Source organism: Coloeus monedula (genome assembly GCF_965178545.1).
Source record: "Coloeus monedula genome assembly, chromosome: 2".
NCBI lineage: Eukaryota > Metazoa > Chordata > Aves > Passeriformes > Corvidae > Coloeus > Coloeus monedula.
This window is the reverse complement of record NC_138782.1, coordinates 15,340,145-15,484,323: the sequence shown is the minus strand read 5'-3', so window position 1 is coordinate 15,484,323 and position 144,179 is coordinate 15,340,145. Positions and strand designations below refer to the sequence as shown.

The window sequence follows — 144,179 nt, the reverse complement described above, 5'->3', positions numbered from 1 at the left end:
ATAATTGCTTCAATATTACTTCAAAATAGTGTACAATACTAATAGTTATAGCTTCCCATACTGTGTAGTAAATAATTTTGATTAAGATCTTTTAGTTTAGTCATTATAATTTATTTTTATGTAAATATATTTCGTTCGCCATCTTTTATCCTGTGGGACAAATTTGTATAAAGGTTATATTACACCTATGTTAATCCTTTAGCCATAAATCATTGACAAAGTCTGGGGCTGAGCTTGGATCCAGCAGCACCTGGATTACTCTCTGGGAAGGAGTTTAGACAGCAAAGGGGTTCTTTCTGTCCCTCATGACTCAACAGGAGGGCTTCTCTAATAAACTTTGTCTGAAGCTCCCATTCTGCCCACAACAGCAGTATAACCAAAGTCAAAATTATGCAGATCAACAAACTCTCAGCACTTCTATCATACTGACTTTTGAGTTCATAGCAGGCCTGGAAAGCCCAAATTGGGAACCAGAATGGTGCTGGGAGCTGCACTATCTGGGATCCCACTCACGTGATCCCACTGTCTTTCTGCATCAGGGGTAGAGCTGAAGCAGCAAGATGTTGTGACCCTCAGCTCTGACTCCTCTCTAGCTGCTGACATACGTTAGGGATGCTTGACAAATGGCTCCTCTACAGAGTGTGCTGAGCAACCACAGGGTCCAGGCAGATACTTTATGTCCTGTGCAGTAGGACTGAACAAGAGCCATACATTTGCCAGGGGACTAATTTAAAACATATGTTTTTACTCATCTGCTCCACACAGGCACAGTGGTCTTGTCTGTAGCATCACAGAGGGTCTTTCTCTTTATTCTCCTCCCTGGGCCACAGAGTTTTCATGTGCTTTTATCATTTTTTTTTCAGTATGGGATTCTTGTCATATCATTATTGGCCAAGACAGATCTACACAAGGAAGCAGAGACAGTTTTATTCTTGCAGCTTGAATCTGGAGTCTGTATTCAAATCCCTGTGATCTTATGAAGAGTCTGAGGGCAAGATGTGCACCACTGCTGTCTCTGGCCTGTCGCCGGTGGCGTAATGTGGTGCCTCTCAGGGGGACTCTGAGCACATCACGGTTGATGCCTGTGTCTCGGGTTCTTTTCAGCAAAATGGGTTTTCTTTCCCCTCTGTTACACTGCAATGGTGCTGGCTGGCCCCAGGCGCTCCTGGGGAGGTCCTGTGCAGCTGGAGGGAACTGTGGTGTGTCACCTTGTGACTTCAAGCTACCCCCAAGCTGAACAACAGACAGGTCTATTTAAATGTTTTTCTACAAAATGCTGCATGTGACCCCTTAGGGTTCATGAACTTCCCCAAAAATAGTGACTATATTTGGATCTTCTTGTATTAGACGGAGGTATTTGTGGTTAGGCTAAGGAAGAGGTCTGCTCCTAAGCCTCAGTGGAAAATACTTTGGGGGGATTGCTCACAGGAGACATCCTGGCAGCTCAGATGTGGGTGGTGTCATAAATAAATGGCAGTTAATTTGAGAAGGGGAAAGATGAGATGAGAAAGTGTAAGGAATAATAATCAGAAGTTAAAAATCCCTTAGGAAAATATCAAGTCAATGTTTAAGGTCAGAGTAATTCTATTTTTCAAGCCACATCATTGCCTTTATTAAGAATAAAAAGAAGTGATAATGTAAATAGTCTTGACACTGTGTTTTCATTTCAGGCTTGGTATAAATACTTGTATAAATCACTGTCATTCAAGTCCCTTCTGTATAGATCAGATCCATCTTTCCCACATTGTTTCTGTGCTTTTTCCATTTCTATCACACCAGCCCACTCTGACCTTGAGCAAGTCTCCCCCTGTATCTCCGTTCTCTTTCTGTAAAATGTGGGTGATCGTACAGCAAGTCTGCAAGGAAAAAATGCTCTGGAAGCAGAATTTTATAGTGGGTGCTGTGAACGTAGCTCAAGGAAATAAGCTCTCAAACACAAGGTGAATTCAGGTTTCAAAACAGCTTTGATGACAAGTCGATCTAAAATTTCTGTTTCAGTTGCCCTTAGTTTTTTGGGGTATTTCAAAATCATATTCCAGTGAAGGACCCTGGGGCAATAGGCAATGCAATGTGGCTGAGGGTTCTCATGTGCTGGTTCACATCAGTGCCTTTAATATGTAGGGCTGTCTGCCAGTCAAAGGCCCCCCTCTTCCAAGCTCAAATTAACTTCATGTCGTTCAGCAATGCCTGCTCTGCATGCATCTGCTGCTTCGCCTCTCTTGTTTAGACTAATGAGGACAGAGCCCACACATCTTGTTAAATGTTTGCTGAAGTGTTCACTGTCACATTCTTGGAGAGGCTTAGGAAAAAAAAAACCAAACACAAAACATTAAGGCCAAGCTCACCAGGTACCTTGAACTTGTTATTATATTTGGTAAGTAAAGGGGATCCCATGGTCGTGGAGATGCTGGGAAAGCCATAGCACATCCTGGAGGCATGAAGGACACGAAGGTGATTGGAGGTAGGAGACAGCATGAATTCAGCAAGAGAAACCTGATAATCATCTGTGGTGAAATGACTGGGCCCCTGGGACATGAGGGGAGTGCAGTGGCCACTGTCCACTTCAGGAGGACAGAATAGTCTCATGGAGAAGCTGAAGAAGTGTGGGTAGGCTGAGCAGAATGGGAGGTGGGTTGAAAACTGGCTCAGTGGCTGGGCCCGAAGGCTGGTGGCCCAAAGTGGCATCAGAGGCCAGGACAAGCCGTGAAGCCCAAGGCAAGGGGAAATGAAGCCCAACAGATGGAGAGAGGTGATCCTTCCCCTCGGCTGTGTCCTGATTTCCCCCTTGTGTGTCTGCCATCCACAACATTCCTTGGGAAAGAGATGAGCTGCAACCATGCTGTGTGTCCCTCTGGTCTGAGCTCTGCCCTGAGAACTGTGGGTGCTGAGTGAAGGAAAGAAGGCAGTGGGGGAGGAAGAAGAAGGGGAGGATGGCAGCAGCAAGGACGACTTTCAGCTGCCTCTGGCTGTGCCGAGGTGATATGTGGCCAGTGGGGTGAGCTTGCATGGGAAGAAGGGAGAGAGGGTCCTGCCGTGCCACTCAGGGAACATAGAGGGTTGGAAAGCCACCAGGAACACCGGCACAGCCTTGGTGGTGATGGTGGGAGGAAATCTGCCATGTGGGTGAGAGAGTCCCAGAGGGCAGAGGGTTCCAGCTCTGCCACACTCAGGCTGCTGGTGCTGGGTGGCAGCTTGCCAGAGACCCTTTCTGCTGTGGGGCTGCTCTCTAAGCACAGCCTGGTTCCTGCAGGATGATTCCAAGCAAAGGGCTCTGACAGCTCCGTCTGAAAATGGTGGGAGTCTTTGCTGCTCACCAGGTGAATTTTGGAAAAAAAGGCAGGCTGGGTCTTCTTTTCTCCTGAACCAACACATCTGCAGAACTGAGGATGGGGCTGCTGCTGCCCTTTGCCTAGAGGAAGCTGGTGCCCATTATGCTGCAGCAGGAGAGACAGAAATCCCTGGGACCCTTCAAGAGTGATGAGCACTCCAGGTGCTGCCTGCCCCAGCTCTGTCCCCAGAGCAGGGCACATGGGTCCATGTTCCCCAGCTGAAGCTGGGAGGAGCTGTGTTCACTTGTGCCCTGAGTGTTGCCATGCAGGGGTGGATGGATGGAGGACATCTGGAAGAACAAGAGCATCCACTGGACATGGTTCTCTGGGGACACAGCTTGGAGGAGGGCAGACAAGGACTGGGCTAGGCTGTCCTGGTCATGTGCCAGCTCTCAGGAGGCTCCAGGCCACAGCCATGGCTCCAGCTGCTGGCTCCCTGCCCATCCTGCTGCATGGTGCAGCCCTGGGCAGGGCAGAGCTGGGAGCACCGCCTGGTTGTCTCCATGGATGGGCTCTTGCTCTCCTTTCTTTTGCAGTAGGAGGGATTAGCAGCAGAAGGAGGAGAAGGGGGCTGCCCTGGCCCTTTGCTCTGTGGTGGAGTCTGGCCACTACCCAGGCTGCCAGAGATACACTTCCACATGGGATGGTTTAAAATATTGCCCTCAGATGATGCACCCCCTATTGATCACACAGAACTGCAACTGGAAGATTTCATTCAGTTTGCACGGAATGACTCAACTCAATGGTTTGCTGTCTGCAGAAATGTAATTTTAGAAAAGAGCTTAAAGCACCTGAGCTTATGAACTGCTCTAGGTTCTTTGCCCTTGATGAGAATGGTAATGCTCCACACTTGAAATGAACCATTGTCAGGGTGCACTGACTTGTTAATATTCCCAGACACTGGCAGTGAGAACTGGAGCACTGTAAATATCACTTTTTCCTGCTTTGTGACCCCAATTCAGACAAGACAAAAGGGAATAAAGTCTTTAACAGAAGCAGAGATATGGGGGTGATGAGAGCGGGGGACCTCAAAACTCCAGGTTTGTTTTTTGTGCAGCCACTCAAGCCATTGCTGGAGGAATACAAAATGCAGATGCTCTGATTTTCTGTCATTTCTTACACACTGTGCATTTCGTATGAGGGGCTTTGAAAACAAGTAGCGAGGGAGAGGGACTCTGGCATGAAGGTGGAGAATTGATGTATGAATGCAGCTTTCCCTTGAGAAAGGAAAAATGACTGTTGCCCATGGCAAGCAATCAGGAAGATGCATCTGGTACAGTATTAGGAGACAGGTGCACTGCATAAAGTGAGACAGGATATCTGTGAGACTTTGAATAAGATGCAGAAGACAATGATGGGTGGAGGAGTTGCAGAGGGAGACCTTTTGGAGCATTTTGGACAATATTATGTGTGAAGATGAGGAGGAAAAGGGGAACAGGATTGTTTTTCTTTCAGAGCCAAGGTTTTTGGGTTCCTTTTGGTCTTCCCATCTGGGGGCCTACTGAAACCTCTGTGTCTGAACATGGAGAGATTTTCACTGAAATGCTGCACCTTTTAGGCAGCCTTATACTTACAGGTCTGGTACAAAGCACAGACATAGCAGACTTTGAGAATGGCCATAGTAACCAGGCAAGATACAAAGAGTTTTTAAATCCCAGTAGTCCAACGGATAATAATGCTGGAGGCAGGTTCACGCTCTAATTTGTATTCAAAGCCTGAACACTAAAGAGAGGCCATTTCTAGCACCTGGAATTCAGAACAGATCCACTATTCACAGCTGGAAGTTAACAAATAGGTGTGATCCCTTATCAGTTTATTATTTGAGATGAGACACCTGAAGGTTTAATTTTCTCCAAATAACACAAAGCAATCTATGGGAGGAAGAGCAAATTGCAAAAATGAGTAAGAAAAGATTGTTCACTCTTTATTATAACTCAGGAATTAGTGAGAAAGACATGAAAGTATTAATCACGATAAATGAAACTAAGAACATCTGCACACAACATATAATTAAACTGTACACCTCCTTGCCATGGGATGTTCTGGATAGAAGCAAGAATGGGCAGAAGAAGCAATTAGACAGAATCAGTAAGAAAGGTCTCTCATGGCCCATTAAGCTCTGGGAAGCAGGAACAGCCTGCAGAAGACTGAACTAGTGACTGTCAGCAGAGAGAGATTACACCAGGGGAAGGAGCATGCTATGCTTATCCCAATTCTCATGCTTTTTTCCTGCACACCTTTCTCTGTTCAGCCTCAGAGACAGGATGCTGAGCTGAATGAACCTTTGGTATGACCCCGTGTGGCTATTCTCATGAATTATCCAAGGCACAGTTCATACATGCTAGGGATGCAATTCACATTCACGCAGAGCTTACGGCTCTGCAAATTCTGCTGGGTATTTACAGGGAGAATTTAAGCAGAACCTAAGTGGTGGAGTTCGTGCATTCATGTGATCCCATTTCACCCTATCTGAAATTGCACACTGCCTCTTCTGTGGCTGCTTTTTTGGCTCAGGTGCAATTTGATATGCAATTAGTCAAACATCCTCTCCTGCCATATCAGCCCTGTTGTGAACAATTAGTGCTGCACAACGGAATACATTCCGAGGCTTGGATCCCGGGGATTCCTGTCAATTTACATTGACAGTATGCTTACAAGGAAGGAGCTGACAGTCCAACTGGAATTAAGTGTAGCAGCCACAGAGGCAGCCACACACCAGCCCACAGATGGTCCAATTCTTGCTCACATTTTTAGCTCTGCCCGCCTTGAGCATCCTTTTGTTTTTATATACGTTACGCAAGATACTGAATATGTTTGAATGTCCAGAAATACATTTCTTAATGTTTCAGCTGTGGGTCACAAAGAGAGTTAGTATATATTTTAATTTCCAACCCATGGGAAGAAAATCATCAGGTCATTTGTTACATACAGGACATTTTCATCTTGCCAGAGAAGAGGGGACCAGCTGTTAGGAGGCTGACCTGGTGAAGTTCCCAGGGTGGCCAAGTTGCCTGAGTGCCAACTCCACTTAAAGAAAGGACAACTTGACTTTGCAAGTGATATCAATTTGCTCTTAACAGTGATTCTCCAAAAAAATCATGCTTTGCGGTGATGAGTTTTTCTGCACGTGAAAGCCTGCTCAGGAGTAGCTGGGTATCTTACAAACCTTTGTAGAAATTACTTAAGAAAAAAAAAGAAAAGAAAACTGTCTCCCAAGTCTGCCCTCATCCAGAACTAAATTTTCTGGGGAAGGGCAAGAAGAGGTCGTTTTTTTAGTGATCAGAGCTCATGTGTTAGAAAAGCTATCAGATGCTGTCTTTTTTTAGCTTTGTAAAGCCATTTAGCTGTGTTCTGGAAGTAATTGGCTTTTAGTACTCTGGCTAATCAGATCCCTTCTTGGTTTATCCTGGACTAATTAACTCTCATCTCTTCAAATTATTCCCAGTGCAGCTGATCACCTAAAGACCTCCCATCCCCGTGCAGCAGCTGCTGTCCATCCCTGATAAGGTGAGACATTCTTCATCACAAGCTGTCTTCCCAAGCAAAAATAGAACAAAATGCTAAGCAGTGCCAGAATAATGTACCAAATAGCAGCCTCTTCTCTAGCTACAAATTTTTCCTCTCTGGGGAACGTTGCCCACAGTTCTGGATGCTGTTTTTCTATTATATGGGTTGTAACATGTTACCAGGAAACAAGAGTTGGTGCACAGGGGACAGCTCAGCTTGATCAAGCGTCTTTGCCCCTCTGTGGCTGATGATCTGTGTGTGCTAAAAGACTGCAGCCCTACACGGGTTATAGGGTAAGGTGTGCAGCACCTTTTTCCAAGAATGAACAGCATTCCTGGGTTATGTGTCACTGTAGTCCTCTGCACCTCTTAGACCAGGGTTGAGGTCATAAGAGGAACACAAAGCCACACACGGATATTCAAGCTCAGGATTTGTTACTTTGGAGACCTTTACAAATGCCAAGCAGAAGCAAACACCAGTTATTTAATGCTAAAAGAGAGAATGAGGTGGGGTGTTCTTTGGGAAAGAGAGAGCTGAGACCATTGAAGGAGTTTGCATTTAACACGCTTAGGAATGCCATCCCAGGGGGTTTGTGTTTCCAGAGCCATATCTGGGAGTGTATCACCAACAATTCCCCCAAAACATGCAAAAGAGTCACAGAGAAGCTATGAAAGTCCACTGTTCAGGCAGCTTTTGCTAATCTTCCTCTCTCTGGTGCTAAAAGAGAAGATATAACCTGTCTGTGTTATTACTTGCCCCTGAATTCCAGCTCTGAGGCTCGATGTCGTGTAAGGGACGTGTACGCACCAGAACTGGCTGAAGCTGTTTGCTTGTCAAAGTAGCCCCAGACTGTGACTCAGTTTCTCCCTCCACCCAGAGGGCCACAAGGAATCCCTTGTTATCTTTTCACATGACCATTTCTCATCATTTACATGCCCAGCACTCGAGTCATCAACATTGGCATCTCCAGCACTGGAATGGGACCCCGTGAAAGCCTTGACACTGAGCCCAAACTTTCAGAAGGGCCCTTCCTTTGTGAACCACCCAAAACACAGTTCTGAACAGCTGCTGCAATTGGTGGTGTCTGAAATCCATCTCTGGATCCGAGCATTGCAGCACGGCCCGGGAATCTGTGCGTTATTAACCTTCCAGATGGCGAGCTGAGGAGACATCCCTTGAAAGATGGATGTACAATGAAATTTTAATTAACGGTCAGTGACCTTTAGGAGTGAGACATAGTGATCTGTGTGCTATGCAAGACATTATAGATATCTTAGGAAACTGCTGAAATGATGAACCCCTTTTTTTTTTTGAGGTGGGACATATTTCTAATTAGATTTCAGCAATCTACTTCAGATTGAAAATGTTATTTATTTGCTTTTCTCTCAAGGATCTTAACACCTTTTCGGACCTTCAGCAGACCACAACAGGATGATTGGATGGTTCCCCAATGTAGATTTATCAGTATCCAAATCCATCCTCTAGCTTTACTTGTCCCGGGACATCCATGAGGAGTTAATCAACTAAGTGTGTCTTCTTGAGTAGGTTCAGGGGGTGCTTTGTTTCACTCTATTCCCTCACTCTCTTCAAACCTGCCTCGTACCCCATGTCTTCCAGATACCTCAACCACAGGGTCTGAAGTTTCTTGAGAAGTTTCAGTGATTCTTTTTCTTAGAGTTTTGCCTGTAGGAGTGTCCAGACCACCAGGAAAGCATTGGGAATATGTTGGTGTTACTCTCAGTGCTGGGCTGCATGCCAGGTCCGGTGATCATCATCGAAGGGAGAGGAGAGGATTTCTGCAGAGGAGCCTGATCCCACCTGCTGAACAGCCACAAGGAGGCACGAGGACTTCAAAGTGTTTGGTTTGCAGGGAACTGCTCTGCTGGCGTTATCTGCCCTGCCTGATAGCTACACCTCCCCTGAAGAGGCAGTCGCACTACATGGATAGTATTAAGTACATGATTCCTCTTGCCTGCAATTTTTGTGGATAAAGCAGGCATAATTTGCACAATGCCATCTAGAAAGGAATACAGATTCATCTGTATCTTCAGATTACATCTGGCTGCTTTGAAATTGCAGGAGGCAATGCGAAAAACAGAGTTTGAGACTGTTACTTGATCCCTAGTGCAATAACTAGCTAGAAGGAGCTGAATGGATAAGATTTCCACTGTCATTTAGTCATACTCACCAACCTTTGCCCAGAGAGACTTGATCTGTGGTGAGGGTTGTGGGATAATTAGATTTCTGTCTGCTCAACTTCTGAATTGTTATGACTCAGCATGACCAGTTCAGCTGAACAGAGTTCCCCTGATGTTTAGGGATTCAACTAAAGAAAACTCAAGCTCATTTTATCAAGGCAAAGAAAAATACATTATCACTAGGTTTTTCCACAATGAAAAGGAATTAATAACATGCAAGCGCATCCACTTACCTTTCTATTGCAGGTTGCAGCAAACAACGTTCCTATTATAGAAAGAAATCATACCACTGTGGCATTCCCTGTTTGCTCTATTTAAATATAAAAGATTTGGTTTGTGCCATATAACTCAGCCATACAGATTTTGGAAGTAAATAAATGGTCTGAGTATGGAGATATTCAAATTCCTACAAAACAGAAAACCATTTATGTACACAGTGAGTATCCTCATAGCAGTGGGAGCACTGATACACCCCCCATGAAACTGCACACTTATCTCCCTGTCCAGCAGATCTGCAGGGTATTATCTAGAAGACCAAGATCTTGGCACTAGGGAGTATGAGAACTTCATCATCTACTGCAAACAAAACACTAAAGAGGAAGAGGGAAAATATTAAAATTTTTGATAATGCCTAATGACCCTCTCTGGATTTAAATTTTGAGTATCCTGTCCAAGATACTTAGAAAACACCTAATTCTCTTCAAGCCCAACTAGATGAGACTGTTGAAATGCATATGAAGTAACTTTTTTACTCTTTGTTCTGGGATTTGCAGTAGCATGTGGGGCAGTGTTTTCAGAAGTTATTTGAACAAGGCTCAGTGAACTGCACAGGCAGAGCATCATCCTTTTGTACCTGGATGTGAGTTATGATTGCTTTTTTATGTGTTTTCTGCTTTAGGCTTTTTAGTGTTGCTGGATATGAAGGCTTGCAAGGTTTCAAACAAATGCTTATTTAAATAAAATGTAGAAATACATCCGTGTTTTGTTTAGTTCAGGGGCTTGGGTTGGGGTTTTTTGCTATTATGTGTTTTAGCCAGTGAAGAAATAGTAAAGTGAGAGAAGGAGCAGCTCGCTGGCTTCTCTCTCAAAATGAATGCATATCTGACTGCTTTGTAGAGGGTGATATATCCACTTTGCTCTCATAGATCAGCTTCCTCAGCGACTGCACCCTAAACAAAACATAAACCCAAATATTGCCACAAAAGGAAGTTTTTTCCATAGCTTTTGAGTTTTCAGTATCAAACTTATAATTTCACAATTGAGTATGTTCATTTTTGTCTAAAAGACTAAAGAACTTTCAGATTTGTCTCAAGACTTTGGTGTTTGTAGAAGTGTCATGGTTTAGCATAGTTTGTTTTTTCGGTAAAAAGGGCTCCATCAGCCATGGAAGTGATTCTCTTGCAAAGAGGTGCTTACAGCTTCCTCTATAACCTGACAGAACCTATCAGCTGGCCAGTTTGAATAGTGGCAACTTATTAAGCCACTTAAGAAGCTTGACACGCCTCTGTGACCCACATTTAAGAACGAACAGAGCCTGGGTAAGTGCCCTTGCCTTCTGGCTTTTGGACAGGTAATGGGGGGGCCTGCAGGCGGCCCAGGGGGCCGGGCCGGGTCAGCCGTGGCGCGGCCCTGTTCCACCCGCGGCCGCCCCGAGCCCCGCTCCGCGCAGGCGGCACGGCCCGGCTCCCCACCATCCCCTCCGCCAGTGCGGCCAAGGATTCATCGGAGGCCGCTCCCGGCAAAGATGGGACCAACAGCGAGAGGCGAATTCCAGCTGCGGGGCCGGCTGAGATGAACCCTTTCAGTGCTGTGAGCTTCCTCCAGGACAGATGGAGCCTGCAGACATCAATCCTCTCCCGAGTCAAAGGGTGGAAGCAAGTGAAGAAAACACCATAGAGACACCAAAGTCAGTGAAGAAGGAAGAGCTGAAACCCTGAGGGAGGAGAAAGAGGAAATGCTTCAAGCTTAGAAGCTGAAATTCTGTTGTAAAGCTGTGGTGGTGATGGACTACGATACATCAGAGTACCCACTGTAATTTCATGAAAGCATGGGGGGGTGGAGCGTTCAAACTGCAATTGTGAGCAAAAGCACCTGTGCTGAAATAAGCAAATGACTGTAGCTGTAATTTGATGAGGACCCTTGCTCCCAAGGAAGGAGAAGACCTCTGTTCCTAGAGATGAAAGCGATGAGGACCCTTGTTCCCAGGGAAGGAGAAGGGCCTCTATTCCTAGAGATGAAGATGCTCCCAGAGATAGGTGAAGAGAACCTTTGCTTCTGAACAGCTCAACCTTAAAATGGTACCCCATTAACATGACTGGACCCTTGAAAACAGTTGTGGGGAAAGCTTAAGTCGAGGGAAGGGACTCTCGCATGCGAGCAGAGAACCAACCCAGGCACCTGTCTGGTTGTGATACTGAAGCCATGAGAGAACTGTTTCATGTGGAGATGTCTCCACAGCATGAGCAAGAGAGACTCCTCTTCCTAAGTGAACTGAACAAGGTTATTATAGAGGTGGTAAACTGACTGAACATCTCAAGGGCTGTCTTTTTATATTGTCAGTGGGAGAAGGGAGAAAGGTGGGGGGAGGAGAAGTGTTCTGAAGATTTAGTCTGATTTTTTTTCTTTCTTTTAGGTCTGTTAATAAACTTCTTTATATTCTTTTAAGTTTTGTGCCTGCTTTGCTTTCTCCTAATTCTTATCTCACAGAAGGAAAATAAGTAAGTAATGGATATTTTGAACCTAACCACTACACTAAATTGGTGTTTCCGCCTGGTTATGAACTGAACCTGCTACAAGAAGAAAATGAGTGTAGCAATGTGATGTCAGAGCTGGTATCTTTCATGCAGGTTTTTCTGTTGTTTTCTTCAGAAATTGGTGGATCATTTCTATGAAAATAAGCACATAATCATTCCTAACACAGCTTTCCTTCTCATCAGAGTCAAACTTTATAGAGAGCAAGAAATTTATGCAAGACATAAGCATAAACATTATAATGTGATTGGTTTTAACAGATTTCCTCCTTTTGCAGTTAGAATGGTATTGCAGATTATTTCTCCTACAAATACTGCAGAGTGGTCAGGTATTTCTTCCATCGTGCATAAAAAACTTTTATTGTATTGGTGTCAATGCACAGCCTTTAACTTTCCAATCTGTAATTCTAGGCAATTGAGCATGGTGTGAAGCACTTTACGTGGAAATGCTTGCTTGGGGATTCTCTGAGCAGGCAGCAGACTCTCAGACTTCCTTGGCGTCTGCAATGGCAATGCCCACTGTGGTTGTGCTTTTCACAGCTGGAGTCTTCCCTCAGATCCTTGAAAAGGTTAATCCATCATCACAGGAAAGTAATAGGAAATTAATTATTGCAGCCCCTGATAAGCAAAGCTGGCAGCAAACTTTTCAGTGGGGAGCTGGCAGGGCCAGTCTAAACACCAAGAGAATTCAGCCAGGGGAGACTCAGTCTCAGGGCACTAAGTAGTGTACCTTCTCAGAGTGCAGGAACTCTTCTATTTTAGAATTACTGACAACAATTGCACCTGAACACCAAGAAATAAGAGCTTAAAATTACTCCAGAATGATTATCATAGATGGATATGTAATGTAACAGCCAGAGGTGATGAAGACATTGCGGAGGCCGAAAAGAAAGTGGCTCAGATCAGAGGACCTAGGAAGCTGATTTGCTTTGCTACTAGAAAGAACAGAAGCCACTTTGCATTTCTCCTTTTCCAAAGCCATTCAAGATGTTGCTTCATCAGAGTTGAAGGAAGGCAGTGCCAGTACGAGTTAGAAGCACTTTGGATGATGATTAGGAAAAATGTTAGGGCTATGAATATCTTCTTTTTCTAAAAGAACTGAAGTAGAAGCCCAAGTCAGCAGCAGCTAAAACCTGGTGGTTGTACAGTTGGAGTTACAGATCTGTGGGCAATGTTAAATGAAGGTATCATTCCTCAATAGTTTTAACAGTATAGTGCAACCATGACAATGATGAGATAAGAGGCAGATATGAGTTACAGTCTAGGAACTAAATCTGCTCTAATCTACTTGAGTTTAAATCCACTTACTTCAGCTGCGTAGCTCCTGGGATTGATTCCAGGGTGAGAAAACAGAATTTCACCCCACTGTACTCTTTTGTTGTCGTGTCTTTTTCTTTACTATTTGTTACCTTATAGTCACAGCAGATAAGGTGAAGCTGTAAATTGTATATTCTCAGAATTGTATATTCCCAAGGACTTTCCTGCTTGTAATGCTGGAATGTGTACTTACCTTCGATCAAGCATAGGAAGTACAGCGAAGATAACCCGTGCTAGTGCAAACAGGAGCAAACAGAGTGCTGAAAGATTTCAATAACGATCCTCTAACTACTGGGGCCAAAGGCAAATCTCCGTGAACTACAAAGGACTTGTGACCTCGGTTTCCAGCAGGTGCCTAAAGCTGTTGTGGCAATCCTGCCTTTGCTTGGATAGCAATGAGAATAAACAGAATTGTGAAGGTACCAGGAAAGGAAAGTCTCTTTCTACCAGGATTATTAAACAGTTGCTCCTGCTTTTGTGCATGCTGGTTTTAGGTGTAGAATCAACCCCACTGCAGGTTTTGTCTGGCCCCAGCAGCAATGGCTGGGATGTTTGCAGCTCTGCCCCAGCCACAGCCAGTGGCTGCTGAAGGAAGCAGAGTTGGGATGCCTGGAATGGGAAGAAGCTTGAAGGACACGGATGCAACATCAGGCCCCCTCCTCACAGAACAGTTTGTCAGATAATTGTAATCATGCTTTAGGATATATTCTGAATAGCCCATAAGTTCCTATGAATCAAATTGCCTTAGTCAGCACTGCAGCTTGTTAGCATTAAATTACCATGGTATATAATCCAGAAGGTAAAACCTCTAAATCTTTTGAAAGGTTTGTTCTTCTGACTAGTAATTTAACAATCTTGTAAGAAGTTGAGATATAAGAGCTTTCTGGCAGAGAAAGCCAAGAGGCAATGAAAAAAGTGTCATGTACTCATCTGAATCAAATGTAGTGTCTAACTTACATCTCTAATGAATTATGAAAGGTGAGATGATTTCTCTCATTTTCCTTTAAGCTAAGCTGGGATCAGACATTTTGATTAAATCTGTATTGAGCCTTGTTCCCTTACATGCAATTCTTGTGTGTGTGTGAGATATCCATTTTCTTTTGGCAGGATAAAAAAATATATATATAAAATCAGGATTTTAATGTACTGCATCTGCATGTCCTGTCCATGCTTATGGAGATGACTGAATGATTATCAGTATTTGATGAATGTCTTCATTTCAGCGCTCCCTTACATATCTCTTGGGCTTTGCTCTGTTTGGGTTTCCCACTGTTTTTGGAAATCATAACCTAAAAGCTTGACACAAAGCCTAAAGAGATAAATAAGTGTATTTGTCTAGCCTTGAATGAGTGAAGAAGTAGACAACATGCTAACTCAGTACAGGGGCTGGGTCAGGCAGCTTTTAGTTTTGCTTTTCCTATGCTGATATTTTTCCTTGGGGAATTCTCTAAATGTTGCCTAGAAACACCTGTGCCTCAGAAACATCTGAAGCACAGCAAAATAGCCACAAAATCAGGTATGTGAAAAAGCCCATCTGTTCCCACCAAACTAAATTTGAGGAGACAATTCCCACATATTTGTACTAATCAAAATGCTGTTTGACCATTTTTCTCCTCAAAGGTGTTTAACTATGTCTTGCATCACCCCTAAATTTACCAGTCAACCTTAAAAATTTAATAAGTGCAGTACACTAATATAATATTCTGCTCATTCCTGAATAGGTATAAGTAAAGGTTTTAATTACTAAAATTATGCAGTTACAAAAATGATTTAATGAAATTATTCTTCCCATTTGAATTCAGGGACTGTCTGTATGACGAGGCGTGGTAAATGGCCCTGAACTGTGGTGCAATAATTCCCAGTGCTGTAACTCTGCCAGAGGACTGAGCACCTCAGTGGCTTCAGCTCCCAGCAAAATCAAACCACGGGGAAGTGCTCTGAGTATATTGTAAGGAGAGCTAAACATAATGTATGGCTTTTGAAATCACTCTCCTTTCAGTTTTACTGATGGACTTCTGATCTTGGCATGGATAGAAGGACTTCACGGTCATAGTCCAAAGGGAAATGTCTCTGCTTTCAGTGAAGTCCTGTCTGTAACGTCTTTAGCCATGGTTGGTGCAGAACGTGTGCCTTGCAGGAAAAGGGTTCTGGATGATGCCTTAATTAATGTGCATCCTCTCTAATCTGCAATGATGTCTGTTTATTTCAAAGCTAATTACTTCATTATGCTTTCCTCTGCTAAAAAATCTTCAGTGCCTGAATGAGACTGCAAACTCTTTGGGGCAAAGACCACATATAATGAGATAATGTTATGTTTGCTAAATAATGTAAAAGGAAGGAAGCTTGTGAATAAAATATATGCTGAAGCTTTGTAACTGGTTACAGGTAAAATTTTACAATTTATCCTGCATTTGCAGTCATAAATAATCCTTTTCCTCAGATTTATAAATAAATCATCAGCTGAAATACAACCTGCTACCCAAACGGTCTCCAATGTTAGAAAAATGATTCTTGACTTGACCGTGATGAACTGAACAAGAACTCCTGGATTCAAATCAGTTACAACTAAAATTTCACAGTCCCCCAATTTCTTCATACTCTTTGTGTAAGGAAAGAGCTGCAATATCCTTCAAGACTATTCCAAAGGCACTATTTTTCTAGAAGTTACAAGGGTAACTTCCTAACCTCAAAGACCCACTCCAACTCTAGTCTGGGCCCTTCTGTTACAGGTAAATCTAAGTGGTCAACCATGGAATGGTAATCACTGCTTGCCAGTATTTACAGTGGGCAAAAAGAAAACAGACTTTTACACATTTTTAGTGTTTCAGAAGGACTAGTTTCCCAAAGATGAAGAGAGTGACAGTGAGGAAAAAAAAAAAACTCAGAAGGAGAAAATGTGATGGAGAACTGTGAGCTCTTTCAAGAAGAGCTCATTAAACAGCCAAAACGCCGTGATTCCAGTGCCAAGAAAGATGACAGTATTTCCTGAAAGCCAGATTCTGAAAAAAAAAAAAAAAATGAAAGCAGCAATTAGGAATAAGCAGTGATATACAATCAATAAGCAAGGGCAACATATAACGATCAATTATAGATGAGAATTTATGAAGTGTGGGGAATGGAGGAGGGACAAAAAGACATGACAGCAAACATTTTCAGTTCCTTTCAGGCTGGGCACAAGGCAGTTTGGACTTTTCTTTAGGGACTTTTTAGGGAGGTACCACTGGGCAGGACAGCTCAACGTTGGGGCTGGTGGCTGCCATCACTCAGCATGGAGAAATCCCTTTGAAAAAGGGGCTGCTAGGAATATTCTCAGTAGTGAAACCAAGCCTGAAGTTTATAGCTCCAAAGAAGAGAAGGAACCACCTCTTTAGAGAGAAATGTCCATTTTTTTCTGCCCTTTCCCATCAGGATGGAGCAAAGCCTTTTCCACCCTGGCACAGACTTCTGCCTCCCTGCACAGGAGTTCAGCAGAGCCAAGCTGGTGCCAGTGGCTAGCAAAGGTGGGGACTCAAAACCCCCCTCTTCTTGCTTCCCACGATGCAGGAGCAAGCTCAGCCAAGGCCTTCTCTGCCCAGCAGTACTTTTCCTTTAGTGCCACAGTAGTGGTGAGCACAGAGGTGGCTGGAACAGGTCCAGATCACATGGGCCACCAGCTCAGGCATGCCCCTGTCACAGAATCGAGTCATAGAATCATAGAATGATCATCTAGACCATCTAGAGGTCCTGCCCCTGCTCAGCCTCCCCTGTGCCAGGTGGCCCTGGAGCTGCTCGAAAAAGCTCCCTCTTAACACTCTCAGTGTGAGAAATTTGAAGACCTTGCTCTTACCTTTAAGATCTTGTGAAGTGCTTCAAATGTGCTACTGAAGTATTTTCATGAGAAAAAGTACAGTTATGAAGGGACTCCAAATGAGGGCAAGGGGAAATCTAAGTGAAAAAAACTCTGAGAAATCATTGTTTGGGAGCTGAAGTTGACAAATTCAATTTGGATAGTTGGAGATCTTATTCTCACATGGAAAGTAACCGAGTATTTGAACAAACCAACACATGAAAACTGGATGTCCTGGAAACTTTGGTTTAACCAGACACTAATGTGCTTCAGCATACAGAATATACTGGGGCAACTGAGAAAAATAGAGAGGTCAGGGACACATAGAAGGTCTGAGCAGATGAAGATCTAATTAGCATTAGATTTTGAAAGCTTGTCATGTGAAGTTCTTACCGTCTCACCACCACACATAGTCCCACCCATGTATTTAATACCTGATGTTTTATACACCAAAAATATGTTGGCATTGCCAGAAAAGTTAGTTTATGTTTCAGTTTGTGTTCTACACTTTAAACAAAACAATCACATATAAATAATATAACCTTAACACCTAAGTACAAAGAAGGGCAAAGCTTTAAATGGCACTAAACTTAATAAAAAGGAATAATTAATATTATGATAATTAGTCTGTTGAGGAAGACTAGACCTGGTTGGATTTGCTTTTCATTAGCAAGCATGAAGAATTAGATGACTCCCATGGGGAGCTAACTATCTGAAAGTCATCTTATGCATGACAAAAAAAGGCAGAATTCCTTTTTCTGTGCAGCTAGGCTGGGTTTCAGCCCTTGCTCTGGGGAGCTGTTGTCGCTCCCCAGAGGGTGCAGTAGACCTTGTGCAGAAAAGGCAGGGACATGAAGAAAAGAGGAAGGCAGCACCCTTTCCAATCCATGCTGTTGCCTCATGCAAAGTGTCCCTGGCAGGCTGCTGCCCTCTCCTTCTCCAGACCGTGGAGGGTTTACTCTCACTCCCATGTTTTCTGTTCCCAAACAGATTATCACAGGGTAACTCACCCCAATTCCAACAATTCCCTTTTTCCTCACCCTCTTCTCCTGCCTTCAGTTGCTCTCCACCCACAGCTTTGCCTCTATGGATCAGAGAGGGCAGGGACAGCCACCAAAGTCACAACCCTGATGCATAACCTTCAGGGCTGGCTGGACTTCTCCTGAGCTACTTGCACCCCTCCTTTTAGGAACTGCTGATGTTATTTGTTATTTTTGGTTTTTTGGAGGGAGTTTTGTTTTGTTTAGAGTTTCTTTTGGTAAAGGAGAATAGCTGATCGAACCTAATCTGGTTTAATCTTCAATTCAAGCTAATCCTCTTGTTGCTATGAATTTCAGGGTGGCAACAGCAAGCAGTAATGGTGATCATGTATTTTCCAGACAGCTTTAGATTTGTTATTATTTCACCTGATAAGAGCTGACAGATATTTAACTACAAAAATGCATCAGCAGAAAGGAAGAAAAGGATCACATGCAGGGAGGAACCTGAACAAACCTGAACTGTTGCCTGTACTGAGAGCCAGATGAACAGCTGATACAATTGGCACAATTCAGTGGTAATGTGGCTACAGCAAGAGAGAGTTATTTTTGTGTCTGTGTGCAAAAGGTAGAAAATAATAATGGAAATTAAAGATGAGAACAGCTCAAATCCAAATCTCTGCTTCTTCAAGGTCTGTTCATATCGAGTTCTGTCTAGGATCTTTCTTTCTGCTCCCTTTCTTCTGTCTGCACTAGTCCACACTATATGGATGTTACTTCACATTGTGGAATTTTGGAAAAGTTTTGGAGCCTGATACTGTGGTTTTTAGTATATGCATCAGAACAGATGCCAAAGGAAGTTACAAAAATTCTACTGTAACACTGGTAGAACCACCCTCTTGCAGCTTTTCCATGGTTTTGCTAGGAAATGAAGTTAATGCAAATTGCTGTATGCCTATCAAGAAACATAAAAATGTGTAGACATGGAATACATAAGATGCATGTAAATTAATTCTTAATTCTCTGAATTCGTATTTGACCATATGTTATGAAGCTAAGGTTTTGCACGGCATTTAGTTAGGACTCAATATGAAAAATCTCAACATCTTAGGAAGTCATTATGCAGTGCTATAAAATTGTGACATTTTAATTTTTTGTCTTATTCTACCTTTAGGATTGTAAAGGTACAGATATTTGCACTGGAAGGGTTCTCAACCAGCTGCTCTATTTTTGTCACAGCCTTTCAAAGAATATGTTTGAACACATCTGCTTCAGCTCTCTCATTCTCCTCTCTCATGGGGACTCTACTGCAATTCCTTTTTCTTCTTTCCTTGTGTCCTCAAGGAATACATAAAGCTGCTCTCCATGCAAGGAAAAAGGTAGTGCACAAATTTTTACATTTCTACATGGTTTAGTTAAATGCTTCTAGGCAAACACACTCTGTCTACACCAACTCTGCAGAGACATGAGATGCAAGGGCCAGAATCCAAGGGCCGTGGAAGCCGATTTCTCCTGCACCTGAGTGGATTGCTCAGCTGCTCTGTTTGGACAAAGGAAGGCGCAACCCCTCTGGTTTGAAAGACATTTTTCTTATCAGAAGCATTGTGAAAGCTTCTGTGAAAGCCAGCACACAGAGGTACAACCCTACCTAGACAAGCCACAAGATCCCTGCAGCCAGGGCTGAGCCCACAGCCACGACTGCAAACTCCTGGGAATTTTTGCCAAGGAAGAGTGAAGTGCCTTTGACTTAAACTGCAGCTGAGTTGGGGTCTGGAGGTTGCAATTTTGAATGTGGATTTCTTTGGGGGGTATATATACCTTTGGGGCAAGTCGGAAGGACTTGCTTGTAGCAGTAAGTTCAGACAGTGGTGGGAAGGAATTTATGTCTTGCAGTCCCTGTGCAGTTCCCTGTGCCAGGGGCTGTGCTGCCCACCCCAAAGGCACTGTGGCAGTCAGGTGTGTGTCTCCTCAGTCTGCCTCTTCCAGACTGATGAAATGATCAGAAAGTAGGATTTGGGGACTTTTCCAGGATGTAAATGGATGGGGCTGAGCACTTTAATTTAAACAGACCAGCGAGTAATGAACTTGTGAGCTGGAGGTGAAAGACACTGGGGTCCCCTTATGCAGAACTTCAGGTATCATAATGCACAGGAAATCAACTGTGCCAAGAGTGCTGTGGGCATAGGGAAATTCATCATGAGTTTGTACTTAGGGGTGATGAATACCATTCAGGGCTTAGAATGGTGTTTCAAATCAAACACTACATATTGCATTTTGTGTTTTCGAGCTTCTTCTGGTCTGAGGGGATGAAATGAAAAGCACTCATAACCGATTTAAATTGTTTCAGCTCCTGGAATTGTTTCATTTTATATTCTTCTGCTGGAAATTACTGTTTACTGGAAAGCAAGGGCCAAATGTAGTCACAGGACTAGTGGCAAGTTCAATTTGGCTGTAATCAGAAGAGTACAAAAACCCCCATGTGTTCAGCTGAAGAATTGGCCTCCCAGTAAATGTGATTTGGTCCAGTTCTCCAATTAGCCAGGTATCATTTATTTCTGTGATGTCCTCTAAACCGTGTTGATGGAAATAAAAATAAAACATGGTTTTCTGTTAAATAAAACTTTTCATTAGTTATGTAGGTCAGTAGGAAACAAAAAAGTAGTTCAAACTCCACCCTCCCTATGCTGCCAGTTTTTCTAATGAAATGTAATTAGCACTAATTGGTAAAACTACACTGATGGCTGGTTATTAATGTTTGTGTATTGGTCCCAGATGTGAGTTTATGGCTGTCAGTACTAAAGGCTCAGTGAAGGAAAAAGAATTCTCCTTTCATATTCCTGTCATTTTCTTCAGGGTGCCCCCATCTCCCTTCAAACAAGAGTGATTATGTTTAGGGAAGAGAAAGGTTTTTCTTAAATCCTGACTTTGTGAGAAAATGAATGCCTTCAGCTCTCCTTTGAATTTGGCAGCAGTCGAAAGGAGCCAGCACTATTTAGCATCTGCAGAATCAGGACTCTACAATTTTAGGGCTGCTTTTCTTGAGCCATCATAACTGTTAGTGGTTGAGAATTCATCAGAATAATTATCCTCCTAATTGCTTACCTGTTTTTGAAAGCACACTTGTGAGGGGAAGCCTCTCTTATAAGCAATCACCTTAAAGTATCCTGTTCAGAATAATTGCTTTCCTGCGATCCCTGCAATTACTGCGTGTCCAGCAACCACCCTCTTCAGGCTGAGGGAGGTGAGAGAGCTGGCCTTTTTAGACATGGATGGAGGGAAATTATGAAATCAAGGTTTCCAGTGCAAATCTACCCAGAGACATGTAGAGGGTCAGTCTCCTGCAGAATCAAGCAAAGGCAATGCCACGGTGAAGAAGAAGGTCTGCAGGAGTACCCTTTTGGGAGCCAGAGCACACTTGGCAATAGATTGGAAAGCACTCAGGAACTCATTAATTCCTGAATATTAACAGTAAGACAACACCACTAACACCTAAGAAGACAAAACCTTTCTTTGCAAAGCATCTATTTATTGCCTACATGGTTTAATAATGTGTATCTGCCCAGGTCACCCATGCACACCCTATTTTTGTGAAATACCAGCTCATTAATATTTCTGAGTTCGAAGGGAAATACAGTGTACTCTGGGTGTGAAGGAAGTGACTGAATGCCTTATCTGATATATAAGGGAGTTCAACAAACAAGTTTTTACTTGAAAATGCTTGAAAGCTTGAGCCTGTTAAGAATACAAGTAATACAGCATATCTCAGGCTATTATCTTTCATAAGGACACAACAAGGTCATAATGAAATCTTAGCCCTGAATAGTTTTGTGCCTTCCAAGGCATTCAGAACTCCCTTTAGCAACTCCTGGCATTTTGTTAGATGATGCTTGAGTTCTTCTTTTTAATTTTGCATGCAGAATTTTGTTTACAGCATGATACCTGTGAGCTCGAGGCAACAGCTCTTCCTTGTGGCCGATGAAATGGGAAGCTGGTCTGTGGCCAGGAGGTCTGGAGGATGTTTTGCAACAATATGTACTTTCAGCCTGGAATGATGCTCTGCAGCCAACTCTCAATGCCAGTCATTGCCATTTTATATTTTAAAATTGTTACTTGCAGTCTTCTGTGTTAAGCTGTTCTTTCCCCCAAGGACTGACCACCCCTTTACTCATTTGACTGTCACTAACATGCCTTGGGGTCTTTTTTTTTTACAGTCTCACACTGCCACAGAAAAATTCTCTCATGACCCTCAGCTACAATCCTCACCACTTCATTTTCACCCTTTCTGGAGTCCAGTTTAAGGATGAAACTTGCCTACCCACCAGCCACATCATCAGGACAATCCCTTCTGGCCTTGTTTTCGAGCAGGTAAATCATGGAGAATTATTATCTTAATGTGATAATTAAAACCCCCAACCAATTAATCCAATACCCAATATTTTGGGTTACATTTTGCTAGAAAATTAAAGATGCCCATGACCACTCATGCACTGAGGCGGACCAGAGTGTTAGGCAGCCCAAGAATTTGGACCTCAAAGCTTCCTTTCCAGCTGACTCTTACCACAGTGTCCTGGTTTTGGCTGGGATAGAGCTGATTTTCTTCTTAGTGGCTGGTAAGTGCAGTGTTCTGGGTTCAGTATGAGAACAGTGTTGACAACACACTGATGTTTTAGTTGTTGCTGAGTAGTGCTTACTCTAAATCAAGACTTTTCTGTCTCCCATACTCTGCCAGCGAGGAGCTGCACAAGAAGCCATGAGGGAGCACAGGCAGGACAGCTGACCTGAACTGGCCAAAGGGATATTGCACACCACAGAGACTCATGCTCAGGACATAAACTGGGGGGAATTGGCCAGGAGGGACCAATCCTTACTGGGCATCAGTCAGAGTGTGGTGAGCAACTGTGTTATGCATCACTTGTTTCTCTTGGGGCTTTTTCCTCTCTCTCTGTGTCCATCCTTTTAATTCTAATTACTATTATCATTAGTATTCTTGCTATATTTTACTTTGTTTCAATTATTAAACTGTTCTTATCTCAATTATTAAACTGTTCTGATCTCAACCCATGAACATCTTCTCTTTTCTCCCCAATTCTCCTCCCTTTCCTGTCAGGATGGTGGAGGACTGAGTGAGCTCATTCATTCCCTAGCTCTTTTTTGGAGTGAATGAATTTGTTCCCTTTTGAAACAATACCTGTTGGCAGTTCTGGAAATAATTTAGTCCACACACCTTCCCAGTGAGCAGTGTCAATGAGACTACAGCAGATTTGGCTGCTCCTGTCGTCCCACTTTTGTCCTGGTTTCTGAGCATTCTCAAGCACTTTCATGTGCCATGGCAGTAGCTGTGCAACCCAGGTTCATGTTGCAAGGGCACCACTTGGACTGGTGATGCCATGGACTCTCACATTGCCTTGGATGTTTCAAAAGACACTTCCTCACCTTCACACAGAGAGAAAATTACTATTTTGTATTAAGGATTCAGGGTAAATGCTGTGTAGGGTGGGCATGGCCTTCATATTCCTAGTCCTGAGTGGAGTCAATGTTACTGCTCTTGGAGTGAGGGGCCACTTTTTGGGTTGGATGCATTTAACCGAATTTTTCAATCTGTCTTTTTACCCAGTACAGGCCTTGGAATAAGATTATCAAATAAAAGAGTGCACATGAGAAGATAAAAATAAGAGAATGAAGCAGATGAATGTGTATGGCAAGACTAAACTAAAATCCTGCAACTACAGGAGTTATACACACAATTGTTTATTCATGAAGGTGATTACAAAACCCCAGGAGAAGATAAGCTGTAAGCCCACAGCCAGCCAGAATCTGGCTGGGATGCCCACCCTGCACTTGCTACAAGCAGCCAGGAGCCGACTGTGTGCACCAGCTGGAGCAGAGCTGAAGCCTCTCCCTCCAAGGAGAGAGAAGCTGGCCAGGAACACCTCTCACCACATGGCAGCACCCACAACCTGCCATGAGGAAGACATGATCTCTCCCTGCTCCCAGCACCACCTCGATGTTCCTGGGCCCAAACAACAGGAACCTGAGTCTGGAGGGTGCAGATGAGCACTGGCACTTTTCATCCTCATTCTGAGGGGTAGCACTTTTAGCTGCAGAAGCAGTGCAGGGAGATGGAAGCAACTTTGTGAGTACATATGAAGCAAAACAATGTCACATAATCTCTCTGACTTGTTTCCAGCCCGCCTGCACCAGCACCAGGGAGGGTTTATCCCCACCAGATGCAATTCAGGGTTAGTCCCCCCCACAGGTCTGAGGCTCAACTGGAACTTGCCTAAGAAAAGTAGTGGAGGGGCAGCCAAGTGTAGGAAGGTACAGAAATCACGACATCTGTGGCCTTGAAACACTTGTGGGATAACCAGGGGACAAATCCTCCCATATTTTACAGCCTGTGCTATGTAGCAGCAGCTCAGAGCTTCAGGTCCAGCCCACTGATCACTGCTCTGGCCCCACTTCAGCTCAGGAGGATGCACTAAAATTGATTACAGATGTCAGATTTGGTCACAGAGCGGTTGTAGCCCTTCAGGCAATCCATCCATCCATCTCTTCCAGAAACAAAGCCCAAGCCAAAGCGAAGCAGCTCCTTCCCCTCTGCCAGTCTGTGGTCGGGGTTGCCTCAGGCTTCATCCTTCTCCAGCTTTTGCTGCTCCTCACTCAGTTTAGCCCAGCTTTCCTGGGCTGCAGGAGCCCTTCCCTGCTCTTGGCTAATAGGAATCCCCGCTAAATTAATTCCTTCATCAAGGGGGGGGGGGGGGGCGGGCATCCCCCCAGCCCCTTCAGCCACTGCCACCACCTTGCATCCTACATACATGCCCTGCTCAGTAAGAGATGAATTGTTACAGTTCATTAAGATTTTGAAGAAGAGCTGCTGCACAAGCAAACCTTGATTTCCTGGTGCTGTTTGAAGTGGTGGTGCTCCTACTCACGTGAGGTGGCTGACAGGTGCCTGGAGTACTCACTTGTCCTTCCTCAGGCTGGATGGTGTCCGAGGTGCAGCTGCACACGTGGGGATAGGAGTAAATGGCAGAAACAAGGGATAAGTAGTTCCTATCAACACTGACAGACGTTAGTTCGCCTCTTCCTCCTCAGAAGGGTGTATCTGGGTGCTCCATCCACACTGAAAGTAGACATTGCATCCAGCACTTTGCATTTTAATTGATGGAGAACAGGAATAATGTCAGATTGCTCAGGACATTATCTTTTGCTATTTTGATTTCAAAAATTGAAGCTACCAAACCAGTAACATAAAGATCCTCCTACTACAGACAACAGGAATCGCTGCATTATTGCTCTGTCCTGCCACTTGTTAGTAGTCAATGGCTTACTGCCTCTGAAGAGCATCTCTATAATGTAACTGTGCCTGTGCTGTATTTGCACAGCTTAAGAGGGCTGTTACTGACCTGAACTCCCTCTTTGGGCTGGCTGGGGACGTGAAAACGTACCTGATCAGGAAATGATGCTCGGTGAAAAAGTTCTATAGTTTCCAAATTTCCCTGTTTAAAAGGAGCAGCAAAGGTATTTCAGAAATAATACATTCTCTTCGCTGAAAATTGGCCACATACTTCCCTATTCTTAGCAGAATACCTGCATTTCACTGTGAGATGCCCATTTTCTCCAGGGTAGATAAAGAGCTATGCTTCTTACACTGGCCTTTGAACTGGTACATGATTTGAACTAAAATCCCTCCTGAAGAGCCTTAAGTTTTAACTTGGAGGAGACAGCATCAGGTAGCTGAGACACTTGAAAAGAACTCCAACTTTACCAGTGTTTACTATTAACTTCAAAGCATCGGAATGTGCTATTTCCACGTGATGTTAATAGGATCCCACATACCTTTGGGTCTGTGTTTGCATTGAGCCTAGGTATGTTTCATTACAAATGTGTCATCCCTTGTCCCTGGTTTTGTTCCCCTTGCTGCGTCCCAGGAGTGCGCCAAATACCTTAATCCGCTTAACAGAGTCCTCTTCAGCTCGAGGACACCCTCTGCTACCTCTGAGCAAGGGAAGAGCTGCAGTGCCTAGTTGTGGGCAAAGGGGCAATACCCCTAACAGCACACTGGGAATGGCACCAGGAAACACGGAGCTACCAAGGCTGCGGGAGCCAGGAGACAGTGTCTCTGATTCAGTGATTCGTGGTAGTGAATTTCACAGATTCACTAAACAGAGCTGGATGCTGATTCCTAACAGCAAATTGCTCCAGCCGGCAGGCCCAGGCGTCCTGCCTTTCCCCAATGGCAGCTGACGGGTGCGAGCGCTCAGGAATACACCTTCCCACTCCCAAAAACTGTGAAAGATGTGGCACTGCCACCAGCGCTGCTGAACTGTGTCTCATGTCTAACGTTCTGCCTACGTGACGAAGCACAGGACATTCCAAAGATGCTCCGTCAGAGCTGCGCACCACGAAACCCCGTTTGAGGTGAAAACGAGCAGAAACTACCGGGAGCGAAGCCTTAACTTCGCCTTCCCCTGCCCTTGGCAGTGTTGGGGCGCCCCCCGGCGCGGGGCATGGGGTGCCCCTCCGGGCCGGGCTGCCGCGGGGTGCCCGGGCGGGACAGCGCGGAGCGGCGGCGCAGCCGTGCCCGCGGCTGCCATGCGTGCTCGGCGCGCCGGGGCTGCCCGCGCTCCCGCCGCGCACGGCTCCCCGCGCCTCCGCTCCGCGCCGGCCGGGCGGGCGGGCCGGGCAGGTGCGCGCTGCGGCTGCCGCTGCCCCGCTCCCAGGTAGGGCCGGCCGGCTGCGGTGTGCGCGTCCCTGTGTGCGCGTGTGGTGTGCCAGGGTGTGCGTGTGCGCTCCGCCCGGCCCCGGCAGGCTGCCGAGCCGCAGCGGCGGAGGCGGCGGCAGCAGCCGCGGAGGTACCGCCGGGTCTGGCGGGGGGGCCCCCGCAGGTAGCGGCGGCGGGGGGCACGGCCGGGGGAGCCGCGGGGTCGGGAGGGCGGCGGGGCGGGCGGGGGGCGGCGCGGGGGCAGCCGCGCCGCGGGTGGCGGGGGCGGCGGGGGCGACCCGCGGAGCCGGCGCGGAGCCCCGGGCAGCGGCGAGGCGGAGCGGCTCTCTCGTTGCAGGTGGCGGCGAACCGGATGCCTTTGGCGGGCAGAAGATGTGTCATGGGAAGCAGGCGAGCGGCGGCGGTGCCCTCCCGGCGGCGCGGCGGCGGGCGCTGGCCGCGGCGCTGTGGCTGCAGTTGGCGCTGAGCCTCGGCCCGGGGCTGGCGGCGGGCGGTGAGTGAGTGAGGGGCCCCGGCCCCGTCCCCGGTCCCCTCCTCCGCCCGGGCCGCGCCACCCCCTCCCCAGCCGCCCCCGCAGCCCCGACCCGGGGGGAGCGGGGAAAGTTCCCCCCCTGCGCTCCCCACCGCACCCCTGCGCGGGGGCGCGCAGCCTTTGGCACCCTGCGCGGGGACCCCTGGCAGGAGGGAGCCTCACCCCGGCCCCGGCTAGGGAGCACTGGCTCACTCTAAGTACAGCTTCATTTTGAAACAGCGTAATTTTTTAAATTAGAAAACAAAAAAGCCTTGCCCCGCCGCGGTCCGCTCAGACATCTCTTGGATGACTCTTAGTGCGAAATCCCCATGCAGCTGGGAAAAGCAGGAATTTGGGGAGGAAGCTGGCGATTCGGGTCTGCAAATGCAACGTCCTTCAGCACTCTCCTAGTGGAGGAGCGACCCAGCCTCATTTGGCCTTTTTAATTTTAATTACATTTTTAACACTACCATTTAAATTACTGAGCCTGTGAGATATTTTCAGCAGGTACTTTTAATTACAAAATTGTTTTAAATTGATTCCGTAATTAGACTTGGATTACTGGAAAAGTCTTAAAGTAAACTGCTTTGCTGTAAAATGAACTTAGCTGTGATAATGAGAGCAGCTTCGCATTCCTACTCTGGCATGGTATTACATATTTGTGTTGGGGGAATAAGCCATTTTATGATTGAATCGCATCACTAATGGCAGACAGAGCCCAATATAAAAATTGCTTGGGCTTTTTCTCATGCCAAAGACTTATGCCAAAATTTTCTGACTTGAATGCCTAAGCCCTAGCAGCTCCAATCCAGATGTGTTTTCTGTCACTGAATATGGATTTACAGGAATACGGCTGAAGAAGACTTCAAAAGGTCATCTTGTCCATCCTCCTCCTGATGTGATTCAGTCCTAGTTTTCTCTCTGGAGACAATAATGCCATTTTCCAATAGAAATCCTGTGACTGCAAATGGGATTCCAGCTAAACAAGCTTTTAAACTGTTGCAGTCAGTACATATCCCTCTTTAGAAATTAATGGCTTTAAAAAAAAAAAATTATTTTATTCCAGCTGTGTAACCCTTGATTTCCTGGCCAGTTCATGTTTCAGTGTGGTGGTGCTATTCAGCCTGTCCTGTGCCTTTCTTGGGATTGGAGTTGTGTGTGCTCCTGTCCTTCTCTAACCTCCTTCTTATGGCTCCATTCATAAAAATGAAGCTGTTCCAAGGCCCCCTCCTCCCTGAGGCTCCGCATATCCCACAGTTTGATTGTCAGCATTTATTTAGCTGATTAGTGCAAGAGGTTCTTCAAAATATGGCTTATATCTCCCTTGAATGGAATAGTTTTCATCATAGCCTGCAATAAATTGTTGTGCGATGTTGATCATTATTAATGCTGCTGCCTTTCACCTTGGTAGTGTAACTAATTCTGTATCAAATTTCATTTGTAAGGTATTTTAATATCTTTCAATAATTCGGGGTTTTTTTTGGTCCAGTGTCTAGGAAAAGGCAATGCACTGAACGATTGTGCATGGGGATAATCAGCGGTGAAAAGCATTCATTGCTGTTCTGACTATTGCTATTATTTTCCAGTGTGGCTGTGCTCAGAAGGTAGGCACTGTGTAAATCCCAGCAAATGTACAGTCCTTTCATGTGGTAGAATATTGTGGTTATTGGGTCCCTTCACCCTGAGTCATTCGAGTGGTAAAAATAATGAGCTTTGTAATTAGAACAGAGGACTGTGAATTAGCATCCCTATTTTAGGCTCTGTTGTATATGTGAGCAAGCTCACTGTGCTTACACAGCTTGCTGTGTTTGCTGTGAGGGCTCAGCTTTTGGCTCCCCAGCCTGTGACCCAGAGTCTGGGAAGTTGTAAGCAGCTGTTGACCAAAGTTGTGATTTCTTAGGACTTTGAAAATACTGTTTCTGTAGGACTCTCATTTTATGGATTTGTGTATTTAGACACAAGGCACGCGGCATTACTGACTAGTTTGGAAAATGTAGCCCCAGCCTCTTTCTATCTTCTCATTATCTGTTAAATAAGGATAATCATACTTCTCTCAGAGATTTGAAAAGAGCTTTGATGACATTTAATGAAAATACTATGGAGGTGGAAAGAATTTGTTTCAAAAGCTTTAGAAAAAGAACACTGACAATACGCAGAAATAAAAACTACCTCCCATATTAAAACATTAAAATAAATAGTTTAGGGTTATTTTTCTATAAAGTAATCCACAGTTTACATTTTGGATCCCATTTACAGCTTCTTCTCTTCCTTGACTGATACCAGGATTTGTCTCCTGTAATAATCCTGTCATGACTTGTGTGACTCCTTCTATTTTATATCTGACTAAGCTCTATTGATTGTCACGTTCTACCATTTCACCCCAAATCAATACTACTTATAACTCTTTTTTCTCCTGTCAATAACTCTACAGAGAGTAACTTTGTTTATTACACTTTGACTTTCGCAAAAGTGGATCTAGCGAAAAAATGTGCTGTAGAAGTGAACTCAAATGAGCAAACCTTTCAGCTATCAATATCCCTCAGTCCTCCCTGATGTATTTAAAACTGTGCTGATAGGGAGGATAAAGTGTATCTCTCATACTTCAGCTTGTGGCATTCATCTAAACATTTTTGTTTTCAGAATCACAGAATCATTTAGGTTGGAAAAGACCTTTAAGATCATCGAGCTGAAGTGTTAACCCAGCACTGCCAAGCCCACCACTGAACCGTGGGCCCAAATGCTACATCTACATGTCTTTTAAATACCCCAAGGGTGGCTGACTCATCCACCTCCCTGGGTGGCCTGTTCCAGTGCTTGACCTCCCTTCTGGTGAAGAAATTTTTTCTGCTATCCAATCGAAACCTCCTCTGGTGCAAGTTGAGGCCATTTCCTCCTGTCCTATTGGTTGTTACCAGGGGAAGGAGACCATCCCCCACCTGGCTACATCCTCCTTTCAGGTGGTTGTAATGAATGATAGGGTCCCTCCGCAGCCTCCTTTTCCCCAGGCTGAGCCTCCCCAGCTCCCTCAGCTGGTTCTCATCAGGGGGGACAAAAAAAAGAGATGAAGTAGGAGCATGCTGGGAAGGCTGGTGTGAGGAGAAATGAAATGCACAGTGGATGGAGCTGATGACAACTTACTTTGGAGTTTTAAGGTATTGTACAGAGTTCACTGTGAAATCAGTAGTATGGAGATAATAGCTGTAACAATAAATTTTTAAATCTATTTCAAATTCTTGAAACTATATTAAAATAGTGGAGGATGATGAAATCTAGAAGGAGAGGCAGAAAAAGAGTTCAGTAAGCTTCTGATTTTGAGGTTTGTTATGTGGTCTTCTAGTCAGACATGACTTGGGGATGTGTCTGCTTTGTTGTCACGGGTCAGTTGGGTGAACTGTGTTTTTCTGCTGGGCCCATTGGGGAATCTCAGGGCTGCAGCACACATCACCACAGGCTTGGAGGGGGCCATGATGTTGTCTTGCCTCCTGGCCTTGAGCAGGGTCAGCTTTCTGGCTGGTTTTCTTGTTCTGTTCCATCTCTTTGATCTTCTTCTGCAGAAATGCACACTCCAGTTCCTCCAAAGCCTGGATGGCTCCAGTCTCTCTGAACTTTTCCCAAGATTTTGTCGTGCTTTCTGGATTGCTGGTTATTCAGACCATGAGCTTGCTCTCATGGAACCACTTCCCTGTGGAATGCACCTCACTGGCACTGAAACAGAGCTGAGGAATATTTGCCTGTGCCTTAGAGCTCTGCTCCTGCTCAGACATCCAGGGTACCTGTGTTGTCATGTGGGATGCTGCTGGGTTATATTCAGCTTCTGGTTCCCTGTAGCTCCCAGGCATGGTCCTGCAGGGTTGTTACCTGGCCAGATGTTCCTATTCCGTGTTGCTGCTTTTTTTGGTATTGCAGTCAATTTGTGGTGTTTCCCTGGCTGCATGTTCTGCAGGCAGCATCCCTGCACATTGCTGGTGCTTTTAAACTGGGAAGTACATCGTGTATGATGGTAAGGAAATCTGGCATGTTGTGAAACCTCCAAATATATTGAATTTTAGTGATTCCATGGAGATTAGTGGTGGGCTTCTTTTTCTGTACCAAGGCTGAATTGTTACTGCTCTGTGATTGTATTGCATTTGATTGAAATTTTGGTTATGCCTTTGTTATGGTAACCACTGACTTTGGATGCAGTGGCCATTAAAAACACATTCCTCAGGGTTCTGAGGATGGTGGACTTGTTTCCCTGGAGTAATACAAGTTTTTGTGTGTGCTGATGATGCAGGCCTACGATAGGGCTGACTTTTTGGTAACCTGCAGTTGTTTCCGGCAAGAGAAGCCAGCCAAAGATTTGCCATAACTGCCTTACATGTGATTTTGGGATTATAAAGAAGGCTTTCTGAAAACTCAGAATGTTTTCTGATACCCTCTCACTAAGTCTGTAGTTAATGTATTTTACTGTCTCCGTCTCAGTGCATCTGCTTTGCTTGTCAAGCAAAATAGACATTTCAGCCTCGAGTTCCCTGTACATTTGATGAAATCATCAGTTATTTTGCAGGATTGTTTCTAACCTCCAGTTTATTGGAGAAGCTCAGTGTTTTGGAAGGAAGAGATTCTTCCCACTGTGACAGGATCTCAGTGCCAGATGTACCTCGTGCAACCTCTGTTCTCAGGAGTTAAGTACCATTCCAGTGCTGTTCTGATTGCAAGTGGCAAGGCCGGTGACATCAGAGGATGGCAGTTCATCGTTTGTCTTAGTGGCACATCCATCTGCCTACAGCCTTGAGAGAGGTGGGCATATTTGATAGATTAATATTAAATCAGTTTCTTAGCACTCTGCAAGAAGGAGCTTTATCACTGATGTGCTGTGCCATTTGGAGACTGAGGTTAACTTTGTGTCTCTGCTTTGCTCCCTTACTCCCAGGATTGCAATAGAATATCTTTGATCTCTATATTAGGGATGATTACAACTTTAGGAGAATTAATTAATTATGCTTTGCTTGATTTTCTCATCTGTAAAGTAGATAAGCGATGTATTTTGTGGGCGTGTTATGAGGGAGTTCGAGAACCTCCCAAAGAAAATGTTACCGGAATGAGAAATAGGAATTTTAGCAAAGTATAAACTGAGCTTTACCAAAGTAGAAAGTTCTTTAATATTCATGATTTTTTGTTGTTGGTATTTGTGGGGTTTAATAATTAAATATTCTTACCAGAACAAGAAGGATGCTATCTTTTTTAACTTTTACAGATTCTTATAGATTTTTTTTCTACAGCATTGATCATGTACTCAATTTTTTTTTCCCAAATATTGTCTACCTATGATTGCAATTCATTTATTTTTATAACAAAATACACGTTATTGGAAGTAGGAAACCTTGCACTTGTGCTGTGCATTTTCATGAGGTTTTAGGCAGGAGAAGGACAACAAAGTGTGGCCTGAATTCATATTTTGCTGTGTGCCGGTGCAAATGTGAATGAAGCCTGGGCTTCTCTTACTGGTGAGCATTGCTTAGAATGAGAAAATGAGCTCGAGGGATAAAGCGGTGTAGTGTGTACAATTTGATTCACTAAGTGGAAAATTTTGCTTTGCTAACATATTAAGAGGACTGAAGGCACAAGTATCTTACCAAATTCAGCAATTTAGCTGTGAAACGGGCATCTCCTCACTTGGTTTTTGTATCTCCACAGCCGCTTCCTTCGAGGTGGCACGAGCAGAGCATTATGAAACCAATTACGGGCATTACATCTATTAATTCTCACAGTGGTGTGGTTTATAACACCAGTTTTTGGTGTCCACATTCACCTTCTATCTGACTGTGTTACCCCATTGCTTCTGTTGACACCAAGTTTGGCCTCCTGCTTCTGAGAAGGGGTTCCCAGTGGCTTTTCCTGAACAGCTGGGCTGCTGATAGGATTTATCCGAGTCGGGATGTTTCTTTCTCCATGTACTGTAAACAGTGGAAGGGTTTGGTGGTGCCATCTGTGCTCACTGAGATCCTGTGGGGCAAATGTGTTTCCACATTTGTTACCCTAGAATCTTTTATGAGTAGTGTCCATCCTGGGCTGCTCTTGTGCTTGTTCTTAAGAGATTGTACCAACCTTTTTTTAGCTAGGGTGGTTCCAGAATTTATCAGGAACATTTCTGTATTAATTTATTTTGTCAGTTTGACCAACTTTAGAAAGGAGTATAGGGGCTTTTCTGCCAGCGTCCCTACTTACTTTTGATAAACATATCTCATTAAACTCATAATTTTGAGAAATATTCTTGCTTGTGGTAGCTTAATAGTAATAAAAATGTCACCTTTTTTTCACTTAGCTCTTCTCATCCATGGTGTTTAAAGCACTTTATAAAGGAACATAAGTTTTATTATGTCCCTTTGTAGATGGAGAAGTGACTTTAGAAAGATTAAATGTCTTGAAGACACATTTCATGTAAGAAACAAATGTTGCCATAGACAGGGAAGAGATCCTTTGGATCTTCATCCGGCACTTTCTTCTGTAAATAGAATTTAGGGAAATTCCTAACCCACATTTTTATAATATGGCCTCTATAATAGGATTTTTTGGCTGTGACTGTCATCTAATTGAGATGAGCAGCTGATTTCCTATTCACTTAAATTGCTACTTAAGCAAATCACAGAGAGAGTTTTTCCAGTGTAGTTTATTTGCCTGACTCCTTTATGTCTGAGATAGCACATGGCATTTTTCCAGACACCAAAAACATCTTCAGAATAACAACAAAAAAAAGTGTTATGAGTTAGGACAGAGCCCCCAAAAATGGTATTACTCAGGTTTCTCATGGTGTAAAGCCCATATTAACAGGAAGGGTATTTCTGCCTTGCTCAGTCATTTGGTTCATGATCACAGTTTGCACGAAAGGGCAACATTAGAGAAATATTGCACGTGATTTTAAATTAATTCTAGCATACTTGAACAGTTAGAGAGGAGAACATCATTGCATGACCAGACTGCTCCGTGCAGGCTGTGGCATGAGTGCCGTTGCCTTATACTCCCATCCCACTTTAGAAATCAGTGGATTTGTAATGTGCTCCCATAAAAATATGGGTTCATCTTGCAAATGTTTGCTCATGAAAACCTAAGATGTAATGCAGAGGACACAGAAGGATGAAACAGGTCTGGTCGCTTGATCCTTTCTGCGCATGGTGAAGCAGGGCTAAGGATGCAGCAGAGTTTCTGTGTAAAGCCAAATTCTGCAACTAGTAGAAATTTACAAAATCTGGACACTGAAAAGAGGAAACAGAGCTTACAACAGCCTGAGGAAGAAAATAGGTTATGTTACTAAGGGTTTGATTACGTAGAAGTTGGGTTATTGAGGATATAATGAGATAATAGCCTAAAAAGAAACTGTCTTGTACATTGTTAAAGAAAAAATGGGATATGGCATGCACATGAACCAGAGGAATCGTTATATCACTGGACTCCCATTCTGGAGACCAAGAGAACATGCTAAAAAGAGGAGGTTGTCTTTGAAAATGCAAAGCCTTCAGATCTTTTTTGGTACTGCAGAAAGGCAGCAGAACTCATAGCTGTTTATCTGTCAGGAGGCTGGAGAACACCATACAGATTCAAGGGAAAAGCTGCCATACCTGCTGGGAGGGAGAAGATGCTCAGAAAAAGAAGCCTGTAAGCACGGGGTCCTGTTCTCACTTCTGTCATTAGCACCAGTGAGTGTGTACAGTAAAAAAACTATGGAACAGAAATTTCATTTCCATCTTTCAAGGCACGGGACAACACACTTGAGAGCAGGGTCACAGAAATAGGAGTGAAAAAGCTCAGAAGCACCTGTGGTTTATCCTCCTGCCCAGAACACAGGAGTCACACATTTACCTCAGGCATGTTACCATCTGAGACTTTAGGTTGGAAACTCTATAGTCTATCCCAGTGCTTCATTGTCTTAACCATTAAAAATGTTTTTGTCAAGTCCAACTCAAATCATCATTTCTGTAACACAGGACTCAAGAGCATTTCTGTCTCTGGTGTCGGATTCCCAAGCGTTACTTCCTCCACTGTGCTGCCTGTCAGTGCAAATCAACCAGTGCTGTGTCTTGGGCCATCCTGGCTGCTCCTGTCACTTTCCTGGGTCAGGCTGGAAGAATCCAGACTGCCCCAGTCCAGCAAAGTGTCTTTGAAAAGTTTTGGATAAATTAACAGCCGGGGAGCTGAGGTTTAGCTGTAATGGCCTGATGTTCATGTGTCGCTGCCAGCGCAGAAGGAGCTGTTGTGATTCTTGATGGTGGAACTTCCATTTTTCTGGTTTAGTGTAGGTCACAGCTAAGTTTGTATTTAACACGAGATCTGATATCTTACCAGCAGCTATCAGAAAGGTCAGGTTTGCCTTGCTAGTTCGGGAGGGCTTGCAAGGATTTTCCAAAGTCACAATCGGAAAGCATCAGGAATAAATCTGAGAGCCCTCCCATAAAAGATGCTTATTTACACAGTCTGTTCTCCTTGGGGATATTAGACCAACTCTTTGTACTTGATCATGATGTAAACAGTATGGTTATTGCCACAGTAAATTGCACCCAAGTGAATTTGTATTTTACTTCTGTAGACTGAGTGAAGTTGTATATACTGAACAGCCCCGTGGTAATAGATTAGATCCACACAAAAGCCAGTCAATAGCTTAAGACTTCCATGTGTGTTTGCAAACAAACAATTTTAACTGGAATTTTTATAAGCAGCTGCTTAACAGCTGTCACCCCCAGTGCCTGAGTTCCCATTTCCAGTGAAATGGTTGCTAATTGTGGGTATCCAGAAAGATTGTGTCATTCAGGAATGGCAGGGGGAGAGGTGGGGGATATTAGAGAGAGTGTGGGGTGGAGTTGCTTGGTTCAACTAGAGTGGAAGTTAGATTTGGAGCAGCACTAAGAGCTGAATTAGTAAGAGGAGGTCTGTGATGGTGTGGGAACTGAAGTCAACAGCACTACTTGGCTTGGGTAGATCTTTTAGCTGTAAGAACTTCATGGCATGCAGTGTGGTTTTTTTATGTATTTCTAATACTCTGTGGAAGCCTACCATGCTATTGCTGTGTTTGTGTAAGAATGATTTGTATTCTGAAAGCTACGGGTACTTATGAGACAGAGAGGCATTTTTTCTGTATCTCTCCACTTAGTTGACATTTTTAGGGATATTTTGTACACATCATCTTACTCAGAGAAAACACAAATGATCCACTTAGAACTGCAAATAAATAATAAATAATTTGGTCTCCTATAAATTGGACTTATAAAATAGCTTGATTGCAATTACCAGCTTTGCAGTAATCTTGAAGGAATTAAGATAAAATGGTGTTATCATGAGCAATAGTAAAAATGAAAATACACAGACATTTGTCTTGATCTTGTAAAGTGCAGAACATTCTTCTCCCCTCTGAAGGGGCACCATACACCCAAAAAGTACAGTCGCAGCCGTTCTGAGGGAGCACCACACTGCTGCATCCACAATCCTCCCCTACCTCTCCTTGGGTTCAGGGATGGTCATACTGGGCAGTTCTTCCCATTACTGACTCATACAATCACATGCTCTCTTCTCTGCACTCCTTTCTCTTCTCTGAGGCCTGAGGTTCTTCTCTGGGGACAGTGAAGAAGTATGGGGGATGCAGCCTCTCTTTTCATTAGACATAATTCCAAATTAATACCATCTGGAGTTGCATGGGTGAGCTGGAGGGGTGACATGGTTGTGACTGCACAGTACTCACATTTTAAACCTCCCCCTCTCTCTGTGCTATGGGATTCATGTCCCTAAAAGCAAAGCTGTTGTTTCAGGCCTTGTCCCCTTCTCTTTTGACGCTCAGAAATGTTTGCCCAGATGGAAGAATCCAGCTTTCAAGTCTAGCAGAGTCCTTCCCTGCTGGTAGCTTGTGCATCATTTGTCGCTGCTGCCCTTCTCCACTGTGTCTGTCTTGGAGACCAGCACAAGAAAGGTACAGTCTAGACTGATTTTTTTTGAAGACTAGGCTGGTCATTTTAGTATAAAGGGAAAATCCCAGTGAAAATATTCACCAGATAAAATATATGAATGATTGCACAATGTGCATTTATGAAGCCCAACTCCATTATACCCATGAGCTCTTGGAAATTAGGTCATGATGGGACACACCTCTGCACAGTGACCGTAAGAGGTGCCAGTGGAAGGAATTGTAGGAAGGGGCATCTGGTTATAAAGGAGGGATGAAGGAAGGGGTATGTAGCTGTCTTTGCATGCAGCCATGCACTGATGCACTTAGCATGCCCCTTATTAATCTTAAGGATAGCTGCATGGGTAGGGAGGAAGATAAGTAGATGTATGCATATATGCTGAATAAGAGTAAGAAACTAAAAAAACCCAACCACCCAGCAATGAAACGGCGAAAAATACGCTCCTCTCATTGACAGACATTCCAAGGTTCTTACGCTTGTTCTTAACATTTACAAGGTTGCCTTTTACACTGAAAAATGGATGAGCGCTGCCTCTAATGCTTCTGTTTAGGCACAAGAGTGATACTGGAGTCATGTGAGGGATGGAGAGTGGGATAGAGTTGGGTATATTTAGATTCTATTTCATTTTTATTTCATATTCAGTAACGTTACAGAGACGGACTTCATTCCTCATTTCAAAGAAGTCCGTCAGATAAATTGCGTTCGCTGTGGAGAGAGAAATTTTGTCAAAACCAAGATGAAAGATGCCTTTCTGCAGTAGCCTTGATGTACTAGGAAGTGTGTTCCTGGATACTGCTAATAGGTGTGCTTTTTAACCCTGGGTTCTGCATGTGGAAGAGTTTTCTTGGTTCTTCCGACAGGCTGTCTGAGAAACCTCTGAGCAGGTAGATCTGTGCAGCTCAAGAAGTCAGTATGTGAGCAGGCCAAGGTTACAGGGCTGAAAAAAAGAGTATTTTAAACTTTTTTTTAGAATGCCAGTGTTATTAGAATATTAATAAATGTAAGGGGGCTCTCATTTAGAATAGCTCAGAAGTATGTCAACTAGAGGTTTTGCTGCAGTGCATTAGTATCACAGGTAAATGATTCATGACATTTGCCATCCTGGCCTGTTTAAAGCTCTGATTTAACAATGCAGACTTTCAGGGAAAACAGTTATAAATCTGAGTTTTTATATATTTTATAAATCTGATCTGAAAATTATTTTTTTCCAGAGGAACAATGTGGCAGCTCCCAGTTGCGACTCTGTAGTCATCTTAGCATTTGCTGTTTATGACCCTTTTTTGCCATACTTAATCTCAGTTTAATTCTTTGGTTTTATTGGAGAGGAAAAAGTCCTTTGGTAGTGCATATATAGATACATTGTTAGAAAAAATATTTTTCCATTTTGGTAGTGCATATATAGATACATTGTTAGAAAAATATTTTCCATATGCTGATATTTTCTGTCCTTGCTTTCAAGTGGTTCTGTTATCGTAAAATCTCCTCTGAAGTACAAACCCAAGGCAGTGCAGGGAGCTGCAGCAGGGTTTCAGGAGCCAATGGGACTGGCAGCTTACTGTGAATGTTAACATGAGACTGCTGTTTGTTAGCTTGGAAATCCAGTTGCTGGTTTTTCCCTGATCTGAACGTGTTTGGAAATAGGATGATGTAGGGATTTTCCTATTCATCAGCTTTCCATTTCTCCTCTGAATTTCCTATCTCGCTCAAGGCAGTCATTCAGGCCGTGGGGACTCTGGTCACCAGGAGCACTGCCAAATTTCCTACAAGAGCAAATCTGGATCCTCTGTATTACCTCCTACACTTGACCTTGGGAATGGAGGACATAGGGGTGAGAAGAGTTTTTATGTGATGAAGAGGTTTGGCCTCATGAAACAGTTCTAAAACAATGCCCCCCTCAATTTACATGCAGGGATGAGGAAAATCTGCTTTTTCTGGAACACAAGATGATGCTGATCCTTCTGGTTTGATGTGCAGCCTCTCCTCTCAGCGTCTGAAGACCACTCATTCTTTCTCCTTTACATCCTTGCCAGTCCATACTTATCTCTTCCTCTGACCTATTTTTAAAAGTACTTACCTGAAAATAAAATGAACAGGTGGACTAGTGCCTTTTCTGGGAGATTCTCTGGGAAGCTACAAGGCAATTTAAAAATGTTTAATATGTCTCTTTTTATAATTTGGCTCCTATTCAGCCTTCTCCAGATCATCTGGTCTCTCTGCTGTCTAGATCAGCTAGCTTTTAAAAAATGTCTTCACGCACACTTTTTAACCATTTGCCTTGATCAGAAATACAAAAAAATAAGAGACAGAAAAATGAGACAGGGATGTGCTAGATGGGGAAAAAGGTAGTTGAGGGATGTATTATTCAGAGCTTTATTTAAAGCTTCCCTTTTCTTCCTAGTTGTAATGGTAGTTTCAGTCTTGACTCTCTTATTGAACTGGACTGTATTCATTTGGTTTGTTCTATGCTATTTTTGTGGGTTTTGAAAGCAAGGGCTGGTCAGTGCTCAGTCCTAAGTGTTCCTTACTATCAGTTCATATGATCTGTGGCTGGAAGGGAGTGATTCTGTACATCCAAGCCTAATGACCTGAATTTGTAAAGCTAAATAGCAACACTGCTACTGGCATGACTCACTATTATTTTTAGCTCTGAAGGGGAGACAGTGGAGCAAAGGTTCATCTTTCCATACCAGCTGTGCCTTTTGTTGAACAATCTGATATTGCTGAGAGGTTTAATGTTCATCTTTCTGTTTTTAACCAGACTTCTCCAAGATGCCATGCATCTGTTTGGTTTCTATTCATGATAGGCTCATTCCTTGAGAGAATGGCTCTCTGCTCTTCTGGTTCTGTACAAGCCCTGGCATAGGACAGAGACTTTACAACTTGAATTGTTGCTGGAAACAGCCAAAGTAGAAAATGTGACTGATTTAACTGAAACAGCAACACAGAAGTCTGTGAATTTGGTTTGTGCTATTCAAAGTATAAATATTTCCTCCATTTTCCTTTAGAGTGCTAATTATTGTATGTTAATAAAGAATAATTTTTGGAGGTGAGACATTTGGTAGTACTGGTATAATAAAGGAAAAATCACATTTTCCCATGGAATAACTGACCAGATTCAGTTTGCAAAAGTGCTCTGATTTCTGAAAGCTTTTGTTCCTAATCTCATGGCGTGCTGCAAAGCCTACCAGGCTGCATGGCCTCTGTGCTCCTGCCAGGGTTACCTGGGGAATACCTGGTCATTAAAATCCTCTGTTGCACCCAAGCAGTTCCAGTTTCTAGCACTGAATTTCTAACGAAAGCTGAGTGGTGATACTGTCAGATTTGAAGGAAAATGTTTACACCTTAAAAAAGCAGTGAAGTGACTTTGGAGTTTAAGAACTGCTTTAGAAATTGCTTAAGCATTGAAATAATCTTAAAGTCCATAAACTTTCGGTGAAACAAAGGGCCTGACCTACTGTTAAGGTACAGGGTAAACAGAGAGGTGCTACTGCCTTTGGGACACTTGCTAAGACTGTGACCAAAGCAAAATCCTGCATTCAGGTTACTGAATAGTGGGGTTTGGGTCCTAATCTGTGGCTCATAACGATGATGGAGCATACTTGACAAGGAGATTACTGGTTTTATGGTAAGTTGAAGAAAAAAGAATGTTTTTAATCACTTTGGGAAACTGCACATACAGCAACCTTTTAATGGAAATAAACCACCTTATCAGGATTTAAATCTAATTTGAATTATGTCTTAAGGAGGACATATGGTGAATATCAACTGAGTGACGTTTGTATGTTCTCTGTAGTGAAGTCTCGGTCTGCTACGTGCGGAAGACTTATCTGAGCCAAAAAGGGAAGTTAGGGCAGAGAATAAGGAGTACAGGGGAAGAATGTGCCTTGCATTATCAGGGGATTGCAAATTCAGATAAAGTAAGACACAGACATTTTGTCAAAGAAGTTGGGTATGTAAGTTTAAAGCTTGCTCTAGGCAGTTTAACTTAGCCAGCACTTCCAACAGCTGATAACCTAAAGTGACACTGACCTTGGCAGACTTACAAGGGTAAGATTTGCACAGGGATGAATTATTTCTTGATCAGTTGCTCAAGTATATGAGGCAAAGTCCAGCATTCCTTCAGTATTGATTATGGATGTTTGTTTTATCCCAGAACAAACATACTGATTGCAGATAGTGGAAGTAGAACAGTCTCTGTATATTTGATCTCTTCTCTATCCATTTTATTGTGTCCTGGGGCACAGTGATGGTACTGAATTTGTGCTGTCCTGCTCTCTCCACTTGCCTTCTTGACTCATTTGTTTTTAAAGCTGTAATGCATAGAGTAGGAAGTAGTGGTTTTGTTCAGTAACTATCTGTACAATCAGGTTTTTTGGCCAGATTTTTCTTTTTTCTGGCCTCATTGCCTCCCCTGTCCAGGAGATGCTTCATGACCTTGGTGTGTGGACACACAATTCCAATATCACAGGTCGTTTTCAAGTGTCATAAGTGGCTGCTTTGAGGCTGTCAGTGTTTAGAGACACAGTGGAGGCAACTTAGCCACAACGTCACTATTTTTAATCCACCCTCTGTGTACTGAATCACTGTACCTCTTGCTAAATCTGTCAGGGTCTGTGGGTGGTAAATGCTGCTGGGATGTAAATCCTTTTTCTTGTGAGGAGCTACCCAGATTCAGGAAATAAAATGCCATGGTGGGAACAGAACTCAGCTGTACCCTCCCCGTGCTCATTGTAGTGATTTCTGTGTAGCAGAATTGGGCAGCTCTGGAGTCCTAGCCCTTTCCTGGAAGGTCTTAATTTGCAGCCCAGTGGACAGAGCCTTTTGGTTGCTTGGACTAACCGAATGCTGTCAGTACCAAAAGTCCCACAGATATTCTCATTTTCAGCTTAATATATTAAAATGCCTGTGATTAAAAAAAAACAAAAACAAAAAAACAAAACAAAAGCCCAGCCTCAAAAATGCTGTGTGATACCTCTGGGAAAGTGACAGCTGAAGGGTCCCTTCTAGATCTTCTGTTGAGTGACTTGCTGGGTTTAGAGATGATTTTGCACGTGCTACTTTGCCCATCTGTTCTCCCTGCTTCCTCAGATCCCCTGAGCAGAGAAGCACAACTCAGAAGACTTCTGTTCTCTCTGCTCTTCAGAGAGAAGAAATTGTGTCAACTGCAATACACTGTTTGGATGCAAAAAACCCTGAGCTGGCAGGTAAAAAAACCCCAGATAGTATCCCTGACGTGTGTAAGGCGAGTTGCCCAAAGAATCCCAGTCGCCTTGGTTTTAGCAGTGGTCACTGAATTACAGACCTGACATTTTTGGACAGCCGTGTTTTTTGTTTGCTTGTTCCTCTGTTAGACATTTAAATAAAGGATGTAATACTGTGGTGAGAAATGGCTTAATTTATACCATTTTCTTTATCAGCATGGCCTTTAAGTCAATAACATGTTGTAAGACTCAAGCTTTTGTGAGCTAAATCTCTGCTGACAGCACATGATTGACTCAATTTTGCAGATGGGACAGATTTCCGTGTTGTGTCTCAACCTGTCTTATGATTACTTGCACACAGACCTATCCACTGACAACCCAAAAGTGTTAATGTGGGTGAATGCTCACACATACGCCTTACACATATGTGAACACCCACTCCTTTATGCGTTGCTGGAGGAAAAAATATACTTGTACACAAGAATCCTGTTCTTTATACATGGGGAACACAGGATGCAAAGTTATGCAGCCAGAAATAGGAGCAGGGGGTTGAAATGTCAGCTTGTAAAAAAAGGGCAGATTAATATTGAATGGTTGTATATTCAAGGGGGCTGAGTACGACAGAGATTTGTACTTGATCATCGATCCTTCTTCCTTCAGTAGGTCAGCACTTGTTAGCTCCAAATCTGAGGCTCCTTTCACCTGGAGGTTCTCTTAACCATGCTCTTGTGGGATACCTGTCTGTCTCACAGCCTTAGGCCACTTGACACTAATTCCCAGTAATTGCTGTCAGTATTGAAGGAAAAGCTGGTGCTGAATCAGCAAGGAGAGGGAATTGTTCTGCTGTCCCTGGAAGTTTTACATTTAGCACCAGTTGTCACATAAGGCTGCTGTGGCTTCCCTGTGTATTTTATGAATGTTACCTGGTTCAGTGAGGGCCACAGGAGTTCTGCATCAGAAGTATTGAATTGAAGAATTGAGAAATTCAGTTTCTAAACTTTCAGGGAACAATTTCTTATTGTAGAATATCCTGAGTTGGAAGGGGCCCACAAGGATTGTGGAAGTCCAACTCCAAGCTCTGCACAGACTGTCCTATGGATGAACCATTTAGGATCATACTTCCAGAGATATATTGAAAGCATTTGAAAATACAAAATTTAGCTGACTTTCCAATTTTCTTTACCTTAATGCCAGTTTAGAAATTGTTACTTCCTTTCAAGAGACTTCAGCTGTAGCAGGCTGATGCCTCCACAAAAAAAATTTTCTGCCCTACTTGATGCTGTAACTTATAAAACTGAACAGGGAAGACCCTGGGTCTCTCTGAAGGCTTGATTATGACTCCAGTTGATTTGCAGAGCTGATGGCTTGAATTTCTTTTAGGTTCCAGAGTTTGTCCTCTAAGCATTTATTTTCCCATTTAATGAAAAATCTTTGCTTGGGGCTGAGCCCTGACACACGAGGTGGCATTTCAAATGTTATTAATGTAAAAAAAAAAGGCACTGGAGACCACTGATTTAATTGAAGGACTTCATTTTCAGAGGTGATTTATCCCAAATTTCTAGTAAGAGTCCATGGAAGTTGTGATTTTGTACCATTTTTTGAAACTGGACCCTGGCCTAAGACACCTCAGTCACATGGCACCATTAGTGGGGACTTCTGGCCGCTGTACTGAAATCTCTTTAAAACATGACCATCTGCCCAGTGTTCTGCAAAGGCAGGAAATACTAATTATAGAATATTCTGACAGCTCTGGACATAGGACACAGCTGAATCTGACCCAGTATATTCACAGAATTGAAGTTGATGTATATTGAAAACTGCACAGCTCAATAATACTTTGTTTTCTGAACTCTTTTACCTTTGTGTAAGTATATTAGACAAAAGGAGTATTTTTAAAAGGCATTCAATACAAATTTGTATGAAAATGGTAGTGTTGCTACAGGATTTATTATGAACTGTTATATGAATAATCTGCTTTTAAACAGCCTCTAAATACCTATTTATGCAATGGAACAGTTGAAGAGTTAGTATGTATTTTAAGACTGACAGTAGCTTACTGTGTGCAGCATCTTTGGCTTGTACAGCAGAACATTTTTCACTTAACAACATTTTTAAAAAACCAAAGCAAATACCAAGAGACATACTGTACACACACACACTGGATTTAAATATAAAGTTCAAGTCACATAGTAAATCAGCTGCAAGCAGGAAAAATATTAAATCTGATGGTTTTTTAGTAGATGTTCTCCTGTGCTTAGATGTTGTAAAGGTTATTTGTCACTAGATAATGCTGTATACGCTACGAGTTGAATGACCTAAGCTGAAGAGGTTTCTAACTGGATATATGTTAAGAACTGGAACTACAGAGCCTGATGCCCCTAGCTGAGCCCATGAGAGGACTCCTCTTCAGCCACACTGTTCAGTTCTGCTTTACTCTGTCTGCAGCCCTGCTCACAGACCTGGGGCCTGCTCAACAAGGGCAGTGCCTGCATCCTCCTGCCCTTTGAACAGCAGTGGCCCTTAGTGTTGTCTCCCTGCTTTTGAATCTGGCTTCTGACTCTGAATTGAGAACCTCTCCCACGGCCTCTGGGTAAGGTCATGTGTCCCTTGTTACCAAAACCAACTGTGTTCTGTGAGTGGTTTCACCTCTTGTTAGACCATTAATGAATCTTGCTCCAGACATCAAGCTTAACAGCAAAATTGCAGGTTTTTAGTAGGCAGTGAAATAATCTTGACATTGCTCCAGGCTTGTATTTGTGGGATTTTTATGCAACGTGCTTCTGGAATTGAGTGAAATATTATATTCTGCCTACTCATTCTTCTGTTCTTCAAGTAAATATATACTTAAGTGTTTGCTGGAGGCAGTGGTTTTTTAAATCAAACAGGTTATATTTATTTAAGCGTGGATCTTCTATCCACTCCACCCAAGCAGGTGACAGTTCCTACGACTGATTATCCAGAATGAGCACCTCTCCCTTATTCATGAATGTATCTTCTGTATGTGCAGGAGGGCACTCGTCCCATTCTGAAGTGGTCACCACTTCTGCTCACAGATGCGTCCCTGCTCTGGCCTCGCCATGGTTCTCCAGGGGAATCAGTTGCCATAGGGTTGGATTTGTCTTGTTCTCAAGTTTGTATGGCCACACCAAACAGCTGCTGTGTGAAATGAAGGCAGTGCCTGTCCCTGGTCTGCCTCAAATGGGCTGATCCGCTGTGATTCCACCACCTGTGGGACTTGTCATGCAAGACCAGCGGAGATGTCCTTGTGCACCTTGGTTCACTGGGACACAGTGGTGAGAATCCCACCCATATCCTGCCTGCAGGGTGAGTTTGTTTGAGGGGTGCAAAGCTGTGGCTTTATGTTTGAAATTTGGAGGAATAAATAGCTGAAGTAATTGCTAGCAAATTGTGTTTCTGTTCAATTTTGAAAGGAATATATGATTTTTTCAGGGTCGTTTTAGCCATGTGGGAAGACTCCTTAGGCAAACGATCTGACTGTTTAGAAATTAAAATGGTACAGAATACATACAATATCTAGAAGATGATAGTTTTATCCTTTGGGCGTATGTCTGTGTAGGCTGAAGAAATTAGTGGAGCTGGTCTCCCACCTCAGTTTCCTTACTGCCCTGTATGTGTTTTATACAACATTTTGGTTTTATAAGCAATCATGCACACATGCTTTCTGATTGCTGTGTTTCAGACTCTGGAAAGTTCTGCCTTATATAATGGGTCTGGAGTCATAAAGATTTAAATTGTGAAGTATGTTAAATAAATCACATATTTCTTTAGCATCAACCTCAAAACAGAAGACTCAAGATATTCTTTGTTTTGAGTGCCTCTTGAAGACTAACAGTTACTAAATCACTGTCTTCTCAATCTCCTGGAAGGACGATATGATCACTTGTGGCTTACAGTCTGTCCTTGTACTAGGTACAGTCCTTTGAGATGCAGGGACCATAGGTGATCAACCCTGCCTTCATTTTTCAGCAAAAGAATTAATCTGACTGATACTCAGTAGAATTTTGCATTGAGAGAGAACTGCAGAAATACAGTGAACCATGCACTTACACTTTAAATTTTTTTAACCTGTTAGCCTTTGTGCATCTGTCTAATCTGTAAAGATGTGTAAGACTAGAGCTATCTGGAAAAAAAAGAGGTCAGAAAAGGAACCACTGACCATATATATTCCCCCTTTCCTCTGCAATGCAGTAAGCAAGAGTGCAACGTAGCTAAATTTTTATTGATGCTTTTTCCATTTATTCTCATTGAGAAAATTCCCATAGGATCGTGAGCTATTGTGACATGAGCCTTTTGTTTCATTCTGGTAATAGGAAGTTTTGAGATCACAGTCATATTCCATATGTGAGATCTCAGCAGAAGAGGTGGAATTCCGACACCCTTTGTCACCTGCATCTGTTGTATCGCTGGTCTTGTCTTTGGAATCTTGGTCCTAAGAACACTGCTAGGGCCATGAAGGGGCAGTTGCAGGACAGGATGCAACCTTTTCACTACTTGATTTGGAAGATCAGATTTTGGCTCCAGGCATACTGGGTCATTGAGAATATGTTCTTCTTTCCTTTAGTTGTGAACTCTGTGGCTTCCCTGTTCGCCTTTGTATACAGTGTGGTAGGGTAGTCAATCCAGAAGATCCAGAGTTGATCCAGAGAAAGATGTGGTGGGCTTTGGCTTCAAGTCATAGAAGAAGCCTTTAACAGTGGAAGGAGTCTTCATAGTTACAGAAGCCATGTGGCTATTGGATTAAGAATCTAGAGGACACTTCAGACTGCAACAGGCTACTGACCACTTGCCTTTGATTGGAAGCAATCTTCACGATGTAGCAAATTTTGTAGACTATTTTCCTTTTCAAGGGTTCTCTTTTTCCTTGGATAGACCTGGGAATTGACATAGCCCAGTGAAAGTTTCATCTCTTGTGTTTGAAGTGACGGATATATAAAGTTGCAGATGAGTTGTGTTTCATAGGAAGCATTAAACTGGTATTCATGCGTATTTATGTTCTTTTGTTGTATGGGGAGAGTTGAATCTTATCAAACTACACCAGGGAGATGTTTTCAAAGCAGAAGACTGTAGCTGTCTGTTCTGGTCCTATGTGAATGTCTGAGAGGAATATTTTAAGTCAGGGTAGCTGCAAGCTGAGCACTCCACTTTAAGCCTCATGTTTGACTCATCAACACTTCACAGTTGGCTGTAACAAATTGCACTGCCTGGTCTAGTCTAAAGGATGTCTTTTTTCTTTGCCATTTATGCATCAACATCCAAGTCTGGTGTTATGCAGGCACTCATTTTAAAGGGGATTTCATTTTCAGACACTTACAAATCATATTAGTCAGTCTGGGGCTGAGCAGATAGAAAGCAGCTTGGGAGAGAGGGAGCTTGGGGTGACCATGAGCCAGCAGCGTGCCCTTGCAGCAAAGGCAGCCAACAGCATCCTGGGCGGCACTGGGAAGAGAGAGGCACTGGGGCTTGTTTCCAGTGAGAAGAGGTCAAGAGAGCTGGGACTGCTCAGCCCGGAAGAGAGAAAGCTCAGGGAAGCTCTTACTGATGTGTAAAAATAACCTGAATTCAGGAGGACAAAGAGGACAGAGCCAGGTTTTCGTGGTGTCCAGTGGCGGCACAGGAGGTAACAGGCACAAACTGAAACACAGGAGGTTTCCTCTGAGCATCAGGAAACAGTTTTCCATTGTGAGGGTGACCAAGCACTGGTTACAGATCTGTAGTGCAATGTAAGTGAAGGGAATGACAGAAAATTAAAACTATGAAGACATTAGGCACAGCAGTGCTATTGGTTTGCTGTTGCTGTTACCATCCTTGTTATTGCTGTTATGAGTGGCATAGTTGTTTTTAGCTTAGCCTGGCTACCATCCTCAGCTGAAATTAGGAAGTTTGTTGTATTGGTGTCTTGATGAACACGCAACATGACCGTATGGTGCCTTGGCTCAAGTAGGACCAAACTGCTAAGGCACAGCTCATCTTCCTCAGTGTCCTTGTGTTGCTGCTTCCGTGATAGGAACAGATGGCATAGCAGGCGTGTTCTCGGCTGGGTTAAAACAAGATGCAGAAGGTCAAATGAGCTGGCTTTCATTGGAATATACTGGCTGTTACAGTTAGGTGTTGTCTGGCAATCAGTCCTAGATGAATTCTCCATTGCACACATAAAATCAAACATCTCTCAAATATGGCAAGAACATACCACACAGAAATGAAGATTTTCTGAAGTTGCAAGGTGACTGATTTCATAGACATATGTGCGTTCTGAGACATTTCTTCCCATATCTGGTTCTGAATGTGTGGATACATTTTTGCTGTGTAGCAGTGAAATGGCTGCTCTGTTGGCAGCATCTCATAGTGGGTTGCATAAAAGCCATGATGGCCTTGAAACCTTGCATCTGGACAGAGGGTTGAAGAATAATATATTTTAAACTCATGATTCGGTGACCTTAGTTCAACAGTGACAAGAGATTCCTGCCATCTGAGTAGATAATTAAATGAACTCACACGTGTAAAATGCATCTTCTGGTTGCTCAGATGTCTTTATCCCACATGGTCTCCTCATGACCTCCATGGTCTCATTGGAGGTGCCAGTTTTGTATGAGATTGTGGAAGTTGAACTGTGCTTGGTTGTAGAATTTAACTCCTTGGGATTGGAGAGTGCTGCTGGGGTGATGGGAGGAATTTTCAATCACCTTCTACTAAGTGTTCTGTTATTTTACTTCATAGCAGTTTACACCCATGCCAAAAGGAAAACATTTTTTATGCTTTTTAGATTATATTCAGTGATGTTTGCTCACTGTATTTTGGTTTTGTGTGTATGCTGTTAGAGGTAGGCTAATTTATGATGGCATGTGATTGCTTGTTGTACTTGTTCTTCCTGAAACTGGGATGGAAAATGCTAGGAACAGAGCTGCAAAGTGATTTTACCTCATTTTCTCCTTGATTACTTTAGCATTAGGTTGATCTACATTCTCTTCTTTGTCTGGCTTGCATTTCTTGGCCTCTTAATTTTCAGCATAAAATGTAAATAGTTACTCACTGATCCACATGTATATGAAAAGGTGGAAGAGGTCAGTGAAGAGTCTAATGATGAGAGGCAGAGGAAAAGTGCTTTTGAAAATATGTTTCTAGTTTGATTAGATTTTGCCCCGGTTCTAAATATAAAATCTTTGCAAACGTACAACTCCTGTAACGAGGTTAGGTTATATTCCCAGTCAATTCTGGCCAGCACACCATTAAGCAGGCATTTTCTAGTTCATAACTGCAGGAGAGACAATACAGCAGACTTTGTGAGGAAGGCTTTGTGTGACTGCGAGATGGTCTGTTTTTTGTAATTATCTTAATTGATCTAGTAAAATATATTTCTTTTCCTGACAAGTGTTGCCTTGGTGTATCCTGGAGGCAATCACAGCTACAACAGTATTACTGCTGCTCTGAAAGTCACAGCTGAATATGTCAGTGGGAGTCAAAGTAAAAGGTGCAATAGAAATGTTATGAATTATTATTAAGATACATGAGAAAGCTCTGCAGGGAAGAACGGGAACATCTTGGGAAATGGTCTGCAGTCAGCCAGCTGGGAAGGCTGAAGACAGAATGTTAATAGAAATGTTGTTTTTAAAAATCACCATGACATCAACATTTATATCAAGTGCTGTGTGCTGGAGCTGCTTATATAACTGGGATTATATTAGGTGTGATGAGCAGATGTGTAGTTGAGAGGGGTTGTGCTGTGTTGGGGAAGGTGGAGTTGGCAGTGAGGCTTGTAGCTAAAGCTGCTTCAGTAGGAATCCTTGTTTTCAGTGCCCTGTAACTTTGTACTGAAGCATTTAACTGAAATTTTCCATTCTTGTTTTATCTCTGGCTTAATAGCTACAGATTTCAAGAGATATTAGGACAATATGTTTTAAATACCTAATTGTGCTCAATGTGTTACTTCTTGGGTTGCCTGTGCAGAGTTATTTTGGATATGAGAAAGAAAGATAGCTTCAACTGACCAGTGTAACTGGTGTGGGTTCCAGTAGCATGTTTGTGTCAGTTATGGGAAAGAAAAATCCAGAACTGAGTCGCCTAGCGTGCACGAGAAGCATCTTGAGGGAGTGTGGTAAGTACCATACATCATAGAAATCAGTCTGGTATTTCCCTGGCAGTATTTTCCTCCAATTGTAGGAAGAAAAAGGGGAAGTGTCACAGTTCAGACCAAGGAAACTGAAACATAAGTTTTTGTAATTGTGAAGTAAAGCCCCTCTGGCAAAATTTCTTGGTTAGAAGGATGATAGTTAAGAAATATCAACATAAAAAGTCTTTTTGTGGTGAGTATCTTCTAAAAAATGACATAAGCAATTCAGAAGTAGTTCAGGGGCTAGAACAAGTGATGAATATTTCACTAAATGTACTGTTGGAGATACTAGTTGCAAACATACTGTATCCTTTTTTTATCCTCTAAGCAAAATATGCTTTAAGGCAGATTTCTTCTGAAGAGCCATGGCAGGAATAGGATATAAAGTGCAGATGCTACTCTGCAGAAGTGTACTTTTAATACTGCCTATTTTTATGGCATTTTGAAGGTCAGCTGTCTAGGGAACATGATAGGGTTATGCAAGATTTTGAGAGGTCTGAGAAAAGCTCTGCTGTCTTTTCTGGAGAACTCTCGTTTCACCCCCCTTCTTGCTAAGGCAGCCGTGACGTACGTAAAACCTGTGTTCACACAGACTTCCCACACAGGAAAGAAGCTGCATGTTTTCTTTTGCAAAATCCCCAAAAAAGTTTATGTCTAGATAAGGAAAATTTGGTACTATTCTACTACCCTCCCGCATTTATGTATTAATATCTACTTGCAAAGGGCTGGCTCTCTTGTAGTAACTTGAATTGCTTCTGCTACTCACCGGGGCTGAAGAGTTGCTGCATTTTTAGATTAAGTTAATCGAAGTTGTTCTCATCCTAGTCAGATTTTTGTCCTTCCTCTGAATACTTTCCATACTGAAAGGAGGCAGTTATGCCATAAATTACATCTTTTCACAAAACCTGACACTGAAATAGAATTTGGTCTTCAGGCAAAGACACTACTTCTTGGAATTCAATTTCTCAACTATAATTATTTTCATTAATTTCTCTGTCACTGTCAATAGCTTTTTCTTCTCTACAAAGACATCAGTGGCTCCCTCTCGTGGCTGCATTAATTTCATTCGGATTTGTTGGTATTTTTTTTTTTAAAGCAGAAAAAAGCAGAGCACCCTCTAAGATTGAAAGCCCAAACCAAAAGAAAAAGTAGTAGTAGTACTAATAAGAATAATAGCTGTTGTTGTACAGAAGCAGCAATGTAAATTCATAGTGAAGAGGGAAAAGGGAATTTCTTGCAGCCAGAGCTGAAGAATTTGCAACACAACATGAGCTTTACTTTAACACGTTTGTACACCATTGCTAATGAACAGGGTGCTTAGATAGGAAAAGGATTCAGGATTTCTGCTGAGTGAAAAATAGACCTGTTACCTCACTTAGAGTGGGAAACTACTTTGGTTTTTGACCTTTTTTTTTAATAGAATTGTAACACACAAGAGGTTTTTTGAAATAATGATGGGGTCTGTTGTGCTCAAAAATGCATCCCTCAATTCCCGTTAGTTATTTATTTTCTGTTTATTTTCCTCCGAGGCTTTCCAAGCATATGTAAAATAATTCAGCAGTTGGGCTCTGCTGTTTGTAAGGAATCCATCTGGCAAATGGTGTGGCTGCAGGAAGTTGAAGCTAATGCATTTCATCTCACGGGCAAAGAGTGTACACAGGCTGTTGCTGCAGCTCAGCTGTCACACACTACCTGTGCAAGGGGGATGGGACAGACACCAGCTCCAGGCAGTGTCTGCCAGCCCTGGAAGTGGCGCTGACTCCCCCATTTCCCAAAGCAAGGACTGGTTTTAAGTAGTGCCGTTGCCGTTTGCACACTGGGAGCTTGTGCTGTCCACTTCATTCATTTTCTGAAGGTCATGCACAAGCTGCGCTCCCCCATCATCGTGTTCTGCCTCTCCCACTCTGAAAGCTGCCCACAAACATAGCAGGCATAATTTACAGCAAAAGCCCTTTAAATGGCCCAGTGGGTTATAAAACTGGCAAATTTTCCATGGAAGTTTGATGGAGCCTAGAATCTACAACAAAAAACCACAACCAAAATGCTGAGAAGCTTGTGGGTTATTACTGGATTTTTATACAGTCGTGGTTCTCATGAGGATTTCACAGTTTTGCTGGAGTCTGTAGCAGTAGATGAGACAGATTAAAACACTTCAGAAGCTTTCTCCCCAAAGAGAAAATGTATCACACAATGTCATTACCAAAAAGAATATAATTCTTCATCGCCGTTATAAATCACTCTAAAGCAATTTCCTCCCTCATTTGGGTATGCTGGATTTCAAAAGTAAGTTTAACCATGTGGGTTTTTGGCATCAGATTAAGTTTACCTGATTGCTTATTAAATGAACTGTAAAAAAAAAAATGCTGAACTCATCCCAGTTTGGAGTATCTGTTCTGGTATTTTCTCCATACCATGTAGAACAGCTGATAACGCTGAGAGAGCATGCCTTGCCTCCTGAGAGAAAGCTGAGATGTTTCAGCCAGAATTGCATACAGGGACTTTGAGAAGTAGCAGTTTCCTCAGTTTTTCCATGGGATACAGTTATTTTACCTCAGTCTTCACTCAATTTCCTTTTTGTTGTGCATGTGGTGTGCTGTGTACATAATTCTATCTATGACACAGGAAATGTCCTGAGCTTTAAGATGCACAAGGACATATAGCTATACAGTTTTTTCACTGAGATAGTGGAAAATTGAAAACAATACAGAGTTATCATTCCCGTATCCATGCCTAGTTTCAGCAGGTTGCTGATAAGGCACAAGACGTTGCATTTTACAAGAGCAGTAGGTCTAAATGCTTGGAGGACAGGCCTGCTTTGTGAGTGGGAAAGATCTTTAGGGCAAGCCATGTGTGATACCTTAGTGAGGGAACTTGTAACTACCTGTGGAGATCACTCCTGCCTGATGTGTGATGATTGATATGTCTTTGGTGAGCAGCATGTGGGCTACCAAGTGGCTTGAGTCAGAACTCAGGAGCAGAGAGACTTCTTTTCATCCCAGGAATGAGTATTTCTTAACAGTAAGCCAGGTCAGATCAATGGGAGTCTCTCTGTTTATAGGTACAGCAACATATTCACAGAAAATTAATCAAGTGTTAAGAAAGGTGGCTTTTTCCCAGGAATAAATCATTAAAAGATGAACATTTTCAGTCCAAGGTTAGGGCAGACTATGTCAGAGACCACCAAGTGAGGCAAGATGCTTTCTTGTCTGTGGATTTTATTGCCTAAACTCAAAGACCTGATGGAGAACAATCCTCAAAGGGGAGAGCAGCTTGGTCTGGCAAAGGATAGATGAATTAGGTGTGGTTTTGAGATGGGGTTTAAAAGACAGCTAGACTTGAAGGGGGGAAAAATGGGGATATAGGAAGGTGTCGTAAAAAGATAAATTCAAGCTTGAGAAAAACCAAAGCTGCCAAAATGATATCCTGGGGAGAATGTGGAAGAAGATTAGGACACAGAAAAAATGGAGAATGTGTTGAGGAAGAACCGGCTAATGGGCTTGAACTTCGCAAAGAAAAGAAAGGAAAGCAGAGCCACAGAAAAAAGCTGGGTGAGGATAGAGGAGATATGGAAACAAAGGGGCATATTGCTCTCAGGAGGACAGTAAGACAGGTAATGATGAAGAGAAAAGGGTCAACATAATGTGGTGGTCAGGGAACTGGTTCAGGGACCATATCAATATTTTTCGTTCACTGGCATTATCAACAACCAAGCTCAGAGTTTTATGTGAAACTGGTTTTGAGTTATTGGAGGCAAAAAAATACCCATGTATTTCATGTGTAGCAAAGATAAGTAGTCTTGCCTAATCCAGCAAGACCTCCAAGAATTTTGCAAGAATTGGGTGGTGAGACACTGACACAGTTACCCAGAGAAGCTGTGGATGCCCCATCCCTGGAAGTGTTCAAGGCCAGGAGCAACCTGGGCTAGTGGAACGGTGTCCCTGCCCGTGGTTCCATGGGGCTGGAACTAGATTGTCTTTAAAATTCCTTCCAATCCAAACCATTGTATGATTCTATAATTTCTGACCTTCCTAAAACTCTGGTCTCAAACAAGGTGTCAGATCATGGAAAAAAAAAAAAAATCTCTGAGGTGGTCAGAAACTGAAAGTGGGAGTATATTTAGGCATGTTCAGCTTGCTTTTAGCCATTCTGTCATGTGACACATTGGACTAGGCACTGACTTACTGGGGTTTGGCTTTCTGCTCACCACTGTCCCATTAGCCCGTGCCGCTTACGACCTCTGTTTGTCTCAGTGCCCCTCATGGAAACTGGTAGTCTATAAGCCTGTCTTCAAGGTAATCTGCAGCCTGGGTATAGGAATTAAAAAATTGGTATGTAACCATTAGATGAGAGCTAGCATGCTGTAGTCACAATAGCTGCTGAAAGGCCATGCCTGCTTACTAAGCTGCTCAACTATCTCAGTTATTCAGGATAAATTTGTAGAAAGAGGTTGTAAATGTAAAGTGTAGATATAATAATTAGGAAGAACGAGATTGTCTAAATAACCCAACTGCTCTTGTAAGTCAGGAATCTTGATGTGCTGCTCCTATCAGGGAGACTGCAATTCACCAAACGCTGGAAGGCGGGCTCGGAAAGCTGTGCACGGAAAGAAACGGCTGAGACAAATACTTTGTAAAAACAAAGTAAGATTTGAAGAGAGAGACCCTGAATTAAATCAGGCAACCTATTATGTGTGTGGCTGGAGTCTGATGTAAGGAAGGAGCCAGACTCCTGCATTTATTTAAGTCTGCTTACTATATAATTCAGGGTAGTGAGGTGAACTAAGGATGAAGCATTAGCTTCAGCATAGAATTTTTATTCTGATCACTGGAGCCTAAAGTTATTAAAAGAACAAACACAATTACGATATCCTAGGGGACTGACACACGTAAATCTGGACATGCCGCCTGTTTCTCGCAAAGCATATATATGGATCTGTGTGCTGCCTGCTCTTTATTTTAACTAGGTTTGCTGCAGCTGTTCCTCTGAAAAGAACCATCTAACACTCTGGGGGAAGAGAGGCTGCAGAAGTCCTCAAATGAATAGCTATTAAGAAAAATAAGTTTTAAATAAATTGCTTATGTATGTGGTTAAAACTCCTGTCCCTTGAATAAGAACAATCACTTTACTATCTCTAGACCTTTCCTAGTTCCCAGTTAATCAACTTACAGTACCATAAAAATTTAATAACAGCTTGTTCTTCCTCTATATCCTCAAAATGATGAGAACCTATATTCGTGAAAGGTATGGATGTGAATGCTTTCTGAAGAACAAAAGCCCATAATCTTTAAATTTAACTAGCATATGTGATTTTCAGATTGGCTCTTACGAAAATATTTTGAGCATCAGGTAGCTCAGCAATACCTATTATCTGTGCAGGAGAATACTCTTAACTCTCACTCTTTCAGCTGACTAATAGTGATGTGTGTATGTTACATAAATTGTATTAGACTTGATCTGACAGTCTTGACTTCAGTGTTGTCAATGCCGAGTACATTATGGAGTCTGTAGTTTTTAGAGGTGTCATCAAAAAAAAGTCAGGTTTTTCTGGTTCTCTGACTTCAATAATTTGAGATTTTGGAGCTTTAAGGTAGTGAGGTTAAAAATCTTGGAGGCATGATATAAAATAAAACATAGTTGTATTAAAAGAAAGGTTATTTGAGACTAATCTGTTAATCTCCTGAGAAAACAGCTCATTTCCAAGGATAGAAAATATAGCAGATATTGTCCACCTTGACTTTTGTAAACTGTCACCAGGGAATGTATTTGTGAAGATTTGGATTGTAGAAGAATTGGAGAATTGATAGAAAACTGACTAGAAAACTAGAAATCACATTGCATTGAAATAGGAAATACTGGACCAGAGGGGACTTTGTGCACTAAGGACTTTTGGCTGATGCCACAGAAATGGAGTGTGCCAGTGGTATTTGTCACTGACATTTTTCTGGCTTTTTTTTTTTTTTTTTAGGGGGTTAAGCATGATGGCTGTGTAGTTGCACAGTGTTTTAATTATAAATGTTTCCATCTTGCTCACTGGCTCTTCTGGGACTTTGCTCTGAGTTGCTTGTTCCGATGCTGTGAGTAGCCTCCCATCGCTTTCTATCCATTGGGAATTCCTTGGAAGGACTTTACGAAGAAAATGGGCACATGAGGATTAAGTTGAACACAATTATGAATCAAAAAGAAAGGGGGAAAAAAAGCCTCTGCGTCATCTTAGCCTCCCACTAATTTTTCCAGTCTTCTCAGTATGGGCAGAATAACTCACAGGACAGAGCACTTTAAATGAGTAATTTAAGTTAAAAGTGTTTGGATATGATGACAATACTTCATTATTGTGCCCAACTGGACTCCTGCTGCCTTTCTATACAATTTTGGGGTTTATCACATACTTGGAAAATAGCAACATGATTATGTGTCATTTTTCTTCAGAAAATGCGTTCTCATGAAGGGAGACAACAAACTAAAATCTGTGCTTGATGCTGACAGTACAAGCAGAGCACAGAAACATACAGGCACTTTTCAATATAGAAGGAAATCAGTAATCCTTAGGTCCAGATTATGACCTAAGTCAATAAGGGTATTGTTTTTTCCCAGTGGATATTACCTGCTTGCTTTCTAAAAGCTTTACTTGAGTAGAAATGCTTTGCAGGGTGATCTGAAGCAAATGTGGAAGGCGCAATGCCAGTCCTCATGTAGGAAATACCTGGTGAACCCACAAAGCCACCTTGTCTTCCTTTACACCTTCTAAACCTGTAGGTAAGTAATGTCCCAGCTGTGCAAGGCTAAGCAAATAAGTACCTGCAAGTAAAACACACAGAGAGGAAAAGGTGAATAAGAAATGGCTGGCTGTGACGAGGTCCCCATTTAAGAGGAAAGGCCGTGGGTAGGTGCATATAGGGAAAAATCACTGTAGGGCATAAGAGCTGTCAGAGTATCCAGAAGCATCAGAGGATCTGTGATAAGAAATCAGTGCAAAAGCTGGAAACAGAGTCTGCCTGCTCTCCTGTTTTAGTATGTACCAGCTTTTTAAATCCCTTGTCTCTCAGTCTTCTCTAGTGTGCACTCCATTTAAAAGTTTAATATTACAATATTCTTGCATTAATCCTGATTGTCCCCATATCCAGTTCTGCCTGGTCTTGGGAAAGTACAAAATCAATTTATACAGCACAGCTGAAAAGCAAAAAATTGTTGGATTACCATACTGTGGCATACAATAAAAATATAGTGTTATCTAGGGAAGTCTGTAGCTGATGAGAGCATAAATATCAACCCCCCAACTCTTACCCTTGAGTATTTGATTCCTGCATCTTATAGAAACAAGGATCTCTGCTGAACAGTGTGACATTTCATCATTTTGGATTTGCTGTGGTGAATAATATTATATGCTATTGGCCTAGAAGAAGTATTACTATAGTAACTAGCTCATGATTCATTTTTTATGGTTTTTTTTTTTTGCTGTATTTCCAAAGGGTTGCCTGTCTAGACTAAGATTGTTTAAACTAACTCATGGTAATTAATTTTTTCCAGAGTGCTAAAAATATGGGACAGATAAACAACAGTACTTAGATACTGCTTTTTGAAAAACACAGCAGGCCCATAACATTCTTGAAATTATGGGAATATTGTTTTATTTTATTTGTCACATTTTTATTAGTAGCTTTCTATGTTGTTATTAATCCAGTTTAGTGACCTAAGGCTGGATTCCCACACTGACAGTATTGCAACTCTAATGAAATCCTTAGACACCTAATATATAAAATGTTACATCTGAGGATGAAAACAGAAATGGGGTTGGTTGATTTAAATCCGAGTAATGAGCTCACTTACTCATTTAAATCAGTAAAAAGGAACTCTTGGCATAAGTGATGTATTAATATTTTATATTCTGGATTTGTACAGATTTAATTCCTTATGATGATGCTTAATGGGTCACCAGTCCACAAGCACACATTGTCAAATATCATCTTTATTACAGTGCCTTATCAGCAAAATGAATAGGAGGATGTGTTAGGTATTTGCCCATTTTCTGAAGCATATAGGGAACTTAGTGTGCATTTACTGCATTCTTGTTTTTATTATGGTAAAAGGTGGTGTTTGGTTATTTTTTAAAACTGGATTGTTTCAAAAATTAGTCATCCTTGTCAAACCATGTTTAGAATTTATAGATAGAAATTAGAATAAGTAAATTAAATAGAAATTAGAATAAACAAAATAGATAGAAATTAGAATTCGTAGATGTTCAAGGCTCAAGTAAGAAATGTGGACCTACCATTTCCAAGAAGAATCATTTTGAAGTATTTTAAATTACCTTAAGGACAATAAATATGCACACAGATAAGCTTATTTAAGCACATTTTTATTTTAAATTAACTTAGAAACATGAAATATTATTGGAAATTGAAGAAGTAATTTATTCTCACATACTTCTTTTTCACAGAATAGGAACAAGCCTCTCTGGTTTTATACTTTTTAAAATTTCTGGTGGAGTTTGCAGCTTGAATAGAACTAATCATTAAACTGAACCAGCTGAATAAATGGAGATTCAGAAATATTCACCTTATATTTGCAGAAAGCTGACCAAACTTTGTCTTCAGGTTTTTAATTATTTCTGCCTACTACTTGATTTGAACTCACCCCAGTCTAGGCCTCAGAATACCAGTTTTATCATTTTCAATGGCTGTGTTAGAAAAATAAATATCCAGTTTAAAAGTTTAGGAGCTGGGAGGAGGTTGAGGGATTTATTGTGTGGTAAATTGGCTTTTATTCACCCTGAATCATATCCCAAGATAGCCATGGTAACTTTCTGTAACAACAACACAGAAGAAGTGAGCTCTGTCAGCAAATTTGCTTTCTGCCTTTTGTTTTTCATTTAAGTGATGGCAAGTTCAGAGGATCACAGAGCAGCATATGACATTTCATAAGGGTTCATAAATTATGCAGTCAGACTTGCTGGATTACAAAAGCCTGGGAGTAACAAATGCTTCTTGCATTATAAATGAAATGGCTTATTTACAAAGATGACATAGCTGTATTAATTGTGAGAAGTTACGATTAACGGGATAGGCCTGTACTGTTTAAGATGTTAATTAGAAGAAACTTCTTTTCCAGAAGAAACAAATGCATCTTTTTAGTTTGCTGTGGGTTTACTGAAGTGCTTTGTGATTGTATTCTGAACTGCCTTCCTTTTCCACCAATTTCAAGTGGTTTTTCCTCGTGCATTAGCCTAATGTCAAGGCAATAAAAGAATCCTGGATCAAGGTTCACGTTCAAAATTAAAACTGGTGATGGTTTCTGTGGGTAGGAAATTCAGTTTGTTCCCTGCTGCATGACACTGGTCAGGCACTAGCTGGGGTGTGCTGTCAGCCGTGAGTGTTGAGTGGTAATTGGAGTAACTAATTGGAGGCGTGACCCCTGAAATAGAGATGCTGTTATTACATCTGCAGTCATCTATGCAGGGCCCAGGAAGCTGCCCTGCTGATGCTGCAGCTTGTGCCCCTTTCTCCCTGGTGGTATTCCCAGGCAAAAGCAGTCCCTGGGTGGTTCCTAGAAGACCCATTTTGTTCTCTGAGGACACTTTGTGCTGCTTACGGCTTCTCACATTCCTTCCCCTGCGCCTGCTCTGGAGAGTGCAGTGATTCTCGGGCTTTCTAGGGGAGATGTTGGTTTGTTTTAGCACAAAAATGCCCAGGGACTTACCATGCCTGAGTAGGGATTTAAAGGTTGAGCTGATTGTCACCCTTAGGAGCATCTGAGTGACTGCCCCTTTCTGAGTGCCTATTGAGAAGAGGAGAAAGGGAGGTGGTGAGCATGGCAGTGAGCAAGATTTAGGAGCATGGCAGTCTTAGAGGAGAGTGCAAGGGCAGGTGGTGGGTTGGCTTAGGGTGGGTTGTGGTAAAGGATGATAGAGAACACAGGTGGGAGGCCAGGGTTGTGGGAGAAGATGAAAGATCAGAAAAATTAGGAATTGCAAGTGAGTCAACCTTTCAACCTTTTGAATGACCGATTTCCTCTCTTGGAGTCTGTTGCCCTTCATGCAGGGCTTGCATGTTCATTTTTTCCTGCAGATGGGTCAGTTTGGTGCTCATGAGCTGCATTACACACTGATTTTCTTTTTTCTGCTATGACGCTCTTGTGTTATTTGAAGGATAAAGAAGCTTAATGGTATTGATTTGATAGATCAGCTTGTGACTTAAGCAAAATACCTGTCCTTGGAGGTCTTTTTTGCTGTTCCATTTCTCCTACAAAGTAATTTGAACTTCTCTGTTTCTTCCAGAGGCTTGTTAGGCTGCCCTGGGTAAGGCTTAGCCAAATGAGGAGGGATATCCAGCCGTGCTGGGAGTTGGGAGCATGTTCTGGAAGGATAGCAAGGGTGATTCACATCTTAAACTGGGCAGGGTTTTACAAAGCTGCTGAAGTCTCAGGGAAGCTCAGGCGTTAGTGACCCTTCAGGGATTAAGGAGAGTTTAGATTTTAGCAGGCATTTCACTAATGAAATCATAGCCTTATAGTTGAATTACACTTCCAAGTCTAGATACTAATCGAAGCACATCCTTCCTTTTCTTGTTCCTGGGGTACATGGATAGTTCAATTAACAGCAGCAGCAAGGAAGCATAAACAGCCAGAGGCACACAGCGCTGTGCCTGCCTGGCTTCCACAGAAACGGGGCAGAAACTCCTAAACGGACAAAAACGACTTTTCCTTTGTACAAGCAAGCCCTTGGCATGTTTGCACTTGTGGCCCTTCTGTTTTAATCCCAGAATGGTTTTTTACTGAGAGCTGGCCTAAGATAACCTATTCCTGCAGTGCTTACAGACTCCTTGTAAGATGTGCATGCAGGCAGTCTGGTCCTGCCACAGTCTGTGAAGCCTTTGCCTCCCTCTGCTTCTGACTGAGACAGATTTAGTGAACTCAAATGCAGGTGTTGATGTACAAGAAGCCCATTCTCCGTCCTACTGAAGACAAACACTGAAAATACTCTGTATCTTGAATATTATTGCACACTGTATGTCACTTCTCATTCACTGGCTGTATGTAACAAACTGAAATGAGAGTGATGCTTCTGTTCAAGAATGAGTGCAGCCAGTTCTGAGCTCACATGCATCATCAGCGTGTCAGTGAAATGTTTTACAGCAGCTTTAGAGGCAAAGAAGTCCATCAAATCTAGATTAGAAATCATCTTGCCAGCACCATGAATTTATCAGGAATGGTAAGATACAGAGGCAAGGGAAGAGGGAAACAAGGAAAACAAAACATGAAACTGAGAAAAAGAAGCAGAGAAAAACAGGTTTATAGGATGAACTGAGGGATTCTTCCTCCTGCATTTTTAGGCATGTCTGAAGCTCAGTTGTGGCTATCATGATTTCTTGTCATCATACATATGTAATTTTTTCCTTGGCTTTCAGCATTTCAGGCTTTTCATTGGGGAGGAGATGAATCATTTTATGTTTGAGAATGTGCAATGCAGAATTCTAGGAACAATCTGATCACAATATTTGCAGTGGTTCATTTTACACCCCAAGGAGGGCATTGCTTGTTTTTCAATCTTCTCATTAATTTTACATTATGTTACCTGACTGACAGTACCGAGTAATTTAGGTAAAACAGGCACCCATATAATCTGCTTGAGGGTTATCCAAATTAAGAGCATTGCTATTTTCTGGTTGGTTCAACAGTAGAAATATGGGAAATTGGTAAATACCAAACCCAAAATATATTCTGTATCAACTGCATGCTTTGCTGGTGATGACCTTATGTGCTCATTACCCTTGCCAAGAAGGCTTTAGTGTCCATGGTATTTTACACAATATCCCTTAAAGGTGCCATGATACAGAAAGTCTGCAACTTGGACCAAATATTAACCTGTTTTGATTACTGAAATAGTCAGTTCCAGCAGTAATTGTGTTGTCTTCACTTTAGGGATTTAAAGCCGTGCAATAGCATCCCATAAAGTTGCTGCTAATGATGTAGTATTGATTATGATGGCTGTATAGGTAACATAGTAAACACGAAAGTTTACTACTTTATTTAAATGTGTTGTATAGCTTTTACTGGTAGGTGGTGATGATGGTTTCCCCTTCCTTCCTTTTAACTAAGAGAAAAAGTCCAGTAATCTTCTTTTCCCCAAAGACTTGCTGAAGGGTTTGTAAAGAAACGGAATCTATTGTATTTCTAAGTTACTTTTTATCTTATTTGATATACTTTTCCTGTAGGATAGCACCTTTTTATTAGAGCCAAAAGATTGGCTTTCCCTTCCAAAGACTTATATTGTGGCTGTGGCTGAGAAGTTTTTTGGCTGTTTTCATCAGGTTCTGAAGGGATTGAAGCATAAGATGTCTGTCTGTGGCATCTCATCTATAATGTAGATTACTCCTACCATTAGAAAGTTACTGTATCACAACTTGGAGTAGCTGCTCTTAAATGCATAGCTTTGAAAAGTAAAAGAAACCAAGGATTGTGAGAAAAAAATAAATTACCAAGCTGTTTCTCATTGAAGATGTATATTTACAGATTTTTGATGGAGTGGAGCTTAATTAGATGAGATTATATGGAAAGGATTATTGTGTAAAGGGTCCAAGTCTGCTATCATTAAGAACAACTGGAAGATGGCAATTCTCAGGAATGTCTCAGCACTGTTGTTGAATATTGTAGCAGAAGTTTCATCCTTAAACTGGAAAAGACTGATGCACTTAGCTGTCAGCTAAATAAGCTGTTGAAACTTCAGCACAGCTCTCGTGCAAGAGAGGAGCAGCCCTGGTGAAAATCAGAGCAGCTCCTGGCTTCTCTGGATGGTGGCAATTACCCCTTTGGAACACCTGCAGTGCCTGTTGTGCCTGGAGATCCTCAGCACAGGGGCAGCCTCTCCACACCTCCCTCATACATGTCCTTCCTCCTTCCCAGCCAGAGCACAGCCCTGGCTTCACTGCTTTGTGCCTGGGTCATCTACCCCTTCATGAAGAAGCTTGACATATGTGTGCCTTCCACTGATTCCAGTAGGACTTGGGTTTGGGCCAAGTCTACTGTTGGTATCTACGGGGCAAAGATGGGGTTAGGGTTTTGTTTCCTTTGCCTTCTTGGCTTTACTATGAGATGTTACCATATTGCATGTGTAATCTGCCTGACTGGCTCTTCCCTAAGGCTTTTTCCTTCTTCCTTGCTTCAGGAACAAGCAAGGAAGCAGTGATCCTGTGCCGAGTCCGTGTTTCATCTCTTATGCAGTAGCTAAATAACAGCTGGCTACTGGCTCTATAGAAACTAGAGGGTGCATAATTCAATTTTCCCATTCGTGTTCCAGTTTCTACTTGGGAATTCCCCTTGGGGATAGATTTGTCTGCTCACTAACTGCACTCGAGAAGAAGAGAGACCAACACACTGCAAAAGTATCCCCAGGAGGAATGGAAATCTTTGCTTGTGAAAGGTCACCAGAAAAGTGGCAGTAGGGTCACAGAATTAGCCTGCACCAGGGAAGAAAACATTCTTGCCTCCCATGTCGGGTTTTGTGCTGACAGGCACAAAATCTCTAACTTTGCATATTTGACTTAATGAAAACTGAGAAATGAGCTTGGCTCATTTTTTTTTTTTTCCAGGCAAATTGTGTGTGACCTCAGCACCTTTCCTTTTTTTATGTTGTTGCAGAGGCAAAGTAGTAGGCAGTAGTATATTTTTTCCCTGATGCAGCTAGTGAGAAAGGACACATATCTCAAGGTGGGTTACAATATTCCTCGCCTGACTGCAAATTCCGAGATTACTGAAGTAACAAAATTGATCTAAATGTCATGTTATCCCTTGGTTTAATGGGAAATAATTAAGATCTTCACTGACATTATTAAAGAACACGGGTTTGCTGTCTGAAGCATAAGAAACTTCTTTTTAATCTCCAGTAAAAATGGACAGCCCTTCTCGTTAATAAGTATTGCCTACAGCATGTGATCCCATGATCATAATGACTGTGCTTCTCCTTGTTCATCCCACTGGCAAATGACAGAGAGTCCGGGGTGATTTGTGCTGGAGGACTTGAGCTGTGTGGCAGATGAGCGGGCGTGGAGGTCAGGGATGTGTTTGACTTGGTCACTGCACTGACCCTTCATTTCCCAGGATAAACTGCACTGGATGGAGGAGTGAAGCTGCACAGGAGCAGATGCTCTGCTGCTCTTGTGCTGTTTCAGCCAAGAGAGGGGATGCTGGTGGAGAGGGAGGTCCATGGATACTGGAACACTGCAGAGGGGCAGAGACTGGCTGTTGGTCATGGAATTCGGGTTGGGTTCTGTCCATCATGTCACCTGCTGGGAATTGTAGCCTGGCTGGGGAGTTCAGTGCAGGATCTGGAAATCAGAAATGTGTAATCCACCCTGATGACCCCACAGTGTGTCCTGCTCCTACTCGCAGGAGCAGGTAGTGGGACATAGGACACAGTGGCTTGGTGTGGGCCTCCTGTATTCCTCACTAGCAGCTGTCAGCCAGGGGACTGAGCAGAGACATTCAGTGCTCAAATGCAAGAGCCCTTCATCACCTTCAGAGCTCTCCATTTGGCTGCCACAGCATCACAACGAGCCCTTGGCGGAGGGAATGATTTAGCCTCGGGAAATGGAGATTTATTTCAAAAAGTCCTTTACTGTAATATCTCCTTCTCTCTGACTGCACCATGGAGGCATCTCATTCTTATCATGCAGGAAGTAGCTGAGGCTCCCTGATACTATTCTTTTTAAATCAAAACATTAAAACTACCATGCAATGATTTTCACATTTTCCAGGCATCCCTCCTGCTGGCATTAATTGCCCCCCTGCTGTTCCTGTTCCAAGGCTATTTGCTCTTTCTGTATGCAGCGCTTGTTCAGTGCTGCACGAAACCTTTGCTGCTTTGCAGTAAAAAAAAGCTTCCGCTTATGCAAATGGCATTGAAATGAGTTTGATAAAGTGATAAACAGTCACATTTAATGATTGAAACTGTTGGGGTTTAGTTTGTTATTTTACAGTTAATTTTGTGAAGGTAAAGGGCTTTACAAACTCCCTTCTGGTGTCAGTGCAGTAATACAGCATTCCTAGAACAGTGTTTGCAAAGTGTGGTAGGGCCACCAAGCCAAAGTGATAAGGGGGCCACATTCATCCAACGTCACAGTGTCCCTTTCCCCTGTGGCAGATCTCCCTTCCATCTTGAAATCTCCCTATACTTAGCAGTTCTCCTATTTCAATTACTGTGTCTTTGGATGGCAGTTAAGTTTCATGTCCCTTTATTTCCTCTTTCCCTCTGCTTCTGACACATTATTATTCTTACTAGTGACTGCACGAGACCTCCAAAATCCCACAGTCCCCAAAAGTAATTACAGATACATTACTGAACAATCCCCACTGGTAGGCTGAGTCAAGTGCTTTATTTTTATCCAGGGCAGCTGCCAAGGAGTGTGGTCGACTTTTGCTTCCCCAGTAGCTGCATGAAAGGACAGGAGTATTTCTGTCTCCTGAGCATTTCAGCTGTAGCTGGGGGTGGGTCCTCTCCCAAGCCTGGAGTACCTGGTACCCAAGCAAGGTTGCTCGTGGTCAATATGGAGGATACAAGGTCCCCATGAAGATAATGGATAAAGATAGAAAAAACATGAGGAGTAAATGAGCACAGTTTGATTGTGTCCTTGTCTGATGCAGGGTTTGATGACCTGCAAGCGTGTGCTGATCCTGGAGCTCCTGAACATGGCTACAAGACACCCAGCGCAGGTGTTTTCTTTGAAAGCGTGGTAGTCCGGTTCCATTGCCAAGAAGGATACAGGCTCAATGGTACTTCCAAAAAACTTTGTGTGAGACACTTTAATGGCTCCCTGAGCTGGAAACCCAGTGATAAACCTGTGTGCCTACAAGAAGGTAAGTCAATTTTCTTCAAGCTGTTCACCATGTCAGTTCTTCTCACTTGTCCGCGTACCATGTCTGTGTATCTCTGGACAAAACACAAAAGGCTGTAGTTCATTTCATTGTGTCTTATTGGATACATACTTTAATTTTCCATCCATAATCCTTGTTTGTCAGTTAAATTTGTACCGTGAGAGGCTGTGTGTGTTGAAAGGGACATAAAGAAATGTGAAAACAGAAGATAACATCCCCTTTTAGCTAGTTACAAATTGATGCAGAGAGGAAAACAACCTCCACTGTAAGTTAACTGTTTATTAAAGCTGCCCACTTAATATTCCTTTCTGCAATATTGTACTAGGAAAATACAATCAAATTCCAGTGCTACTGCTCCTGCTAATCAGGAGTTTTAAACAATTGTATTTTATGACATGTGCATGAGTCAGTAGGAAAATCAAATACACATAGACTGCAGGAGTTTAAAGCCAGGGTAGAAGTTTACTCTGAGATAATTCAGACTATTATGGCATAAACCAATTTATTTTCATTGTATATTTGACATTGTATTTGGTTTTAAATAATTAGGATGTTACATTGCTTTCTTCTTCTAGGTCTTAGAGGCAGGATTAATTTGAATTTCATAACTGTAAATTTTGGCCAAAGTACACCCAAGCAGCACAAGTTATTTATTTCACCAGGTATATTAAAGATATAACCTGTCCTTGTTGTTGATTTATTTTTGGTCAACAGAGCTATTAAAGTCAACAGACATGAAAAGTGTTAGTTAAATAAAGTGTTTACATTTTAGTGTTGTGACTTCTCCACTGAAGACATTAGCCATTGCCTCATTGTCTTCATGGTGGAGCAAGATAAATTCTACTTTGGGTTGCCTTTCAGCATTTAAAATTCGATAAATACATGCACTTTATTCAGAGGTAGTTGAAGACTTACGTGGCTCACAAACACACTGCATAGGATCATGCATCACTCAGTGTGTATGAAAACTGCAGGAACTTGTTTGTGCTCCTGGGGGCTGGGTGTGAGAACCCCGTGAGAAGCCAGGACAGGGATGAGCCACAATAGGGACAAGCAGGGCCTGGGACGACCGTGCTCAGGAGGTGCATGTGAAGGGAACCACCCTAAACAGTGGCCAGTGTGAATGTGGTGGGTGAGGTATTGGAGAGGGTAGCCAGAGGCAGCTGCTAAGGAGTCCATGGCTTTCAGGCAGCTGGCTTGTTGGCAGGAGAAATTTAGGTAAAATATGTTCTCCTGGACATGTATGAGGCCACGGGCTACAGAGCTGTGAGGGGCACAGTTGTGAGCTGTCCCATGAGGTGATAGCTGATGTCTAGAAATAAAGGCAAGGTGGTGCCAGTACCACCTCATCATATGGGCCACGTGGGTCAGGTTCAAGGGAACAACCTGATGCCTTTAAAAATAACTGTGTATGAACGTCGTGCCCTCTCCTGTGGCAGCCACTTTTCATAAATTACTTTGTCTCTCATCTCATGGTTATTTAAGAAAAAATACATGTAGAGTGACAGCGGCCTGTGTCTAAACTGGCTATTGGAAGTACCAGAAAAAGCTTTAATGCTTGGAAATTCTGTTTCCTTAAGCACAGCAGGGAGCTGCTAGGAATCTTGATGTGCATCTTTGAAATGTTGCCTGTGTCATCCACTGCAGTTGTTAAAATAAACATTAGTATGTTTTTTTGAATATTCAAACCTCTTCCCAGGCCCTCCAGCCCAGTGGAAATCTGTGGAGGAAGTTTCTGATCACAATGCCATCAGCAACAAAACTGCCACCAATGTCAGTGTGATCAACACTTGAGCCAGGTGGTTTCAAAAAAGAAAGAAATTGGAAGATGAGGATGTGATGGATGATGTGACAACAGTTGCTTTAGAGATAATAATTACTTTCCAGCACAGAACGCTTAAAAAGGATTGCTAGCCAATGCTCTGATCAAGCAAAGCACTTAAGCTGCAGCACAACTGTAATTATGTGATTAGTCTTGTTAAAGTTCTGTGCTCAAAATTAGGCAGATGGAAAAATGCTTCTTATTATTTGGACCAAAGAGTAGGACCCTGGTTTAGGATTTAGTGAAGCAAGTGCTTAAGTACTTTCCTGATTAACATTATAATAATACCTCAGGTATTAGATTACAGCATTAATTCTTAGTTCCAATGCACAATAACACCACTGATTCAGAAGAAATACTAAGCAAAGGCTCAGTGGCAGTCCATGAGGCTTAAGCATTGGCTTAAGTGATTTTTAGACTGATCCTTTTGCATACTGGGAGCAGAGTTGTGAGAGAGGGCCATGGTAGGGAGGTGGACAGTGTAGGAATATGGCACATCTGGAGACCAGTTAAGAGAGAATTACAACAGGGTTTGTGATTCTCAGCTGCCTAATGACATACATAAAACTCTTCATTGCAGAAGTTCTGTAATGATATATAGAAAGAAATTTGAAATTTCTACCAACTGCTGGAGAAGGGAGAATTTAATGTTTTCCCATTCATCATTACCTATCACAAGGTGGAATAAACTTTACGCTGCATTTACCATTTACGGCGGGGGCTGGCTGCTCTGCGGGCTGTGGTATGCTCTACACGCCTCTCTTCCCGGCATATATAAATGTCAGGCAGTGCCAGCTGAGCTTGAACAGTAAAAACACTCCATAGTTTGGAGTTCATTTATTCTCAGGAGTTTGGATTTGGCGAAGGATAATTTTATGTCTATATGTTATGTACGTTTAATTGTTGTTATGTGTTTACTAGCACAATCTCTAATCACAAATGGATGCTATTTACCAAAGGAAGCAGAGCAACCTGTTTCAGAATGTAATTGATTTTAGAACTAATACATTTGCCTGGAGCTCTTCACCCAATCAATTTGATTTTATAGGTCTGTCATTTCTCATTAAGAGGCAGGAGATTTTAAGTGTCAGGACGAGAATGAAGTTGCATGACTCAGTGTCCAATAAATGCCCTGTCAAAAATCTGTGTGCTTAGAGTTATGTTCTTATGTTGATGTACGGCATGTTGTGACTGTACCTTTCATCAGCTCTAATACGGTTATGCACATAAATACCAAACCTCTGAGGTAGGAATTTTGTATTTACTGTTTAAGAGCAGTATGTCATGTTGTTCACACTTTAATCTAATCTTCTCCCACTGTGATAATGTGGCTGCTGAGGCTGTTGCCCTACTTGGAACAAATGCTAGCTCTTTCCTATGAGATTGAATCTAAATTTACAGTCTGCATGGAGATGGCAATGAAGCGAAGAGCTGTGCCCACCTCTCCCTGTGCTTCTGCAGGCAGACACCTTGGAGATGTTCTCAGTGCCTCATTCTCCCACTGACAGGGATGATAAACCTGCAGTGAAAGTAGTGGACTAGTACATGGTTTGGCTACAGCTCTCCTGTAGGACATTTAGCCCTCCATTTGCTTTGCCTTTGTCCCTGAGTCTGTGAGATGACAGAATTATTTTTATTTCCCCATCTCTTATCTGTCTTGCCCAGTGTTTTCTGATTCTTAAGCCTGGTTACAAGCACTCTATGATACTTGTAACCCGGCCACAGGTCAATGGCCACAGGTCTTAGGTGAAGTCTCTCTGCACTGTTGTAATACAAGCAAAGACAGTAAAGAGAAAGTGTTATTCAATATGCACTAAAATACTGTGTTTTCCATCCATGGAACAATCCTAATAACACAGTACTGTGGATTTAGTACTAGTAAAAAAAAACAAGAGACAATATTGCTCTTAAATGTTTAATTTCAGGAGCACAGGGTGTAGATGAGCTGTCCCTGCATTAACCCAATTCTTCATTATATTCCTTTCATCCCTCCTCCCTGTTTCTCTCTGTTCCAGCCTGTCAGTGGTGTGATTCAATGTAGTCAAGACTAATTCAAAGACCTGTCCACAGTGAGATACACAGGAGCACCAGGCCTCTGCATTTGAATTTACATACAGATCGTAAACAAAACAGTGCCAGAGCAGAGATTGGGACGCTGTTCTTCAATTGTACACACCCTTACAGTGTTGGAAAGGTCCTTGACGTGGTTTTGGCCAACATCCAGTAGTACTCCCAAGTAAATCCTACAAGCACTTTCTTGCATTAGCGTGGAACCAGGGACAATTTTTGGATGGTAAGGGCTCACCTGCAATAGACACAAGCCATCCCAAGCCAGCTGGTACCCGTGGATAGTGTGGCTGTCTCCATGGTGTCTAGGTCATGCCTTCCTTCTGAGTAGCCATTGTGGCCCAAGTGCTCTTGGGAGGAGGTAGGGTGGTCCTCCTTCCCCATGGGCTGCAAGAAACCATTCTGAGAGGTTCTGCACTTGAGCAAAACACTCTAACTGTACTGTTTAATGAATTTTGTTCTTCAGACCAATCTTCATGTGATGTGGCACACACTTGGTTTGCTAAAGCCAAGAGCTTCTAATGTACAAATCTTCATGAAAGTTAGGTCAAGGTGAGCCCTCGTGCCTGTCAGGCTGTTGAGCCTGCTGGCTGTACCCCACCTCTTTCTGCTGCTGCAAGATGAGAAATATGTCCTTTTGCCTGGCCCATGTTAATACTCGCGCAGTAGATATAAGCAGATCATGTAAAACTGCCAGAAAGGAGTGTAAGTCATAGCTTTTGCTGTTCGATGCCGGTTAAAGACCGTGTATTCCCTTAAAGGGTTTAGCAGCTTCCACGGATTTGCTGAGAAGGACTTAGAATAAAGTAGTTTATTTTCTAGGACAGGACATTTTAAAATTCAGTCACCTCCTTCCAGCTTTTCCAAGCAGAATTGGTGCCAGCTAATCCAGTTGTTTGTGGAGAAGCGGCTACTGCAGTTTATGCCTGACTGAGTGCTAAACAATATGAATTCAGCCAGTGGGAAAGCATTTGCTTGCAAGGCATCAGGCAAAAGAGCTGTAATATTGTGGCCCATTGGTCTGGCATTTAGCTGGGGGTTGTAATAAGCCTGTTATCAAAGTCAGCCAGGATGCGGCAGGTGGAGGACGGTGCAGTGAGCAACTTATTGCTGCTCTCTGCCAGCATCTACCCGATTAAAATGATCCCATCTACAGCTGCTCCTTGGAATAATGGGGATGGAGTCGCTGTGATAGATCATTGTTACAGAATCAATTTCCCCCACTTTGAAAGTGAGATCTCATGTTTTACTGTGCTGTGTGTATACACACCTCCTCTATTTGTATAGCAACAGAAAGATGTTGTATCAAGAGAGGGAGCTGTTTGTTCATTGACGTTATCTTCTGGCATCCATCTCCAGCCTCCTGCTGCGTGGCTGCCAAGCAGGTTCTCCATCTATCTCATCCCATCCTCATGGGGAGCCCAGGACAGCCTCTTCATGACAGCATTTATGGCTTAGTGTAAGGCATTACTTAGGGGCATCCTCTGCTGTCTTCTCTGCTGATTAACTTGCTAGAGAGGAAACTGTTCCATCTTTGAAAGTGATGTCTGCACCCTTGCCAGTGTATTTTACAACCTCCTGTTAGGATATGGATCCTCCCAGACTTGTGCATTTATAAATGAATAAGAAAACTTAAAAATTCTAAGAAAACTTCTTGCTGCAGTTTCTCAGCCCACCTGGCAGGCTGCCAGACCTTCCCACTACCAGCAGCAGAAGGCACCTGCAGCAGCTGCCAAGAAGCTAAAAAGTAACAAGAGAAATAGGAGAATTTTTAACTAATGCAATGCTGAGGCCCCATACAAAAAAGTTAGCTAAGTACAAAGTATTTTAGAAAATATCCCTAGGTACAAAGTATGTTTTAACTGGGGGAACAACACTGTCCCCCTTTACATTAGTAAATTTAGTGATGAAGTCTCAGAGTAATAGATCCCCCCTAGTTTGCCTAACTAAATAAAAACATAATGAAATACATTAGCTCTTAGTAGTTTGTGAGTGCTGTGCTAAATGACAGTTTATCTTCCTTCTACTTGTGCTTCTAAACAAACAAGCTGTCACTACCACTTTGCTTAGTGCATACTAGCAATTAATTGCTAAATACAAATTTAGCTTTGCCTCTTCCTCTTTAGCAAGAATTACTCATGAAAATGGCAGAAACTTTCTCTTCTATGCAACTCTCAAGGGATCTCTTTTTTTTTTTCTTAATAAATACAGTATTCCTAAATGAAGATAATTGTTTCTCATGGTAGAAGTGTTGGGGGAATAAAACAGCATAACACAGGGTTGTAATACTTTTTCTGTCTTTCTTTTGTTTGAAATGTCTTGGGTTTTGATGCCTGGAAACTTTTATTACCATCTCTGTCATGGATTGACTGCTGGCAGACAAACAAAATTTTTCCCCCAGTATTTAATCTTTCCCTCTCTTCTGTTTCATCTCGCGTTGCCTTTATGATGAGAATGAACTTTGAGTCACCCGGCCTATTCCCTCATACCCTCATGGCTTGTTTCTCAATTGTTTGGTATTACTAGGGGATTTTTCCCCTGCTTCACCCTTCCACTTCGCACATCTTTCAGTGTTCTGAGTATTATTCTGTATTTTGGTGTCTTTGGCAGTGGTACATAGAATGAGATATGCGACTGACTGATGCATGTGTCGCAGACAGGTACTAGAGCCCATTCCTGTATATCACTACAGGTTTGCAGTCCCTTCTTCAGAGTCTTCTACAATCACTTGGGATACTGCTCAGGACCCTAAAAATCACGTCCTCTAAAGGCATATGAATGCAGGCACATAAAACTATCTGGTTTATGACATAATCAAGGAGTTTAAAGTGAAGGCATTCTTGTAATGAACTCTGTGGAATGGAGCTGGATAAACCCTTATAAATGTACCAGATTTTCATCTGTCTCTCTGCTAAAACTGCAGTTTTTCTGTGTTCCTTGTGCCATATCTGTATTTTATCTTTTCTTTTGTCCTGTCCTTAGTGCTGTCAGAGTCTGCCTTCACATGGAACCTTGGGATAGTCAGACTTTGTGGTCTGATTTGCAAAGATGATGCGTGGATGGCCAAAATTAACCACTGTCTTCCTAACAGCTCCTAATTTTGTTGGTTTTAAAAAGGCTGGGGGAGCAATCCGTTATTGTAGCACCTCAGCTTCTCGTGCAGTGCTATAGACTTTGTAAATGGTGGTTTACTAGGGAAAGGGCACCTTTACTGAAATGCATGTATTTTCCGAACAGTTTAAGCAGAGCACTTACATTAAATGCTAACTTTTGTTTAAGAGCTTGATTACTGAATAGCCAGCCATGCTTTTTTAATTAAGTTACTATTTCTTTTTCTCGTGAAGTCACAGATTGCCTTGTTCCACATGTTGAAGATGCAGAGGTTCATAACAAGACATACAGGACTGGCGATAAGTTAATAATCAGCTGTCATGAAGGATTCCAGATCCGTTACCCTGACTTAGACAACATGGTTTCCATATGTCAAGACGATGGAACATGGGATAATCTACCCATATGTCAAGGTTTAGTACTCCAGCACGTCCTGTTTTATAGCTCATGCATCTTGTGATAGTTTGCCAATATTTTTTTCCTGCAGTTGTAAGAATGTCAGTGATCTGATAAGCTCCACAATGCAGTGTTTGAATAGTGCTGCTGCTAAGATTCTTTTGATTTCTCTCCCCCTTTGCTCACTGCAGGAAATGTGTCGCTTCCTAAACATTCCCATGCTTATACTACTACTGTAAATACTGCTTTTTTGTTTGCAGAGCTAAAATCTGACACAGATACACTGCATTAAAAAGTAAAAAACAACCAAGGTAATCAGTCAGAAGTTCTGATGGGCATCTTACATTTTTTCACCAATTAATTTTTGAAAAGATTAACTGCACTTTATCTTTCTTTGCCTTGTGCACAAGGCAGGGGTAGAGGAGAGAAGCTGGAACCTGTTATTCTGTCAGAGTTTTCAGCAAGAGCTGTTGATTAGATTCACAGTCCATTAAACCTTTACGTATTGACTGAAAATTCAAGGTGTGCACAGGAATGATTTTGGCCAGAAAAGCCATTAGCTGTAGAACTAGAAATATCAACAGCATGGGATCCCAGCTCAGCTTGGACTGGGGGTAAGCCAGCTTTAGTGAATGGAAATTCAATAACCCTGGGCTCCTTTTCCACATTTCTAATAAGCACATCTGAGTACCACTGACTCTGTTTTAACCAAGTCACATCTTGGTAACAAGCTTGGCCCACTGAACAGCAGCGAGAGATTTTAACTGAGGAGCAGACAGGATTAGTCCCAACTTTCCTCAAACCCATCTGTCGCCTCCTAGAGCTAACACTGCTCTGTAGGCACTTAATTACACCGTCACACCAATTTGCAGAGTCGGGGCAGGCAGACAGAGGAGCTGGGACACTTCTCAGGAGCAGTAGCATGTCAGACTGTCCCCCAAGATCTTGCCTTAGACTATGGCAGAAACTTAGACATGTTACCAGGCTAGCTCAGCATTTAGATGCACACTTTGTCTCTGAACAGGCTTAACAGCAAAGGGGAGGTTTTGCAAAACCATAGCAAAGTGGATAGCAGTTTTGGAGTGTGTTATGAGCGATGGCATCATGTGTGGCAGTATGAAGTGTACAGCCCCTTTCTGTGGGGGTGCACCTCACATCAAATTAAGGTAGATTAAGACTGTTGCAGTAGGGGGAGATGAATGCTCAGAAGATGGATTTGCAGATGCTGTATTTGCCAAAGATCCAGGTGAATACTTTGGGACTGACAATATTTACTGGGTTAAGCAGAAGTAACCCGAGTACCCCTTGGCTTGTTACTTCTGTTGCTGTGTTTATACTGTAAAACACAATCAATTGCTCCTACTCAATAGTCAGTATTAACTGCTTTTCAAAATAAAAGCAGTGCTAATAAAAGTTAAGAAATCAATTGCACAAGACCCACGTGCTGTGATTACCAGACAGGCAGAGAATAGGCAATTCAGTTTCAAGACTGCCATATTTTGCCAAATTCTTTAAAGTTACTACAGAATTGTCTCCAGAATTTTCTTTTTGCCTTGTCAAGCACTTGTAAGACCAAAGCCACTTGTCTACTTGCTCTAGGTAGGCTGTCAGTTACATTTCTACAGCCCTTTCATTACAACAGGCAGGGGAGTCTTATGACACTAAGATGCCTTTTTTCCCTGCCAGAGCAGTGGGAAATGATTGTAGAGTGTATAAGAATCTAACCTCAATTTTTGCCATGAGCTAATAATATTAATTACTGATCTGGAATGATGTGAGTTACTTAGCAAAAAAATGTCAAAATGAAGTTTTTCAAGCAGCTTGAGTTGTTTGGAGACCTAGGAATTTTCATGAACGCTTTGCTGTCATACAGATTCAAATAAATCTCTCTCCTGCATGACCAGGAACATAATGAGCATTAAAATTCTGAGGCAGCAGGACCAAATTTTCCCTGATACAGTTCAGAGACGAGTAAGCTTGGTCTCGCTTGGGCAGTCTGTGCTCTTTCTGTCCCACTGGGGGCTGCTTATGTTGTCTTGCTTGATGGGCTGCTCAGTTTGCAGGAGTTAGTGTGTTGTGTGTGGGGCATTCTTGATCAGGGTACAAGCAGCAGCCAGCAGATAGGATGCTTGAAGCTTTATTTGAGCAGGGACATAACCAGCTGCTTAAACAGCTATCAGAATCGTTGGTCTGGTGGTACAGCATGTTGCAAAAATCATTCAGGCTTTTTCTCATGTTTTCTTTTGGTTTTGTTCCTCTCCCTCAAAAGACCTTTGCAAGGAAATAGCCACTTGAAATGCTGCTGAGGCTTTTATTTTATAAAATGCCAGTACCTTACAAGAAGTTCTCAGACTGATTTTTGTTTCCTCCTCAGGTTTAAAATTATGGGAGTCCTATGAACAACCTTTACAAATTCCTAGTAGTGGCAAGAAACCTATTTATGGACTGCTATAATTCAGCTTCCATTAGTCACATAATTCTAAAATACTATTTTTCATTCCCTGATTACTAGTCATCTTTTGTCCACATTATTTCAAATTAAAAAATTAAACAGTATCAAGTATTGCCCAGAGGGTCATTTCTAGGGCCATGAGGAATGACATGTTACAAAGACATGCCATCTGTTAAATTCACTGCTCTTTGTTGCCCCAAATTTGGTTGGCAACCATTTAGCTGTCATTGCTCAGTACCATCCATGATACAAATCCCTCAGGAGTAATTCCAGAAGTAGAACTGGAACATAGTCTCTGATTCTGACTACATTTACAATTTCTGGTGATAAGAGGTACCTTAACTTTTTGATAACCTAGTCTGAGACCTCGCTTAATGTTTATCATGGGGCTCTCCTAGGAAGTCATGTCCCTTTAGACTTTCTCAAACTGGAATTTCAAAGTCATTAATTCTGCCTGCAAAGCTTTTACAATTGCATGCACTTTGTCACAGGAATGGTTTTAATATTTTAGAGGGTTTACATCCCTGTCATTTTTAAGAGGAGGAATAAAACTCACCGTTTCTATAAATGACAATCTTTCTTTATTAAAGATTCTACCTCAAAAAGAAATTGCCATCTGCTGAACCGGTGAATGTTTGTTAAGCAAAATACTGTCAGTTTCAGAAAACCTTTCCTGTATTTTTTGGGAGTGAAGCCCATGCTAGCAAAGCCTGTGGGCTAAACCACAAAAGGGTTTGAAACAGAATAATGAGGCAGATATATCTGAGGGAGATCATGCAGACATGCCATTCATAGTGGAGAGGATGAAAAATATCACACTCCTCAGTTTAGAAACTGTAACTGCGATGTGTGAAGATGACTGAGATAAGCACTTGATAATAAAAGAAACCTCCCTCTTCTTAATTTGCAGGTTGCCTGAGGCCATTGGTTCTTCCTCATAGTTACATTAACATATCTGAGTTCGGGGCCTCCTTCCCTGTAGGAACAGTGGTGTATTATCAGTGCTTTCCTGGATATAAACTAGAAGGGGCAGAGATCCTTGAGTGCATGTATAACCTTATCTGGTCAGATAGCCCACCTAGGTGCCTTGATGTGGAAGGTAAATGTCTTACTGTTTGTTTATCTTTCCATTTTGCAAGATCTGCATGCTCTCTGTGATTTTAACTCAGGGCAGTGGCTATGGTTCCACTCTGTGATGTTTCCAGTGGCTGTGCAGAGCCTGTCAGGGCTCTGCTATGTGCAGCCTGCTGAGCTTCACTGAACCCTCAGCTCTTGGTGTTCCCTGAGTAATGTTTGCTCTCGCAGTGTCCGAAGTGCAAGAGGAAAAGCTCCTAATGATTGCTTTGCCCTTGAAATGCAAACTCTCTGCTGCCTTTTTGATCAGAACACTGAAGAAGTTACATAACTCACCTCCCTGTGCACCTGGTCAGAGCTCCTACACATATGTACAGATTTCTGTGATAAGCTAAAAAATACTCCACAGAAGATCTTAGTTAGGGCTGTGCCAGCTGCAGTCATTATTTAGCACCACATGGTGCTGCACACCTGAGTATTTGCTCTCTCATGGTAGTTAACCTTAAAGAAGGATTGACAGCTAAAACGACTGAGCTAATTTATTGATGAGGAACATAAAAACAATTCAGTGTGAAACAGAGGTAAATCCTACTGAGCCAAAAGGCTCAGTGACTAGAGCCTGTGACTAGAGCTGGGATGGAGGGTGTTGTAGTGCATTTATATTTGCATCCCAGATATTTAAAACAGAGATACTGGATAGATTGCTCCGTACTTTGCCAGAACTGCATAAACTACCCTCCTCCATCTTGACATCTTGAATGAAACATCCTAGGGAGTCAATGAGAATCCAGGTAACATCCTCTGCATTTCATTCCCCTAAAAGAACTACATTTTTGTTCTATTTCAAGCCTGTAAGGAAGCTATCTCTATGTAGAATTTAGCTAAAAGCAATTATAGGAATTCATATGTGATGCTTATGTCACTGAACTAAGTGCTAAGCATTCTGGAAGTGCAAAAATTTGCCAAAAGCATCAACAAAGTGATAAACTACACAAAAATAATTAAATGATCTTTATTTTTAGCTGGCAATTCAAGTTCCAAAATTAAAAAATGCCTTTTCAATTTTGGAATGACAAAACAAGATGATTTTTTGTTTGTTTATTTAGCTCACCATGAAAGATTAATCCTCATTCAGCTAAGCCATTTTTGGAAGGCTTATTTGTTGTTGTTTATAGCTTGGAAAACACATTAAAAAATCAGAAGGGCCCTGTTAGGCTTAATCCAAATAATATAACTGATTTCATAAAAATGACAATTCTTCATTTAGAAAGATAAGAGCATGAAACTCAAGCGTGTGAAGCAGAAAAAGTTGTCCTACTGTCACTTAACACAGGTGAGCATTCCAGCTGCTATCAAAATACCTGGGAAAGCTCATGTGCTCGTTTCTTGCTTGTATTATAAAGTCACAGAGAGGCTCTTTTTCTTGATAGTTTAAAACATGAGCCAAGAACTTCTGCCCTGACAGTTCTACACTTTAAATAACATGTCAAAAGTTATCATCCCCACTCAGCTATGATGATCTGTGATGGGGGCATCAGTGTGTGCCAGATGCTGGGCCAAGGCCATTGGGGAGGCCTCCTGAGTTCGGATTTTGCTTCAGCCTCCCTTTGAATCACTTTCTTACTGCTCTCTTTAAATGCCAGACCTCTCCATGGTGATTTCACGTGGGCATCCCATCAATGCATGCATTGAGTGAACCACAGGAGACCAAAGTCTGGAGCACAACACTTGCAAGAGCTGGTTTGGCTCAGTTTTGGGGCAGAAGAGAGAGCTTCCAGCAGCACTGAAAGGTCACCCCTGACAGCTCCCCTTGTGAACTCGGCCACAGGGCTGCTTCAGCAGGTGTGCAGTGATGTTCAAAATGAATCCAGATAGGGTAAATCAACTCAAGATGCCCTTGTTTGAAGGTGCTTGTTCAAGTGATTTATGCAAGGAGTGCCAGTCTCCAGGAATCTTGTTACAATTCACTACTCTTAATTAGTGGACGAAACTCTTTCCCCTGCGTATTTTTTTATTCTCCACCTTGCATTCCAATGTCAAGCTCATTTTTCAGCATTCCTTTTATGTGTGCGGTGTAATCTCGCCAAGCAGTATTTTTCACAGAGGAAGTCGGCAAATAACAAATTAATTCCATTTATTTCTTTCCATGTTCAATTAAAAATGTATTGTAATGACATTTCCTGCTCAGTATTTTAATATGGTAATGATTAAAAGCAAATGACTGCTAGGAAGCTATAGCAAACCATTTGAGAGCTTTTATTCTCCTATAAACAATGCTGCTTACAGCATCCTCATTTAGATGTATGTTCTTGTTGAAGCCTCCACAGAAGGGATTTCCTAAATTTGTTTGTAGTCACAGAAATACTGCATGTCAATCTGGTGAATTTTCCCCTCTTTGTTAGGGCAAAATAAATTCTGAATGAAGGGTTTGTAGCTCTATTTAAATAGAAGGTCACACCAGGGACCACTCAGCTCCTATTGCACATCAGGCTTTTTAGTGCTTCCCAGCCTTACCCTCAATATTGCCGAGCGCGGAGCTTCCACCAGCTCGGGTGAGAGGCTCATTTTTGCTGTTAGGGAAGGAGGTTTTTTTCTGATAAGTAAAATCAGTGCTGCTTTAGTCAGAGCAGTGCATAGAAACTGTGTCACCTGGCACTGAAGGGCAGCCAGCAGTGCAGAGCTGAGCAGTGACTGCTCAGAAACAGCTGTTTGCATCTGGCCAGGGCAGTGGTTATGGCTCCGGCAAAAAAGGATGCCTCTAGCTCAGATTGCCAAGTGTTAGCTGGTGCGGGATCCTCTTCTTAAATGGTTGTACTTTGCCAGATTTAAAACATTTGGATTGATTTTTGAGTGCCTGCCTCAAGCTGAATCATTTGGGAGGCTTCAGTTGAAATGGTTGAGCGATACCAGAGAAGGACAGTAAAAGAAACAGTGGTGTTTTACCAGTGCTGGAAGATTTTACAGTCATTTAGAGGATAAGATGGAGCATCTTCACGATGAATTTTCTTCTTTAACTTTCTTAATTTCCTTTTTTTCTAGTGGACTTCTACAATTATGCAGAAACTTTTTAAACCTTCTTTTGTACTGAAACTCAATAGACACTTCCAAGAAAATTGAAGGAAAATGGGCTTTGGGTTTTTTTTATATGATTTTTAAATTACCTATTTGGGGTTAATTATCCATCTGTAGAAACTGATGTTAGTGATTGCCTTCTGTAAAATCTGGTATGTAAAACATGGGTGCAGAATTAATGAGAGTGAAGAATATCACATGGGGTATAAACATCAATTATAAAATAAATCAAACGGCTTCCAAAAACATTGGAGAAGAGCAAACACTTGAAAACATACCTGTATGGAGCTCTGTAAAATGAAACACTTAAAACCAGGATATGTTCATAATATGGTACTTTAAGGTGAATAAAGATATTACACAGTATTTGGAGAAACAAGAAAAAAAACAACAAAAAACCCCAAACCAAACTGAAAAAAACCCCTTGGCCATGAGTACTTTGGGAATGTGACCTGTGTATGATTACACTCCTTGCCATCTGGACTCTGTATTTTAATTTTTCATGCCCTCTGGAAGTCTTCCAGGAAGATGTAAGGAATAGTTCTTACGAAGAACTGGGTGGAGAGTGGCAAGGGAGGCAGATGAGGAGAGGAAAGGCTGGGAGAATTTGATTATAATGGTAAAAAATAAGGCAGTTGTAGGGATAGTGTCATTGGGAATTCCCAGCTTTGTATTTAAGAGTAAAAGGGAAAAAAGGTTGATTCAATTTGCAAACAATAGACATGATCCTATTACTTAGATTTTCTTGTTTCAGCATCATCCCAGCTGAACAGAAAAGCTGGTCTTGCAAGGAATCAAATATATTACAATATCAAAAACTTCATTCTGCTTTCTGGGACCAGCAGATCCTCTAGCTGAGGTCAAGCTTGAAAGAATGTAAAACAAAAAATATTTCAAATTTGTGTCGGTAGATTCGAAATTAAAATGAAATAAACATGAGAAATAGACTTCAAAGGGGAGATTCAGTAAGCAGAAGAGAGTAAAAACACAGGAAAAAAAAAAAAGAAGGTATTTCCAAACTCTGGAATATAAAGCCCACCTGATTGTGAGGGTAGATGAAAAGATACAAAGCTAAGCAACCATAAAGGTGCCGAAAGGATTCTGAAAATCATAGAAACTATGGAAGAAAGGTAGGAGAAGGAAGGAGTTAAGAAATTTGTACAACAAAGGCAGAAGTGCAAGGGAACCCAAACCCCCCTTACCTGGGCACCAGGAGATTTCTGGAGAATAAAAAGGGGTTAGTCAGATGAGAATCAAAACCAACAAAGTATGCTGCAGAGAAAAAAATACTGCAGAAAGACAGGTAAGAATACAGAACAGAGCTTTAAAATTTTTCTGCTCATAAGCCTGGGGACAGACACATAGGGGCTGATAATTCTGATTTAAAACCTAGAAAGTAAAGAGTATGAAAGAGGAGGGTGATATTACAGATGAAATTCTGTACAGTTCAAATAGTTCAAAACAAAATAGCTGAAACTTTGTAACCAGTTATGTGCGAAATACTTTGAAGGAAAACTTCGCAAATCTGCATTCTTCTATAACAGTTCCTAATGCCATGAACAGTGATTGACACCGAGCTATCTATTTGATAAACTAGGCACTTTAAAATCTTTTAAGTTCTTGAAGGAACATAGAGCAGCACTCTGAGAAAAAAGGATAGAAGTCAGCCTGTAATCAGTTATGCTCAGGAGATGGGATGAAGTAAGCAATCCTAAGCCTGAGGTGTTGTACATTGGTACAAACGCATTTTTCTCTGTGTTTTTTTGCTGACGTTGAGAAGGCTTTAGATAAATTCCAGCATGACAGACTGATGTGTATCCTCAGGGAGGGTAATGTTGATGCAGCACATCTGCAACAGATAGAAGTCCTGTAGAGGGAGCAGAGGGCAGCAATACAAGCAAGTCATGAAACACTGTGGTATTGAGAAATTAAGTGAGGTAGATATCAGGATTCTGTTTTAGGTTTGCACCTACTCAGCTTGCAGGCAGGAGGGAGAATAAATTAAATACTGCTCAGCTGCTGAAGAGGTCATCCAGGTTAACTGAGTTAATGTTAACATAGGACATATTGATAGCCTGGTTTCTAATAGCTGTGACTACAGTGGTATTTCACTGCCTACAGCAATACTTGTGACTCAGAAACTACAACCAGCAGTAAATGCTCAAATAGCACCAGACAACCATATATCTAAGGACCTTTATTAGGGCAACACCTTTCTGTCAGTGACACCTTTAGTCTGATACCCAAAGCATTAAATAGGCAGACAGTGTCTGCACCTGGGGGTGCTTGTAGCAGAAAGCAAGTCTGATGAAGAAGTTTAAGAGGATAGTTTTCTTTAGAAAAAGTCATTCAGTAATTCTCCTTGCTTCTGCCCTATTCATTCATTCATCACCCAGGAGTGCAGAAATTATATGCATCCATGTATGAATGTGGAAGGTGAGCAGTTTAACTTGCAGTATCTGGATTTTTGTGCTGTTGGAAAATGCTGAACTTGATCTGTCCACTTTTACCCACAGCTGAACAGGTGTAGAAAAGAATTGAATTCAAAAGGAGCACAGAGAGACATGAAATGCTAGACAGATAAGTCATGTTCTTCTGTGGACATGCTGCTAAATAGTCATCCAATCTCTTAACTCCAGCAGCTGTGTTGCAAAGTGAAACACAAAGAAAAACAGACCAAATTCAAGGCAGAACGGATACGCACCAAAGTGCGTATTTTTGCAGCTCTTGTTGTAAGGGATGGAGGGCTTAGAGAACAGGCTCCAAGTTGAAGACATTGTCCAAAGAACATAAATAGCATTATATTTCTACGTGACTGCTCCTTTTTTGCATTGCAGAAATCTTCCTTCATCTTGGCTGGGATTGAAACAGATCCCTTCTCTACTGTTCATACTTCTTCAAGAAAGCAACAGAATAACATCTTGTAATCTGTTTCTTTCATGTCTTTGGTATTGCTTGTTGCACAGGACTGCCACAGTAAATCATTGTTTTACACCTGCTCTATCACCTCTGTACCTTTCAGAAACTCCTTAGCATTTCCAGAATCAGCCAGACATCCCAACGTTTTCATGGAGCCATAATTTCTGCCCTGAAGTTGCACATTAGCAGCCAGATGCATGTAGTGTTTTATCCACACTGCTTTAAATATACTGTAGATTAGGTGGGGGACAGCAGGCAAAAATTCTTCCTGAGGGCTGTTTTATAATGCTAATCTCTAACTGTATCTGACAAGGCTGCTTGGAAGGGAAAGTAACACATTGCCTACCTTTATGGACATGTTCATTAAATTTGGCCACGTAGTGCACTCACAGAACATCTTCCACAAATGGAGGGAACTGTAGCTACGGACTCTGTGCATCAGGAACTCTACTCGCTTGTTCATTTCCAGATATAAAAACCAATATTTAAAGGGTGGCACTTTCACCAATCAGCGTAGGCAAGCACTTGGGAACTGAACGTAAATTAACAGAAAACAGCACTCCTCCATGCCTTCCTGGTCTTGTAAGATGGCTTGTGAAATTACAGTGGTAAGATCACCTGCTGGTTTTCCTCCCCATTTTTTTTTAACTTGTAGCTCTCCAATGGGCTCTTGTGCTTTTTCTTACCTAATGTGGTCTACCTTGATTTCCTCAGCCTTCAGGTAAGCCCTGGAATACAGCTTGTCTATTCCAGCCTTCTTGTCTCCATCAGTTCCTGATGACTGGTGTAGGTAACTCCACACAAGCTCAAGGGATTCTTGCTTATAACAAAGAAGAAAAAGCTATTCAAAACAGAGGGATTAAAGTAACATAAAAACCCACCGATACAGCCAGCTCACAGTGAGCACTGGCTTCTTCAGACATCCCTCACTGAAGCCTTTGGCTGTCTGGCTTTCTTAGGCAGCTTCCAGACTGCTCTCTCTCTCCCCTCTACCTCCATTATACTTGTAAGCATTTTGGTCTTTTCCAGTCCTGAGGTTATCCTGGGATGCCTGTCAAATACCCAAGCCTTGACTTCCATCGGAATTTTCTAATTCCTTCCTGCAAAGTGTCTGTGTAGTCCCCAGCATCTGCTTCTCAAAGTCCTAAAAAACCATTACTGGTCATAAAGTCAACCACTCATTAGGGAAGGAAGAAACAAAACTGGAAGCAAGTGATTGAAGAAAGCCAAAATGATCTGCTGTAAATGAGACCACAGTGCTCAAAGCACTCACATGTGAATAATGAATATAAATATTTCCTTAAAATTGTGGGCCTCTTGCTGAAAGAAGTCCTAGCTCTCTAGCTGCAAACTTGTCATCAGTGTTTTGTAGTTTAAATGGAACTTTCACTGTTTAACTTAACAATTTATAGGAAAAAGATCACTTGGGGTGTGGTTCATCCTGTATTTGTTGTGAAATGCATTTGAAACTAAAGACTTCAGCACTGATATCAGTGTTTCACAGGACACTGTGCTGGGAAGGGCAGACTTGTTGAGGTTGAGTGTGAATTTGGCATGATGCTCCTGTAGGAGCTCAACTGACTGGAACTGCAAAAGCTGCTCTGTAATTTGGAATTCCAGGAAGGAATAAGTGATTGTAAATCACTGTCTGTTTCCATTTTGGAATCAGCTATTACTAAATTATTTTTAAAATATGTTTGAAACTAGTTTTATACTGTTTCATTCAGGCTCATACAGCTGCTTTCAGTGACTGCAGTTCTCAGCAAGATGCTGTTTGTCAAAGCTAGACCAGAGAAGCAGCTTTTCTTTAAAAACTTAATTATTCAATTCATTTCACACTCTGTAGAAGGTGAGAAGTTCTTCTCACTGTGTGCACATTGAAAAGCTTACCTCTTAGTCATAGCTGGTTCAGAATTACCCAGGGGTGATTGCCTAGGGGTACAGCCAGCAGCCTGGGGTATGTTCCTGGCTGCTTGAACATTCAGTTGCTGGGTGGTTGAGAAGAAACTGCTTATCTGTCACGTGTCTTTTCAGAAGAAAACATGTAAGTGGCATTGTGATGGTTAAGTAATCAAGAAAGGTTAAGACTGAAAAGAATTTGGATACTATTGGCTAAGAATACAATATTAATAACTCTTGCTCTAGGCTTTCAAGAAATAAATTCTCTGGCAACTTGAGAGTTCAAGTAAGCATCTTGTATCTTTATTACATATTCAGTCAGGCTTAAATAGGATTTACTCTATATATGAGTGCTCAGTTATTTCCATCAAACTTTCTATTCTGTTATTACTCTTGGTGCTGCTGTTTTGCTGTGGGAATGAGTAATCAGAAAAGTTCCTCAAAGCATGGCATCACTTTCAGAACACAAATTCAATGGCCTCCAAGTTTGTTCCACTACAGCTGTAACATGCACCAAGTCTCCCTTCACAGTGCAAGCAGCATTTGTTGTAGGAATGTTTCATTAGGATATTGTTAAGCTAATGTTCACAATAAATGAAAAGTTGCTCCAGTAATGCTTCCTGTTCTGCTTACATTCCTGAAGAGTCTAATTTTAAAAAATCTCATTAAGTAGGTGTTCTTAGAATGAGGTGTTTTGACAGGGCTTATTTTAAAGCAGCTGGTTTTTGTATTTCCCTCCTTTTACAAACCTCTTAATTTCTTCTTCAAGCTTTTGATTGGATATGAGCAGTTGAGTCCAGTAGTTTTTCTTCCATCCTACTTAGAATACTTGAAATTTTAATGAGAATTTTTGTTTTGCTATTTTAGAATTAAAATAGTTCGGGTTTCGTACACCTCTGTAAATTGAAATCTAAATACAGAATAGAAAAATCCCTTTTTTAGTATTCAAAGTGCAGAATTAATTTCCTCAGGCTCTGTACTGTGCAGTGCAGGTGTGATTCACTTGCTGGTAATACCTGTGGAAATGGACAGGTCTGTCCGGTGAACTGGACAGGAATTCTTATGAATGTGAAAGATAAACTTCTTGGTTGATGATTTGTTTTATTCTGAAGGTATGAAGGGTGATGACACTGAGGGAACCAAGAAACAAGTTTTGTTAGCACAGTGTTCATAAAGAAGCAGGAAAAGGAACAAACATAATCTTCATCTTCTATGTTCCTGTAAAAAAATATAATTTTCAGATCTTGCATCCCCAAGCATGTGTTTGTACAAAGGCAGTATATGGAAGAGCATCCCTCCTTTAGGCCTCAGAAACCAGCCAGTAAAGCTTCAGATGGGGACCTGGCCACCCTGGATGGGAGGGGTCAGACCTGCTGGGACATGCACAGCTGTGGTCTCATGGAGCTTGGGTTAAACATTGGTTGGGATGCAGTAGCCAGATGATAGGTGTCCAGATTTCTGGTGATCATTAGTGTCCTGATGTGTACAAGAATGTCAAGTGAGGGTCAGGAGAAGCTCTTGTTGTTTCCTAGTTTGTGAGCAAAGCAGACAGTGTGTCCCCTTCTGAGCGAGACACACCAACGTTTTCCCGCGCAGTGGAATTTATAGGTTTTTATTTGTGTCTTTCTCATCTGGAAGTTTCATCTTAATATGTTCTCACTCCTTGCATAATGAGCAGGCATTCACGATGTGTTTGGAAGAATTTATTCTTTATTTTTTATTTTATTAAGAGTTTATTCTTTATTAGGTCTTTATGATGTCTCTAATCCTGTCAATCCCTGTGTCAAACAGGAATGGCTGGCCTTACACTGGGTTTTCTGCTAACTAAGCAATTAATGTCCTACACAAAAGGTGGACTACTAGCTTGAGAGAAATAAACACAGGTGAAAAATAAATTTGCTTGTTCCTACCCCTTATTTTGTTTTATAAGTGAGTGTCCTGTACTGCAAGGCATTTTTGCTTTTATTTTTTGGCCCACATAAAAAACGCTGGGCAAAACCTGAATGATTTACCATCTGTCTGCTTTGACCACAGACTAAACCCACTAGCCTTTGAACACTTGACTGAAAAACAGGTTTTGAGCAGTGTAAATATCTGTAACTCCACTGTTATCTCTCTACCAGTGGCTTTTAAAAAGTCAGGTAATGTCTTTATTCTGTGCCATCGATGTTAATTGAGAATATGCTAATGCCAAAAAATTTTCCCTCCCTCCTCCAGTTCCAGTGTCAACATTGCAGAACTACTGCAGCATCCTCTGGGCAGAGTTTAAAAAGCTTCTTGACCATAATGGGTAGGAAAAATCACTGGGTGAACCACATTAATTCCTCAAGTGCCCACAGCCTGTGCTGCCCTTCCCTGGCCCTACTCCAAGGGATGCAGCTCTTGCACTGCCAGGCTGTGATGGAGAGGGCACTCCGTGGGGCAGACCAGCCCTTGCCTCTGCTCCAGGCCACAGTGTCACACTGCTGGTAACACAAAGCTCAACTCCCCAGGTTTTAAGCTCTTCTTGATAGTGCTAGTCCTTCATTAAAATCAGCCAGAGCAGAAAGCTGGTCTCAGAGGAGAGCCCTCAGCTCCAGCAGCTCCTAGGAGCAGGCAGGGAAGTCCACCAAATCAAATCAGGAATTCTTCCCTTCAACTTCCTTGAGTAACAGGACTCTTGAGCATCCAGGAAGGGATTTGTTTGCCATATAAACACAATTGCTCTTTCTTTTTGACGAACGATTCAACTTTTCAGCTGAGAATGCTGAGCTATAAAGTTCCTGTAAATCCCCATACAGTCTGTGGGCAATTCCTATACAAAGACAGATCCAGAGACCTGGGATCACCTGCTGCAGAACCACCAGCAGACTCTGTTTGAATTATGTCCGTCCCTCTGCCAAGCTCCAAAGTTAAGGACACAGGCATGTGGTCTTTTAATGCTGGTTGTCAGAAAATACTACTGGATTATCCATGCTGGATGTTGTAATTAGAGCATTAAAGTCTCCAAAGCCTTATAAAGTGAAGATGCTGAAAGCTATTGGTAGTAAAAATTTAGTGTCATTTTTAAGAAAAACACTTAGGACTTTTTTTTGAGCTGTGAAAACTTCCTGAAGTAGAATTCCCTTATTTCTACGATTAGTGTGCATACTGCTATTTGGCAGTGAAAATGTACTTGTCAGATACACTTCCATTGTAATCAGTGGCTGTTTTCATTCTGCGATTTTGATGCATTTGCCTGAAGTCCATGGCCTGTAATTTCCAAACACAATTAGGGTTCATCACTGGGAATGCTAGAATTTTAATTTTCCTAAAAAACTTCAGTGGCCTTAGGTTTGGCACCTGAGTTTTCCTCCATATTTGATCTGGCACATTCCTTTAATCCGTGTAGCCAGTGTCATACACTGGCATCAGACCCTATAAGGTGACCGGCTCTGCACTAAAAATTTTGTCACTGGGAGCCAAGAGAGTTCAGCAGCCTTCCAGACTTTCATAATCTTTATTTTCTGTGATCAAAACTAAGGCCCACTTGCTGGCTGTCCTTCCACTGGCTTTAAAGGATTTTGGATCAGGATGACCATGGGAATGAAGTGAGTTGAGAAAGGGACTGAGTGTACGACTGACTGCCCAGAGCTCAAAGTGAGTTCTTTTGGAGTTGTTTGTGATGTATCTTTCATGTGATTTGTGAAAAGAGGCTTTGAACCTGAGTGCTGCAGACTGTGCATGGGGGCCAGTTTGCCCGTGGAAGTGTTAAAGGGATCCTGAAACTGGCTGAACGTAAAGTTCACAGGAGGCGGTGAGTGATACCCCAAGAGAGTTAGAATCCCTGACTCTTGCAGTCCAGTTGACATAAGAATGAAGTACTGTTTCAGCTGAGCTAGAAGCCCTCATTTTCAAACCTGTTCCATTACATCTGCTGGTTGCTTTTTCCTGCAGGAGCTGTTGGCAGGTATGACCCCTTAAACCTCGACTCTAATTCATGACTAATACTTGGCAGGGCAATAAAAAATTGTTTGCAGAAGTTTCCAGGCAGCACCAATAGACAAGCATTTCCCTTGAAATATAGATGTGTCTGTGGAAGGGGTGGCACTCTTTTTAGTACTGGGAACATATCCTACACAAGGAGTGATACTCTTGGTTTTGGGTGTTATAAAATACACCTCTGTTTGTAAACAGACTGACAGCTCCGTATCTGGGTTGTCCCCACAGTGTATTGCTTTAAATCTGCCTAGAAATGTGTCATTCTTGAGCTGACCCACATTGCTGGGACACCAGCTTTGAGGGATTTTTTATTCAGCAGGCTGCTTTGGTTCTCAATGACTTTAAGAGGTTAGGGATGATGTAGAGGCTACATTGCTGGAGGGGAAAATTAGTTTCTCTGAGTGTTGCTCTTTGTGAAAAGGTGTGCTCTACTTGTTCATTGCTAGAAAGGTTGTGGGCATCTACACATCTCTTGCACACTGCCAGAGCCTGGAAAAACTCAGTTCCAGAGGAGCTTAAATTGTTCTCTTCCTTTGTTCTCATGCTCTAAGCAGAGGTAATAAAAATATACCAGGTTTCCTTATGGTAGGCCAGGATAATGGCTTTCACTGATCATTTTCTTTTTAGCACAAGAATGATTAATAGGTGCTTTCCTACTATTTCAGTCTGACAACCTCGCCCTAATCTCAAGAAAATTGTTTTCAGTATTGAGTTGACTTCCCAGTAAAGTATTCCTCTTTGTTGTGGGCCCAGAGACTTTGGAAAGTGTGCAGAGCATTGAGGATGTGAATTTTTATGTGATTACTCTGATTTCAAGTTATTATTAAGCCTTGCCAGTGAAAATGCAAACAAAACCGTGTCTCCGGAGGATGGGGAATAGACATTGCTGCACATTGTAATCAGCCTCTCTTGAAGATTCATTTAATATCTTGTGTATTTTTTTATGAAATGCATTATTCATGTAACAAGATTCACAGGAAGAAGCAGCTGAATTGTAATTTCTGGGAAGATTCTTCTTCCAAGAGATGTCATTTTCATTATTTAAATCAATGCAGTAGGTCTTGCCTGCATGAGAGAGGCGTGAAGTGAAGGGAAGAGCCTGTAGATGAGGCACTGAGCCAGCTGGGAACTGCCTCTGAAGGGAAATAAAAGCAGCCATCCAGTAACTGAAGCCCCCTTTTGGGTCAGTATGTAGTCATTTGAAACATCATTACACTTTGTAGAGTTTTTTTGCTCTGTGCTAGAAGCACTTAAGAAAACAGTAATCAACTAACACTTAGACAGTGGAAAAGTTTCCTCTCTTGTAAAAATACTGCTTGCGAGCTGCTTTCCCCACTGCTGTTTTCCAGAGAGTGCTCCCTCAGTTCTCCATGGAGTTCATCTGCCTGGGATGTTGTTCCGGGGCCTACAGGAAAAGTCCCACATGTTTATATTGCAATTCTCTCTTTATTTACCTAACCCTAAGTAAACCACTCTACTTAATTAACGCAGGCTCAGCCTCTGCTATATTTAAGACCTCACTCCACCAGTGGTCCCACTGAGATCAGTCAGGCTGTTCAGAAATAACAAATCACAAACACCACCAGTAGAGTTTAAGCTCAATTTAATAAAATTACAGTGATACAGACTGCACATGCTTAAGCAACACTAGGTGCTTTGCATCTCTTGCAGCACTGCTGATGGCAAACTTATTTTTAAAAGGTATTTAATTAATGCATATAACCATTTAATTATGTTAATGTAACAGAAACCAGCATGTTACAGCCCAATTATAAAATGCTTCGTGAGGAGCGTGAGTCTCCTTGTTTGGACTGCCCCGCTCCATCCCCATGCAGCCACCTGATGGGTATGTGTCCCTTTTTGTCTTCCTCTCACCCTCCTCTTCCCACAGAGGATTGGAAGCTTCCCAGATCCCACCTCAGTGACCACCTGGCATGTGCATCCCTCCACTGGTGTGGATGGGCACCTGGCCTCCCCGGGCAGTGGCCTGCTACCACTGAGACAAACCCAGAACCGCAGGGAGCTGAGAGGGAGCCTGAAGTGTGCCTGCTGCATTTTGACACTCTGAAGCTTCACTGAAGCTGCCCAGTGGTGGGTTGCTGGCATTAATGTCTTTCTCCTTTTCCCTTTGTTTGTTTGCCCAAGTTTGTCCACTACCTCCAATGGTGAGTCATGGAGACTACATCTGCCACCCGCGGCCTTGCGAGCGCTACAACCACGGGACGGTGGTGGAGTTCTACTGTGACCCTGGTTACACCCTCACCAACGACTACAAGTACATCACCTGCCAGTATGGAGAGTGGTTCCCCTCCTACCAAGTGTACTGTGTCAAAACAGGTAAGGGATAGTCCTATGCTAATAGTCCTGTCTTCCTACAGTCCCTCATTTTGGAGCAGATTTGTAGGTCGGTAATGCCTGCTGAACTTCATCCATTTCATGGTTAAATGATGAGCATTGATTTTAAGATGCTACTAAATATAATGCGTTCCCAAGATCCTGAATGATTCTAAACCATTTTGATCATTACCTCTTGAAATGTGTTTTTTAACATCTGGGTATTTTTATATGTATGCAAGTTAGGGTCATGATTGCATGTATAAAAAAACCAGTCAGGGGGAAAAAGCAAGATCTAGCCTCTCTCTCAGCTTAATGTTAAGGCTGCTTTTGGTACATGGCATTGGGTTTATGTGTGGTTTTTACAAGTTGCCTATAAAAAATGTCTGGTCCTAACTGGCACTTCTAAGTAGTGTTGAAGTATTCATATAAAATAACAACAGGAATATACAAGCACAACTCTTGTATTGTCTTTCTGTTACAGAACAAACCTGGCCAAATACACAGGAGACCCTCCTGACCACATGGAAGATAGTGGCATTTACTGCTACCAGTGTTCTGTTAGTACTGCTACTGGTTATTTTAGCCAGGATGTTCCAGACCAAATTTAAGACACATTTCCTTCCACGGTTTGTACTGCTTTCTTTTTTATTTTAAAGAGGGCCTTGGTTCAGTTTTCACACTCAGCACTCCTTGCTGAAGAGATGGAGCAGCTCACAAGCCTTGCAGATACTTTGTTCTGCTCTGAGCAGAAGTCCCTGAACCACTGGTGTGGAAGGGGACCTGCAAAAACCTGCAGTAGTCCTTCATGAAGCTAAGATAAAAGGCAAAGTTTGCCAGATTCACTCTGGGAGTAATTACTGACCTTCTACTGAGAATTGCTGCTTCTGCCTGTAAAAATAGCTGACAGTGTTTTTAAATACTCGTTTGCAGGTGCTGGGGGAATTAATTTTTTAACTACTGTAGACTTAGTAATGGAAGTTTTAAGAAAGAATTTCTTTTTTCTCTATGGACAATTTTATATTAAAGGTTTGCTTTACCTTCATTAGTGTTATTTTCATCACAATTCATAAACATCTCCTGCATCTTCGTTTATTTCCATAAAATACCATGCAGCTGTGAGCATTTGTCATTAATTCACACAGTGCTCTTCATGAGGGAGCCCTACAGCCGGGACTTGTCTAGCTTATTGAAATGGCTTTCAGTCCTCCCCTTTTCAGATGCTTTCATGTCTTAAAGGTACCTGAGACCAATTCCCTCCTGCCAGGACTATACTGTGTTTAATAGGCTACTAAACACATACTTTTTAGGGTTTAACAGACCTTCCCAATTAATTGCTTAAAAAAGAAACCAGCTTAGTTCTGATTAAGGAAGCCTCCATCTTTTGAAAGAAAGGCCTGAAGGAGGCCACAAATCTTGCCACCAAAGCCTTGTCATCCAGCAGTAGTGATCTCAGTGCCTGTTTACTTGGGCTGTAAACACTTTTGTGCTCTAGCACACGTTATTCCAGGGGTTCAGACACTTTTGGCTGGTGAAGTATGTCTGCGATCTTATATATGATACCTACTGTGCACAGCACAGAAAGTGGGGCTCCTTATCTTTTCCACATACCTGTTGACCTTCCCTTGTTGGAATTGTTCTTCACATTACTGGTTTCATTTTTTCCGATTGTAACAGATTCCACCTGCCAACCCAAGCAGAGTTTGGCAGACCTTTCTGTGAATGTTAATGACCCTGTAGCTCCATTTGGCATGACTAGAAAGTGCTGTGTTTACTGAAGTTCAGCAGTTGCTCCGAGGTCCTGCTGACATGCTCTTGCTCTCTGTGATAACCTGTCTATGTTTGACATAGAGGCAACCAGGAGGGCTCCATGGGTGACCCCGACTTCGTGGTGGTGGATGGTGTTCCTGTCATGCTGCCTTCCTACGATGAAGCTGTCAGCAGTGGCTTGAATGCCCTGGCACCCGGATACTCAGCTGCCACAGACCAGGGGCATATTTTGCAGACAGAAGATCAGAATCCTCCCGCTTACCCTGGTCCCAGGATTCCAGACACGCTGCCCAGCGAATTCGAGACCTGTGGCAGTAGGTCGGGTTCCTCTGAACTGCTCCAAAGTTTGTACCCATCCCTGACATGCCAAGGGGCAGCGCTTCCCGGCTCAGATCAAACTGATATATCCCAGAGCACTGATGGGGACGCTGCATCCACGAGTCCCCGGATCGATATCACAGATGGTGAGTCTTGCATAGGTGCAATAGGTGAGTCTGTGAACAGGGAACATCATTTGTTTGTACTGGCAGAGCAGGAGTTCACCCAGACAACTTGCTTGTACTTTCTCCATGCTTTTGTCCACACCTTAATTTGGATTTTTTTTTTTAATCTGACAACTCCATGGTTATAGAGTTTCATGTCTGCCATATATCCTTGCTAGCTGTGGTGCATGTGATTTGAATGCCAGGCCAGAAGGCTCCTGTCCAGACCCCAGTCTCATCAACAGGGATGTCAGCAAGCACCTGTATACAGCAGCAAAGCCAACCCTCATCTTGCCTGTGCTGGTCTGTTCATCTGCTCCTCAACTCCTACGCTCCCAACTCCCTCACATACCCTGGCTTTCACAGCCAATAACAGGATTTTCTCCTTAAAAGAGAAAAGAAATCATTATTTTCATATGGGCCAAAATTAGCAGCCTTTATGAACAAACTCATCATGTCTGTGCATCCAGCAAAGTGTTCCTTCCATCTGAGGCAAATGAGCCTTAAGCCATGGACATGGAAGTCACAGCATAAGGGGAATGTACCCACAGGTCCAGGTGCCAGAAGGGAGCTTGCCCTGTATTACTGCCTGCCTTTAAGTCAAACATGGGCATGTACTGACGAGATTTCATGGAGTTCTGAGTGGTGCTGCTCAGCCTATTAAGGAAACTAGATGGCTTTCCTTGAGACATTTAGAGGGAGAGGCTCATATCCCACTCTCCACAGTCACTGAGCTGAAGCCCAGTGTCCTAAATTCAGTGTGGGTGGAGGTGTGGGTGGAGGAAGTCTTCCTGCTTCAGAGGGGTTTGGATAGTTTTACTGGTATCACAAGGGGGCCAGGACATCCAGGAGGAGAGGAAGAAATTATGGTAGTGCCAGTAAAAGTGCCTGCCACTTCTGAATGCTGTTTCAGTGATTAATGTAGTAGCAAGGATGTTTGCATTTAGGTTTTTGTGGCCCTAATTTGTTGGAGAAAATCTGTGTAGTTTTAGTTATCTAATTTTCATAGAAGTGTTAGAGCCTGAGTGGGTCTAGAATTGTCAATACCCCACGTCTTGTTCAGATATTTGCAATGTCCATTTCTGGTTTTGTAGAATTGCTAACCATAATACTCTGCAAAAGCATAAAGGGAAATTGCAATCAGCAGTCAATGCTATTTCTTTGTTTCTCCTAGAGATTCCTTTGATGGAAGAAGACCCTTAGCCTGCACTGAGTTGTGTCTTCGTCACATTGCACTGTGGGGTGACATGAATCATGAGGATTCAGAGATAGAGAAGACTCTCTGTGGAATTGGGGAGGGTGTTTTCCTACTTACCAATCTTCCATGCAGTGATGTCACCAGGTTGGGTGTATGTCTTAATCCACAGCGGTGATAACAGCATCAGCATTTGGAACAGCAGCAGTTTTATGAATGAATCCTGGGGATTTGATGAGAGCAGATGTAGAAAAAGAACTGTGGCTTTTTAGAAATGAAATGTGTATCTGCATCGCAGAAAGTCATATGGCTCTGTAAGAAATGCTATTGGATTTTGATACTAACTGCCTCACAAAAGCATGTCAAAATATGTAAATTTGCTTATAAAGACTGCTTTAAGTCATCTATGGACCTCTAGTTTATGAAGAATCCTTTCAAGTTTAAAAAAATACCAGTACTGAAACACACACAAAAAATAGGAAAGATCCTCTTTGGCTTTCCTATGATAACTAGGAAGTTTTTGATTTAGTTGTTGGTGATTTTGCTTCAGACCATGTCTGCAGAAAATATAACAGAAATGATGGGATTCATATATACTTTGATGTATGATAGCAAATATATATAAATATATATATATATTTAAAAACTCTTAAAGAGAAAGAAAAGGAAAGACTCCCAGGTCACATAATGATCTGGAGATTTTTTTTTAAAGGTAAGGCAGAATTTATATCATAGACAATATTCAAAGTAAAGTATCAATATTTGTATTTATGCAAGACTTCTGTGACTACATTGCATTTGATAAATCCTGCTGTAATATGAGAGATCTAGAAGATGTTAAAATTATGAAATAAATGCTTAAGAAATGTTGAACTGCCATGCTTCAACCTTTCTTAAGCTCTTAAATATATATATATATGAGAGTAATCTACAGTCATAGCCCAGAGCACTGCCTTGTCCCTGTACATTGTGGTAGTATTCTGAGCCATTATTGTAGATACTTTTTAAAAAAAAGAACAATAAAGCTGAGTTTCAGTTCTTTTGACTATTGTGTAGTTGGCCTTTTTTTCCCCTTCCTCACTTCTTTCACCAGCTCGTACCTGAAGGCTGAGAAGGCAGCAGAACACCTGCCCTGTGGCATTTTCAGCTTTACATCCATTATACAGCTGGAAATGAGAGAGTGGTTTTGGTTAAGCAGGGCACATGGAATGGCTGCAGCTTCTGCAGATGCAGTGTGGGTTTTGTTGAGGGCTTTCTCTGCTCTGCAGGCTGTGCCAGAGCATTGTGCTAAAACCTGTATGAGGGGTTCACTCCGTGGTGTTACAGGCTATTTGTTTTTTGTCAGGAAAATTCCTGGCTGTTTCATGTACTTACTGAAATCCAAGCAGATTTTCTTGTGTTATTTTTCGTATTGTGCAGATGAAACATGTTAAACTGGCAGTGTTTGAAGGAATAACTCACTGTGTGTTAATGACAGAGACTGCCATCGTGTGGGCTAATCCAAACCAAAGGGAAAAATATGACTGAATTCTGATTTTATGTACAAAGTAGATTAATAATATCTCTATTGCCCTAAGTAGAGGATCAGTGAAAACTGCTCTGTTATTTTTTCATGATTGTTTAATGATTTATTTGTATTGTGGTAGCATTTAGTGGCCCCACTCATGAATCAGGCTAGTGGAATAATAGATGTGCTGCAACCATTCAAGGAAAGTGTTCATTAGCATCCTGTCAGCAACTGTACATGACAGCAAGAAGCAATAGCAGACCAAAAACTGTTTCAAGCAGAAGTAATTATGTCAATTATCCTATGGTAAGATTGATGAGAACACAGCGATTGGTATTGAAAGATAAGACATATTCCATATTATCCTCCATTCTTGCTTACACAATATTTGCATTATTTTTTTCTGCTGAATTGTCCCAGTTGCAGCTGTATCTTCAGGTTTATCCCAGAGATGTATCTATCAGGTGTTAGTACTTTCTTGGCTACTTCTTCCTTTTTAGATACCAAGCTTTCCAGAGGTGTTTGCACGACCAACTGATGTTTGGAATTATCGCTCCGTCAAACAAGACAGGAGTGCTGTAAAACCAACCCTGAACTGAAGCACATCCCAAGGCCCCAGTCAGTTACGTGATTTCTGTTTCATAATGCCATTGAAAAGTATTGAATTTACTTTAAATGCCTTATAAAAATGTTATGAAATCCATCTTTGCTAGTCTTGTAGTGGATTGTGAAATTTCATTCCTTATTAAATTTTTTTGGTTCCAATTATTAATTCCTGTTATGAAAAGCTTCTTGATTAATATTTGGAGCTCTGAGGTTTTATGGATTTACACTGTTGTGTGAACTGTATTGCAGTAATTTCATTAAGGGAGCCAGACGGGGTAACTTAAGAAATGTAAATTTATGACTTATTAGACCATTTTTTTTTAAGAAGTGCAGAACTGCAAATACACCAGAAAATGGAATGTATTAATTTTGCTTGATAGCCTTTTGATAACACTGTGCTAAATACAGTTTGTAAAGGGAAAAGAGTTTTACCATTTTTTGCTTACGTTGGATAAGACCTCCTGAAAGGTTGTTTTGGAGGGATGATTTGTGTGGTTGAGTTTGGGGGTTTTGCATGCTTGAATATTTGGGGAGAAAGAGAGGATTTTTCTCATGCTGTTTTTTTTCCACATAGGGCTTGAATTCTCATGAGAAGACTGCCTCCCCCTGGATCCACACCTGTGTCCCGACCCACAAGGTGACACCCTGGGCTGGGGGCTGCCCCCAGGTGCCCCCAGCCTGCCCAGCAACCTGGACATCCCGCAGAACTCCACAGCTCCCTGGCCTAAGACCTCAAGATGTTTTTAGGGCCTCAAGAGACAAGAGGGGTGCTATGATCATGGCAGGATGTTCACTGTGTAAATGAGACCAGATGGGAGGATGAGCACATCTTACACAGATCATAAGCTATTTTCCCTTGAGCTAACTGGATGTGAATTAAAAGAGATCCAGGAAAACCCTTGTTGGTGAGGGGAGAAGCAGCATGTTAGTGAAGATGGACAACCCTTGTGCCTTCAGCAGAGAGAAGAAGGGTGTGTACTGAGAACTCCAGGAAAGAAAAACAATAACTGGCTTCACCCTGACAGTATTTCTAAAAATGAGAAAGAAGAGCAGAAGTGAGCAACGTGTCAGCATTCAACACTGACTGATGAATGGGGGCTCGACCTGCAGAGTGCTGGGTGAAGGGTGGGGATCCAAGGTCTGCCGATCCAAGGAGCTCTGCAGGGAGTGAATCACAACCTGAGCATGAGTCAACAGAACCTGACTGTTGTGAAAATGTTAAATGTCAACACAGGGCTGTTTACACAGAACTGTAACTTATTAAATGCATGAAGCAATCCTTCAGCTGCACTCAGCACTAGTAAGGCCTCAGCTAGAGCAGTGTGTCAAATGTTGAGCAATTTTTTTCCTCTTCAAGGGAAAAGTGGTGTAGCTGGAGGGCAGCCAAGCAGAGAGAATCAAGCAAAGAGAATGGGAAAAACTTGTCCTGTCCCCACAGGTCACAGATTATGTAGCGTTCAGTGTGAACAACAGAAGACCAAAGGGAACACAGAAATTCAGTTTTCTGTAAGAAGCATATTTTGTAAAAAAGAAGGAATTTATCCATATAAGTAGGACAAGAATAATAGACTTAATTGAAGCTTGAGAGAATTAGGTTAGATATTAGGAAAAACATTCTAGTCACAGGGATGGTTACAAGGAGAAGGATAGTCTGAAGATGCTGTAAAAGCCACTGAGAGATTTTTTTAAGACTGTTTTAAATAAACAGAGGCCAGTAAAACATTGGGGGGAGATGCACAATGTGAGCTTTGGGGCCCTTTCTCATTCTGTTTCTACGTGATTCCCAGCTTGTAAAAACTAAACTTGGCTGATGCCCAGTTTTGCCCATAGACTAATTCCAAACTGATGGTACTGGGCACACTGGTCAGCGCTCATTGAAAGCACAGCCAGAAATACTCTCTGTTCCACCAACAGAAGCTTTCATGTAGCGTGGGCTGAACTCCAGTAAAATCCTGTGAATTAAACCCTGTTGCATTAAAGTGACATTGATTTCAGAATTTTGTTCTGTGACAAATCCAAACTTGGGATTTTCTGGTCTTCATGTCTATCTTAGGCAGCTAAATGAATGCAGCCCTTCTAATACTCCCTGTGCATTAGGTGAAGTAAATCCTCTCTTGGCAGTTATCTGAAGACACCTATTGAGTTCAATGAGAAACAGCAGCTCAGGCACTTGGAGCGCAGAGTCCATTGTTGTGTTTATGCAAAACTTGCTTCCCATACCCAAAAGCTGTTTGTTCCTCCCTGCTCTGTGCTGCGGATGGCAGCACAGCTTAGCACGTCAGCTGTTAGAGGGGGAGTAGCACAGATGAGAGAAGCACGTCTCAAGCTCCTGTTCTTGATCTCCTGTGGGTGCCCAGGCAGGACTCGGGGGCAGAAAGAATCAGAAGGCAAGTAAACATCTTCCCCAAACCCAGGGGGATCTCCTATAGTCAAGGACACATCCAGTCCCTTCGACACAGTTCCCAAAGGAATTCCATTACACTGGAGGGGAAGCCCTGTGGTGGAGGGGAGATGGGCCCTGCTTTGCCTATCACTCCCAGCCCGGGGTGTGCAATCAGAATAGGCAGACTAATCCTTCTCTCCCCATATAATGTATATGACCTACTTCATGCATTAGAGATTTCTCTCCTCACTACTATTATATAGCGGCACACAGCCTGTTCTTCCAGCCCTACATTTTCTAGGACGGGAAGATAGGTTATTTAACAGCAACAGAAAGGGCTGAGATTGACTTATCTTCTGTCCAGGTGTCGGAGCAGACTTTCAATAATTCACAGAGACCCCATAAAGAAGTTGGATGGATGAGGCTGTCTCAGATTCTTGAGGCACCTTTCCTCAGCAAGGCAAAGGGGCTGCCCTGCAGGGCAGGGGCAGCTGCTATGTGAGGACATTTTATAACCCAGGAAAATTGCATTCACCTCCTAAAATATATTAAGCAGAAACTTGGAGAAGGACGAAAAGATTTAAATTTTAATAAAGTCCAAGGGACATGGATAAATTCCCCATGTTCTCCAGTAAGAACAGAGGGGGCTGTTCGTTTAATACAGCTGGTTCAAAAGAAAGTCAAGAGGTAAGGACAAGCTTCCTGGTTTTGGGGCTCTAGCAGCTCTTTTCCTTCCCCTTTGCATTTCTGTCATCAGACTGATTCTGCTTAAAATAAGGACCTTGGTTTTGGTTTGGATCCACTTTTTCCATTTTACTGTGTTTGCCTTCATTTCTCTTCTGCTTATCCTTCTACTCTCTCAGGGCTTTTTGGTAACTAAGTGTAGTGGTTTGGTTCAAAATATCCATTACTTACTTATTTTCCTTCTGTGAGATAAGAATTAGGAGAAAGCAAAGCAGGCACAAAACTTAAAAGAATATAATGAAGTTTATTAATAGACCTAAAAGAAAGAAAAAGTCAGACTAAACCTTCAGAACACTTCTCCTCCCCCCCACCTTTCTCCCTTCTTCCACTGACAACGTAAAAAAGACAACCCTTGAGATGTTCAGTCAGTTTACCACCTCTATAATAATCTTTTTCAGTTCACTTAGGGAGAGGAGTCTCTCTTGCTCATGCTATGGAGACATCTCCACATGAAACAGTTCTCTCATGGCTTCAGTGTCATAGCGAGCCAGCTGCCCGGGTGGGTTCTCTGCTCACATGTGAGAGTCCCTTCCCCCAAGTTACAGCTTTCCCCACAACTGTTTTCAAGGGTCCAGTCATGTTAATGGGGTACCATTTTAAGGTTGAGCTGTTCAGAAGCAAAGGTTCTCTTCACCTATCTCTGGGAGCATCTTCATCTCTAGGAACAGAGGTCTTCTCCTTCCCTGGGAACAAGGGTCCTCCTCACTTTCATCTCTCTCTGTTCATGCTTCTCATCAAATCACAGCTACTTCAACATTTGCTTATTTCAGCACAGGTACTTTTGCTCACAATTGCAGTTTGAACGCTCCACCCCCCCCCATGCTTTCATGAAATTACAGTGGGTACTCTGATGTATCGTAGTCCATCACCACCATAGCTTTACAACAGAATTTCAGCTTCTAAGCTTGAAGCATTTCCTCTTTCTCCTCCCTCAGGGTTTCAGCTCTTCCTTCTTCACTGACTTTGGTGTCTCTATGGTGTTTTCTTCACTTGCTTCCACCCTTCCTCTTCCTCTGACTCGGGAGAGGATTGATGTCTGCAGGCTCCATCTGTCCTGGAGGAAGCTCACAGCACTGAAAGGGTTCATCTCAGCCGGCCCCGCAGCTGGAATTCGCCTCTCGCTGTTGGTCCCATCTTTGCCGGGAGCGGCCTCCGATGAATCCTTGGCCGCACTGGGGCGGGGCCGGGCCGCGCTGCCTGCCCGGAGCGGGGCTCGGGGCTGCCCGCGCTGGGGGCTGAGGGTGGAACAGGCCCCGAGGCTCCGGCACGGCCGCCCCCCGGCCCGGCCCCGCTGCGCCGCGCGGGCCCCGTGACCTGTCCGAAGGCCGCAAGCGACAGAGCTTTCCCGGGCTTTGTTCGTTCTTAAATGTGGGTCACAGAGGCCTGTCAAGCTTCTTAAGGGGCTTAAAAAGTGGCCAATATTCAAACTAGCCAGTTGATTGGTTCTGTCAGCTCATAGAGGAAGCTGTAAGCACCTCTTTGCAATAGAATCACTTCTGTGGCTGACGGAGCCTTCTTTACCTATACTAAACCATGACACTAATACTGTTTTTCCAGTTTCATTCTGCCACCCCAGTCATGCTGGGAAGCAAAACAAGTTGCTTAATTGCAGTGCAGTACCCAGCAGGACACTTTCCCTCCCTCGTAAGAGGTTGCTCTTATTTGCCTTGCTCATTTAAGTTCTCAGCAGAGAGGATAAGAAGGGATATGGAGCTCCTCACTCTGCTGGCAAATGGTCCATGAAAATGGTTGGAGAGGGGCAGTGAGGGGAGTCCACACTGCTCCATGAGTGCTGTGTCTATGCCTTGGTCCCAGGACTGTCAGCTCACCAGCTTTCACAGTCCCTGTATTCGCAGGTGCATGAGAACGCTCCTATACAAACACACTAGCCAAGGGTTTTAAGGATCTGCTAATATTTTAGGGTGTTTCAAGGTAAGACCTTTATAAAGACCGCCTCCTTTCTGAAACTGGTGAGCTCACAGCTTCAGAAAATTGGCACTGATACGGTCCAGTTCGGGAGCACAGGCTGCACAGCAGGTCACTTCGTCTGTCTGCTTCGTGGTGCTCCAGTATGAATTTCTTGTCCCCTGGATAATTGCTTGAACTAAAGAGTTACCAGTTGCTGAGCTGTCAGGTTCAGATACTTTCTTTTTTCCTTTTTTTTTTTTTTTTAACTTAATGAGGCTGGATTTATTTTTAACGTTCCTTATTACCATAGTCTTCTGACTTCCATCCATCTACTGCTGAGTACATGCTGCTCTTGCCAAAGCAAGTATCTTTGAGCAGCTCTGTGAACCCCTGGAACTGTACTGCCCTGCAGGGGATCACATTTGCCACCATTGTCCGTTCTATTAATTCCATGGCAGCACATGCTACTTGCCTGCCTTGTCAGTGCTCTCGTGCTAATAACTGTGCACCAGTTGTTATTTCTTTCATAACCATTACCATAGCTGCCTGTTGTTAATAATTCAGGGTTAATTACTTACTGAAAAGTTTAGCAGAACAATTTAGCTTCACTTAGCCTGTTCATTGATGAAGACTATAAATGTCTGCAGTCTATCACTGATAGAGCCATTACTGGAGTTCGGTATAATTGGCATTTACTGAAGTGCTGCAGCAAAAATGAAGGTTAGTCCAACTGGCAAAGGGAGCTGTCTGCTTGTACACCTCCTGCTTGGTTTTCCATTGGATTTTGGGCAACCACTTGGGAAGAGAACTGCCACAATAACTTAGCAGGTTTTCTTACTTATCCATTCCCATTGTAGCAGCATGCAACTGTAGACAGAGCTACAGAAGTGCTGAAGCCTGGCATTAAAAAAGACATCGTAACAGCTGTAAAGAGTCCAGCTTTTCAATTAGGCTTAGGGTGCTGGGCTGATCTATCACAAATAATTTTACTGGGGATAGGCATACCTACAATAACGCTTAGATGATAGCCTTCTCTCTGGTTTATGGAAAAAGTGGGGGGAAAAATTTTCCAAGAAGCATCATTAAAGGTAATGATGCCTCTTTAGTCAGTTTTCTGTGGTCTGGGAGGCTTCTGTTCCCTGAATTTTTGAATCTAGGAGCTGTTCAGACAGAAGGCTCTGAATATACACACTGCTCTCAGTTTCCAGTGAAGTGGATGAGAACTGGGGCCCCTTTTAGCAATGAGCTTTTTCTGACTGTGCAGTCAGGAGTCCCCATCTCATTCCCAGAAGAAGAAAGGCCATGTGCTGCCTTCCAAGTGAAGGTGGGGTTTATCATTACACTTCTTTAGAGCAAAACTGGACTCTGGAAAATCTACCCAGACTTCTGATTTTACTTGCATTACAGTATTTGCAGTGACTCGAGGCTGACTGGGTGCACTGTGGTAGTGTGGATTCACTTGAGTCTTCACAACACAGGGCTGTGCAACAGATCATCGACAGCCTTTGGCTGCACTAGGCAAACACAAGCAAGTGAAACTAAGACAGTTTCCCTCTGAGATACTTATAAATCCAGTATGGCACTGCCTTCACTTTTGGGTGCCTAAGTGTCCTAGATATGCCTACATATCTTCATATTAAATTATGGGCAAGAATGTGATTAATTGTCCCCTGACCTTCAGTTTCTTCACTGAAGCTGTGTCACCAAACCCTATTTTATGTCACTAGGAGACAGTAGACATAAATCAAATATCTGCCTCCTCTAGAATATATAAAAAGGGAGGAAATGAAATGAGAATTCAAGGAATGAAGTGAAATGAAAAGACAGGAGATGAAATAGAACAAAATGAAATTAAATACATATTAAAAATGAAAATACTGAATTGAAGAGGAAATCATGGAATGGAATGAACTGAAGTGTAGTGAAATGAATTAAAACATAATGACGTGATACTGATTCAAATCTTGAGATTTCATTTCATGAAAGGAAATGAAATGAGAAATCAAGAAATGAAGTGAAATGAAAAGATGGGAAAGGAAATATAATTAATGTAATGAAATGCAAAAAAAAAAAATTGTGAAATTACGTGAAAACAATGAAAGGGAATGGAATGAACAGAAGTGCAGTGAAATGTACTGAAATGATACTCATTGAAATCTTGATATTTCATTTCCTTGCATGAGATGAAGAATTTTCATTTCACTAAAGGAAATGAAATGAGAAATCAAGAAACGAAGCATAATGGATAGAAAGGGAAGGAAATAGAATTAAATGAAATTAAATGTAATTGATAAAATATAACATTCTGAAATTAATTGAAAACAATGAAATGAATTGGAATGGAATGAAATGAAGTGCAATGAAATTGTATTGGTTTAGTATTGCCTGGTTTTGGTAGCTGGTGGGACTACAGGAATGGCTTCTGTGAGAAGTTGCTAGAAGCTTTTTCCATGAATAGCAGAGCCAATTCCTGGTGACTCCAAAGATGGACATACTGCTGGCCAAGGCTGGACCTGTTAGAAATGGTTGCAAGTCCTCTTAGTTTTTGCCTCAGCAGCATGCAGCACTGTCAGATCTTTGCATCAGGATGTATTTCAGGCCCAGCTCTGTGAAGTAGTGAATATTTTCAACTCCTATCAGCTCCAAAGTGAGTGCCATTGAAAACTAAACAAAAGTTTTAATAAATAAATAAGTAAGTAAATCAAGCTTAGGAGTAGCCTTGTTGTTGTGTTGTCCCCATGCATTCATTTTTCTCTTCAGATTAGTCATGCACTTGAGGAACAGGAAGTTCACAATAGGGAAGCCAAATCTCATGCTCATAATTAGGACCCTGGAAAGAAATCCAGCTTGTAAACCAGAAAAATGTTAGCCCGTGATTGCACTGAAATCTCAACACTTAGTGCAAGATGTGTTCATAAGTGCTTTTATTAGAAAGCAACAGCCTCTGCCCTGCAATTACATATTTGAGCTCTGTGGAAATGATTTGTTTACTGAGTGAGAAAGGCACAAATCCCAAGCTGCTGGTCAGAAAGAGTCCTATGTAATCATCAGGATTACACCAACACAACAGTTCAAATACCTTTGACATTTGATGAGTATTTGTCTCTTTTACAGAGTGAAGAGAGTTTGGACCTTAAAAGGAAAGTGAGCTGAGGCTTTGATTAGCAGAGCCACAGAAAAAGAAATAAAGAATGGCTGTGGAGAGCCGTAAGTATGTGCTGAAAGCTTACAGGGAAACTGGTGCCAAGCAGGTCGTGATACATTTTAAATTCCAAATCTAGAGGGACTCACATGTGCAGATGCCAAACACAACTATTTCTATATAACTTGAAGAAGGTAGGAAATGCAAGAAACCCTGAAAAGCACAAATTTGTGATAACTGGGAAATGCTCCAGTTAAGCAGCTGCTTTACCCCTTGGCGTGGTCATAGAGAATTGATTCTGGTCTCTGAAAAACAACAGCTGTTCACTGCTGAAGGCTATTTCCCGATTCGAGCCATTTGCATTAGGGCAAAAGAGACACAAGTTTATCTGTTGTAGCCCATCTGTACTGGGCCTTGACCCACACAGCTCCATCAGTACTGGTGCACTGGCCAGGAAAGCCAGGGGCAAAGGTGACCAGACACCAAATTCTCTCAAATGTACAAAGAAAACAGTATCAGCAATGTTACTGAAAATGGCAAACATGCTGTTTTCAGGTAAAAATGATTTGTGAGGTGATGGTTGCTTCACAGGCAATGAGTCACAGAAACTTCTTGGCATCTGCAGCATCTCTCTTTTCTTTAGGCAGCAACATTCCATGGCAGGAACAGGTGTAGATAAGAGCAGTGTTTTAGGGCTTGTGCTGATAGCACAAAATGAGCAGAAACTGCTGTCACATCAAAACAGGCAGAAAAAACACAGGAAGAGGCCATACAAAAGTGAAACACATTTCATGCCTGAAAGGTTGGACTTTCAGGTGTGGATGAAACCAGAAGTAATATGGCATCCTGCTCCAAGCACTTTTTTCAGTTACTCCTGACTGGCAGGTGCTGTTGGCACAAGAGCAGGAGGGCAAAGCACCACTTGGTGGAGTTTGGCTAAACCGAGCACTGGGTGAGGTGGAAGGCACTGCAGCACAATTGCTGTATTTTTCTATTCTGTATTCACCCCATCAATGTGATTCCCTGCTGTGGGGCAGGAGCTGGAGTGGATGGGCTCTGGAGAGGGCTATGGTGGCCATGGGAAGCACAGCCTCCGGCGCAGCTCTCTGGTGAGCCAGAGGCAGCAGCAGCAAAGGGGCTGTGTGTTAGTTTAACACAACCTGGACTTGTAGTGGGGGCAGAGGAAGATACAGAGGCTACTTCGGAGAGAGAAGCTCCTCAAAACTTCCACTATGTCCAGCAGAGCCAATCCCTGAAAGCTCTAACGATGGACGTATTGGCTGGCCCAATTAGAGAAGTTGGTAACACCTCTGTGATGACAAATTTAAGAAAGGAAGAAGTGTAAGAAGCTCTCTGTCTTGCTACCCTCCGAGGGGTGGCGAGGGGGCCGCTGGGCCATCCGAGTGCCGCAAGCAGCCACGCGGCCGAGACCAGTGCTGGGGTGGCGTGGCTGCTGCCATCTCAGCAAGGCTCTCAATGAACTGTACTCACTTAGCTGTTTTTAACCAGCTGTGCTGAAGGCAGAAGGGCAGGGGCGGCAGCAGCTTTTCCTTTTCAGCGCCCCGCATGAGAAGAGGCACTGAGTGGAGCCAGTGGCCAGTGCAGCCTGTGCGGTGCCAGCAGGGACCACATGGCCAGCAACGAAAACATGGTGAACAATTGCCCGACACAGAACACAGATGAGATCAACCTTTTCAGTGCAGTGAAGCTCTATTAGAACTTTTCAATTAACAGAACTTGAGAACAATAATACCTACGGACAACAATTTTCTTCCGAGTCAGAGAAATGGAAAAAAATGGAGGACACGTGAGGAGAACCAACATAGCAGCACTGAGGTCAGAAAAGAAGGAGAGGGAGGAGGTGCTCCAAGCATTGGCGTTGAGATCTCTCTGCAAGCTGTGGTGAGGACTATAACACAACGAATTCTTTCCCTGTAATTCATGAGGTGCATGGGGGGGTGCAGAGATCACTCACAGCCCATGAGAAAGAGTGCTCACGCTGGAGCAGGTGGATGCTGAAAAGCTGAAATCTAGTGAGGAACTCAGAGAGAGAAGACCCTTGCTTCCAGAGACAGAGAAAGAGAACCCTTGCTTCCAAGCTAGAACAGCTTATCCTTAAAAGACTAAACCTCGTGAACTAAAATGACCCAGGCTAGGCAGTTTTGGGAAGACTGCACCATTCGTGGGAGGAACTCACGTTACAGCAGGTCGGGTGGGCTGCTGTTTGTGAAAGTTAAAATCACTCCGGAAAAGTTTGCAGAGAACTATCTCCTGTGGGAAGGATCCCACAGAACAGCAGAAAAAATAAACTCTTTTCCCTAAGTGAACTGAAGAAAGATTTTTAGAAGTGACAAACTTGACTAAAAACCCCATGGTTTGTCTCCTTGTGTGGTTGGTGGAAAAAGAGACAGGGGCTGGGAAGAAAATAGGTGTTCTAAAGTTTTATTTTAGTTCTCATTACCCTTTTTACTTTTAATTTTGTTAATAATAAATTTTCTTTATACTGTTTAAATTTTGAGCCTGTTTTTCCCTTAAAATGTCTTTCCTCCAATCCTTATCTCAACTCATGAAGCTTTCATTTTAATTTCCCCTCCTCTGCTTAGCTATAGCAGAGGAAAATGAGTGAATAGCATCAAACCCTGACAGGTTGCCTCCCAGCTTGGGAATTCACGTGGCCACCCAGCAGTCCTTCCTCTTGAACAGAAGATTACTTCCACCTGCTTCTTGGCAAAAATGTGATCTGGTGTTGATTATTCTAATGCCTGCAGGAGTCTTTCCATGTGAAAAAATGTTAAGGACTTTTTCTCTAGGATGTTACGTGCTTTGCTACTGAAGCACTCTGAAGATCCTTAAAAGAATAATGTTCTGGGAGTGCAGGAAGTGATGTGCTGGTTTTACGCTCCCCTCATCTGTTGTGTTTTTGAGTGGCACAACATGACATGTCGCAATTCATGTGTCATTTTTGCATTTGGAGAAGTGGCCAGGATGGAGCAAGGCCGCTATCCTGGGTGAGTATGCAATTAACTGACAGATGTCTCCAGTGCCACTGGAGTCACAAGGACACAAGGCTGTCATGGATGTGCTAGCTTTTATATCCCACCTGCATGCACAATTCTGGCATATTGTCAGCATGTACAGTTTTCAATTTCATGGGACATTCCTTACGGTGTTACCAGTGGATTTTGTTTTGCCTTTATCTCCCCTTTTTGTTAACACTGCACAAACTTATGTCTTGAGGCTCTCTCCTGTCTTTCCCGATCCCACATGCACTGTGTGATTCCCAGGGAGTTTCCATGGCAGAACCTGAGCTTGCAAAAATGCTTCATGTGTACACTCACATCCCGATGCCAGACAACTCAGTAACACAAAAGCTGTCACAGGTCATTTTGCTACAGCCCCAACATTTGAAAGGTATTTAGGTTAGAGTAAAACCAGGTTTCAGCTCCAATCAGCCTTTTTTTGCAGGATATAGGGAACAGCTGGCTGGTGGACGCTGCCTTAGCAAAGGTCTCCTTCTACTCCAAGTGGCCTCGGGGAGAAGCTGCTGCTGCTGCTGCATCTGGCTAGCTTGATAGCAAGGCCCAAAACAGGGATTTGTCCTGTACAGCTGTGGAGGTCAGACAACCCAGGGCTGTATTTTATCCATATTAAACTGTGGGAGTACATTTTTCTCCTACAGCCTACTCAGATCTGAGAGAGAAGCAGAGCAAGCTGAATCAGTTCTCCATCACAATCCTTTTGCTTATTTTTACTTTGGGTTTAAGAATCTAAAGCAGGGTAAGCACAGCTCTGAGGGTTTCTTTTTGCCAAGATCTGACTGTGTTAATTTCAACAGAGAAACTTTGGTTTCAGTGTGTGCTAAAATGAAAGTATCATAATTTTCAAGCTAAAATGTAATATGTTGAATTATTCTTATGTTGAGATGGATAGAGCACTTTATTCAGCTGATCAGGCTTTTCTCAGTTAGCCTTTACTGATCTTGCTTTTCTATCCTTTGCTCAAATTAACACAGTCGTATTTGTAACTGAACTCAGTGGTAGCCAAGGCTATAAAGGCAGATGAATGCAAAAACCTGCCTCTCCAAAGTCTTTAGTCTCACTAAGAAAAAAGCTCACAGAAGCAGATTGAGATCAAAATCAATGCTACCTAACCCAGGAAAAAATTCATTTGCAGAGGCTCATTTTGGATTCTTCTACGGTCATAAAGAGAGAATAATTAACTTTGTACATGTAGAATTTTATCCTTTCTTATTCTCTCCATTATGTGGACAAACTGCTGAGTTCACTGCTTTGATAAAAATCTTTCTCTAGAACACTTTAATTATTCCCAAAATACTGGGGTTTTTTTCCCCCTGTCCTTTTTTTAAAGTTAGAGGTTTATTAAAGAGATCATAGATTTTCCTATGTTAGTTGTGAAATCCATAGGGGAAAAAAAATCAAATCATTCGTGGCATTTATTATGATAATTTTAACTGGGACTCATAAGGTAAAGGAACTTAATGGCATTACCTATGCAAGATCTGAGAATGTGTGTCTCCAGAAATAATGACCTTATTACAGAGTTGATCTTGTGTGGGTGGAAGTCTGGTTTAGAAGGAGCCTGGGGGAAATGCTCATGTATTTCACCTGCCTATTGTACATTATAGGTGATCTCAGAGGTACATACAATAAGATGCACATTTGGTAAGTGTCGTACATATAAGAAATGGGTAATTTAATGCATTAATCACTGGAGTGCAATTACAGGCCTTAATTTAGAAGGTATTAGTCACTCACCATAGATAACCTTCTGTGGCTATTAGAATTTCACAGGCTGAGTACATTACAACTGGCAAATGTCATTTGCACAAGCAGCACACACAGGGGGCTGGTTTTGGCTGGAAGCATAATTTTTTCTGTATTAAATCCACTCCATTAAATACAAGAGAGAGCACCTATTTGGGTCTTATTTCAATAAAGACTATATCCTGGCTGCATTTTTTGAGGGGGCTTATAAAGATTGCATGTTATTAATGTATTTTATTAACATGCTTAAAATGGTGTGGGATACACTGGAAATGTTACAAGTACGTCAGTAGAAGACATCATAGCTGGTGATAAACCATGGCAATAAACAGCCTATTAACCTGTTGCAGTCTTTATCAAAATGTGAGACAAATGACTATAAAACCTGTTAGAGCATTTAGTGATCTTTTATAAATGAACCTTCATATATGATATTTCCTTGAAATTAGTAACATGCTTAAAATTAGGTCTCTCAGTTCTTAATTTCAAGAAGCTGCATAAATCTAGGAGACAGTAAAATTCTGTAAGTAATTGTTCCTAATTTTTGGTGTTTTCCTGTGCATATTAGAGAGGACATATTTTCTTTTCCCCCTCCGTCCTAATCCCTTTTGGTGCCTGCTAGGTGTCTAGCTCACCGTGTGTATGTGACTTGCATAAGACAAGGGAGGAGCAAGAAACATGGCTGTGCTTAACACAGACACCTTGGCAGGAAGACAACTTTTGTTTTAGTTTCCATTGTTTCTTTCAAGTGACAGAACAGCATGAGAGGGCTGTGTAGATGTGCCTTTTGTCATCAAAATGTAACATGCAGGACATGCTCATCTGCATCATTTGGAATTGCATTACTTCCTCTGTGCTAGAAGACACTGATAGGTGTCAGCACACTGCTAGAGAAAATACAGCTGCATTAACAAACAACTTGGCTGTTTCTTTTCTCTCTGAGAGAACAACCACAGTGGCTAAATACTTTGGCATCTTTATTATAGACTCCTGGGATTTATGCATGTGAAGCCTGGAGGTTTTTAATAACTGGATCAAAGAGATTTAATCCAGAAGTAAGTCTTTAGTTGTAATAATGGTGTGCAAGCCTTGATCAGTGACAAATCAGCCAAAGCACCAACCCCCAAAAAGTTACAGTTTGGACTTGCAACTGTAACTTAGCAAGAGATTTTGCAAAGAAACATACCTGTAAATTCATGACCGCTTGTTAGCAGCAGGTAAGTGTACAGCAAGCAGCAGTGAATACATTGCTTCCATGCTGAAATGTACCTTATGTATTAAACAAAAAGATTCTCAAAAAACTATAGCCATGAAAGGATAAAAGTCCTGCTTATCTGCTGCTTCAGCCACATCTGAAGTTTTTTATTCACAAACTGAAACTGGCTTAGCTGGCACCTAAACAGTCACAGCATTCCAGACCTTGTTTTAGTAACTTCAATATAAAATATAACAGCCTTTTAGGTATATGGGTAAACAGTTGAAGGCCCAAGGTGACAGGATCCACAAAAACCGAGGTGCTTCCCACCTGCATCAACAAGCTGCAACAACAGGATTACAAATATCTACATCAAACAGATGTTTGTGGTGTGTGAACTGGGGGCAAACATGGTTAAATGTTGATGCTGGTTCTTACTGTCAGCACAGAAAAAGAGGTGCTGTGGTGGTAGAGACTTACTCTTAGAAAAGGGACTTACTACAGGCTTACTGTCTTTTCCTATTATTTACAGCTACGAGTAATCCTGAAAATATTCAGAACTTAAAGTATCCAGTTCCATCTATTCAACTATAAAAGGAAGAACCAGGACCAAAAAGAAAATAAGTTGTATTTTTGAGCACAAGTACCACAACCATTTCCTCACACTGTAAATTTGCACAAAACAATGGGTGCTTCCGGATACTTCTCTTAATATCCCATGTGTCCTCAAAGAATTGTATAGGACTTTTCCTATATTTGGGTCTCTTCAGTTCCCTGTGTTTTGTTTAAACATACTATTCCAAATTTAGCAAAATTACTTGTCTTCAAGGTCCCATTTTCTGTGGCCTTAGAACTGTTTCAGTGCTAGATCTCTCACCTCATTTAATCTAAGTATATTTCCCAGGCAACCAGAGAGGTGCATTAACACATTTTCATTTCCTCAATTACTACTCCTGTCTCTTCAATTCACTTCATTCCTTGATTTCAATGAGTATAACTTTTGCAAAGTTCTATGCTTTTCACTGCACCTCATTTCATCCCAATCCATGCCATCGGAGGTGTTTTCAAAAGGGACTGAGCAGGCGGTTCTCATCCTCTTGTTAGCCACTCAGGCACAGGGAGGTGCTTTAAAGAAGGCTCTGGGGAGTGCAGTGACCAGGAGTGGGCATATAGGGTTGTGGCATGGCAGTTTACACAGCCAGGGTAAGCAGGCTGGGTTACAGTCATTCTCCTGCTTGTGAGGTTTTTATTTAGTGATGGGGGTTTGTTTGTTTGTTTGTTTTTGGGTTTTTTTTCAGCAGTGGTCTCCAAGTGATCAAAAGCTATAGCTAGTAAAACAGAACCCCCCAAGAAGGTGTGTCTGTCTGGATCCCTGCCTATAAGGAGTGTTTGAGGCTGTCAGTAGTACCAGGGGATGGTGCAAAAGATGCCTGCGTGTGGTGTGGACAGGTGAATGATCTCCTCTGTCTGGTGGAAAGCTTAAGGAGAAAGTAGAAAGACTAAGGAATATTAGGGGAAATGAAAGGGAAATAGACTGGTGGAGTTTCACCTTTCCATCCCTGAGAGAAGCCCACCAGGAGTCAGAGGACTCCCATGCCTCCTACCATCAGGCAGAAGGATGAGACCTTCCTACCATCCAGTAGATGAAGGGGGGGGGGAAATGGGTACCTACTTGGGGAGTTAATAAAAAATTCCTCCTGACCCCCATCACCTACCTTCAGAATAGGTATGAAGCCCTGGATCCAGAGGGTCAGCCAGATGACATAGAAGAAAACAATCTGCCCATAGAGCCTCCCAATTACACTTTGTCAGACAGGTCACTACCTCTAGCATTAAAAAGAAAAGGAGGGTAGTTGTAGTAGGTGACTCCCTTCTGAGGGAAACAGAGGGGCCCATATGTCAACTAAACCCATCCCATAGGGAAGTCTACTGCCTCCCTGGAGCCTGGGTATGGGATATCACCAGGAGACTCCCTGAGCTGATTCAGCCCTCTGATGATTACCCACTGCTGATACACCGGGCTGGCAGTGATGGGATTGAAAAGAAGAGTACCAGGGCAATTAAAAGGGATTTCAGAGCTCAAGGGGGTTAAGCCAGAGTCAGGGGTGAAATCTGTAGCCCTGCTGAAGTGCATGTACACTAATGCACACAGCATGGGTAACAAACAAGAGCTGGAAGCTATGGTACAGCAAGAAAGCAATGACATAGTTGCCAGCGTGGAAAGGTGGTGGGATAACTCGCAGAACTGGATGGCTACAAACTCTTCAGAAGAGACAGGTGAGGGAGAAAAGGTGGAGGGGTGGCTGTGTATGTTAGGGAGGCTGTTGATTCCATGGAAATTGAGATTAATGATGATAAGGTCGATTGCCTAGGGGTAAGAATCAGGGGGAAGGCCAACAAGGCTGACACCCTGATGGAAGTCTGTTATAGACCACCCAACCAGGATAAAGAAGTGGATGACTTATTCTACAAGCAGCTGGAGGATGTTTCAAGATCAACAGCCCTTGTTCTTGTAGGTGACTTTAACCTGCCAGATACCCTCTGGGTACCCTCAGCACAGCAGAGAAGAGGCAGTCTAGGAGGTTCTTAGAGTGCATGGAGGACAGCTTCTTGTCACAGCTGGTGAGTGAGCCTACCAGGGGAGGGATTACACTAGACCTGCTGTTTGCAAACAGAGAAGGGCTGGTGGGAGATGTGGTGGTTGGAGGCTGGCTGGGGCACAGTGATCATGAAATTACAGAATTTTCAATATTTGATGAAAAAAGGAGGAGCATCAATAAAACTTCCACACTGGATTTCCGGAGGGCAGACTCTGGCCTATTCAAGAGACTTATTCGGAGACTACCTTGGGAAGCAGGCCTTAAAAACAAAGGAGTCCAGGAAGGATGGGCTTGCTTCAAAACAGAAATCTTGAAGGCACAGACACAGACTGTCCCTATGTGCTGAAAGATGAGCTGAGGAGGAAAATGACCGGGTAGGCAAGGAGCTTTTGAAGCAACTAAGGAAAAAAAAAGAGGGTGTATTACCTTTGGAAGCAGGGTCAGGTATCTCAGGAAATGTTTAAGGGAGTTACTAGGGCATGTAGGAAAAAAAATAGAGAAGAAAAAGCCCAATTAGAACTCAATCTGGACACTTCAGTGAAGGATAATAAATATTTTTATAAATACGTTAATGGCATTCTCTATTAGATGCAGGAGGGAATTCAGTAACTGAAGATGAGGAAAAGGCAGAGGTACTTAACACCTTCTTTGCCTCAATTTTCAACAGAAAGACAGGTTGTCCTCAGGACAGCTGGCCTCCTGGGCTGGTAGATGGTGCCACGGAGCAGAATAGCCCCCTGTTATCCAGGAGGAAGCAGTCAGAGACCTGCTGAGCCACTTAGATGCTCACAAGTGTATGGTACCAGATGGAGTCCATCCTAGGGTGATGAGGGAGCTGGCAGATGAGCTTGCAAATCTGCTGTACCTCATTTCATCAGTCTTGGCTCACTGGGGAGGTCCAAGATGACTGGAAGCTGGCCAATGTGACACCCATCCACAAGAAGGGCCGGAAAGAGGATCTGGGAAACTACAGGCCTGTCAGCCTGATCTCAGTGCCCGGTAAGATTATGGAACAGATCATATTGAGTGCCATCACACGGCACCTACAGGATGGCCAGGGGATCAGACCCAGGCAGCATGGGTTTAGGAGAGGCAGGTCATGCCTCACCAACCTGATCTCCTTTTTTGACTAAGTGACCCACCTGGTGACTTCAGGGAAGGCTGTGGATATTGCCTACCTGAACTTCAGCAAGGCCTTTGACATGGTCTCCCACAGCATCCTCCTGGAAGAGCTGGCAGCCCACAGCTTGGACAGGGGCACTCTTTGCTGGGTTAAGAACTGGCTGGATGGCTGGGCCCAGGGAGTGGTGGCGAATGGAGCTGCATCCAGTTGGTGGCCAGTCACTAGTGGTGTCCCCCAGGGATCTGTGCTGGGGCCAGTCCTGTTTAACATCTTTATTGATGATCTGGATAAGGGGACTGAGTCCCCCATCAGTAAATTTGCAGATAACACCAAGCTGGGAGCGTGTGTCCATCTGCTGGAGGGTAGGAGGCCTCTGCACAGGGACCTGGACAGGCTAGGTGGGCCGAGTTCAACAATATGAGGTTCAACAAATTCAAGTGTGGAGTCCTACACTTCAGCCACAACAACCCCCTGCAGTGCAACAGGCTGGGGACAGAGTGGCTGGACAGTGGCCAGGCAGAAAGGGAGGCACTTGGGGGCACTGGTTGACAGCTGACTGAACATGAGCCAGCAGTGTGCCCAGGTGACCAAGAAGGCCAATGGCATGCTGGCCTGTATCAGAAATAGTGTGACCAGCAGGACCAGGCAAATCATTCTTCCCCTGTGCTCAGCACTGGTGAGGCAGCACCACAAGTACTGTGTCCAGTTTTGAGTCCCTCAATTTAGGAAGGACGTTGAGATGCTTGAACACATCCAGAGGAGGGCAACAAGACTGGTGAAGGGCCTGGAACACAAGCCCTATGAAGAACAGTTGAGGGAGCTGGGGTTGTTTAGCCTGGAAAAAAGGAGGCTCAGAGGAGACCTCATCATTCACTGCAACTACCTGAAATGAGGTTGTGGTCAGGTGGGGGTCCATTTCTTCTCCCAGGCAACCACTGACATAAGAAGAGGACACAGTCTTAAGCTGTGCCGGGGGAAGTTTAGGTTAGACATCAGGAAAAAATTGTTCACTGAAAGAGTGATTGGTCACTGGAATTGTCTGCCTGATAGCCAATAGTATAATTGTTAATAAGCTTGCTACCAATAATATTTATGATCAATTCTCTAAACAGCAATATCAGACTTTCCTCTCATAGATAAATGCTTATATAATAGTTTTTTTCTACAAACTAGTGTGCACCTGCTACTTGTTACATTTTTAAAAACTTTGTTGCATCTCTCCTGCCCCAACTAAAAAGTCTTTTCTTTCTAACTAAATACTCTTTGTTCTATCAATTACAAGATCCCTTTGTTTTCTTTCCCTACATCTCCCCCTTTCTTTTTTACTAAGCATTGCAAAGCGAGTACAGTGTGTGTCTGTGCAAGCATTACCTGCTTTATATTCAGACTGATAAGCCATTGAATACAAGAAAATACACATGGTAGATATAACATAATCATTAAAAGTGCTATGAATCCTACTACAGCGAAACCAACTATGTGTTTGACCCAACATCCAAAATTAAATCTTCCCAGCCAGGAGAATAGGCCGAAAGGATCCCATCCCTGGTTTTGCTGCAGTTTTCCAAACAGCTCCTTCAGTTCCTGGATGCTTTTGTGAATGGATTTGGAGTGGTCACTCAGGTTCATATAGCATATTCTGTCAAAGTCTTCACATCCATGTCCTTGGGCTAACAGTAAAAAGTCTATTGCTGCTCTATTTTGCAGTGTTGCATGATGTACTGAGTTGACATCTGTTAACAATCCTGTTAACACATTACTAGTAGCATTACTTTCTTTTGCAAGCCAACAACCTAGTTCATTAATTGTGTTCAAGGAGTGTGCAGTACCAGTAGAGGCAACTAAGGAACTAAAAAATCTTTGCAGGATTCCAGAAATCAACCTCTGAATTGCAGTCAGGACCAAATGACTTAGCATCACGTTTATTTTGCCTATGACATAGTGTCATTAGTTAAAGTTTCGAGACTGGGATGAAACACAGTTAAACAACCAAAAGTACATGGATGTCCCACTTTGTTACTTGGAATGCCTTTCCATGCTCTGTTGCCACATATTAAAAATATGTTATCAGGCAGGCTTATTGCATTGATCTCTGTTGTGATTTGTGAGGGAGTAGTAAAATTGCATCAGGCAGAAGCATTACAATAAATGCCAGTGCCACTTACATCAACTCCTGTGTTGACTGTGTTAGGATCATTAGCATAACTAAAGTAAAAACACACAGAAGCTTTTATAGAGCCTAAAATGTCCAACTCTTGAGGCTGCAGTGAGAGAGCAGGGAAGTTACTTACTTTTTTCGTGCTTCCATCTGTATTGCCTATATACCATCCCACAGATTGGTCAGCATTAGATTGCTGTGATCCCAAACATGACCACGGCGATCGACACTTACCTAAAATTGTACAATCTTGTACTGTTTGATTGTATAATTTGTTCCATTCATCCTCCGACAAAGGAATGCTGACCAGACATGTCTGAAATGGATCACTGGGACTAGTCATGGATAGACTGGTTAATTGCTTTGGCCAATATGAGCCAAGCATTGATCTTTGGTTGTGAGACCCATACTTTGTTCATATTCATCGAGAAAACGCTGAGGATGACAAAAAGTTGTGCCCAAACCCATTGCAACTGATTACCAAACTAAAATTGTGATGCCTTCAAGTCTTCATCCCTTCTGTGGTGGGCTTGATGTTCTTCGCAGGTAACCAATAGGGTCCTGTGGATAGAGAAACACAGCCATAACCATGTCCCCATGTTAGCAAAGGCATAGGGCCTAGCCATTGTCCACTCTGCAAGTCTTTATAATAGACAGGTGGCTGAGAATCTGTTAAGATATAATGAGAAAGCCATTTTCTCTTGCTGTTTTGTTATCAAATCTGGAAATATTTAAAAAATTTAAAACAAATGTTGCCTTGTCCAATTGTTCCTGAGGTGTTATACCAAGGGGATTCCCCCTCTTTTGTTTAAGATGCATATTCTTTAAAAGGGCATGTGTTTGTTCCACAACAGCTTGAGCTGTTGAGGAATGAGGTATACCAGTTAAGTGACATATACCCCAAGAATGAAAAAAGGTTTCATTGGTTGTGAAACATACGCTGGACCATTATCAGTTTTCACTACTTTTGGGACACCTAAGATAGCAATAGCTCGCAACATGTGTTTAATGACATGTATTGTCTTTTCCCCTTTATGAGCAGAGGCAACAAAAAAATTGGAATATGTGTCAACTGATACATGCACATATTTTAAAGTGCCAAAAGAGAAAATGTGTGTAACATCCATCTGCCAGACTTGACACCCAAACCTCTTGGGTTTGTACCTACTGTAGTAGGTAAGGGTGTTAAACGAGCACAAAAGGGTGTTAATCTTGCACAAGGGCAAGAATGAACAATTTTTCTGGCTTGAGAAAGGGTAAGATCAAATTGTTTACTCAAAGCTTTTGCATTCTGGTGATAAAAATAGTGTGACAACGTTGCTTGTGTAATTTGATTTGGAACTGTTGACATCACTGTCAGAGCATCAGCATTGCCTTCCACCAGAGGTCCAGGCAAAGATGACTGAGACCTGAGATGCATAACATAAAAACAGTGAGATCGGCATTGACCATAATCACAGAGAGTAGATAACAGCATAAACAAATCCTTGTTGTGTACTTGCTTTAAAAAGGAATGTTCTATACGATTTAAAATAAGTACTACATACAAAGAATCTGATATTAAGTTGAAATGTGTCTCCCTTAAGTAAATTAAACAAGGATGACAATTCCTCAGTGGAGATACCAAGGGTAGGTCTGAGCCAATTAATAGTTCCTAATAATTTTTGCAAATCATTTAGTGTTTTAATAGAAGTCTTCAGCACAATGGGCTGAGGAATAATTTCAAATAATAGAAACCCTAGGTATTTCCATGGTGGGACAGTTTGAACCTTGTCTGCTGCAATACAAATCTGTCAAGAGAAAGGCACAAAAAGGCAAACCAGTTTTGCAATACAACAGGATCATCTGCTGCTAGCAGTATCTCATCCATGTAATGATAGAACAAAACCTTTGAAAATTGTTGCCACACCGGTTGTAAAGCACATGCTACCACAAATTGGCATATTGTAGGACTGTTTTTCATCCCTTGTGGTAACACAACCCAGTGATACCTTTGCATGGGTTCACTGTTGCTCAAGTATGGTAATGAAAAAGCAAAATGAGATTCATCATCAGGGTGTAATGCAATTGTGAGAAAAAACAATCTTTTAAGTCAATGATTAACAATTCCCGTGTTTCAGGGATCATTGCTGGATTAGGAATTCTGGGTTGCTGAGCACCCATCGGGGCTATTAGTGCATTGATGGCTCTCAGATCTTGTGAGAGTCTTCATTTTGGGAATCTTTTTTGGAATCACAAATATTGGGGTGTTCCACGGGCTTGTAGAAGGAACTACATTTCTCAGATCTAATTGTTTTTTGAGCTGCTTTTGTGCTTGTTGCAGCCGTTCCCCTCTGAGGGGCAACTGATCCACCCACACAGGAGTATTTGTGTTCCATGTGGGTTTAAGTCTCAGCTGCACATCAGTGACCCCTTTTAAAAATTTGTTGTCAGTGTCAGTCCCCACTGTGATAACAGATCTCTTCCCCTCAGTGTGAATGCAGTAGAAAGTACATATGGTTTAAGACATGTTTGTTTCCCTTCTGGCCCGTATACCATGAGTTCTTTAGCTGACTGCTGTGGCATCTGCTGACCTCCGATGCCTGTGACAATCGCTGATAGAGTTGTCAAGGGCCAAGTAGATGGCCATTCACATTCACTGATGATGGTCAGCTCTGGTATCTGTCAATCCTCTAAAAGACTTGTCATCTATAACACAAGTTAGAAAAGGGTGCTGTATGGAAATAAGTTTAGACCAATAAATGTTAGGAGTGCCTGTGATCCCAAAACCTCCAATGCCTCTGTCAGCACTGACAGATGGTATCAACTGCGTGTCCAGTAATATAGGGAGTGGTATTAGTTGAGCAATGCATGATCGTGCTGGAATAGTAGAAGGTGTATTAGGAGTCCAAGCCATGATTTTTATTTCACCCCTAGAATCAGAGTCAATGATTCCTGGTAAAATAAAAACTCCGCTTTTAGATGATGATGATCTCCAGAGGAACAATACATGACATTTAAAAGGAAGGGATCCATTTAAACCTGTAGAGATTAGATGAGCCGATGTGTCATTTATTGTTGTTGTGGTGGAAACTGCCAAATCCATCCCGGCACTGCCTGGGGTCCCCCAATGCACCTTGAGCTTGAGCTGTGTGGGTTTGCTGTGGCTGGATCCTGTTTTGTTGTGGGGCACAGGATCCAGAGCTCCTCTTCGAGTTTCCCTGCTGTGGCAGAGGTTTACCATCTTTGTCATATTTAGAATGACATTCATTACTCCAATGGTACCCTTTCTGGCATCTGGGATGCGGTTTACGAGTTTTTTTCTTCCCTTGTTTATTGAGCATTGCTTTCTCATATGACCTTCCTCTCCTGTCCAAATTTGACTGTTGCCTTAGCAACCTGTAGCTGTTGAGCTAAGGCAGTTGCTAATAAATCTGCTTTGTACTGTTCTGTACCAACATGTGCACAAGCTTTGATAAAATCATTTAAGGAAACAACAGGTTTGTTTCTGTCTTGATCAAGTGCCTTACAACAGTCAGGATGAGCATTTTCATAAGCTAAGGATTTCAGTAAAACTTCTGCTGCAGCTGATAAATCAATTTGCCTTGTCACAGCTTTTGCAGACAATCAATAGAAGTAATGTAGGGCCCTTGAGGTCCCTGCCTTATAGCAGAGAAGCCAGGTTAAGTCTTATTAACATCTGGTACTCTTTTCAGAGCTCTTATGGCCAGCTCCCTTGCTTGGTTAAAAGCTTCTGGGGGCATTCTTAACTGTTCTCTTATCATTGTCTGAGCTCTGTCAAATGATCCCTTGTTATCACAGCATTAGCAGTATTTATGTTAGCCTGCAGTTGATTTTCACAAAGCCCACCATACTCTATCCACCATATAGAATATTGTGCTGCTGTCATATTTGATTTACATAAAGCTTTCCAGTCAGCAGGTAACATAACATGGCTTTCTGAGATAGCTTCTATGAGTCTCAATGTATAGGAAGATTTCAAACCATTCTCTTTCATAGATTTTCTTAATTCTTTAGCCATTTCATAAGAAATTTGCTCATGATGAGGCTGATTGCCTTGATAGATCACAGGCAAAGCACACAGCAATTCAACATCCCCTTGAAGCAAAGCTGTTTTTCTACATGTATCTAAAAAGTCTCTTGGCTCAGGGAGCAGCGAAAATTCACCGTCAGTCACGAAGGGCTGCTTTAGCACCTTTGTGTCAGTAGATGGTGCTGCAGCCATAATTTTTAGCTGTTGCGGCGCTATTTTAGAATCTGAGTCACAGACTTTTTCTGTATGTTCACCTTCTTTTTCCTCTCCGTGGGTCCCCTCCTCCACACACAAAGCAAGTGAATTGGAACAAGAAAGTGGTGCTGTGAGTGCGGGGGAAGTGACTGCAGGAGAATTTACAGCTGGGAGTACTATGTCTTCTGAATCGTGAAAAGCTTGTAATGCAGAATATATAATTTTCCATGTTAAAAAATCATCTGAGTTGATCTCAGGCATCTCTGTTTGATGTACTTTTAAAGCATCCCCCACTCCCAGTGATCGAGGTCATAGGAGCTGTCAGGGGGGTACCAGGGATAATAGGTTTTCAACCATATAAGGAGTTGTATTAGTTTCTTTTCCTGAATTTTATGATTTTGCTCTTTTGCTATATGTAATAAGCAGTCTTTATGGAAAGCTTCTAATTTAGATATATTGTTGTTCATTTTATGTGGGGATTGCCAAACCATGTCACAAGCTAACGTGTTTCTTGGCCAGCGATTAAAAGGACATCCTTGGCGATCCTTGAAGCTCACTGTTGCTACAGTTGAGATATGCTGCAGGTCCAGGATTGCCCAGGAGATTGTTTGTCACTGTTCAGGGAGCCATTTGCACGCGCATAAAAGAAACACAGTCCCCAGTCGTGGTATAACCAGAGACGTTTATTAAAAGTGTACATAGCTTTTGTAATATTTCCGCCATTGGGTTAGAATAGCATGAGCCTGGATAGCCAATAGTAGAATTGTTAATAAGCTTGCTAACCACAAATACTCATGATCAATTCCCTAAACAGCAACATCAGACTTTTCTCTCATAGATAAATGCTTATATAATGGTTCTTTCTACAAACTAGTGTGCACCTGCTACTTGTTACATTTTTTAAAACTTTGTTGCATCTCTCCTGCCCCAACTAAAAAGTCTTTTCTTTCTAACTAAATACTCTCTGTTCTATCAATTACAATTGTTTTCTTTTCCTGCACCCCAGTTCCTTGATGTCAGTTTGGAAGTGATGTTTGGCATTCCAAGGGCAGCCAGAGTCGAGCTGCTGGCAGCTTTGGTCTGGGAGAAATCCTATGCCATTTGCAATTTCAGGAGGTGGCATGCCACTCCCCACTACAGGCATCTGGAGGCAAACGCTGGCCCTTTTCCATGGGAGAAAAAACCTCATTCCCCCCACTTTCTTGATGTCAGTTTGGAGATGGCATCCGGCACTCCAAGGGCAGCCAGAGTCCTAGTTGCTGGCAGCTTTGGTCTAGGAGAAATCCTGTGCCATTCATATATTTAGGAGGTGGCACCCCATTCCCAGCCACAGGCACCTGGACCGGCCAAAGGCACCTGGAGGCAAGTGCTGGTCCTTTTCCATGGGAAACCAAACTCAGCTCCTGAGTTTGTTGATGTCAGTTTGGATGTGGTGTCTGGCACTCCAAGGACAGCCAGACTCCTAGTTGCTGGTAGCTTTGGTCTGGGAGAAATCCTGTGCCATTTGCAATTTTGGGAGGCAGCAGATCACTCCCGGCCACAGGCACCTGGACTTGCTGCTCTCTGCTGGTGAATGCCTCAACCATTAGATGGGTTGATTGTAAATGTATCAGTTCACCTTGTTCACTTCTTCCCTTTTACCTGATCTATAACTTCTGATTCCCTATCAGGAACTCAGAGGAAGAAGTCAAGTGGTTCATGGAGTGCAACAGGCTCTGTGCACTCTCTACAGCTTCTTCGGAGTCTGCATCAACGACCCAGAGAAAGAAGGCAAAGGCTTCATGAAGGGCACCAAGCTCTGGGCAGCCTCTGAGTCCATATCAACATGGATTTTGTCCCGAGACTTGGTGATACGCACATGAAAGTGAAGCAGAAGGCGCTGGACGTGCTGGCTGAAATCATAGGCATCCTGAAAGATGGCTTAAACCCGGTGATCATCTGTTTGGTCGAAGGAATAACAAACAACCTAAACTCAAAGGACCCCGGGGTTTATGCCGCAGCTGTGAAAGCGCTGGAAGAATCCATGGCTCACTTAGGTAAGGCTGAGCCCTGGCATGGACTCTCCTCAAGTGTGTCTCTGCCTCTGCGAGTCAAGAGAACGCTGAGTGCCTTGACAGCTGTTGTTGTCTGTGGAAACCTCCAGCTGACACCCACCAGAAGCTGTGCAGGTGCAGTCCTTACGCACCAGTCCCCCAACAGGCTTGAATGTGCATCAGCATTTCCCAAAAGTCCCAGGAGCCCTTGGCTCTGTGCTGCTTGTCTGAAGAGGAAGTGCTGGACTACAGCTTTGCTGGAATTCAGGGCCAAAGGGATTTTTGGAGTTTGCCTGGGCCCCATTTGACTTCCCAAATGAATAGCTTTGCTGTTGGCATGAAGGGACACCGGCACATCAGAACCTCTGTAGAGCAGCCTCCTGGAAGGCTCCACATCATAGGCATTAGCTTCTTTAGGACAGCAGGATCACTTCTTTACTGCATGCTTGCATGAAGATCATTTGGGACCTCCTTTTTGTATCTCATGCAGGAAAGGAGCTCTTAGTAATACCCTGCTACTTAAACCCACCCTGGGGTGTAGCTCTGTAGTGGTTCCCAATGAAGCAGATTGCCTGCTTTGTCACTGCCAGCCCTGTGACCCTGTGAGGGACCAAACTTCATCCCACACACGTTCTGTCTCCAGGAAAAGCTTGGCTTGGCTTATTAATGTGGAATAAATACAAGAATAGTAAAATGGACAATTAATCTGATCACTTTGGAGGACATGCTCATGCTTTTGCCTGTCAGCCTTGTACCTCATGCTCCCAAGGCTTGTAAGTCATCCTGAAACAAATCAATAGAATAGATCATATGCTACATCTGAATGAAATTGCTTCAGATCATTAAGAATTCTCCTGTCAGGACCAGGACAAAACCCTTCCCACACTCACTTGTAGCTGTCCTGGATTTCTGCAGCTCTTTGTGGAAACCTGCTGTAGGCAGAGTGTCTGGAGTTTGTTTGGGCCTTTAGGAAAGATGTGTGGAACAGTAGCAGGGCTCTCCTAGGAGAAAAATGCTGGCCAGCGATCATATTTTAGTAGTCCCCTATGATGGCTTCACACAGCAAGAGCCCTAAGGCTGCTGAGAGGAAGGCACAGAGGAAGATAACCCTCCCATTTCTGAGGGAAATTCTCTGACAACAAACCAACCTGAGTTGTCAAACAGCTGTGAGAAATATTCACTCACCCATAAGGCTGAAAGAGGAGAAAGTCATCTAAGCAAAACTTTTTATGAGTATAAACAAGTCAGCTGAGTTGAGTGCATCTCCCTGATGAGGCACAGCTCTGCCTCAAATGCACAAACCTTTATGCCTTTCCCCGGCCCGTGGGGCTGCCTGTCCCCTTTCCCACGTGCTGGCTGCTCAGGAACTTACATTCTTTCCCACTGCCCACCAGGCTCCAAGCAACAGCTCCTTTCCCCTCCCCTTTCTCTGCCGGTAACAAGCGTGGGCTTCCCTCCCCTTTTCCTCCCGCCCACACTCAGCAGGCCTGGCCTCCTGCTCCTTACATCTTTGCCTGTGTGACACGAGCACTCCTTCTCATGGCTACCTGCAATGCCTGAACGAAAACATCATTTTATCCCTCACGCAGCTGGCCTGACGTTTCGAAACATGGGCCAAAGGGGAACCTGTCAGTGTGTTTGGTCCCATACTTTGGACTGATCAGATCCAGAGTAATTAAACTTAACACAAAAGTCCATTTTCACGGATCCTAAAAGCTCTATTTCTTGCGGCTCAAGAGTTGTATGGGGAAGGTATGAAACGCATTGATCCCAAGCATCAGCGTGATTGCGTGATTGTAAAAGCTTGCTAGCTGTCTTAGGCTTTGGCCAGTCATCTAATGGCAAGCCAACAAGGCAGGTAGAAAAAGGACTGTCAGGAGTAGCAGTGGCTAAGCAGAGAGTATCTTGCCCTGTCGCATTGGCCAGGGTAACCCACATTTGGGCTGACTAACAGGCCAAGCAGAAATAGCAGGCTCTAAGCTCAGCAAAATGACAAGTACCATATTGGCACCTGCATTTTTCTGTTATTCGTTGCCATTTGCACTCCAGTGCATCCCAATGCAAGCCAATACCCCTTGATCACAGGGATATACAGTGCAATAGAGTCCTCCTTGGTCACGGGTGCTCGATGCTTTCTCTGGTCGGAGGTAGCTCGAACTATGCTGCCAATGTCATCAGCCTGTGTTGCTGTTATCCTCAAGATCTGGCCGAACAGGTGGTGGGATATTCTGCTGCAAATCAGGACACACACACCTTGCTGGCACTCACCGAGGTCCAGTATCTGTGGAAACGCAAGTGTATCCACACCCTAAGTGACAAGGTCCCAGGGCCCTTCCCACTGGCTGGTAAGCAAATTCCTTACCCATACTTTAGCTTGAGGTAAATGTGTTTCACTGGTGGACTGCAAGGAATAAAAATGATTTAAAATTGAGGGATTGTTTGAATGAGCTGGTATGGTCAAGTGATTTATGGTATATACAGCTTTCAAAAGTGGGGTTTCCCCTTTCATTCTCCCTTTTTGTTTTTTCTAAAACAGGTTTAAGTGTGTGATGAGCACGTTCCATGACAGCCTGACCAGTGGGAGAATGAGGAATACCAAATTTGTGAGAGACACCCCACAAGCGTAAAAAATTCCTAACTTTCTGAGAGGCGTAGGCTGGCCCATTGTCAGTTTTCACAAAGGCAGGTATGCCCAAAGCAGGAAAGGCTTGCTGCTGGTGCAAAATTGCATCACGGGCCTTTTCTCCAACATGAGCAGAAGCCCATATAACAGAGGCAAAGGTGTCAATAGATACATGTACATATTTAAAACGACCAAATTCTGAAATGTGTGTAACATCAGTCTGCCAAAGCTGTAGGGCCAAAAGACCACGGGGATTTACTCCTAAGGGTAAAGGTCCACTAAAGTTATGACAATCTGGGCAAGCACTAACAATAGCATGAGCTTCTGTAGGCGTTAGTGAAAACTGTTTACACAATGTGCACGCATTTTGATGAAAAAAGGTATGAGATGTTTTAGCCTGGGCTAGTTTATCTGGCTGAGGAACTGCCCAAACAGGATCAGCTAATGCATCAGCATGGGCATTACCTTCTGCAAGAAATCCTGGTAGGTTTGTATGGCTTCTAATATGCAAAACATAAAAGGGATACATGCGTTCCAAACCAGCTGTCCATAAAGCCTTTAGCAAAAGAAACAAATCAGCATTATTAACTTCTTTTAAAAGGGAACAATCTGCTTGTTGTACAACATCTGCAAAATAAGCTGAGTCAACAATTAGGTTAAAAGGTTCATTAAAATGATGAAAGGCCTTAGTTACTGCTTTTAATTTGACCAGTTGTGCGGATCCAGTACCCTGACCCTGCAAAGTCTGCCATCCATCCTCATTTTTCCAGGTGACAATTGCTGTTTTTGTTTTTCTTGACCTGTCTGTAAATGCTGTAGGCCCATCTACAGGAGTAAGACTTAATTTAGATTTTGCTGATAATGGGGTGGTATTCAGTGATTGTAATAATCTATGACTAGGAAAATGGTAATCAATTTGTCCTGTGTAGCTCTGCAGTGGGCTTTGCAGTGCAGAACTATTGGCCAAGGACCACTCAAAGTAATCTTGCTGAATAGGAATAGCAGGATCTTTGGCAGCAATTTGCAGGCATCAGTGTCTACACTTAATAATTAACTGAGCAATCAATTCAAAAATTCTGGTAACTGTTTTTTAGGTTTGTGAGGTAAAAACATCCATTCGAGAATATGCAATGGATCAGGGGACCAATGATCAGACCACTGTGCAATAATACCTGTTGGATGAAATTCTGGAGTTACAACAAAAACAACGATATCAATGCCAGGGTCCACATGGTGGTACACATGGCGATTGGAAATAGTTTGTTGCACCTTATCTAAGGCTTGTTGAGCTTCAGGGGTAATCTGTCTTGGTGAGTTTAAATTTGAATCTCCTGCTAATATACTAAACAGAGGAGAAAGTTGTGCAGTAGTGAGTCCTAAATAGGGACGCAGCCAATTAATGGTTCCTAACAATTTCTGTGCATCATTTAGAGTGTGCACTGTAGTGTCAAATTGAACAGTTTGAGGGCATATGGTATGTTCAAATATTTTTAATCCCAAATATTTCCAGGGTGCTTCTGTTTGGATTTTTTCAGGTGCAATCTGTAATCCATATTTACGCAGAGCCTTTAAAAGCTCTGCCTGTATGTATTGCAAATCCTGTTTGCAAGGAGATGTTATCAATATGTCATTCATATAGTGATAGCAATAACTGTTAGGGAATTGTTCTCTGATAGGCAATCGAGCTTGGGCCACATACATTTGACAGATAGTTGGACTGTTTTTCATACCTTGTGGTAAAGCTTTCCATTGATATCGTTTTACAGGTTCAGCATTGTTAACAGCTGGTACTGAAAATGCAAATTTTGGTCTATCATCAGGATGTAAGGGAACTGTAAAGAAGCAGTCTTTCAAATCAACAACTAAAACGTCCCATGTTGCAGGAATCATAGTAGGAGATGGCATGCCTGGTTGCAGTGCACCCATACTTTCCATGACTGCATTAATGTGTCTCAGATCGTGCACCAATCTCCATTTGCCTGATTTCTTTTGAATCACAAATATTACCGCAGGCCTGGGCCCTAGGGTATATCACCCTGTCCCGCAGCCATAGGGAGGAGGAGGAGAGAAGATCCAGCAGGCAGGAATTGTGCAGCAAGATTGATTTATTTAATTATTTTACAAACTCTTTTATAGACTTTTTTCTTCATAGTCTAATTGGACAAAGGATCAGCCACCCCATGGGGTGATTGGCTAAAATCCTAAAAGATCCATTGTCAAAATATTTTTCTACTATACCATGAACAAGACTTTTCAAGGTTGCAGGTGGCTTGGGTGTTTACATAACTCTGCTACCTCTTCTGTGAGAGAGAAAAGTCTCTCATGGACTTAGAAAATAGCAAGAAAATCCTTGCTAGCAGCATTTTTGTATCTACAATTCCCCCTTTTTGTTTTATAAGATAACAACTCTACTATTAATCCTAAATAGAAATCGGCATCAGTTATTAATTCTAAATATGTCCTTAAGGCTTTAACTATCTGACTCCATAACTAGAAATTTAAAGTTCAGTCTCTGCTTGTGGAAGGACCATCCCAGTCTCTGCTTGTAGAAGGACCATCTGCCTGATGGTTGACATCCTGGTCATCATCAGAAGAGTCATTAGGCTGATGATCTACATTCTGGTCACCATTTGGGTGGTTGGTGTTCTGGTCATCATTTGGAAGTTGCCTGTTCTGCCTCTGGTGCTGTAGGTCAGGGCGAATGCATTTTGAAGGTAGCCACCATACCCCAGTATCTGTGGAAACGCAAGCATACCCACGACCCCAAACGATAAGCTCATGCGGGCCTTCCCACTGGTTAGTGAGTAAATTCCGTACCCAGACTTTTGCCCAGGGCAGCTGTCTGTCGCCTGCAGACTGCAATGAGAGAAAATGATTCAGAATAACAGGATTATTTGAATTTTGTGGTACTGTAAGGTGATTAATTGTATACAAAGCTTTTGCTAGTCGGCTTCAGTAACCAAATTCAAAGGTTCCTGTGAGAATCATTGAAAAGCCATGATAACAGCCCTTAATTCAACTAACTAAGCAGAGTCTGACTCGGATTGGTGTGTTACTGAACTACCTCAAAGGCAGTGTAGGATACTGTGCGCCCTTACACACAGTGACCCCTGCTAAAAATTTGTCCCAATCCGTACGCCCCAAGCTGCCAACACGTCCCGTCCCCAAAGGTTAAGGGAAGTGGTAGCAACATAAGGCCTAATTGTAGCTGTGTGCCCCTCTGAATCCTTCACCACCACAGGCCGTTCGCTTAAATAGCTCTGTGTGGTTCCTCCTAATCCTGCGATGGCCGATCCCACTGGGGCTAAAGGCCATGAGGGAGGCCATGCAGAGAAGGAGATGATCGTTACATCAGCACCCGTATCAATCAAACCTCGAAGCTGAGTCCGGGGTGGACGGGCGTTCGGCAGGATCAGGGTACATGTCATCTGTGGCCTTTGGTCAGATGTCTGCAGTCCAGAAGGCCTATGGAAGTCCCGTAGATCCACTGCCGTTATCTTCGTGAGTTTGTTCTATCCTGGGGACACAAGACTTAAAAGGCACTAATTTAGCAAGGCAGGTCTTTTCAGGAATAGTTACAGGGGGTTTTTGCGTGGAGACCATAGCGCAAATCTGACCTTTAAAGTCAGCGTCAATAACTCCTGAGTGCACTAAGCTTCCTTGATGGGCGACGTCAGGTTTTCCCACCAGCATCGCACTGGATCCCTGGGCTAAGGGTCCATATGCGCCCAAGGGAACATTATAAATGCCGCTAGAGTCTAAGATGACTGCGGCTGTGGTGTGGATGTCTAACCCGTCTGATCCGTGGGTGCTGTCTGATCCCTGGGTGCCGTCTCTAGGGTGGCTGGGTAGGCCTGTGCCTGTGCCTGTGCCACTCTCTGGGGGAGCGACTGCATCGGAGAGCAATTCCCCCTCCTTGCACCCCGGCAGAAGTTTCCCGACAATGGCTGACCATCGGCATGAGTCCGGGATCTACAGTAGCCTGTGCAATGCCCTGGCCTGCCACACCTCTTGCACTGGGGGATCACTGTGTTCTCTTTTTGGTTTGGCTTAGGCTGCTTCCGTTTTTTCGCCTGTTTTGGTTGCTTTGGTTCACGACCAGAAGATGCGTGAACAGGCTGCAGGAACGCAGCCAAAGCAGACCTTCTCTGGTTCCCAGATCCCACCTTAGCGCAGGCTTCGACCATGTCTGTTACCTCAGGATCCCCTGGTAAGGCATCTATGATTTTTCTGCACTCCTCGTTTGCATTATCTCTCACTAACTGCCTTAACAACATCTGTCTTGCCTTAACAACATCTGTCTTAACCCATCATCCTCAACCTGCTTCTCGAGAGAAGCGGTGACTTTCTCTACAAGAGAGGAATGACTCTGATTTCCCTTGAACTATTTCAGTATATCGCTTTCTGGGCGCAGACAACTCTATGGTTTTCAACAGGGCAGCCATGCCGACCTGTTGAGCTTGCTGCAGGATGCTAGAGGACAAGGTACCCTGTAGACTGGGATCAGAGAAGGGACCAGTCCCCATCAAAGCATCCACTCCTGCTGTCCGTCTAGGATCAGTAGCAGGGAGCTGCAAATTTGCTAATGCAGTCTTGTCGGCCAGCTTTCTCCCAGTTTTCTCAAAAACTGTAAATTGTAGAGGTTGAAATAGAATTTGGCCTAGGTGTCTGATATCAAATGGAGAAAGCAAATCTGTATTTATCACCCTTATTATCTGCATAACCTCAGAAGAACCTAGTCCATATTGTGCCACCTTGGATTGCAGGTCCTGGGCAACTTTCCAAGCAATCACCTCATGCTTATCACGCTCGCCTGAATTTGGGAGAGCCTTATACACTGGGAAAGCTTGGATCTCCCATTTTGGGGAATCACTACCATCCTGAACTTCTGGCATAGCCTGTGGATGAAGTGTAACAGCTTCCCGGTTATGCCCAGAATCCTATTTGGCATTCCAAGTGTTTCCAATAACCTCCAGTCACCCTCCTCCAATGCTCGCATCTTAACTGACTCTAAGAAGTGCCTGTAGTGGGTCGGATGCACTGTTACCGTGCAGTCCTGAAAGGTCCAAGGGTGAGACCGGCGCAGCCTTTTTCTTCGCCGCGCGGCTACAGCCGCCTGACGACGTGGGGCCAGAACCTCATCTGCCTCACTGCCTGGCGATGAGTCATCAGGCAAAGGCAACTCTGAGACGCTGGGAGCGAACAGAGATGGACGGGGAGGGGCACTTTGGCTAAGTTCGCTAGAGGCAGGACAGCACACACTGCAGTTGGCTGCGCTGCAGTTTGAACAGCAGCTTCTTTACGAGATGCCGTCTCGGCCAGTCCCGACCGCACCGGTACTGGAGCTGCTGCCGCCGTCTCTGGGGCAACAGCCGCGCTTGGCGCTGCCGCTGGCCCTTGCTCCGCGGCCGCGTTCGGCGCAGTCGCTGCCGAAACCGCTGCTGTTTCTCGCTCCCCAGCCGCGTTCGGCGCCGCTGCCCCCGGCCGCCGCTCCGCAGCCGCTGCCGCTTTTGGGTTTTCCCGCGGCAGCGCTACTTCTGGGTTTGCTGCCGGTCACGCGGCTTCCTGGTTTGGAGCCGCGTCTCCCGTGGGCGGCGCGGGCGGTGCTGGTGGCGCAGGCTCGGTGTGCCCTGCATGGCAGGGTGCCTCTGGCATCTGCAGCAGCTGCCCTAGCAAGCTAAACAGGTCCTCCAGCCTTTGGGATATGTTTGGTAACTCTGTCAGCAAAGGCAGATGCTGTATTAAAAGGTTGATGGCTCGGTTCTGCGACTGCGCAGAATAGTCCAGCACCAAGGAGGGCAGTGGACCACACCCAGGCAGTCTCGGTGCACTCACACCTGGCGCTATGCCGGCTAAGAAGGGACATCGGGGTGATTTTTGCTCTATTGGTGCATACGCAGACGGGCTAGGAGCTGCTCTGGGGATCCAATTCGCTAAGCCGCTAATTTGCGGCCCTGGATAAGCTGTGGCAGCCGCCAAGCTGAGCGGTGAGGCAGGCTGTGTGCCCTCCCACTGCCCTGACCCCCCCTGCCTCTGCCGGCGCGGGGTCCCTGGGGGCTGCGGAGTCCTGCGATTGTGCAGGGTGAGGTGGCGCAGGCTCTGCCTGTGGAGCTGGGGGGGGTTTTCCAAATCCACCATCATTTGCCCCAGAAGCCCGGTCAGCGGGGTCCCCCTCGGACATTCCTCCGTCACTTACCACCAAAATAGGCGAGCCAGCTCTGCTATCACAGTCAAGGTCTGTCAGCAGCATATATAATGAACACCGGGTCTGGTATAATTCTAACGCTGCTGGGTTCCCAGACGGGAGCTCGTGTCGGACAGCACAGCCAAGTTCCTGCCATAAGACAAAGCCCAGGGCAGTATTTCTGTCCACGGAAATCCCTTTTAAGGTAGCCCAATCTAATAATTCCTGAACTGAGTTTTCAGGAATGGAGGTGTGCATTATACTAAACACACCTTTCCAGACCAGTACCACAGCGTCGGTTTGTGAGCCGCTGTTCGCCATTTCTCAGTCCTGTTGGACCTCCCGGTCCCGGGGGGGAAGGGGAACAGTGTACCTCTAGAGGAATTTGGCTTGGCTCGCAGCAGCAGGACACTTCGCAGTGTGCAGATCACGTCGGGCAGCTCCAAATATTACCGCAGACCTGGGCCCTAGGGTATATCACCATGTCCCGCAGCCATAGGGAGGAGGAGGAGAGAAGATCCAGCAGGCAGGAATTGTGCAGCAAGATTGATTTATTTAATTATTTTACAAACTCTTTTATAGACTTTTTTCTTCATAGTCTAATTGGACAGCCACCCCATGGGGTGATTGGCTAAAATCCTAAAAGATCCATTGTCAAAATATTTTTCTACTATACCATGAACAAGACTTTTCAAGGTTGCAGGTGGCTTGGGTGTTTACATAACTCTGCTACCTCTTCTGTGAGAGAGAAAAGTCTCTCACGGACTTAGAAAATAGCAAGAAAATCCTTGCTAGCAGCATTTTTGTACCTACACACAAATACAGAAGTATTCCAGGGGCTGACAGATGGCTCTGTGTACCCTTGCGATAACTGCTCATCAACTAAATCGTTCAGGACGGCAAGTTTCTGTTGTGTTAAAGGCCATTGTGCCTGCCACAGAGATCGGTCAGTTAACCATCGTAGAGGTGTTACTGGGTGGCAACCGCCCTGCACAATGACCCCTATTAAAAATTTGTCCAGTTGTAACTCCCCAAGTGGCCAAAACATCACGTCCCCATACATGGCGAACTGTAGCAACCTGGTTGTCTGGAGTTTTTATGAGCACAAAATGTGTACTTAAATAACTTTGTGTCATTCCCCCAAGACCTGCAATTGAATTTCCCACTGCAGTGACAGGCCATGAGTTTGGCCAGTCGTGAAATGAGATCACTGTGGCATCTGCTCCTGTATCAAGCAACCCCTTGATCTTAACAGTCTGTGGCTGTGCCCCTTTCAGTGTCAGCTCACAAATCAGTTGCGGTCTCTGCTTGGAAAGTTGTTGAGTCCAGAAAACCTGAGGCGCGCCAGTAGAACCGAAGCCTTGGGTCTCCTCTCTCTGTAAGTCCAGTCCTGGGAACACAAGACTTGAAAGGTACAAGTTGAGCAATACGAGTATGAGCAGATCTGACTGCAGGAGGAGTGGGTGTAGAAACCATTGCACATATTTGTCCTGTAAAGTCTGCATCAGTTACTCCCGGATGCACAAAAATCCCTTGCAAAGTAGCACTGGATCTTCCTATTAGTAAAGCACTTAAGTTTTGCCCTATAGGTCCATGTGCATCCAAAGGCACTTTTTGAACTGCAGGAGCGTCTATAATCATTGTGCTGGCGGTGCAAACATCCATCCCTGCTGAGCCTTTTGTTCCGCTGGCAGGCCTGTCACATAAACCTGTGCCGGGCGCAGCAGTTCCTGGGGAAGCATTTTTGTCTGCACACGCTGTCCCCTTGTGTTCCGTTGGCAGTTTCCTTGATTTTTGAGAGGCTGCCCATTGGCTTGGAAAGGAGATTTACGTTGTTTCACATAATGTCCTGGTTTACCACATCGGTTACACAGAACTGCTCCTGGAGCTACTTTGTTGTTGTTGGTTGCAGTTGCTCTGGAGGATGGAGTTCTGTGTGGACACTGAGATTTAAAATGGCCCAGCTGTCCACAGCTATAACAGTTATGTGTCATTTTAATAGCTGCTGTGACAGCTGTAGTAACAGACTCGGTTAGCATAGCCATTTGATGTGGTGTAGTCCCAAGTTTAGCACGTGCATTAATTGTATCATTCAATGAGGACTTTTTCATAGGCAGCAAATCAATAGCTTTCCTGCATTCCTCATTTGCATTGTCTTGTGCCATTTGCAAAATTAAAGCTTCTTTTACATCTGCATCTACAATTTGTTTTTCTATCGCATCCTGAAGGCGGTCTAAAAGGCTATAAAAGTCTCATTAGGGCTCTGTTTAATAGTTGTGTAGCTTTTCCCAGGAGCTGACATACTCACTACTTTAAATAAAGCTTGCAAAGCATGATCACGGGATTGCGCTAGGATCAAAGGGTGCAGGCGAGCCTGCAGCTGAGGCTCCTCCACAGCGTGCAACCCCATTAATTGAGGCAAACCTGCGCCAAACCGAGGATCAGCCATTGGCAATCGCTTATTATTTAGAGCAGTCTCTTCACAAGAAGCCCTCCACTCAGTCTCAAACACCATATCCTGAACTGGCATGCAAACCAATCTAGCAATCTGCTTTAAATCAAAGGGAGTTAACTTGTCATGAATTTCAGCATTTTCGTCACAGCAGGGGATCCCAAACTGTAGTTAGTAGCAAGCTGGCATAGCTCAGATAATACCTGCCAGTTAAATGGAACATGCTGATCGGGCACTTGACCCCTGCCTCTTATAACTGGGAAAGCAGAAATTACAGAGTCTTATGGCTCTTTTGACTCTGGCAACTGCCGAATGATCTTTTCTGCTGCTTCAAAATCTCTATCAGATAACACTTGGAGTCTGATATCTCTTCAAACAGTGGCAGAATCTCGCATACCCCGAGCTACAGATAAGGGTGGCAAAGTTAAAGTATCTCTATAAAGCAAGCTATCATTTGGATTTTCTGGCACGGATTCTTTTGTTTCTTGTACAAAAGGATTAGTAGCAGCAAACAGCGGGGATGCAGCAGCGGGCAGCAGGGGTGCTGATGGCACACTCTCATTTTCACCTTTTCCATCAATGTCACCCCTCCTGGCAGGTGGTAAAGATAGATCAAAGGGTTTTGTAGGGACGGGGGGGAGAAGTGGAGTGAGAAGCAGAATCTGCAAAGGGAGGAGGCAAAGCCCTCCACAGCTTGGGTATTGGAAACAATACAGGTCTGTCTTTGCCAGCCTGTGCCCTGCCACCCCCGCCCGCTGCAATGTTACCAGTCTCACCAGCACTATCTGTGTCTGTTCTCTCTGCCGGGCCAGCTGCTGCAGCATCTTGCTCTTTTTTCAGTTCTTTCAAAGTGTCTAAAACTAACCTCCTTGTCATCATAAATTCTTTAACAGTATCATCCCCCTGAGAAGCAAGGTCCAAAATATTCCATACTACTGCTTCCCATGTCTGTATACTAAAAGCGTTGACACACGTGGTCTCAATTCCTTGATTTTGCTCCAAAGTAACAGTCTTTGCAATATCAGCTCATCATAATTTATGCCACGTCATTTTAACATTGATGTCCATATATTAACTATTGAATTTTCCTCTTGGGATGTAGTTGCTCCCATTCTGTCATCAACAGGCTCACCTTTAAAAGGTTGCAGTCCGATCTGAATCTTGGTAGCTCTCCTTGCTACTCTCCTTCCCATTGAATCCGCCTCCCCTGTTCTCCGTGGAGGCTTCTTGCTCTCCAGGCAGGCTCTTTGGATCACGTCTTGGGGTCACCATATGTGGCTGTTGTCGAGGTGGACATAAAAGGACACACTAGTCGTAATCCATAGTTGAGAGAGGTAGAAAGATTTTTTATTTTTTCTATTGCTATTCTTAAACGTCCTCACAAATGCTGTGGCCTAACTAAGATTGGCTGCTTAGCAAACAACAAGGCTGTCTAACAAACAATGACCATTCAGGCAGTAAAACAATTAGCTATACAAGCAAAGGTAGAGTTGCTACATATTATCCACAAGTTCTTCCTTGTACACTCTTAATGTCCCATAACAAGAACATCCTCCGCTTGTGTCCAGAACATCTTCTCTCATTGATTATCTTCTTGGCCTTCTCTGTGGGTTTCACTAAAGCTGCAAAATTTCACTGTAATATTCTCACGGGTAAATTCTGACTGGTTTCGGGTCTGACTTTGTGAGATTGTCAGTCTGGCTGTAAATCTCCTCAGGGAAACCTTTCAGTGTGTTTGGTCAAGGCCGGCCTATGCTCGAGGCAAAGGTGCGTCAGTGTACTCGGCTCCTTCTCTCCTCATGGTGTCCGGCAGGCACAGGAGCCCAGAGCTCCTGCAGAAACCATCACAGCACTCGGTGGGAGCAAACTTGTGTCCAGTCCTCACACGGAGCTCTGGTGTCCAGCACTGCACCTCCTTGGAATGAGGAATTGTTGCAGTGCTCTTGGAAGGAGCTAAGGAGGTTTGGCCTTCAGATCAGCTCCTTCCTAGCTCCTGATTTGCTGCCCTGGGTAAGCTGCTGCCTGTGGCAACACTTGGTTCACAGCTGACAGCCCTGCTCTGCTGACGGGCAGCCATTGCAGGAGCTTTGCTGGGATCATTGAACCTTTCAGATCTTCCCAAGGAGAGCTAAGGAGGGAACTTGTCAAAAGAGCATTGCCTGAGCAAAGCTTTTAACATTAAATCTTTCCTCTGTGCTCATTACCATGCACAGGAAATATTTGAGGAAGCAAGCTTCCTGCTCCAGAAATTCCCCAAATCTATCAGTTTTCCAGAAAGAAAGCACAGATTTGGGATGTGTAATCTCACTTTAATTCATTGTGCAGAAAAAATACAGGAGCACTTCTTGGGAGCTGTGTGTCTAACCTAAGTGACCTTGCCACCAAGAACTGAGAAAGGTGGGGAGAGATGGAATCAGTGGCACAAGGATCTGCAGTGGGATTCTCCCGCAGGCCTGAGGAAACTGCCCCGTTCCAATGGGCTTGTTGCACTAGATAAAACTCATGCTTCAGGTACATTAAGCTGAAATTTCAGGGCTCAGAAAAGCCTCAAAGAACTGACATCACTCAAATTTAATTTTATCCTCCCATCAAGTCTCTGACTGATGATAAACTGTGTTTGACCTCCACAGCAGCTCCAGTCCTGATGGGCTCTGTAGCGTGGTTGCCATGAGCATGTTTCATATAACATTACTGTATGTTTGCTGCACAACAATGGGAGAACATCATTGACCTATTTCCTTGCTACTACTCCTATGAAATGAAACCCTGGAAGATATACCTGACTCCCTGCCTTATGTACTAGCCCCACTCTCAATGGGTCCCACAGAGAGCTTTGGCTGGAACTCAGGGGAACAGGAGAGTTTATCATCTTTGGAGAAAGGGGCAGGCAACTCAGGAGGACTCTACGGATGCAGGGACAAAATTGGAAGGGACAAAGCCCAAGTTTAATCTGACTCCTGCAGGGAAATCGTAGAATCACAGAATGATTTAGATTGGAAAGGACCTGAAAGATTCTCTACTTCCAAAGCTCTGGCTGTGGGCAGGTGTTGGGGTGGCTCACCTCACTCAGGAGCCGAGATCATTACATGCCACTCAAGTCAGGGCCATCCATTGGGTGGATTTCCCCGCCCATGACAGTGGATCGGAGGGCGGATCATGGGACGGCTCGGACATCTAAGCCACATCCCCTGGGTGGTTCTCAGACCCAAGTAACCTCCCCCTGTTCTAGAAAGTTCTCTTTTTCTCAGTTGTCCATTGGTTCCCTGTTGTGAGTCCCACCTCCCTGTTTTCCCATTGGTTCGTGTTTAACGGTATCCTCCCCCTTGGTTGTACCCCATTGGGTGCTTCCCTTTTCCCCGCCTTGTTCCACCCCCCTTTAAAAAGCCATGCACGGCTTCCCTCTGAGCCTTTGTGGTCCCTGGCTCCTCCAGCAATAAATCTGTATTGGAACCTACACCAGAGGCCCCTCTCTATTCCTTTATTCCTTATTCCTCCCGGTTGACGCCAGCCCACATACCGGCTGCCTGTCGTACCTCCTCTGAGGAGGAAGCAGCACATGCGTCCAGCTTGCATCCCCTGCTTCGCCACCAAAGGCGTTCCCTGAGGATGTTGTGGAAGTGATGCTGCGTTCCCTCTGACCGAGGGCACGCCAGAGCTCGACCCTTTGAGCCAGCCTGTGTCAGGCAGGGGCACCTTCCACTAGACCGGGTTGCTCAGGGCCCCATCCAACCTGGCCTTGAACGCTTCCAGGCTTGGGGCATCCACAGCTTCTCTGGGTAACTTGTTCCCAGTGCCTCAGCAGCCTCACAATAAAGAATTTCTTCCTAGAAACTTGCAAAAGAGAGTAGAACTATTTCTGTAAATACAACAGCAACAAAAGGAGGCCTGAGGAGAATCTCTGCCTTTTACTGGATGTGGGGAGAAGCATAGAACAAAGCATGAGGAAAAGTCTGAAGTATTTAATGCAGTCTTCCTTCCCTGCGTGAAAAGTGCCAGGATGGGCAGGTCCAGGGAGTGGTGGAATTAAATGGAATTAAATGCAGTTGGTGGCTGGTCACAAGTGGTGTTCCCCAGGGCTCAGCACTGGGGCCAGTCGTGTTTCATAGCTTTATCAATGATCTGGAGGAGAGGATCAAGGGCATCTCAGCCAGTTTGCAGATGACGCCAAGCTGGGTGGGAGTGTTGATCTGCTGGAGGGTAGGAAGTGTCTACAGAGAGATCTGGCCAGGCTGGATCATGGGCTGAGGTCAGTGGTATGAGGTTCAACAAGGTGAAGTGTCCCGTCCTGCACTTGGGCCACAACCCCACGGAAGGCTACAGGCCGGGGGCAGAGTGGCTGGAAAGCTGCCCAGCAGAGAAGGACCTGAGGGTGCTGCTTGGCAGTGGCTGAACGTGAGCCAGCGTGTGCCCAGGTGGCCAAGAAGGCCAATGGCATCCCATCCTGGGATATGATTTAGTGGTGGCCTTGGCAGTGTTAGCGGTCTCAGGTTATTGGGGGAACTTTGTGAGCTTAAAGGTCTTTCCCAATGGAAACAGTTCTGTGCTTCTAAACCTCCATTCCTTGTTTTGAAGGATGCAGTCCCAAACAGACCCGCATTTGTGTTTTTAAGGAATTTAGCATCTACCTTTCCATGCAAGTAAGAGGAATCAGGCTTGAAATGCTCTCAAAACACTTTTATTCCTTGATCTTAAGCTGTGTGTTTGAATTGAGGAGATTTTGTACAGAAAGGTTGGACCAGAAGATAAATGCAGGCAATTTAGCTGCAATGGCACTTGTTTCACCTGCTTTTCTGCTTCCTTTCCCCATGGGGGCAGATTTGGGAGTATTTGTCTTGTGCTTTGAGTTCTGGCCCAGACTTGCTCATGGATGTGCTGTAAAATCTTATCTACCCCTTTCTACTGACAAAATCTTGCAGACTGGTGGGAATTGCTAGAGACAAGGCTTATAAAGCAGTCCCCAGTATGATTAGCCCAGTGTCCCTGCTTAAATCCAGGCCTGCTTGTATTAAAAAGGAGCAAACTCTTCTAACCACCCTGCCTTTTATTTGTAGCTCTTGGGGCAAGTCCTGCGTGCCATTCCAACTCTTTGTTATCAAATGTGTGAAGTGATGCTGCTGCTGTAGCAGCAGCCTGAGTTCAGTGGGAACAACTCCAAAGCACTGTCCTGGGTCCCACTGCAGTGGGCAAGGTCAGAGACTTGCCTCTGCTGCCATGGGCATCCTGCCATGGGGAGAGCAGCTGCTGGGGCTTCCTCCATTCTGCTGACAGCAGTCTGCCTCCAACATGTGGACTGTATGGCCGTGATTTTGACAGCATGTGGAAAATGCATTGTTTGAACATTTTTTATGTTGCTCTAACATGACCTGACTCGAGCAGTTTGGTAGGCAGGACGCCCTGCGGGCAGGGCCATGGCAGGGATGGGTGGCTGTCACTTGCACTGGCAGTGTTATTTTTCCATGCAGGCTCCTGATGCTGCGGGGCAATGCACCAGCAGCTGTATCGGCCCAGCGACCAGCAGCACATCGAGGAGACCCTCATCTGCACAGAGCCCATCACCCCTTTGCTCCCCCCATGGCGGCACAAGACAATTCCGCCCCAGGTGAAGGGCTGCAGCAGACTGGAGACTCCTTCAGCCAGGACTCGTTGCAATCTCCTTCCTGCAGCTGTGCCTGGAGGATGTTGGCCTGCAGCGGCGGTGCCCATGCCCAGGAATGCTGCTCGGCTCAGGGAGGCGGAGTGTGTACAAAAGCTGCGCTCAAAGCGCTGATTGCGAGACCCCAGAGCCGCTGGCAAGTGCAGCAGCTCTTCTTCATTCCGTGCAAGTGAGAGCCCAGCCTTAGAGCCTGTCCCTGGGGACAGGGAAACTCTCTGTGTATAGTTTTGAATTTTCAGGGACAGCCAAGATGAGAATTGTTTTGGGGCAGGTGATGTTAATGTTGGGTTTGGGTGTGTCTGCAGGAAAGAAAGCAGGAATAAACCCCTGCCACAAGGAAGGAGAACATTTGCATGGCCAATTTACACCCTACAGATACACTGATCATATCGGCCCACTGAATACTGGGAGCATCTAGTGCAGGGGGCAAAGCTTCCTTTAAGAGATGGGAAAGATGAGATTTGAACAAATAATTTTGCTGATGCAGAAAAAGGGATCAGACCCACTGATCCCTTGCCTCAGGGTTAGTTCTGCCAAATCCTGGGCACGGCCCTTTTGGAATGATTCCTTAATTGCTGATATGCAGCTGGAATGCTGAATGCATTGCTGAGTATGTAAGGTGGCATTTTTGCTGGATTAATTCTGGACTAGGAGTGAGCTATCTCATTAAAGCTTCTCTTTCTCTCTTTTATTATTGACTGTAATGTTCTACAGGGGGAAAAAAATCCTGGTTTCAGAAAGTTAGTCCTTTTTTTTTTACTGCTTGGCAGTTTTATCATTGGTGGAGGCCTGTACAGAATGATTAGTTCTCTGAGTTTTAGGAGCTCTGTTGGAGAGCATTTCAGAATGACCTGCCCAGTCAGGCACTTCCTTTAGGACCTTCCATTAGGAAGATTTTCAATTGTTAGGATTAGCCAAGATCAGAAATATTTTGAGGCAGGTCATGTTTATGTTGGGTTTGGGTGTCTCTGCAGGAAGGAAAGCAGGGAATAAACCCCTGGAAAAATGAAGTAGAGCAAAAGTGGATTGTTTGGATAGGCCAATGTGTTCCCTACAGATATGGGCTGCTTGAATAGTGGGGATATCTAATGGAAAGTGCAAAGCTTCTTCAACTTCTGACATGGGGTGCCATTGTTCATGTGCCAGCCCTTCGTTTGTTGTGAACAGAAAAAATCAAATCCAAAAAGTGCAAAACCCAGCCCAGATCTGAGTGGGAGTTACAAAAATAAATGCCTTGAAAAGTAGCTTTGGAAAGTGCCTTTCCTCCTAGACAGTGTCAAACCCAGAGGCCTGGCCTGCTGGGGCTTAGGGCTGGCTGCCCTTGGGAAGGGAAGGGAAGGGGATGGTGTTGGGATGGGGGTTTTGCGGCCATGGAGACGAGAGAACCACGGGCGAGCGCGTCACAAAGGGGCAGCCCCGCGCTGAGGTTGTGAAGGTCGCGGGTGTCACAGACACAGCGGCAGGAGACGCGTCTGGCTCTGCCTCTCTGTGCCGACTGCTGGCGATTGGAGTCCCCCGACCTTGTTCTAAGGCTGGGTACCAAGCTCCCGTCGCTGTCTACGCCGAGAGCGTTCCCAAATTCAAACCCAGATACTTCTGCGAGGCAGAAGCACGGGTTCCAACATGGACTTCACTGGAAAAGGAAAGACCGCTGAAGAAAAAGGTGAGGATAGAATGGAGAGGAAAGGCCTCAGCCAAATGGAAAAAAATCCCAGCAGATTTCAGGGAAAACTGGTCGATGGTGGTCAGTGCTGGCTCTGTGTCAGAGTAGGTGGCTGACAGGTACAGATGATCCTGCAAGGATGCCCAAGGCATCACAACATTCTGTCCTTAGTTTCCTCTGCTTTCTCCTTTTTCTCAGTAGCCAAATCACTCATACTGCCAGCCAGGACAGGGACTGTGGCCACAGCAGACCACAAAGTGGACATGCTCATAAGATGCAAGGCCTGTTTCTACCTTTGCCATCAATGTCAGGTCTCACTAAAAATAAATTTCCTGTTCTTCCGCTGCTTGCTGATCAGCTCCAACCCTGAGGATGTTATAACGGTGCTATTAAAACACCAGCAAGGCCTGCCTGCTTGCTGAGAGGTCTTGCTGCTTTGCAGGAACAGCAGTCAGGACTGTGTGGGTCTGCACTTGGTATGCACAGAAGCCCAGTCTCAAGAAGGAATGGGTTTTTTCCCCTCTTATCATTGCAGCCTTCCACCTTGCCCTTCAGGCTTGCCAGGTCCATACTGTTAAGAAGAAATACAGCGATGCTATTTTCATGAAAGATCAAAACAAAGCGATCTTCTCAATATTTAAAAAACCCCTTGAGTGCCTCACCCATTTGATGAGTAGATATCAAAGGCTGGAGTTCAACTAACTCACTTCTTCCCTTGTACCTGATCTACAGCTTCTTCTGTAGACAAAACCTCAAGGAAGAAGTGGATGGAGACCATGCCTAAGGAGGGCCCTGTGCGGCCTCCCCACCCTGGTGCCCTCCCGCCCCTGGCTGGCTGCAAGGATGCTGTGCAGACCCCCAGGCTTGGCAGTGCAGGTCTCCGCTCGCAGCCTGCTCAGGGGGCCTTGGCCCAGGAGCCCCGGCAGGGGCAGCTGAGCAGCGCTGCCCCCGGGGTCACTGCCAGGGAGCACCAGCTGAAGGCTGAGCATGGCTCAGCCTCACAAAGAGGTAAGGCGGGAGCTGGGCCGCTCTCTGGCGGGAGGAAGGCTCTTGTGCCAGCCTAGAGAGCCTGGGCACATTGCCAGGGAACAGTTCTGCCCTGCATGTGCCCCCTGCAATGAGCTGTGCTGCTCCCAGTGCCCCGTGTAGCTGTAGGGCTGCTCAGCTGTGGGGCCGCGAGAGGAGCAGGAGGGTGCGTGTGCAGCTGAGCCATTCCTGGAAAGCACAGGCCTCTGGGCTCCCTGCTGTCCCAGGGCAGCCCAGAGGCCAGGCTGCTCCTGTGCTGGCTCTGTGCAAGTGGGTCAGGGTGTCTCCCTGGCCTGCCTCAAGTGGCTGCTGGCAGGAGCATGTTTCCCTGTGCCGCTCTTTAGAGGTTTCCAGGGAATCTCTCACATGAAATACTGTAGCTTCAGAGGCTTTATGTTGGCATTGTGGCCTCTGTTATATTTTGTGTCTCCATTTTGCAGGACTGACTGGCTACAGTCTTGCCAAGAAATTTACCGTGGCATCTCCCTCTATGCTCCTTCCCTCCAAGCCATTGCCTCCCATCCAGAAGAGCTCTCCTTCTTCAAATGCAAAGAAAATATGTAGTGGAGAGCAAAAGAATGGGAAAAATGGCACTAGCTACGACGAAGACAGTAGAGCAAACCAGGAGTTGAGTACAGAGGGAAAAGGATGGAAGGTAAGGAAATGAAGCTAGAGTCCTGTGTGGAAGGGGTTCAGTTTATGTGCTGTAGGCAAAGCTCTGAGACCTTTTGCTATGCTGTGAGCCCAGGGAAGCAGCTGAGCAAAGGGAGAGCTCAGCAGGACACTGCACTTCAGGCTGTCTTTGCAGTGGGTGTGTAGTGCAGGCTTCATGTCCTCAGTGAGTATCAATAGCAGGGGAGGTCTTTGAATGGTTTCTGGCTCTGTTGTGGCTCCTGCTCTGTCTTATGGCTGAGAAAACACCAACAGGCAGTCAGAGCAGCTGAAGTTGGCCAATCTTGTGAACCAATCCTTCTACATTTAGTAAACTACGGGTGTGTGTGAACCATCTCTGTGTCTTGGTGGTGTTCTCTGTCAGCTGTGTCCGGTTTGGACAGAGAAAGGTGTTTGCTGGAACAGGCAGTCCTGCAAAGTCAGTTGCAGGTTGTGTCAGCTTTTGAGTTGTACAGCCATGCCCTTGTGCCCAGTTGTCTCTGATGCTATTTCTAGACTTCATCAGCTTCTGGGCAGCTTTGTGCATTCTGGCATGGCTTTGTCCAGAGGGAAGGGATGGCAGGTGGCCATGGGGAGAGCAGCCCAGAGCCCACCCCCACGATTGCCTTTGCAGCAGGGCCAGGACCTGCAGTTGTTCTGGGTTTGCTGTGGGGTGCAGGAGGAGGCAGATGAACAACAGCTTTGGTAAA

At 43.4% G+C, this 144,179-nt stretch overlaps 1 protein-coding gene across 1 annotated transcript; it reads left to right on the top strand.

Annotated features, from left to right (window-relative positions):
• Positions 1 to 27,001: 27,001 nt before the first annotated feature.
• SUSD4 (sushi domain containing 4) lies at positions 27,002 to 94,814 on the top strand (the record flags this gene model as incomplete). Its single annotated transcript, XM_082303431.1, has 8 exons — positions 27,002 to 27,122; positions 66,023 to 66,235; positions 73,487 to 73,666; positions 77,012 to 77,200; positions 91,171 to 91,362; positions 91,844 to 91,988; positions 93,211 to 93,593; positions 94,786 to 94,814. The coding sequence occupies 8 exons, from the start codon at positions 27,002 to 27,004 to the stop codon at positions 94,812 to 94,814; spliced, it is 1,452 nt and encodes a 483-aa protein (XP_082159557.1).
• Positions 94,815 to 144,179: the final 49,365 nt, after the last annotated feature.